Source organism: Micromys minutus, assembly GCF_963924665.1.
Source record: "Micromys minutus genome assembly, chromosome: 27".
In the NCBI taxonomy this organism is placed as follows: domain Eukaryota; kingdom Metazoa; phylum Chordata; class Mammalia; order Rodentia; family Muridae; genus Micromys; species Micromys minutus.
Genome location: NC_137962.1, coordinates 40,500,164 through 40,643,550, shown reverse-complemented (window position 1 = coordinate 40,643,550; position 143,387 = coordinate 40,500,164). Strand labels below are relative to the sequence as shown.

Genomic DNA, 143,387 nt, shown 5'->3' with positions numbered 1-143,387 from the left:
CCTTCTTCTACGTGTAAAAAACTAGCATGTGAGAAATAAAAAATTTGTCAGCTTGATCAGACCACTTGACTTTCTGTCCGTTCTTTGTGTCTCTTGTTTCCCCATTCTCCCCTAGGTGATCCTGGGTTCCTGTTGACTGTCCCTTGGGTCAGGACATTTAATGAACGCCTACAGTGTGCAGGCTGCCTACTGTGTACTACCACATGCATTATCTTATTATTCTCACAATGCCACTCAATACTGATGAAATAAAGAAGCATGTAATAAACTAACTTCCAGTGGCCACAGGAATGGCAATGGCAGGAATAATTTAGTTCCCTGTGGCTGTTGTCATCTCCCTTCCAGCAGAGGCTCTTCTCTGGTAGAGAGCATGGTAAGGGAAATATTTGCTAAGAAGAGAAAATATTTACTGAACCCTAACTACTTGGTCTGTCTGGGGAGAGTATTCCTGCCTAGAAAACGGTAACCAGGCCTGAACTGTGGTACTGCAGGCATCCCTCAGGAAGGTGACCTGGACAAATCAAGTTCTTCCACAAATTGTTTCCAGGATTCCTCTTCAATCAACAGGAGCTGCAGGTCCTCTAGGCTCCTTGTATCCAGGAGGTAGTCAACTATTGTTACAATGAAGCATTCTCTGTCTAGATGGGAAGAAAATGCATCTGGTCAGAGGACTGTGCACAGAGTTTAAATGGGTCAGGGACAAGCTGGTTAAGTGTGTGTCTGAGCACTTGCCACAGGGAGTATTTTAATGTCACTAGTGGTAGGGGCTGAGTGTGTTCTTAAACTCATCTGTAAAATTCCTTGTCCTGGAGACTGGCTGGTAACAGAACCTTTAAGGACACACAGTACTGAAATTAAGTGAGGGTGTGTTTGAGCTCCTCACCTGTTAGCTGATGAAGAGGTAGAAACTGTCCTCCCTCCTCCTCCTTCTTCCCCCATCCGTTTTCTCTTTCCCTGCCCCTCTCCCTCTGCCCAGGCACACAGACAGGACAAGCAGGAAGAGAGTGCTCTCCAGGGTCACCCTGCTGCACTCTGTGGTATCTGATTCCAGAGCACCGGGAGGAGATCTTTTCTGTAGAAGCCACCTGCCCAGTGTCTCTTCACGATGCCATCCTGAGGACACTAATGTACCTTTCATCTTAGAACAGCCCCAGGAAGAGGGAAAACCCCAGTCATGGCTTCCGTTTACTGTGTGCCTGGTGTTGGCTCTTGAATGTGGGTTTACGTCTTTTCCTTTATTTTTATTTTGTGTTTATGAACATTTGCCTGCACCATGTGCATGCCCGGTGCCCATGGAGGCCACTGGATCCCACGTTTACAGACTGTTGTGAGTCTGACGTGGGCGCTGGGAACTGAACCCAGGTCCTCTGCAGGTGCTCTCAACCCCCCAGCCATTCTCCAGCCCCTAATGTGACCTTCAGCACAGGAACAGTCAGTTTTCCATCCACTGGATTAATAAACATCTGGGAGTTCAGTGGTGAGGGAGCTTCTCCATCTAATCAGAGCACGATGCCTGAGCTAGTGAGAGGTTCAAAGTCTGAGTGGAGGCACCATGGCAAGCAGGCCCTGCTGGAGTCTGGAGGGCAGTGGGGGTGTGTCTTAGGTGTGTATAGGCAATGTCTTCTTTTGGCCGTTTTAGTCACTGCTTTGTCTGTTATTGTTTTATATCTGCCACGATGTGAACTGATGACTCTTTACTCCTGCCTTTCTGCATCCCTGGAATTACCAAATCATACAACACTGTAACAAAAAAATCTAGTCTCATGAGTTGCAACAGTGATGAAAGCCAGTAACGCCAGCTTTAAAGACTCTGAATGTAAGGTTGAATGAATGAATAGCTGGTTGATTGATTGAATGAATGAATGAATGAATGAATGAAATGTCTATAGAGCCAACAGAAGAATTTTAAAAATGGAATGAAGCCTGACTTTTTGGTGCATACTTTTAATCCAGCACTTGGGAGGCTGAGGCAGGGGTATCTCTGTGAGTTTGAGTCCAGGCTGCTCTTCAGAGTGAGTTCCAGGATGGCTTGGGCTGGAGCAAGGTGCACTGCACCCTCAAGGACAGTGCCCCAGGCTCAGCTTAGAGGAAGCCACCATGAAAGGGATAAAATTAGAGCTGACTCTGATGATCACCCCTCATCTCTGTCTCCCTCCCTCTTCCCTCATTCCCTCCCTCCCTTCTCTCTTCTCTCCCAGTGTCCTTTTCTGGCTTCCATTTTTTTTCCAGGTTGGGTATTGAGGAGATGACTCCTGGGAGTTTACTCATGGCAAAGTGAGGAAGGGGAGGCACTGTGAACGAGGACTCTCTGTGCTCTCTTTGGGGTTCTCTGTACCCTTGACTCCCCAGCAGGCATTCAGCTCAGAGGTTCTAGCACGCTTAGGCCATGTGCAGCAGTGGGGAACAACATGCTTACCTCCGGTGGCCATGACAGCTGCTTGGTCTCGGTGTCAGGCAGAGGACTTGGCAGGTGTTCCTTACAGTCACCAGGTGTCCAGGCTACAGGAGGAAAAAGCAGTTCCCATGGCTTAGTGATCTGGGACCCATAGCTCTCTCAGGGATGGCTCCCAAGGAACAGAAAACTCCACCTACAGTTTTTCTGTTTCCCTGGGCTTTATCATTATTATTTTTCTTATTTAAAGCAGGTTTCCTGGGAAGCTACTCTTGTTCTAGTTCACTGACCCCGAGGATTGACACCAAGGGAATTGCCATGGACTTGTGTGTGTGTGTGGGGGGGGGGTTAGGAAAAGAAAGACAGAACGGGCATCCTTGCAGAGAAAGAAGAGAATGCTTCCACTTTTATTTAATAAAGTCAGTCTGTGGCTTCAGCCCTGCTGCCTTTTCCCAAGTCATGGCAGAGGGCCGCTCTCCTATTGGGGACACAGGAGAAGGCATCAGCTGAGGACTGTGGAGAAAGAACTGAGTCTGCACAGAGGGAGAGAGAGAGATGGAGGGGAATGTTCTGGTGGCCATCTGCAGGTGGAAACTGTGTATTATCAATGGTTACTTCGTATATTTTGTCTCAGTCACTGTTTCACTGTGGGGAAGAGAAGCCATGGCTAAAGTAAGGTTTATAAAGAAAGTGTTTAACTGAAGCTATTTATTGTCCTGGTGGGGAGCTTGGTGGCATGGAAGCAGACAGGCTGTTAGGGAAGTTGAGCTGTAATCCAGATCCTCAAGCAACAGGAAGGGAGAGACTCTGGCCTTCCCTGAGCTTTTAAAGGCTCAAAGCCTACCTCTAGTGACACATACTTCCTAATTCCTCCCAAGTATCGCCATACCATAATGACTGTTTACAGGGCTGTGCACCTCCTCCCTGTCCCCACAACTGACACTACCACCAGACACACATAATACCCTCTGTCTCTCTTCTACAGCCTCACAGACAGAAGAGAGGTTGGCTAAGGCCAAGGGTGCAGGCTTGAAAACCACCTAACTTCCTTCACATATATGGAAAAGGACAGTCTTTTCTGGGTCTCAAATTTACCTGTGGAACTTATCACACAGATGTATACTTGTGAGAGACATGGTCCAAGCTCTGGGTTCCTTGTGCCTTACAAGGTCATGTGTGCTATTCATGCAGCAACACCTTAGGGCCAACCCCAGGATGGTCACAACACAAGGGTGGGTGGACTCTGGGTTCTGTTTCTCCCCATTCATGTCTTTCAAATCCTCCATCCCCAGAGGGCACCCTGAATAGCCACATTCCCTCTGAAGTTCTCTAGTCATGTATCAGGCAGGCTGGAACTGAGCTGAACTCCACAGCGGTTCCATTCGAGAGCTTTCCAGCACTTTCTTTTGCATAGGGATGAGGAAGGGAAAAACCTAACCAGATGTTAACCAGATGCAAATTCATCTCTTGGCTGCTGAACCTGTGCCCTGTGACAGTGCCTAAATCACATATCCTTAAAGCTGAGCAAGGGTTCTTCCTTTTCCGAGTGGCCGAGAGCATGGACAGAATTGTCTACTTATTGAAGAATTCTTTTTGGCTGAGGTAGAAGAGACACAGAGGTCCTTAGCAGTATGTCCTGTCCCCAGGTACGCACCCGAGTCACAGCCAGAGGTAAGCTCTGGACCGATATTCTCAGCTCTTGAAGAAAGTGATAGTCACCTCTGCTGAACAGCTGAGGACCCAGAGGACATCCCAGTCAAGCTGCTCCCTGGGACCACCCTCAGTCTAGCCCCCTTCACGCACCCAGTCAGAGGAGCGACCTCTGACCCTTTGATCTCTCACTGCTGGACACATCACTGTGGTCTCAGCCACACTGACTGTGGGACGGTATAGATCACTTCCCAGATCTCCTGGGCATGTCCCTCTTCCCTGTACAAGCCACTGCCCATCCCCTCACCTGGCTTCTTGGTGCAGAGACCTTGACTCAGCATCCAGTAACGAATGTGGATGGGGCAAGTAACAGTTTTCAGAAGGAATCCCCATTGAGCTTCCCAAGAGGCTCATTAGCGGGTTAGAACTTCGATGACTGGAGAGGTTGGAAGGTTGCAGATCAATAGCCCAATTACAGTTGTTTCTGACCATCTTTACTGCCCCGAATAACCATTGCTTACCATCTCTGCATTGACCTTAATATCCTGAGACTAACAGATAACAACTTTTTTGTGATGTATTAACTTATCAGACCCCTAGGTTCACCAGCCCATAAGCTAATAATGTTATCAGCCAGTATCTGAGGCCTGTAGCTGAGATTCATTTCTCTGCTTCGGTGTAGCCATATCTGATGCTTCCACAAATGTATCAGAAAAGTGTTCTGATTCATGACTTTCTTTGTTCTCAAAAGGGTCATGAAATGGTTAGTTACTATATTGGAATATAGACCTTTGGAGTAACCTAAATCTACCTTCCTGGTCTGTGATCACTCCCATTGGGCTTCAGAATAAACGGTGTCACATCCCTTTTGAGGTGAGAGTTGTATTTTTGTGTTGACAGTGGTAATGAGCCTAGACTTGGGACTTGCTCAGGGATTTTTTTCAGTTACCGCTCTAGGGATGGAGGAGAAGCTTCAGGCAAACCGTCCACCCTGGCTCCATAATCCACAGAAAGAAAACACCAGAGAGAAAGATGGGAGGGGAGGGGCACCCGTCCACACAAACATGGAGCCTCCGGAGGGAGCTCTGCCAAGGTGTCCCGGAGCTTCCATAAGAGGGGACAGTACTTCATCTAGTGCTCTTGTAAAGACGCTGGGCTGGCTACCAGCAGGTACAGGCAATGCTGAGAGTTCCGAGGATCCCTGCTGAGGTTTCCAGGGTCTCATGTTCCAGGACAAAGAACAGAATCAGCCACATGGTGAATATCAATAGAAACGGTTTATTTAGGGGATGATGACGTGAAGGAGGACGGGAGTGGGTTGGGGAGCTGGGGAAAAGCATTGGTTTGAAAGCACAGGCTGGGGGGAGCTCATTACTTCTTTACAGAGCGCGCACACCTTTCTCTCTGGTTTGTGTTTTTGTGAGGCCTTGTTTCCAGTAGCTCAGATGAGGAAGGGGAGCTTCACAGTCTTCCTTTTACCTGGCGTCCTCCATGTTTAGTCCAGAGTTCAGTCTTCCCAATCCCTCTTCAGCACATCCTCTGGTCCCTCATCTCAGGCTCCTGTGGGTCTCACTTGACCCGCTGCTCTGCACGCTGACCTTGCTGTGCTCAGCAGCAGGCCTGCACACTCCGCGACTCAGACCTGACTACAGTCTTGCTCTCCATCTAACAGAACCACCATTGTCCCTAGCTCTGTCCAGGTCAATTCCCCTGACTTCTGCATGTCCCGGGGATGGGGTGACTGACTGGAGCCTGATCAGATTGTCCTGTAGAATTTGATGAGCTCTTCCAGGTTCTCCTCCAGCTCCCGAGCCAGCATCCTCAGTGCTTCAGCCGACTCGGACACAGTCCCTTCGTACAAATGCTTTGACTCTTGCATAAGGCTGTCAACGTCACGCATGAGGGCGACACCTGCGGTGGCGGCACTGCGCATCCGAGCTTCGTTGCTCATTGCCACAGGGGTTCCTTTCAGACTGGTCTGCACCCGTCTAGCCCGTTGGGCAGGGATGTCTCCTGTGGTAGCGATGATCCTGGCATCTTCTTCTAAGCGAGGGTTGGCTCTAACCAGCCTGAGAGCATCCATGTGCCGCTCAAGGGCTTCCAGGTCTCTGGTTATATCTCTGGTAGCCCGAGGGACCCTGCTGGCAACCCTAGCCCCACTTGTGCCAGCCTTCTCCATGCCAGTCAAAACACGGTGCCCAGCTTCACCTTCATCCAAAGCCCTGCTTGATCCCGCCATGATTGAAGTAGTAACATCAGTCACAGTAGCTGCTACCCCCAGCCCCAAGCCAGTTGCTGAGAGCACCAGACTGCCCTCTGCTGTCACAGGTGCCAGAAAGAGACCAAGGAGCTCCAGGATGTTGGAGGCAGCACTGAAGGAGCCAGCCACCACGTTGGAGATGGTGCAGCCCCTATGCAGCTCCTCAGCACGGTCAGCCAGGGTGTGGAGCTGGCTGATGTGCCTCTCCACCTCTGCTTTCAAGCGAGGAAATGCTTTCAAAAACTTCTCCCTGCCTTTCAAGCCTCTCTGAAGTCTGTCTCTGTCTGCTAGAGCCAAGAGCGCGGTCAGGTCCCTCAGTGTTTTGTGCAGGGCTGCGGCCCTATCCCTGTAAGAGCAGAGGCCAACAGTAAAGGATTATGTAAAATAAACCCATCCCACAGTGAACTGCACTATCACAGCCCAGTAAGAACTCTAAAGCCGTGCAGAAGTTCCCCATTTGGTGAGCGAGGTTAGGTATTTTAGATAGGCTTTATGGTCTTTAATAGGGGCTGAGTCATTTTTAGGCTGGGGAGACACTCAGCTGGGGAAGTGCTCACCATATGAGCATGCAAACCTAAATGCCATCCCTCAAACCCAAGTCAAAACAGCTGGGCCAGGGTGGTCCAGTGTCATAATCACAGAGATGGGTTAGGTAGAGACAGGAGCATCCTTGGGACCCACTGACCAACATGTTAGAATATTTTCCAAGGCTTGTTGAGGAGTGCCTTATCAACGGGGACTGTCTGGAGTGGGTGAGCCTGCCCTGAGAGAACCTGTTATTCAGAGGTGAGGGGCAGTGCCGGGACATCCCATAGCAGTGACCTTGGCAACTTGGCCTTAGATACAAACGTCTCCCAGGCTCCATCTTCAGCCAGCAGGCGAGACAGGTACCCACTGCTTGCCATGATCCTCAGTGGCTCCCTTGAGGGTGTGTCGGATGTCAACATGGAAAAGAAAGAGAAAGTCAGTGACGGGGTAGAGGAGCCAGCGTGGCACAGAGCATCCGGTTCTTCATGTTAGGTCATGTGTTTGTCCCACGAAGCTCTGTTGATGTGTTGGTCTCCAATGCTGTCACCAACTGAACTGTGCCTCTTGTTCCCTATGTTCTAGTCATGAGGCTCAGTATCTATACTTACAGATAGTCTCCATGGCAGTGAAGTAATTACAGGAAAGCAGTGTAAATATGGCTCCCTAATCAGCAGTCCTGGTGGGATGACGCACATTCTCTCCCTTCACTCTCACCGTGATCCTGCCCTCTCTGCACAGCAGGAGTATCGCCCTCACCGCAACCAACCCGCCTCACCTTCAGTATGGACATCGGCGTCTAAAGCTGAGGGAAAAGGCAGACCGCGTTCAAGTTCTCACCCTGTGGTATTATGGGATGGGAGCCAAGACAACTCATGCACTAGGGAGACACCACATTGCTTTGTAGGGAAATGAACTGTTTTCAGCTTAGAGCAAGCAGAAAGTAAAAACCGAACACTAGAAAGAGGGAAAGAAACCTCAAAACTGGCCTACGTCCACCACAAACACCTGGCGCATCAAAGACTGTGGTGCTGGTACCTTCACGTGAGACTTTCAGCCTATCTGCTCACCCCCCCCCCCACTTTTCTTTCATTCTTTTTCTTTTTCTTAGGCTCAAGAGGAACATTCGGAGAGGAAACTGAGTTGTCATCAGAGTATGTTGAACACAGTAAGATGGATATTGTTCTGTATTAGAGTCGGACTGCACTCTCTATGGAGATTACAGAGCCCCAAATCGGCCTCTTCAGACAAGGTTCTAAGAGAAGTATTTCTTCCTCAATGGAAGCTTTACATCTTGAGATTCTCACAAATCACACAAAAGTCATTGGTCTGTGCTGACTTTGGGAGTTGTGACTAAGCCACATGGCCTGCCGTCCTTCACATGCTCAGCCTCTTCTAATCACACCAGAGAAGACAAGGTAAAGGGGAGGTTGCCCCTCATATGCCCCAGATTGGTCTTTGAGGTGGATCCCTATAGACACAGAGTCAGAGCACAGACAAGGTAGATAGTTGTGGCTACCCCGAGAGGCTGTGAGAGCTTCTGGATCCTCCGAGCAGTCCCAGGATCTCTGAGAGGTTTTTCTTACAGCTCACCAGATGCCCAGCCCCCACAAAAGAAGGACACACGGTAGCAGAGGCAGGCAGGTGGCCATGGATCTGGTTGTTCCGTGGTTCCCTCCAGGGTGGCTGCCAAGACTCAAAGGGAATTAATTCACAGAGCTCAGTCTTTCCCTACATCCCACAGCTGATCCCTAATGAGGTCAACCATCCGGCTCCATTCTGTCTCCCTCACCCCAGCTGGGGCAGTGGCCTCCTGTCCCGTGGTGTCCAAGGTAAGTAAGCGTGAGAAACTGAGGATGCAGCTGCGCACAAGAATCAAGTCAACACGTGAAACGGAGAGATTGGGAAGAATGCTCTGGCAACTTCCTGGGAATGGGAGCTGTATTTGAGGAATAATAGCTAGTATCCACTGAGCAACTGTTTCAGGGGCCCAAGCTTCCAGGCTGCATGAGGATGAGGTCTCTGAGAGGAGGAGGCAAGCACAAAGCCTGCTTCCTTGCTCTGCCTCACTCTGTGAGGACATCTTGTTGTGCTGGAGGAAGATCCTATGCAAAGGGCAAGCTAGCGCCTGGGCCTCCCAGCCTCCTGTGCTGAGCTCTGTGATTATCTCCCTTTGTAAATTGCATCCCTGCAGGTACTGTGTTACAGCTCCAAGATCATATGGTACAGCCCAACAATGGAGACAAAAAGTGAGGTCCCTTCTTTTGTGGAAAACAGTACACTGTGGCGGAGTCCTTCCTTGGCTCTATTTTTCTATAAACAGAATGATGGAGAAATTCTGTGGACACAGCTGGCCCACACTTCATGTAGCTCACATCTAGACACCCCCAGGCCTCCTACACACGGCCCTGATCTATAGCTACTTCATCTACTTACAGCCTTGGGTCTCCACAGTGAGCCTTCCCCAGCCCTGAGAACAGCCACCGTAGGCTCACTTACTTGTAGGAACCCCTCCGGGACTTTGGGTTGGAAGACACCAACTGCAAGAAACACTTTGCTTCTGTGTCTTTGAAGAGAGCTATGAGGTATCGCTGCCAGGATACCCAAAGGTGGGCTTCTCTATGAAGCTGCAGCAGCCCAGGCCATTTCCAGGGAGATGGCATCTTGTTAGCTTATCGGCTTCATCTCAAAAGAACAATGGCTCTGATGTCACCAAATGTCAGGCTCCTCTGCACAGAAGCCACCACCACCCTGTCTCACTGTCATCCACCTGGAATTTGTTTTTCTCAGACATGAGGTCACTAGCCCTGTGACCGAGTAAACCGAGGTACCTAGGCTTGACAAGAAGAAGGTTGTCGAAGCCTTCTCGGGGACTTTGCTGGGGCACAGGCGTGAAGAACTGGATGCACCCTCCCTCCCTACCTCACTTCCCCTTTGCCTTACAGGCCACAGGACTTCAGCTATCAACAGACAAGCTGGTATCTCACGCGGCACTACCTTTTGGTAAAGTGTCTGTGCCATATGTCTTAGAGTTTGCTGTGAGTCTATGCAGAGAAGACTCATGGCAAGTTCTTGCCAAGCATACACTTGGCCATGCAGTCAATACTCAGTACCACACAAGCACATACAGTCTTGTCTTTCTCTACCTTCATTAAGCCTGTTTCTGGCCAGCTAGAAAGCGGGCCTGCTTGGATAAAGGAAGCTACAGACATGGCCCTGGAGGTGTGTGGACAATGCTGTCATTCTCAACTTATGGCCACCTAAAGTCCCAGTCTGGGGGCTTCCCTTCCCCATCTGTTCACATTTTCCCGAACATTGCAGATCAGGGCCTCTCAGCAAGCCTCATCTGGTGGCTTCCTCACATTCTCCTTCATTAGGCCAGACAAAGGTCAGGACCCCAAGCTCCTCCCTGAGAATCTGTAATTCTTTCTTGGGTTCAGGCTCAGGACCTTGAACCCAGCATAGAGAGACCCTCACTTTTGAGGTTTGGTCTGTTGCTATGTATTGTATTGTTAAATACTGGCCCCAGCTGTCTCAGGGAAGACAGAATTATGTACATCAAGTGATGCTATGTGACCTTGCTCCTTAATTTAAAACTGTTGATGGAATAAAGATGTCATCAGACTATAGCCGGTCAGCAAAGAGGTAGGAAGGGTTTCAGTTCCTGGGCTCGGGGTCAGGAGAACCACAAGAGAGGAGAGAGAAGGTGGAGAGAGGAAAGGTTGCCATGGGGTAGGTGAGTCGTGAAAACATGGCCATGAGGGCTGCTCAGTTGGAGTTAAGAGCGGCCCAGATGGAGCATGGCGAGTCATATTTCAGAGTCATTAATAGGGAAGTAGACGGAGTGATGTGGAGGGTAGATTCTGCATAGCTCTTATGCATTAAAAGCTTATTATAAATATAATGGTATTGAGTCTATTATCTGGGGCCAAATGATCAAAGGTGGTGTTTAATCTCAAGTCCGATTGATATTAATTATTCCTACAATGTCCACAGCCTGCTGCAGACCTTCTCTCCTAATCCTGCCACCAACTTTCTAGGCTGTTCTGGGCTCTTCCATCCATGTGAAATCTCACACACCGTCTCTTTCTGGCTGGCTTCTACATTTCCTCCCAGGACTAAATATTGTGCCTTCCTAGGGCACTTTCCTTTGGGGCACCAGTGTGGCCATGATCCCAGGAGTATCCCAGTGCCTATGCCAGAATCAACCTAGTTGTTCTTGTCCTTTTGGACTTAAGGTGCTCTTGATATGGGTTCTGGGCTACAATTATTGGACACAGAGTCACCAATCTCTGAGGATATAGTCTTGTTAAAGGAAAAAGAGTTATTGCTTTTTGATTTTATTCTTCCTTCTCCGGCTCTCCATCTTTTTCTCCCAAAGTTTTTAGAACGTTCTCTGCTCCTACAGGAACAGAGGGCTAACACCCCATCCACACACACCTGAAGTCTGATCTGGTGAATGACAAACAAATCATGGGCTATATATGCAATTGTTCACATTTCCCTCCCTGCCTCTATGCTAACACCCTTTCCCTCTGAATTCCCAGGGACCCCTCTCTCTCTTCTGTATCCCCCACAGACTGGACAGAAGGCCAGCAAAGGCCCAAAGGAGGGTGGCCTTGACCCACCACCCAGCCTCTTTCAGACTCCTCGGCACAACAGTTCCCATTCTTTGGTTCCTCTGGACATGGTAAAGACAGGCTCAGAGACAGTTCATGGCATAACCATTGGGCTTCTTTAGCTGCCAGTCAACATTGTCCCACCCTGGTTTTGGCAGCAATAATCCTGGTCCAACATCATGATACTCATAAAAGTTCATAAACTCATAAAAGGTTCTGAGCCTCCCACCCTCCTTCACATCCTTCCATTTTTACATTTCCCTACCGGGTGGACTCCCGTAAGTCTGTTTTCTGTCCAGAGCCTGATGTCCAGATCATAAGCATTCCATACCTGAGTTGAGCCCGAGACCACTTGCTGATTCCATCAGAGGGATTGCCCATCCTGTCTTGTGTTTAGTGCAGAGGGAGAGAAACAGCCCGACATCAACCTGGCTGCAAGTCCAGTTTTCCTGAACTCAGGACTGCAGATGGCACCCACCTACCCTGAGTTCATCCCTAGAATGAGGCAGTTATCCCTCTTTCCTGAGGTAACTTTATGAGGATGAAGAGGAAGAGGAATGAAGAGTTTCAACTTACCCAGTTTGAACTGGACCCAGGAGGTCTTGGCTGTGTTGATGCAGTTGGCAGCGTCTGAGTCACAGGGACAAGCAACCTTTGGCTTTATGTCCTGAACTGGGAAATGGAAAGTGAAACTCTCAGCTCCCAGGTGGCCCTGGACCAATCAACACACTAGAATGGGCACACATAGGGTGTCACCAAGAATGCTACCCACCTCACCAACTCAAAAGAGTGACCTGAGTTCAACATTTCAAGTTCTGCTTTGGCCAGCCCATCTTGGGTGGGGCTTCCAGTGGTGGGAAGACCCACCACAACTAACTGTGGAGCCCTCCCTTGATCACTCCCACCATCTCTGCTCTGCCCAGCCCCCACAGTCTCCTAGAACACCTCCATCCCAACCCCTTGAGCACTTCAGGAGATCATCTCTGTCCCTGTTGGTTGATGAGGACAGAGCTGAGGGCGGCAGGCAGTGTAGAGACTGGTTCAGGTGCATTCTTCTGCCTCAGGTTCCTGCTCTGTCCACCCACCATGCATTGACTCCTCTGAGAACCCCCAGCATCTTCCACTGCGGACCCCCTGGCTCCTGATTGGCTCTGTGGCCCCTGGAGTGGAGAAAACAGAGCCTCTTGCTGACAGAATTCTCCTCTACAAACTCAGGCAGCCCGATGGCTCTGAGATAGCTCAGCTTTGCTCTAGGAAGCAGGGGATGTCAGCATGGCCGGACCTCAGTGGTCAAGTGCTCTTACATCAGGACAGGTTCCTTTGCACAAATGTGTCTTGGGACTTGGTTGCCATCTCCACTCAGCTTTTGAGACAAAGCACTTCAGGCAACTGGACCTTGCAGGCGAGCACACACACACACACACACACACACACACACACACACACACAGATATTAAAGGGCCAGTAAAATTTTAAAAATTTAAAGTTATTTCTGTTGTTCTGTCGCTCCAAAATCTCTTGCTCTGTCTCCTCTTTCTTCATCAACATAGGTCTAGTTAGATAGTGAGCAAATCCACAACAATATGTAGAAGCATTAAAATATCCACACCAGCTGAGAGGCTGTCTTAAAGGGGATTCTCAGAGAAGACCATAATATAAACCAGTCCATCAGTGCAGTACAGAAGAAACGCAGGGTCGTGCACCAGGACCCTGCTGCAGCTTTCCTTTCAAGAGAGAAATAAGGGTCTCAGCCTTTAGGTACACAAGCAGAGCCCATTCCACCTGGACATCCTAATGATCTGCTAAAGGACAGCTTGGTTGACCAGTGTCAATTCATGGAAAGAAATGTCACCCAGGAGGGCTGCTACTTCAGAGGTGGGGATTCTGAACAACTCATGTGGCCCTGTAATGGCTTAGGAATCAGAGGGTGAACACCATGACCACCAGTGGAATGTGGGATGAGGGCACGGTCAGATGCCTTTTGCTATTCTGTTTTTTATATCTGTCCAGTCCACAGCATGGACAATATACTCAAGGCAAACATCCTGAACACTGTACTAGGTCCCGTGAAACATGGACCCATCCTGTCTTGTGTTTAGTGCAGAGGGAGAGAAACAGCCCGACATCAACCTGGCTGCAAGTCCAGTTTTCAGGATTGCAGATGGCACCCACCTTCCCTGAGTTCATCCCTAGAATGAGGCAGTTATCCCTCTTTCCTGAGGTAACTTTATGAGGATGAGGAGGCAGAGGAATGAAGAGTTTCAACTTACCCAGTTTGAACTGGACCCAGGAGGCCTTGGCTGTGTTGATGCAATTGGCAGCATCTGAGTCATAGGGACAAGCAACCTTTGGCTTTATGTCCTGAACCCGGAAATGGAAAGCGAAACTCTTAGCTCCCAGGTGACCCTGGACCAATCAACACACTGGAATGGGCACACATAGGGTGTCACCAAGAATGCTACCCACCTCACCAACTCAAAAGAGTGACCTGAGTTCAACATTTCAAGTTCTGCTTTGGCCAGCCCATCTTGGGTGGGGCTTCCAGTGGTGGGAAGGCCCACCACCACTAACTGTGGCCCCTGGAGTGGAGGAAACAGAGCCTCTTGCTGGCAGAATTTTTCTCTACAAACCCAGGCAGCCTGAATGCCGTGGGATAGTTCAGCTTTGCTCTAGGAAGCAGGGGATGTCAGCATGGCCGGACCTTAGTGGTCAAGTGCTCTTACATCAGGACAGGTTCCATTCCACAAATGTGTCTTGGGACTTGGTGGCCATCTCCACTCAGCTTTAAGGCAAGGACAGCAGATGACATGGGATCTTGTCACACTACTTCTGCCAACACACTTTAACATTTGGAGAGGCAATGGCTTAGACCTCAGGATTCCTGGACTTGCCAAGAATCAAACTAAGACTCAGCATTAGATCTTAGACACTTGAGACCATTCTTGGTTTTTGGAAGGTGGGTAGTTCAGTTCCCAGCACTCATATCAAGTGGATTGTAACCTCCTGTACCCCAGCTCCAGGGGATATGATGCCCTGTTATGATCTCTGTAGGAACTGCAATTAACTGCAGCACACACACCAACACACATACACCAAAACACACCCACACACAAAAACACACCAACACACACACACACACACACACACACACACATTTAAAGAATTGGTAGTGAGAATGTTGGTTTGTTTAAAAACCAGCCACAGTATAAGTTTGTGTCTTTACCTGAGTCCCAGCTGTGGGACTATGGGGCTGCTTCACAGCTGGCTCTCATTCGCCCTGTGCTCTGGGAGAGGCCTGGTGTTTGGCAGCTGCAGATAGTTTCTGAGATTGCGCAACATTTGAAAGTCTTCAGACTTTTCAGAGAGAGTATAAATGCTAGGGCTTTAAGAGACATGGTGGGTTATTGTTGGTTGGTTGTTGGCTGCAGTTTGTTAGGTGGACATGTGCAAAAAAGAAACAAGAAGAGGAAGAGGAAGAAGAGGAAGAAGAGGGGGGAGAGGAAGAGGATGTAGAAGAGGAGGAGGAAGAGAAAGAAGAAGGAGGAGGAGGAGGAGGAGGAGGAGGAGGAGGAGGAGGAGGAGGAGGAGGAGAAGGAGAAGGAGAAGGAGAAGAAGAAGAAGAAGAAGAAGAAGAAGAAGAAGAAGAAGAAGAAGAAGAAGAAGAAGAAGAAGAAGAAGAAGAAGAAGAAGAAGAAGAAAGAATAAATAAGGTCAAACTTGCCCCAAGGAGCTAGACACCCCCAATCAGTTGGAAGTAGTCTAACAATAAGGTTGCCCCATTTCTCTTTTCTTCTCTCCTGTCTAGTGCTAAAGAATGGCTCTGTTGACCAGTGACATGGCAAGAAATGTCACTCTGGGTAGTGCCACATTAGAGGTGGGGATGCTGAAAAGCCCTTTGGTCCAGAGGCAACTGCAATCAATCAGAAAGTGACCTTAATGCAACGGGAAGCATCTCTGCAGTGGCATACATACCCAGAAATGGACACTGTACTAAACAGGGAGTCCTGCTCTCTGACCTTACCTTGAGATTCAAGAAGAAAGGAGAGCTTGTGGCTGTGCTCCATTTTGAGACGTTGCTGTGGTCTATGGCTTTGGGACTCTAAGGTAGGTTATGACATCATTTGTTTGTTTGAAGAGGGCGGCATGAGTGGCTACAGCTAAGGTTGTGACTGTGTAGAGTAATTGTACATTCTCATTCTGCCTGACCTGAGATTCCCTTCAGGGGACATGTTTATTTCCCGTTGCCCTCTTCACCCCCTGGCTAGATAGTCCAAGATCCAGTCGCCTCAGTCAATCTAGTGTGTCTCCGGAGAGTTTGCAGTCCTAACGGGGCATTAGAAGTGAAGGTGACTGGAGATATTCCATCCTGGCAGAGCCCTGGAAGGGTGTCATGGTGTTGGATCTGAGTCCTCATGTCTGGGGCCAGAGTTGCTGTTCTTTTCCATTCTCTGAACGCACTGATTCTCTCCAATAAATGTTCTTGTTCAAACCAGACTCTGTTCTATCGCTTATCACCTGAAGACCCTCAGTGCGCACAGAGAGCATGAAGGGAGTTCAGAGATCCAGGCACAAGGGCAACTTCAGCACTTGGTATCTGACGCACATCGTGCCAGGGGACATCTCAGAAAGAAGTAGGAAGCAGGTGACAACTGGCCAGGAAATGAAGCACGTCATTCAGGTGAGTCTGAAAGGTGACTGTGGACTTCTTTAGAAGACATGAGTCTATTGCAAGTCACCGGGCCATGGGCCATGGACAGAGACCCGGTGAGGAGTCTTCGGCGAGGTGGCAGGCACTGAGGGACCTGGTTCCTGCCCTGCCGTGTGCTGCCTTTGACTCCTGGACCTTATAATGTTCCTAATCACATGTGAACACTAATTAACACAGAGAATGTTCGCATTCCCGTCAGTGTTTGAGATTATTTTCTTATGATGTTTGTAGACGTAGATGGCTGGGTTAAAGGATGTTCAACTCTAGAGACAGGCTGCTTATGAGGGCGTTCATTCCTCATTCTCACCAGTGATCAGAAGATTGTGCATGTGACCTCATAAAGAGAGAAACGGAAACTGTACTGAGATTCTCTTGGAAGCCAAGAAAGGAAAAAAAAAAAAAAAAAAAAACCGTGTTTAATGGTGTCAGGAGAAGGCACAGCTCCTCCTATGACCTGACATAAATTGAGAGCGAATGCGGAGATCTGGGGACAATGGCAGCTCTTCCTTAGGACTGCTCTCCAACCTTTTTTCACAGAAGCATTTGTTCTAAACCTTCTCAGTGTGCGATACTCTTGTTCTGGTTCACAGGTGAGCCAAACAGACCTGAATTGACTCACTCAGGGTCACATGCAGCCTCTGAGACGCAAGATCTTGCTGGCTTCTACTCCCAGGCTGCTCGGGAGACCAGAGAAGCCCGGACCAGCAACTCTAAGTAATTCCTAAAAGTGTGAACTTTAGAGAGGAAGCTGAATAGGCCAGAGTGTGGGGAGAGGCTGTCTAGAGAATAGACAGATGGCAGGCAGCCCGGAGGAATGACCTACTTGATGCAGTCTCAGAAGCTAGGGAGGCAACAGCTAGAGAGGCTCTCCATCCCCGTGCCCTGCAGGGGATTTGTAGCTGCTTGAGGGTGGAGGAGAAAACTTAAGAAGCTCACGATTGAACTAAAGTGCTTCACAAATGATGTCTGTCTTCCGGTGTCCATTTAGCCTTCCTACTTAGGAGCAATGTGGATGGGCAATGTAGGGTCTCATAAAGGAGGAACACTCGGAGCAGGAGTCCCTGAGATATGCCAGAGATGGCTCTAGTAGAAACGGGGAACTTGAAAAGAGACTATGATTTAAGCACATACACACATGCACACACGCATGCACACACACAAATGCACACAAGCAAACAGCTCAAGTTGGGTGGTGGTGCAGGTGGTACACTCGGCAGGCAGAGGCAGATGAATCTCTATTAGTTTATAATGCAAAAGCCACTGCTGTCCCCTTTATAGATCTGTCATATACCTTCATGTTACTCAGTATGTGTGTGTTTCAGTTATTATGTACTGTCCTAGTATGGACAATATGATATGGAAACACACACATGCACGCACATGTACACACACCACACACATACCACACACACACACACACACACACACACACACACACACCACAACACACACACACACACCACAACACACACATTAACACACACATATACATACATGCACACACATGCACACACACCACACACATACCACACACACACACACATACCACAACACACACATTAACACACACACATATACACACATGCACACACATGGATACACATACACACACACTAACACACATATACACACACATATACACATACACACATGTATACACACACACTAACACACATATATACACACACACAACACATACTACACACACACACACACACACACACACACACACACACACGCACCTGTATCCTCCTCCCATTGTCATCCTTGTTCTTGCCGTGTACCATGATCCTTCCTGTTGGTGAGTCACACTTGAGCCCCTCTGATGACAGGAAGTCCAGGTGAACCCTGTCCTGCCTGCTCCTGACCAACTGAAAGCCCAGGCTGGAGCTTCCCTCCCCAGGTCTCTAAATGGGGCAGAGCAGAGCTTTTCGGCAAACCCTCATCTCCTCAGCGCCTGCATGGCATCTTTCCTGGGCAAGGAGCCCAGGGCTCAGGACCGCAAGCTCCTCCCTGGAGTCTCCAAATTCCTGCCCTTCGTCCCACACATCCCCTCCTGCCTGCTGTGTCCCTCCACCTTCACCACCACGCCCATCCCAGTTCCCACCATGAGCACCTTCCAGTGCTCCAGGCTGGTGCTCCAGGCAGCCCTGGAAATCTGCCCCCATCCCAAGAGAGGCCCCCACAAGCCACTTCCTCCCTGATGGCTTCTCCAGTGAGGCTCATGACATGGGCTAGTGTAGTCTCAGTGTAGTCGGAGCCATGGGCCGTTGGTTACAGAAAAGCAAGCACCATGGACTTGCTCAGCCAGGAGGAAAGGCAGAGAGGGGCTCTGTCAGGTTTCTGAGCGTTTCCAGTGGTTTCCGTGCCTGTCACTCCCAGCTTCCTCCATTGTTCTCTCCTGCTCCCCCAACCCCATTGTCCTATAGCCCAGACTGGAATCAAACTCATTATGTAGCTGTGATGGTTTGTATGTGGCACTATTAAAAGGTATGGCCCTGTTGGTGTTTGTGTGTCACCGTGGGTGTGGACTTAAGACCCTATCCTTGATCACTGGAAGCCAGTATTATGCTAACAGCCTTCAAATGAAGATGTAGAACTCTCAGCTCTGCCTGTACCATGCCTGCCTGGATGCTGCCCTGACTTGATGATGATTAGCTAAACCTGTAAGCCAGCCCAATTAAATATTGCCCTTTATAAGACTTGCCTTGGTCATGGTGTCTGTTCACAGCAGTAAAACCCTATCTAAGACAGAAGTTGGTGCCAGAGACTGGGGTATTGCTGTGATAGGCCTGACCATGCTTTTATTTGGAAGAATGTGGATTTTGGGACTTTGGATTTGGAAACTGGTGGTATGCTTTAAATATGGCTTAATGGGTCATCCTAGTAGGCATATGGAAGATGGTTGTTGCTGAGAGTAATTCGAACTGTGTAGACCTGGCCCAAGAGGTTTTAGAGGAGAATTTCAGTATGTGGTATAGAGACTGTTTTTGTGGTATTTTAGTGAAGAATGTGGAGGCTGCTTTTTGTCCTTGTCCAAAGAGTCTACCTGAGGGTAAGGGGAAGAGATATATATTAATTGCATTGGCAAAGGAAGTTTCAAAAAAGCGCAGCAGAACCTTTGTTCTCTGGTTAAATCTCACAAAGAGCATTTTAACAAGCAGAGCATGAAAAATATAATATATATGGTTATTAAAGGGGCACCAGGAAGTAAAATGGAGCTGACTCCTGTGTTCTAGAAGATAGCAGATTAAGGGAGTAGGACTTTGGAGCAAGATCTGTCCAGCTAAATTTAGATCCAGGCATGGTGGCCCACACTTTTAATCCCAGGAGACAGGCATGGAGTTCAAGGTCTATCTACAGAGCAAGATCCAGCACAGCCAAGAGTAGGCAGTGAAGGAGTGGGAAAACAGAAAGCTGGTGATAATGAAATAGAACAAGGGGGTCATGTTCCAGATCTTGCAAGCAGCAGAATTCTGCAGTTTCAGCCATGTGGCTCTGGCTTTAGAGTAAAAAAATAGAAGTGACACTGGGACAATTGATGGTGGTCAGCTGAGACATGATTGAGAAGAGACCAGAATCACTGAGGTGAAATCTTCTGGGAAGTGTTTGAGAGCACAAAGAGGCTATGTTCCAGAGATAGCCAAGGTTATACCTCGTGATACAGCTGGACTTGGTAATGTGTAAGAGTCATCCAGGTGGTACTGGTTGATTGAAGGCATGAAGGGGTCGTGAAGAACAGCTGAGGCTTGGTACTGTGAGAGGCCATGGTAGGCCATTGGTGAAAGTGTAGCCTCAGTTGATGGCCTAGAACTGAAGGGGTCATGCAAAGGTGTTGAGGCTTGGCATCAGGTAGAGCACCTATGAGAGGCTATTGGTAAAGCCTAGTTGCAGTGGAAGACCCCAGCATATTGGATGTTCCAGTACCATCGGATGATCATCAAGAACAGCAGCAGCAGTTGAGTGGATTAACCTGAGCTTAGAGTGCTACAGAAGGCAGAGCTGGAGAAGTGACACCAGCCCCCTGAAGGAGCCCAGAAGATCATGTGTGGATCCCAGACATTGGAATAAGAAGCTATAATTTGAAGTTGCCTTGGAGACCTCAGTAGTGGGCTATCTACTGAGGAAAGCTGCTAACAGGGTGTAGACCCAGCCCAGGAGAAAGAACTTTGTTGCTGTCAACAAAGATGAAAAAGGAGTTTGAGATCTGAAGACCATCAGACATGGAGATGCAGAGTTTGGAGTTCGCCCAGCTGGTTTCCTGTCTTGTTTTGGAGATTATTACAATTAAGTGAACAGATGAATCTCAGAAGAGACCTTGAACTTTGGAATCTTAATATTATTGAGATTGAAATAGATTATAGGGGTTTTGGAAGTTGGACTAAATGTATTTTTTATTATGCTATGGATAGATATGGTCCCCATAGACTCATGTGTTTGAACAAGTCTATGGGGGCCAAGGAGTGGAATGTGATGGTTTGTATATTCTTGGCCCAAGGAGTGGCACTATTAGGAGGTGTGACCTTGTTGGAGTAGGTAAGTCACCGTGGTCATGGGCTTAAGACCCTTATCATAACTGCCTAGAAGCCAGTCTTCCAGTAGCAGTCTTCAGATAAAGATGTAGAACTCTCAGTTCCTTCTGTACCACACCTGCCTAGATGCTGCCCTGCTTCCACTTTAATGATAATGGACTGAATCTCTGAACCTGTAAGTCAGCCCAATTAAATGTTGTTCTTTACAAGACTTGCCTTGGTCATGATGTCTGTTCACAGCAGTAAAGCCCTATCTAAGAAGTCTAGGAAAATCTTGAACTTCTAATCTTAGCCCTGCACCTCACAGGTGCTGGGATCACAGGTGTTGGAATCACAAGTATGGGATCACAGGTGTTGAGATCACAGGTGTGGGATCACAGGTGTTGGGATCACAGGTGTGGGATCACAGGTGTGGGATCACAGGTATGTCCCTCCTGTTCCCTGCCTTGCTCAAGTCTTCCAGTTTTCACAGGAAATCAAAAAAAGAAAGAAAAAGAACATTAAAAACTAGCCATGTTCCCTCTGAGGTTCCCTAGTCATGTATCAGGCAGTCTGAAACTTAGTTCAACTCCATGGTGGTCCCATCTCAGGGGTTGTCTGCCCTTCTTTTACTTAGGGACAGAAGTGGGGCAAGAGTCCTTCCTTTTTAGAGTGGCCGTGAGCATGGGCAGAATTATCTACTTAGTGAAAAATTATTTTTGGCTGAGGTAGAAGAGACACAGAGGTCCTTAGCAGTATGTCCTGTCCCCAGGTACGCACCTGAGTCACAGCCAGAGGTAAGCTCTGGACCGATATTCTCAGCGTTGAAGAAAGTGATAGTCGCCTCTGCTGAACAGCTGAGGACCCAGAGGACATCCCAGTCAAGCTGCTCCCTGGGACCACCCTCAGTCTAGCCCCCTTCACGCACTCAGTCAGAGGAGAGACCTCTGACCCTTTGATCTCTCACTGCTGGACACATCACTGTGGTCTCAGCCACACTGACTGTGGGACGGTATAGATCACTTCCCAGATCTCCTGGGCGTGTCCCTCTTCCCTGTACAAGCCACTGCCCATCCTCTTACTTACTAACAGTCAGAACCCACTGGAACCTCATTCTTGGTCCAGGGCCTTCCCTCCATCGCTGCTGCTCCTCCACACCCAGCAGTCTCTAACCCTTAGGCTATCCTCTCCATCATCCCTGAACCGCACTCGCTTTCAGCTCTAAATCTTAAAGACGGTTTCTTCTCACCCCTGGCTGTCACTCCCAAGGCCTTTGTCTTCACATCGATGGATGCTGACACTCAGTCCCGACAATGACCAGGACTGTCCCCCCGCCTCAGTGTGGAGATGCCCTCCTCCTTTGCAGGCCTTCCCTCTCTGCTAGCCAATCTGACCCTGCCTCATTCCTGAATTTCCTCTGTTCCAGAAGTTACCAGATCTCTCCCCCGAAGCTCATGTCTCCTCTGCTCAGGTCACCGATGTGGCACTCTCTGTCCTGCCAGCTCTTCTGCTGTCACTTTATGCCACCTTGTCCACCTCACTCCTGACCGCTGCCCTCATGGCCAGTTTCCTCCACACCAGGTCCCTAAATACTCCTGATCCACTCCCCGTGCTAAGCCACTTCTGCATCTCCTCATGCCGACCTTCCTCCCACCCACAAACAATCCCTTACACTAAAACACTCTCCTTTCTGCCCCAGCCCTCCACCTCCCAAATCCATGCCAACCTTTCGGTCCTTACACTTCCAAACACAGCACCTCCCAGACTGACCTTTGCCCTGTCACCTCCTCTCCAAGGCTCGACGCAGCAGCATCCACAGCTGACCCCCTTGTCCACTCTCACTGCAGCCTCCCTGCTCACAACCTAACAGACACACTCTGGGGTCCCCCACAATCTGTTCCTACCCCTCTCCCTCAACTCCTAACTGACAACTTACCTCTTTGCCTCAGTGTCCCCCAGATGCCCTACACTCATCTAAACCTCTCAAAGGCCTCCCACCCCACCCTCTCCCGCCCAAGAGAGCCCTCTAGACACTTCTGTCTGCACTTCCATACAAATGGCAGCTCCTTCCTGTCAGAGGCCACAGCAGACAGACCCTCCATTGTCAGTAAAGACAAAAGTCCGACGGACGGAACAGCTCTTCCAGCTGCCCCCTCATCCCTTAGGACTCACCCCACTTCCCTCCAGCAACTGGACCCCACGACCCAGGTAAGAACACACCTAGGCTCTCTTCAACACAGGATCCTCTTGTAACCTCTGCTCTGCGCATTCACCCTCACGCTCTCCTGTCCCCTCAAGGTCACCTGGGCCACAATCTCCCCTCTCTTCCATCACTCTTACCTTTCCTCTGCCTAAATAATTGTGAAATAGCCACTGACTTCCCTAAGTTAATTAACTGTTCTCAGACATCGAACACTTGAATAAACCCCCCATTCCCAGTTACAATATCTAAACCCAAGCCATCACCTCTCTCTCTCTCTCTCTCTCTCTCTCTCTTTCTCTCTCTCTCTATCTATCTATCTCTCTCGCTCTCTCTCTTTCTTCCCTCCCTCTTAACTACTCTTCCCTTGTTTCCAAACAGTCTATATAATACCCGACATATGGCTGGTACCTCAGGGAAAAAGAATGCCTCAGTATGGACAGCCCTCCCACCTCAACATACCTGGCTCTATAAAGCATATCCTTGGTTCTTTTTCTAAAATACAACATTGTGGGGTTATGCGGTGTGAGAGCTTAGACATTCCCCAACTTACCAGGAATCAGTCCTCATCTGTGCATCAAAGTCATAACCAAATGCCATCTGCTTCTTATATATCCAAAGCAGGAAATGAAAGAGAAAGCCCCACTTCCCAGAAACTTACCACAAAAAACCCCCCTCACAGGAAACTTGCGGCTTGCTGGATGCTACACACCTTCACCCCATGTTCTTTGCTGACCCACTCAAAGGAGTGACCTTTGGCCTGTCATTTTAGGTTCTTTTTAGCTGATCCCATTTCAAACAGGGGTCTCTGTGGTTTGGAGGGGAAAGACCTCCCTCTGCAGACTAAAGGGCCCTCCACAGATCACTTCCTGTACCTCCCGGGCTCTCTTCAGTTCCCCTCTCTCTCAACTGTAGCCTCGGCACCACCCCAACCCCTGGGGTCCTGTTGATGTTGACCATGGTGTTACCACAGGATGCCATGCACACTGTCTGGACACCTGCTTTCGTGGGGTCTCCTTCCAGGAGCTCTGAAACTGAAACAACTAAATATCATATCCTTTCAGTATAATAGGCTTCCATGATGGAAGTACCATTCAGGCTGTAACCTCGGCACATAGCACCATATTTTTTTTTAAAAAAATGAGAACAAAGACCTCTTCCATTGAAATCCATAGTTTTGGGAAAGTCTCCAAATGTACTAACCCTGTTTTTGGCTTTTATAGTTCCATTTCTGGCTAACGGTTCTTGTTAACAGAAGCCTGTCAACCTAGGATATGATTTTTTTGTGTGCTTAACAGTTGAGCCTAAGAAAAGTGTGAGGCCGCACGGAGATTCTGAACACTGTTGTAGTTGCTGACTGGCTAATAAATACTTTCTATTGGCTCTAACCCATGTGTGAGTAGTCGTCTCTAGTGGATATCCTATAACATTTTTTGAATTCCCACAGACATTCTCAGAGCAGGGAAGAGTGTGCTCTCCAGGAATATCCTAGGTTGTGTGGCCTGAGATGTTCCAGGTCCCTTTGATCAACCTCTGCCTAATGCTTCAGAGGAGTCTGACACTTCCACCCCACAAGGAAACAAATGAGAAAGTCACCTGGTCTGTCACCTCTGGAGATAAACCTGGTCAAGCTGCTTCTGGTTAGGACATAGAGGCTGGGTATAGTGACTGATCCAGTGTCCAGGATCTGTGTGAGACGTCACCAGACTTCTCTGGTCTGTCAGGTGTATGGATGTGTGGTGGCCGCCTCTGCTTCTCTTTACCGTGTGTCTCTCTGTGTTTCTGTCAGTGCTGTTTCCCTGTATTGACAAGTGGCTTTCTCAAGAGTGAGACCCCACCTCATCCCAAACGTTATGACTTGAATACTTTTGTCCACCCAGGCCACCCAGAGAAACCCTCCAAACCTTCACCTTTCCTACTTCCAGAGCTTGCTTTGTTGCTTGACCTCGTTCATGGGCTGAGTCAGACCCAGTCCCTGTGTAGAGGTGGAAAGGTGGGTCTCTTCTGCAGGGGTGATCTGCCATCTGAGCAGAAGGCACACAGGGAGGAGAAATACTTCCCAAGACACACACTGCCTCTGCTTCTCCATCTCACCTTCTCTAAGCAGCCCCTGGGAATGGGAAAAAGTCCCCAGGGAAAAAGAGGGACTTCTGCATCTTCCTCTTTCATAATTAATGTGCCCTTCCCAACAAGTGATCTGTATAATTGGAAAACTTAAAACTATGATGGTTTGCATATGCTGGGCTCAAGGAGTGGCACTATTAGAAGGTATAGCCCTGTTGAAGAAAGTGTGTCACAGTTGGGGTTGGTTTGGAGACCCTCCTCCTAGCTGCCTGAGGATGCTCAGTTTGTTTCTTCAGATGAAGATGTAGAACTCTCAGCTCCTCCTGCACTGTGCCTGCCTAGATGCTGCCATCTTTTCGCCTTGATGATAATGAATGGAACCTCTGTAAACCAGCCCAATTAAATGTTGTCCTTTATAAAAGTTGCATTGGTCATGTTGTCTGTTCACAGCAATAAAATTAAGGCACTTACCATTCTCTGAAAGAAGCAGAAAAACCACCGTGGAAATTGTGGGGTGAAGGTCAGCTGGGCCATGTGACCTGGACAGAAGGGATTTCCCCTTCTGTCCAACACTGTTTGGCCAAGAAGGCTTTAAATAGTTCTTCCTGGGTCCTATTTTAGAAAAATTAAATATAGCTGCTGCAAGATTTGCTTTGTCACCTAATCAGACCCAGATAGTAGAAAATATTGGAAAAGTTAGAAGAACTCAAAGGCATAAATAGATTATATTGGCTGCAGGTGGCTCAAAAGGTGTTGACAACAGAGAACTGGTTGTGAGTTAAGACCTTTTCATAAACTGAAAGCCACCTTCTCTGACGATGAGACACAGTTGGACTTACACATGCCCTGCAAAACTTTGGTGTCCTGCACTCAGTCAGAAGAAAACATTCTAGCTGAAAGTCCTGCCTCCAATCAAAATATACAGACACACATTCTTTCAAAGATTTCTAGGGGTATAGGCAGAAAACAACCCGCTAGGACTGGCCCAACACCAGTTCCTGTAATTGTTCAGTTCAACCACCTGCATCCAGATTAAACAACACCCAAGGAGCCAGGAAACACAAAGAAATTGCAGTCCGCGCTCCCTGCTTTAGAGAGACCGTCATCCTGGTGTCCTGCCAGTCACCCTGGAACTCACCCCTCCTGCTTGTGAAGGAACCTGGGACCTCTGATTCCCATGAGTCTGACTCTTCCAGAGAAGCAGGCATGCACTGCCTTGCACTTGAACGCTGCACTCTTCTGCCTTCTATGGACAGAGGTGAGACCACCCACCGCTGCTTTTCCATGGACAGAGCCAGAGGGAGGTTACAGCAGGAAGCTTTCCTGGACCAGGTTGCCTGGAGGAGTTAAAAATTCTCCAATCCTGTTTGATGAGACACTACATGCTGACCTCCTGCTCTTCCGTCAGAGGTGTCCTGGACCATACTATTACAGTATTTATTTATGTACTCTTACCATACCTCCTCCCAGCCTCTAAAACTAACATACATTATAAAGGGGCCACTGAGGGACTGCTGCAAGAGTTCCATAGCTGGGCTGCAGAATGTCAGCGAAGGAAGCCCAACCTTGTACAACAGAGGCTTCCCATCATGGCTCCCAACTGAGGGGAGGAAAGAGGAGGCTGATTCTGAAGCCATCCTTCAGATCCCAAAGAGTAAGAGACAAGTTTGTTCAAGAGTTCCTGGGGGTAGCTGGGTATTGCTGCCTCTGAACATCAGAGTTTGCAGAGATGGCAAGGCCTCAGCACAACAGAGGAGTTGTCACCAAGTCCCTAATCCAGACTGACATTAGACAAAGACTGAGTGTGGGCACTGGCACTTCCACATGTATCCAAACCTTTCCATCTGTCTGTTCACGAAGTGAAAGACATTACAAAAGGGGTCTTAACCCAAACTCTAGGGCCATGGAAACACCCTGTGCCTTATCTGTCCAAACAATTGGATCCTGTAGCCACAGGACGGCCCACCTGTCTAGGGCTGTGGTGTGTGCCATTTATCCAATAAGCAAACATAACGACAACAACACTGACTTAACTCTGGGTTGGGATCTTAAACTCACAGCTCCACACACTGAGGCTGGGCTCTCCTCCAAGGAAATCCAGAATGCTGGCTGTCTAATGTCCATGTGACCCAGTACCAGTCCTACTCCTGGACCAACTTCCAGTCAGGTTTCAGAGCCCACCCTTCCAATCCTGCTTCCCTTTTCCCTTATAATAACACACATGCCTTCATGCATGACTGTCTTGAAGTAAAAGGTGAAACCAGGTACGTGGAGTCCAGAGCAGTTACTTTAACTGAAATGTTTTTAGCCCACACCAGGTTTATCAGCCCAGAGAGCAGAAATAATCAGTCTGAGCCAGGTTCAGATGGGGAAAGGAAAGTTCACCACCATATACACCATATATACCATATACCCCATATACACTGTATACACCATGTACACCATATATACCATATACACCATGTACACCATATACCCCATATACACCGTATACACCATATACCCCATATACACCATATACACCATATACACCATGTACACCATATACACCATATACACTATGTACACCATATACACCATATACACCATGTATACCATGTACACCATATACACCATGTACACCGTATACACCATATACATCATGTACACCATATACACCATATACACCATATACACCGTATATACCATATACACCATGTACACCATATATACCATGTACACCGTATACACCATATACACCATATACACCGTATACACCATATACACTGTATAAACCATATACACCATGTATACCATATACACCGTATACACCATGTACACCATATACACCGTATACACCATGTATACCATATACACCATGTACACCGTATACACCATATACATCATGTACACCATATACACCATATACATCATATACACCGTATACACCATGTACACATATACACCGTATACACCATGTACACATATACACCATATACACCATATACACAGACAGTTGCTGTGCTTTTACCACTGCTCATGTCCACAGTGAAATCCATAAATCTATAGAGATAAGACTTCTCTCCTCAGAAGAAAACATCTTCTCTTCTTCTGAGGAGAGAAACTTGTTCCACAACAAGCGATGTGGATCCTCTGCAGAGTACAGAATATACTGAATGCCCACAGACTCTTGACAGACTCAGGGGTGAGCAGCAGGTTAGAGCTGCAGACTCACATGATGAGGAAGTGGAGCAGGGGTCTGTCTCTAACCTGAGATTCATGAACAGAGCCCATAACCCTGGACATCCTGAAGATTCACTCTAGGATGACTCAGCTTGATCAGTGGCATGAGAAGAAAGGCCACTCAGGATGGCTGTCACTTTTGGAAGGACAAACCCTGTAAACTGCACCCTTCTTCGTGAGGACTATGGGGAAGTAAGGTCCCACAGAGCAGAAGCCAGTGGTTTTTTTCCAGAGGTTGTAGGGAAGAATTACCCAATAAGGGTTCAGTGTTAGCCCACAAGATAGAAAGAGTTCTGATATAGATGGTAAAGTTGTTGCTCAAGCAAAAGAAATGCCACAAGAGAAATTGTACATCAGCTTCTCTGATGACAATTGGGCTTGGCATGATCTATGAGTATAACAGAATATTAATAGAAATCAGTTCATTGAGTCACTTCTGTTTCTCTGAGCCGTGCAGCTTCCAGTTCCTGGCCATCCAGGAAGTGCATGGTCTTCCTCTGGTGTCTTGGGCTTCAAGGTAGAGCAGTCATTGCTTGGCTACAACTACAGCCCTGCCCCATTGCCCCAACATATCTCGCCAGCAGGGCAGGGCAAGGCAGGGAAGGTTGTGGGGTGAAGGTTTTGTGGTAGGTTTGTGTGTCAGTTCCAACACTGGAAGCCTTACCTGGTTACAAAAGATGGCTGGTCCAGTCCACTACTGTGAGCCCTCTCTAGGGTTACCCCATAGATTCCACAGTTTGTACTGCTCTTGGTTTCCACATCACCCCACCCCCACATTCCATATTCTCTCCCTCTGCCCCTCTCTCCGACCTGATCCCTCCTGTTCCCATACACACCTGTCCTTCAGTTCACCCACAATACTATTCCTTCTTCCCAGGGAGATCCACATGTCTCCCCTACAAGCCTCCTAGTTCTCTAGCTTCTCTAGGTTTGTGGATTGTAGTGTGATGGTCCTTTACATACAGCTAATATCCACTTATAAGTGAGCACATATTGCGTTTGTCTTTCTGGCTTTGGATTGCCTTGCTCAAGAGGATTTTTTTTTTCATCCATTTGTCTGCAAATATCATGATGCCTTTGTTTTCAACCGCTGAGTAACACTCCATTGTGTAAACACACCACATTTTTTTATCTTTTTCAGTTGAGGGACATATAGATTGTTTCTAGTTTCTGGCTATTATGAATAAAGCTGCTATCAACAGAGTTGAGCAGGTCTAATATTTTTCATAATCCAAAATTCTCTGTGAAAAGAATGATAGCAAAAGGGAGCCAGAGAGATGGCTCATGTTAAAAAAGATGCCATTCAACATTGCTGTCCTTGTCAAGAACCAGGGTTCAAACCCAAGCACCCAGATGTTGACTTACAACCATCCTTAACTCCATTCCAGAGGATCCAGCATCCTCTTCTGGCCTCCTGGAAAACCAGACATGCATCCAGTACAAACACATACATGCAGGCAAAACACCTGAACCCATAAAATGTGAATAATAAAGAAATCTTAAGAATTAAAACAAAAAAAAGGTTTCAGTGTAGACCCTTCAGAGGCCACCCTGATATGCTAGCAGCCATGTGTACTGCTTTGCTTGCAAATGATAAAACTAAGCTTAAGCATGAGTTTGCTGGGGTTATATCCAAGAGTGATTCATGGTTTTGTTTTGTTTGGTTTGGTTTGGTTTGGTTTGGTTTGGTTTGGTTTGGTTTGGTTTGGTTTGGCTTTCCATTCTAAACCACTCTTACTCTCCAAGGGGAGAAAAATTCAAACTGGCAACAGTTCTGAGTATGTGATTTTCATTCCTGCATTTTCCCTGGAGCCTAAGATGAGTCATGACGCCTCAAATACCACAAGATCATTGCTCAGTTCCCACCTCGCCTTGAGGACACCAGGCACAGGGAGGTCGGTCTGGCTGGGTCCCCCATAAGCAACAGCCACTGTCGCCACCCGTCCACGTGAAGAGCTCAGAATCGCTTCACCTGACCATGTTGTGAGAGTTTCAAATTCTTTTGTGAGATTTCCTGGGGAGATGTAAACAAATGCCTATTCATATCAGAGAAGGCAGAGTGTGGGTCACAAACCAAAGAAATGACCCTACCTTAGCCTAGCTTAAAAACAAAATGAGTTTTTGGCTTACTTACAGGAATCTACTTAGAGGGGTTGCTTATAGAAAGAAGGGCAAGTTAAAGGCATCTCTCTCATGGAACAGTCTTCATAAGCATAGATCACAATTTATAAAACCTGTACCTCTGAAAATCACTGCACAAGTATTGAGGGTGGGCAAATTCATGGCTGTTCAACTATAGGTATAAACATCACCTATAGGTATAAACACAAATTCATCAGATGGGAGATTTATGCTCTCTCTGAGGCAGATCCATGCGGGGCATCTCTTGTTTCCCTGGAAAGGATCATCTAAGGGTGTTCTCAGGAGACTTGTCAGAGAGCCCTGGTAGTCCTCATCTCCTGTGAATGTTGAAATGGAGAACACACCCATTCTCTTTGCTCTTTTTTCTGACACTCTTCCTAAGGTTCTCACCCAGAGTCAGCTCCTCTGCATGGCTACACCTTTGAACACTGCTGGATATAAGACACATCTATGGGAAACATGAAATCTTTATCCTAATGGTAATAAAACACATCGGAGAATAACGAACCAGCAGATGATCAGAGAGATACTCTGAAGGGCCATTCTGTCCTGTATGCAAATTAGGCAGGGGCAACATGAAAATAACCATCCTTAAAGCTCTCCTAGGAACTGAGAAGTAAACAGGAAGACATCTTGGAAAAGAATGATGCTATCTAGGGTTTGTCTTGCCCTGTCTACAGCTGAGCCCTTGGCTCATGGATGAGGAATACACCTGAGCTCAGCTCAGACAAATGGGAATGGGTTTCACTGGGTTCCCTAGTGTGGCGGGCAGGTAGTAGGCTCTGGAGGAAACAAACCTCTGTAGAGTGAGAAACTACACAGAAACACAACAGAGGACTTGCTCTCTGACACCCTGAGAGAAAGGGTCACAATACAAGGAAATCAGGCAGCCGGTGTCCAGGGGAGCCAGCTGGCTAACACAACAGAGGCTCAGTGTGTCCAGGCATCCAGCTTGGCTTGACTGCAGCCATCTTGAGTCACAACCCTGACCTGTTCTCCCTGCATGGGTCCTGCAATGTCCTTGGTTTGTGGGGCTTTACAACTGCATCTCAGTGCTGTGAGCATTAGAGATATGCTTGGCGTCCTTGCTGTTAGTGGAGACAAGAGCAGCCACATTCTGCCTCCAACAAATGTCACCCTTGTCCTGCTCAGAGTATAACTCCTTCCTCTGCCCCAAGTGGCAGGGCCATCAGATTCCTGCCTCCCTGGGTCCTCCTGTTGTCCGGGACGCTCTATTAAAAAGACAAGGTGACTCTTTGAATTCTCTCCCTCTCTCCCAACATGGCAGCCTCAGCAAACAAAATAAAACAGAACAAAAAACTAAAAAGGGGAAGACCATGTCTCAAATAGATGTTCTGGCTCAGGATGGTGGAGGAGAGGGGCTGGTGAAGGAAGCACCTATGACCACAAAGCACTCAGCTGGGCTGATGAAACGGTTGATCTGGCAGAGATGTGTCAATTCATTGTCATGGTTCTGACGAGGGTGAGTATGGGACACCTCTGATTGGTCACTCCATCCTTTCCCCTGCATCATGCCCTGCTTGGAAAACTGATGTCCTCAGACCCAGTCTTTCCAAAATGCTACTTTCCACTTTGCCTAGTGTGGCGGTTTGAATAGATATGGTTTCTTAGACACGTGTGTTTGAATGCTTGGCCATAACAGCTGGCACTATTAGGAGGTGTGGCCTTGTTGGAGGAAGTGTCACTGTAGGGGTGGACTTCGAGTTCTCTTAATCTCTACCTATGCCAAGTGACACAGTCTCCTCCTGGCCCCTTTGAATCGAGATGTAGAACTCTCGGCTCCTCCAGTTCCATGTCTGCTCACAAGTTGCTATGCTTCAGACCATGAACTAAACCTCTGAACCTGTAAGCCAGCCCCACTGAAATGTTAGCCTTTACAAGAGATGCCTTGGCCATGGTGTCTGTTCACAGCAATGGAAATCCCAACTAAGGAGGAACTGCAGCAGCCAGACATACTGCACCCAGTCAAGAGCAATGAGGAATGAATTCAGGCTTGGTGTTCAGTCTGCTTTTTATTATACAGTGCAGAATACAAATCTAGAGAATACTGCCACCCATGGTGGAGGAACTGACCCACATTAATTAGAGTCATTGTAAAATCCCTCACAGGCATGCCCACAGGATAAGTTAAACTAGAGGACAGGTCACTGAGACTATCTCCACATGATTCTAGACTGTGTCAAGAGGACAGTGAAAACTGACCATCTAATACCCCCTCTAACAAAATGCTTCTGTGCCCCAATCTGTCCAGATCAGCTCCACTGACCTCCATGTTCCTTGGGGCGGCTGTCACTAAGGCTCCTGTAGGGTCTCGTGGATCTGGGCAATCTCATTCAACTTCTCCTCTAACTCCTGAGCCAGGGCCCTCAGTTCTTTGCCTGACTCTGATTTAGCTCCTTCATATAAATGCTTTGAGTCCCTTACAAGAAAATATGCATCCATTGCGAGAAAGACACTAGCAGTGGCTACACCCCTGACTCTGGCTCTTTTGGTCATTGTTAGAGCAGTGCCTTCAAAGGCATTCTGCACCTGACTAGCACGTGGGGCAGGGATTCTTCCAGAAGTCATGAGACACTTGGCATCTGCAAGTAACTGAGGGTTGGCTCTGGCTACCCTAATGGCACGAATGAGTTTTCCCAAGATTTTCAATTGTTTGATGACATTATAGGTTGTTCTAGCAAGGTTGAGTGCATTCTGACCCAGGACAAGAACTGTGTTCAGAGTGTCCATGGTGTCTGACATCAGACGCTTGGCTTCATCTTCATCTGACAACCTGCTTGTTTGCTCCACAACTGAAGTGGCAGCTCCAGTCACAGTAGCTACTGTCCCCAGCCCCACCCCAGTTGTTGAGAGCAGCAGACTTCCCCCTGCTGTCATAGGAGCCAGAGCTATACCCAGGATGCTCAGGACTCCTGAGGCAGTGCCAGTGCAGGCGGTCACCACATTGGAGATGGTGCAGTTCCTGTGTACCTGGTCAAGATGGTCAGCCAGAGCTCGGAGCTTCCTGATGTTTTCCTGAAGCTTGCTTTTCAACTGAGGAAAATCTTCCACAAACCTCTTTTTGCTCTGCAGTTCTTTTTGAAATCTGTCTTTGTCCTCCAAGTTGGGGAGTTGTAGGAGAACCTTCAGAGCCCTACACAGGGAAGCTTCCTCATCTCTGTAAAAGAGGTCAGAGCATCAGGAAGACAGCTTATTTTACTGTAAGACGGGCTCCCTATAATCTGTCTTCTCAAACCTCAGACTTACATTATAAGACCACAGGGAAGTACTTTACAGATGTGCAGGGCTTTGCATTCTACAAAGAACATTTGATGATCACAGATGCTCCATGGTCCTTAGTCTGCAGGTGTCAGTGTGTAAAGTCATGTTAAGACACACTTCATGACAGGCACATGATGAAGGTGACTTCACTCAAGGTCTGTGCCATCACTACCAAAATATTTGCCTAGTGTGAACTCTGTAGATGAGCACAGGGATATGGGATTACAGAAGAACTGGGGACATGCTGGGGGTCCCCTGGAGATTACCTGGCCAGTTCAGCCTCTGCCACCAACACTTTCCAGACATCGTCTTTGGCAAGCAGGAGCTGCAGGTCTTTTCTGCTGAGCGTGTCCTGTAGATACTCAATGACATCCTGGATGAATTGTCTCCTCAAGACTTGGGAAGAAAAACATCAGAGAACAGTATGGCCAGATTTAAATGGTAAAAGCACAGAGCATCTTACTGCCACAGTATTCACTGTCTACCATTAGGTACCCGATGGAGTGTTGGGGAATGAGGTGTGCCCTTAGATTCAGATATAAAAGACTTAATGCCAGACAGAGATGAACCTTTAAAAAGGAAAGTAATGAGAATTAGGGGATGTCATAAATATACATCCCTAATTCATGGGAGCATGGCACTGATAAGAAATGGAACAGACCTCATGTGTATAGTGCCACCTATCAATCATCTATTAATCTATCTATCTATCTATCTATCTATCTATCTATCTATCTATCTATCTATCTACCTATCTATCTACTATCTATGAATCTATATCAGTCTTTCCCAATCTTCCTAATGCTGTGACTCTTTATCACAGATAATTATGTTGTGGTGACAGCCAATCCAAAAATTATTTTTGTTGCTGCTTTATAATTGTAATTTTGAAACTGCTGTGAATTATAATGTAAATGTCTGATAATTCTGATGGTTTTAGGGTAATTCCTATAAAAGCATCCTTTGACCCCCAAAGGGTTTGCAACTCCCAGACTGAGAACTGCTCTCTCTCTACTTACCTACCATCATCTTCCTTTCTGTCTACGTGTCCCTTCCTTCTATTGGTCCCTTCCTGCCCTCTCTATGCACACAAGAGAGAATGTGTGCAGACTCTCAGTTAGCAGGCTGCTGCTACCAAGCAGGAAGAGTGCTCACACCACAGGTGAGCTGCCATTCCTTCATGGTGGGCTTTGGATTTCAGAACAGAGGGGACCAAAGGACTTTGCTCAAGACCTCAGTCTGTGGGACCATGGAATGGCAGCTTTGAAGACTCACACATCAGGGAGTTGGCATGGTGCTTTGCAGTTAAATGAAATGTCCTCTGCTCTGAGCAATCTAAAGGTGAATCATTCTGCCTCAGATAATGACAACCTTGAAAGGTTGACTTCCATCTGCCCTAAGGCTCTTGCATGTCAACAGTGACACCAGAGTTGTGAATGATATTTTCAATACCTTGGAGGTTTATGGCCACTCTGAGATTAGTTTGTTGGGTAAAGGAAGCATTTTGTGGAAAATAGAATTCACAGTGTCAGAACTAATTGCATGTTGGAAAAGAAAGGCTGGCTGTGGTGGGTTGACTGGAATTGGCCCCCAGAGGCTCATGTATCACAATGCTTGGCTCCCAGTTGGTTGATCTCACAAACAGTGGCCTTCATGGAGGAGGTGCATTACTGGGAATGGCCTTTGATGCTTCTAAGCTCAGGCCATTCCCAGCTTTCCCTCTCTCTGTCTCTGCTCTCGCTGTCTCTGTGTCTGTCTCTTTTTGTCTCTCTGTCTGTCTCTTTCCCTCCCCATTAAATACTTTCTTGTATATGTTGCCTTAGCATAGTATCTTAGCACAGGTATAAGTGGGCACCAGGGGGAAAACTGTTGTGACACACCTGACCATGTTGGTTCTGAAGAACTGGAAGACTTAAGAGCTCAGGACTATGAAAGTAGACACTGTGTAGGGGCTAGTGGGCCATCCTAGTAGGAGCTTGAATGATAATAAAGCTGAGAGCAGTGTGTGCTCAATGGAGACCTACCTAGCTCAGGAGGCTAAACTGAAGATTGTTGGTCTACCTTTGTTGGCAGAGGAGATTTCAAGACAGCCTAGTGTTGACTCTGCTACTTTGTTCTTAGTGACCACCCACATGCAGATTTACCAGTGAACAATATTTCACTATGGCCCCAAATCAGCTCCTGCCCCCAGGTTTCTTACCTCTTTGACTTCCTGCCATGACTGTGTTTGATGATAAACTGTCATGTGGAAGTGGAAATAAACCTCTTCATCCACAGCTGCTTTTGTTCACAACGTTTAGTCATAGCAGTAGAAACCCTTGCTAGCACCCTTCCCCTGGTAAGTTTTTCTAGGAGAGGAAGGACTCATTGGCAAGAGCTGCCAAACATGTGAAACCTGGTTTAATGGAGACACAGACAAGTGTTTTCAACTGTGGAGGGGTGGAGTCTACAGATTCCTCAGACATGGGACATTTTCACTAAGCCACATGGCCTGCTGCTGTCCACATTCCCCGGTTTTCTCAGCTCCTCTTGAGAGGCAAGGACAGGAGGACAGGATCTCTGAGCATGGCCCCAAGACAGAGTCAAGAAGAACAACGTATACCAAGGTTCAGGAGAGTCTGTTTTGGGAATTTTCTTCCTGTCTTAAACTCAACAGGCTCTCAGTGTGGAGGCTCAAAGTTCTAGACCACACTCAGGAAACAGAGAGAAGAGGAGCCAGTACCTCTGGAGGCCATGAGGGCTGCTTGGTTCCTGGTGTGGAGTCTCTCAAAGGTCTTCCTCACAGCTCTCTGTGAGTCCAGGCTAAAAGGAAGAGAAAAACAAACTGTGGGATGGATTGGGGACAACTTTAATTGTTCTCTCTGAATAGCAGAGCAAGGAAATGAAAGGTTTTCTACACCCCCATAACCCCTCACCACCTGTGGCAGGAGAGAGACAAGGCTCTGAGGTCATGAGCAGGAGAGCTGTTCCAGCCCCTCATCAGCTGCAGAGCTCGGGAAGAGCCGGCTGAGCTCCTCTCCTGGATTCCATAGCTGTCCAGCACAGGTGAGCTCAAGCTTGACCTGGTGGTGGGGGTGTGGTGGAGTCAGAGCACTCCCAGAGAATCCTCTGTGAGGATCCAGGATACAGTATGGACAGTGTACCAAGAGCCAAAGGACCTCTAAACAGAATAATGACTCATTGTAATGAAGATTTACGAGGAATGCTGTGTGGACAAAAGGGTGTTCTCTGTGTACATACATACATACACACACACACACACACACACACATATCTGTGTGTTTCTTTCTTTGGGGGGAGATTGCAAGGTCAGAGGAAAGATACAAAGGGACAGGAAGGTGAGTGTGATTGAGGTGCATGATGTAAAATTCACAAAGAACCATTATTTTTTTAGTGTGACTGATCCCAGGCCTGGAGCTGCTGCTTGAGGGGTCAGTCCTGGGCCTCCCCTCAGTGTCTATCACCATAACCTACTAAAGTGCAGCAAGGATGTCCTGCCGGACACAGAAGCTGGTGCCTGTGCTTTCCTCTGAGCCTCCCAGCCTCCTGCGGTGTGCTACATACATCTCTGTCCCTGTAACCCATGCCTTCACAGTTCCTTTCTTAAAGGTCTCAACATGGGTTGGAGCATCTTCCACGGGCAGGAAAGTCTGAGTGTTTGCCGAGCACAGCTTTGGTTCCATTCTTCGTCTATGAATTTTGGAAGATCCAATGCACAGAACTGGTCTTAGCTTTCTGCTGCTCATCCCTAGACTCTCCTTCAGGCTTCCAGTGCAAAGCCATGATCCTGTGACAGGTTCTTTCTACTGCCCTCGGTCCAGCCTGGGATCCCCACGGTGAGCCCTTTCAGGACAAATGAAACCACCACATGCTCACCATTTTCCATGACAGCAGACACTGACTACACACAAACCTGTAGCTCCTGTCATATGAGGAAGAAGGAGTGAGGCCAGGCAGTGACAAGTTACCCCTGCCAGGACTCCCAAAGTTTTCTTTTGGTCCCTTGCCCACAGCTGTCCTGCCCGGTCACCTCGTGAGGATGGTCACCAGATTACTACAGACTCTTGCCTACCCTGTATAGAAGCCACCCTTCAGCCAGGCTGCCCTTCCTTCTGGACCTTGTTTCTTGCAGGCATGACTTTCCAGACCTGGAGTCAGTAACACAACGACCGAGTGACTTAGTTGTGATCAACCAGACACATGGAAGGCTGATGATGGGGTCCTGCGAAAGGTACTGGAATGACAAGAGAGCCTATTCTCCCTACCTCTTGTGTCCTGTTTTATACGATACAGGACCCAGAGGCTGTTAGGCAGAAAGACTGGGATTTGGGGGACCCTATACTTGGGTCAAACATCTGCACTCTGAGTTTTCTATTTCTGTGTCACTCTGAGCTGGTGGAATATCCCAGCGGTAAAGTTCTTTTGTTCAGTGCATAGGTCCTGGGACTGATGTCTAGTACCACAAAAGAAATGAAAGGAAATGAGAAAGGAAAGGCCAAGTCTCCCTCCCACTTCCCTTAAGCCTCCTACTAATCTGCTACAAAGATCCTCTTAGGATGTGTACTTTATGCTTGCCAGGAGGGAGTGTGGGAGGTCCCAGCCCTTCCCTTCTGATGGCCAGAGGAAGCCCAGGCTGGGAGCCTCCCTTCCCTAGCTGTGCACAAGCTCTCCAGGTGGGGCAGGGTAGAGGCTCTCAGCAAGTCTTGCTTCCTGGTGGCTGCAGTGCATCTTCCTAGGGCTCAGGACAGAGTGAACCTGAGAAATTTACCTCCCAGGAGCAAGTTGAATCCCATTTACCTGACAGATGGTCTTAGACCTATTGCAGCCCCTTCCTCTTTCCTATCCACTCCCTCTTTTCTATCCCCTCCCCCTCTTCCTTTCCCCTCCCCCACTGCCACCAGCAGCAGCTTCCAGGGCTGCTGCACCATGCTGAGGCTCTTCCACCATTTCCATGTGGTGCCAGGAACAACCAAGACAGCTTCAGTGTGCCCAGCACACTTGGCTTTGCAGACATTCAGTGGACATTGAGCCAGTAGTTTCTGAGGACACAGCCCCATAAAGGAAAGTGTGGGTTTTAATAGATAATATTCAAAGTTTCTAGTACTTTTTGCTTTTGCAGACACAGAAATGATCTTCCCTGCCCTCCCCCACCTCTGGTCTGGCCCTTGATCTTTTGATTGCATGACTCACAGTGTTTAATATGCGATTTTTGCAACTGTTCCCTCCCTGCCCCACACTGTTACATTACCCACCCAGACACACAGGACAGCCAGTCCTCCTTTTCCATAGACTGGGCAGTGTCCAGGGAAATCCCAGGGGAGGCAGACCTGCCACCTACCTGCTCAGCCTGCTTCAAGGCATCCTCAGCAAGACTTAGGTTCCCCCAGGCCTCCTGTGGACACATGCTGAGACACATGTGTGGCACAGCTCCTGGGCACTTTGCATCTCACATGTCACCCAACATTTGTTGCATCTGATCTTGGCAGCAACAAGTACCAAGGGCCCACCTCAGGGCAAACAGGACATATGGACCTGTTTGTGAACCTGTGGGCTCTGGGTTGCCTGCCTGCTTCCTCTACAGCCTTCACATCCTCCATTTCCAAAGGAGTGGGGTCCCTCAACAGCCACCTTCCTCTGGGGAGTTGACTGGCCAGGACTCAGACAGTCCTTGAGCAGAGTCCTGGGATGCATGGTGATCTCATCTGAGAGATTTTCAGCCCGTGTTGAGTTTAGGGCAGAGAGGGAGAGAGGGACAACTAGGAAGCATCTTGGTGGCAAGTCTAGACTGGATCCTGACCCGAGGTCTGATTAGATCATCTCTCTCTTCAAGAGCTGCTGCAAGTATGAACAAGTAGGAAAGTTTAGGAGAACTTACCAGAAAATCTTCCTGTGGCTTGGGGGGAAGGGAACACGGCTGTCCTTCCTGCCTGTGTTAGCTCACTAGCTGAACACAAGCATCTCAGCAAGGAGTGGCTGCCTGCTGGTTATATACGGACAGAAAGTGAAAGTCCCACCTTCCAGAGTGGAGCCTAAGTTTCACAATGGAATGGCTACTTGTAGGCAATCCTCCAAATCCCACCCTCCTGACTGACCAGTGGAACAGCTCCACATCCCATGCCCTGCTCAATTCTTGACAACTAGTTGGGACATCTCTGCATTTGAGGAAGAAAAACCAGCCGTCATAGGTTATGGGACTCCCTCTAGATTACCCCCAAATGACCCTGATGTATCCACCCTCGATCTCCGGCAGAATGCTCCTCCCTCCTCCTCTACCTCGGCTGCCACTCATCCTGGGGTCTCTTCGGCAGACATTGGTGCTGCTACGCCCACCATGTCTGGCACCTGGAAATCTGCCTGCATGGCTTCTTCTGCCTCCAGCCCAGGATCTGCATCTGGAATCATGCACTGCTTCCTCTCAGACTCTCCCAGCATCTTCCACAACACACCCCTCTGGTCCATTCTTGTTTCTTAAGGTACTTGAGTTCCGCCAAACCTCTTTTCTCTAAGCTCACCTTGCTTGGCGGCTGTTGAACAGCTCTCCTTTTCTCTTAACAGACGGGACTCTAAGCAAGGCTGGATGCAGGGACCAAGTGGCTATCAAGATGGGCATCCTTCCATACGTGTGTTCCTGAGGTTTGATGGCCATCTTAATCCAGCTTCTCAGGGAAGGACAGCAGGTGACACTCACTGGGTCTTCAAGCTGCTGCTGGCATCTCTTAATTTACTATGTTTGGAGATTTAGAGTCATTTCTGAGACACAGAACATCTCAGTGTTTTATCAAATCAACATGTTTCACCGATGATAATGGGGGCTGTGCTGTGTTTTCTGTGAGTGGGTGGAGAGGTAATGTCTTTCATACCACAGCTCAGGGACCATTCGAGAGTCAGTCCATATTCAGACGGCAGACATGTGTGAGCACATGTTTTTTCTGTCATTATTATCATTATTTTCTCCAGCTGTCCTTGTCCCCACTTTCCCTCGGTCGTTAGAGGACACCACAGAGAGCTGCAGAACCATGACACTGTCCATGAGAGCTGTGCTGCCCATGGGCTGGCCACGGTGGAGACCCCTGATCATTGCACAGTGTGAACTGGAACTTTAATCTCCTCCTGAATGGAGCCGGGGGAGGGGCTGCAGGACCCTGCTGCAGACTGATCTGAAGGAGAAAAATAAGAATCTCCACCTCCAGGTTCACAAGCAGAGCCCATCCCTCAGTGACATGCCAACAAATGTCACCCAGGGTGCCTGCCACTTCAGAGGTGAGGATGCTGGTAACACCTCTCTGGTCCAGAGGAGACAGCAGCCAAGGGACATGGCCTTAATGCAGTGGGAGGCAGCGCTGCAGTGGCTTTGGGAGGCAGAGGATGAACACAGGCTTTACCTGGGAGACTGCCTGGGAGTGGAAGGGAGAGCCTCTCACTGCAGTCTAGATGCCAGATTCACGCTCTGGACGACCCTATTTTTCTTTGCTCATATAGTGTATCAGGCTCTGAATAAATAGAGACTTCAGAGAAATTTACGACTAGGTATATGACAACAGCGGTGAATCTGTGACTGTGGAGTTTTCATGTTGCAGTGCTGATAACTCTGCCTTCTGTGTGATGCAGATATATCAGATAGGAACATCAGACAGGGTTAGCTGAGTGGACACAGGAGCATGACTAAAAATGGACTCAGACGCTGGCGTTCACCTGGATGACTCTACCAAGTCCTGGGGGCCTTGCCAGTGAGCTTCAGTCAGAGTGAGGAGGAAGCCTTAACCTCAGTGGATGCCCACACAGATGGAATGAGGGGGCGGGGCTTACAGAAGGGCCAGGGAGGCAGCACAACAGGTAGCTCAGCAGCATGGATCTGAGACACAACCAGTCATTAGTCACCTAGGAGGGCTGGCCAGTGTCACTGTCAAGCCACAGCCTGGCTTTAAAATCCATGGAACTTGACTTTAGCCACCAGGGGGAGGATGGACACAAAGTATAGAGTTGTCAGGTGGTCCTCTCATCCCAGTTCGGAGCAAGTATGAAAAGAACAGATAGACTCTTGGCAGCTACTCAGTAATATAAAGAACACTGTGGTTCCGAGCCCTCTGTTCTCTCTCTCTCTCTCTCTCTCTCTCTCTCTCTCTCTCTCTCTCTCTCTCTCTCCAGAAATGGCAAGATCCTGGTCCGACTGTGAGAGAGTATGGAGGTGGGGACAAAAGGCCTTCTCTGAGGATCTTAGGATCTGATGATCTTCAATGAGTCATCTCTCTAGGACGATCTTAGCTTGTGCATATTACTTTATTCAGGATGGCTTTGAATGTGTACACTTTATTTGGGGTGAGACAAGGGTTATATAGTCTTGGGGAAGGGGGTGAGAATATCCAGAAAGGGAAAATGCTATTGGCTGAAAGCTAAGGTACTGCGATGCTTCATTAGCATGGGGAGACCTTCCCATTCTGGGCTATATGACTGACTACCAGTGACCATCTGGTTGTGGAGGCCATGGTCTGAGGCAGGCACAGGAGCGGGGAGGGAGCTCGTTCAACTCCTGCTGGTGTCAGGATGAGATTGTAAATTTCAAGTTTTGAGACTTCCTGGGTTTGAACATGCCCCACCCCCACAGTTCCATGCCAGTTCTTCTGGTGACTTCTTCGGTTCTCATGCCCTACACCCTAGGAGCCAGAGAGCATAAATGTAACCAACATTTCGAGCAGGGAGACAGCAGAGTGTGTCCATAGAGGGGCTCCCTCTGATCAATGGTTTTTGAAAGAACTATGTTGGGACAGTCTTTGTGCTCTGTGTGAAGGTTGTTCCTGTATTAGTCAACTGCTAATTTCTGTACTGGCATGCCGGACTTTGGTATTATTTTCATGAAGCATCGCCTGTCTCAGTGTCTTGTAAGCATTCTTCTCTATCACCTTCTGATTGCCTTAATAAAGAGCTGGCAGCCCATTCCAGGCAGGAGGGGAATAGGTGGGATTTGAGGTTAGTGGTAGGAACTCAGGAAAGAATCAGGTGTCGGACCAGAATCTGTGGCCAGCCATGGAGGAGGAAACAGGTGCAGGCACTGAAGCGAGGGAAGGGTCCACAAGACCAGATGTAGAGTAGTATAAACAGGTTAATTTAGGTTATACGGGCTAATTGGGAAGTAGCCTAAGTTAAGGCCAAGTTTTCATGTTAGTAAAATGTTTCATTACTTGGGTGGGTTAACACAGTCCTGCGACAATTGGCATCTGACGTGAGCGTATGTGTATCCAAGCATAGAGCCTGAGTAAAGCCCTGGGTGGAAACCAGGGGACAAGTTTCCCTAGCAATTGCTTGCCGTTTGGAAGGAGGCTGGTTCAGTTGAGAGAGAGCCTCAGTGAATGGCCCTCAGGTGAGCCACTTTCCAGGCTGCAGCCCATAGGCTCACACGCCAGGTCAAATGCCTGTCACTGTAGGCACAGCAACTTCTCAGAACTGGGGCGGGTAGGTGTGGCTCCTGGATGGTGCTCTCAAGTGTGAGGCTTGGCTGTTATGGGACAACAAGCAGAGGCCCAGTCCAAGGTAGCAGGAGAGCAGGCAGACAGTAGCTGCAGCCAGGGTTGGGTGGAAGACAGAGCTTGTGAGCTGGCAGCACAGGGTGGAATAGGTCCCATTGAATAGAAATTGGGGGTTCTCCAGGCGCTGCTAAGCTGTGGGACTGCCCTTTACCTGCAGAGCGCCAGGAACAGCACACAAAAGAAATCCAGGCTCATAACAGGTGTGGGTTGATGTGGGACCAGTCCATGTGGAGAAATTCTTCAGATGGCGAACTCATCAGAACCCAGCCCGAGCATCTGCCTCAGCTGCAGTCATCAGCCCAGGAACCCAGCAAGGAGGAAACCAGCAAGATAAAGAACCGCAGCCCCACAAGTATGAGCAATGCGAATGGAATTCATCACGGAGCCAAACATGTGTCTGTGGATAATCACAAAATGTCAGCTCCCGTTTCTCAGAAAATGCACAGAAAACTTCAGTCCAGCTTGTCTGGAAGCAATGAAATCAGAAGAGTAAAGTAAATGCTGTCTTTTCCCAGAAATCAGCTTCCGGAAGACTGTCGTGTCCACTGGAATGCTTGTTCTGTGAATTCCTGACCCTCTGCAACATTGTCCTTGGACAAGCTTCGTGTGGCATCTGCACCTCTGAAGCCTGCTGCTGCTGCTGTGGCGACGAGATGGGAGAGAGCTGTAGCTGCCCTTGTGACATGGATGCCTGCTGTGAACCCTCAGACTGTTTGGAAATCTGCGTGGAATGCTGTGGCATCTGCTTTCCTTCATAAAGGAAAAAGTACTAAAACTGGAGACAACTTTACAGTATTTCTGGTAGGGGAAAGAAAAGCACACAGTAAGATTTTCGTGAAGCAACTGGGTATTTGCAGTTTAACTCATTCCTTTTAAGTAATCTCTGCAACTCTTTCTCTCTCACCAGATGGATGTCGTTTAATATGTGAAGTTCTAGCTAACTCACTGGTTTTTCAAGCTCCTTTGTAGATGATCATAACTGGAAGACATTTTGACACACACCGCCTAAAATGTTAAATGTTTTCTTTCTGTTGACATGTCTGTTTTCCCTAACCATTCTGAGCAGCGCCTTGCTCTAAATACAGCATTGCTCAATATGTATTTAAACCAGATCACTTTGATGTTTATCTATTAAAGGTTAAAAGCAAACTTAAAAAAAAATTCTAATCCCACAGTGAACTAGATCCTCCCATATTGATCATTAATCAAGAAAATGCTCCCACAGAGTTGCCTGAAGGCTAGTAACAGAGGCATTTTTCTCCATTGAGGGTTCCTCTTCCCAAATATCTCTGGCTTATGTCAAGCTGACAAAAAACAATCAGTACAAGGAGTCACATTAATATTCCCACCTGATTCTGATCAGGGCAGACAGGATGGCACATTCATCACATTGCAAACTTTATTTCAACAGAGATCTCTGGAATATCAGGGCTCTGCAGGAGGATTGCTTAATTTAAAGTCTTTATTCATCTTCTTTCATGTGAAAGACATCAATAAAATGTCAACTCCAAAAAAAAAAAAAAAAAATTCTAAGTAAGTCAAACACTGGGCAGAGCCATAAACAGATGTGGGACGCTGTGTTGGTCTGTTCTGGGATTTCCACCTTTCTTGTTCTTCCCAGAGCGCACTGAGGAAGATCGTGTTGCTCTCATCCAGAGCAGGAGGAGGGCAGGATGGGAGGTGTACAGAACTAACCAGGTTGCAAGGCTGCTGGCTTCAGGACTCTAAAGGGAAGAGGCCATAGGAACAAAGCAGAAGTGAATCATGTGCTACCGAGGGAGGCCTGGAGGAGCACGTGGCACCGTGGCTGCCCTAGGATGAGCTACTTAAATTTAGGAAAGAGGTGGAGATGGACCTGCACTGTCTACGCCCTGAACATGGGAAAGAGTTTGCCTTCATTGCACGTTGTAGCAACACAGCCTTCCTCGAGATATAAAGTCTAAACTAATGCAAATATGCACTTCCCTACACATAATTTAAGTGTTATAAATTTTAATGAAAACATAATACCTTTTTTGAATAAAAATAATAATAATAATAATAGTTTTTTTGAAACTGAAGACACATTCCAAATTTTATTTACATTTTAAGACTAACTTTCATCTTAAAATCACATATCCATACACCTATTTCCTTTTTCTTGACTTCACTTCTAAGCATGTTTTATTAAACAAAGACTGTAAACAAATTACCATGTTTGTTACATGTAACAAATGGGAACAGCTTTTAACAGATACTCAAAACCCCAAACATCTTTTTATTATAAATACAGGTATGAAAACAATCCTGAGCCTATTTTTGATGCTAATAGTAGTCAGCACCCACCCCGCTTCAAGAATGACCACAATTGGTGACTATTCATTACATCTGCCACTTGAAACAATTCCAGCTGCAGCTCTGTGGGTGATGGAAAAGCCAGTTCTGCTCCTCCTTCCTGAGACTTTGCTTCTCAGGAAAACAAAGGTGTCCATGGCCACCTGACACTCTTGCCATGCTTCTGTCTGGGAAACCTGAATTCCATTTTGAATACTTCAGGTTCTTGTTTAAATGACAGTGCTTTAAGAAGAGAAAGAAAAACTGTCTTTTACCTAATGTGTGGGTATTTTGCATGGTGATATTTAATCAAGACATAAACATGGGTGGAAGGTTGCTGATTTAAGACAAGTTTGAGATCCACTAAAATTAGTTGCTGTACGTCTGTCCTTCTGGTGGCTGAGGAAGCTTCATATGGACATCATAAGATGTCTTAGCTCTTGAAGTACAACTTTAATGCTATAGGAATTTTGCCATTTTGCTAATACGGGAATGCTCCGTGCATCCACCCTTCCACTGGAATTATTGATTCCATTCATATTAATTTTTGTTACAAATCTAACTGATAGAGGAGCTTCTGGGTATTTAGATCCACATTCTACTTTCAGGCTATAAACTGTTCTCATACTTTGTTCTTGGTGGCCCAATAATCATGGCTGTCCACCTTGTAAGTGTCATGTCTTCATCATCTTCAAGGCCCCAGCTAACCGTGCCGTCACCTACTCCTTTCTGTCCTTCTTCAAGTTCTTCCAACAAGTGAAAATTACAAGGAACTTTAACTCCTGTGGAGACCACCATCTTCTTCAGCTACCAGACCAATACCTTGTTAATATAACTATATTTCACCAAAAAATGTAGAACACTTTTTAACAATGTTCATTTAAATCAGCCTTTTTTTTGAGACTAAAAAAAATCCCAGTATTCATTGGAGTTTGTACAAAGCTGGCTTATAATTGTAAAAATTCATTTCTTTATCATTTAGGGGTGGTGTGGGGGTCTATTTCTTTTCATTGGCTTGTAGGCCTAGCCTTGTATTTTATAAGTATGTAAGTTTTGGGTCCACTACAGGAGGACCTCAGATGTCCACCACCATGACCCGATATTGGGATTCCAGTGGTGTGTGAAGTTATGCCAAGTGGCAGGAATAAAGATACTGAAGCACAAAGAATTGAATCAGCCATGAGACTAACTCCACGGTGACAGGGTCAGCTCATGTGGGAGGGAGAGCTCAGTCTCCCTCACAGCCTCCCATGTGGTTTTACTTTAGTCCTCTCCAGATTGGAAATTTGGTTAAAGTGACTAATTCCTTGTAGGCTCTTCAGAATATGTTTTCGTTAGCAGTTCTTTCTAGTTCTGGATGAATATTAGATGGTCAAAAATAGTACATTTTTAGGAAGCCTTTATCCAGCCTAGAACTTTAGGGCACCTGAGCTTTTTTTTTTTTTTTTCATGAAGAATGGCAATATTACCAGTGTCCTTTCTTTGAAATGTAGCCTAGCTTGCAATTAAATTATTATTTTATTCATTGAAAAGCAAGTGCATCTCCTCTCTAGTGCAATTTACACGTGCATATACTTTAAACACGATGCTAATGTACAGCTTGCCTTCTTCCTTGTCTTTGAGACAGACGCTTCGATTCGCTGCGTCAAATATAAGGGCAACTTCAGCATTTCCATATACCCAATGTTAACCTGGGCTTATACCATAGGATGAACAAGAGCCTTCTGTTTATGGATAAACTTCCTAATGATTGTTAAAATATTTGCCTCGTTATCCTGTAAAGCTGTTTAACCAAAAGGCTTGTCTGATGCTTGGATATATCTTGCTCTGATTTGCAATGAAAATGTTAGTGTATTTGAAATGTTTTTCAGTAAATTTTCATTAGTGAATACCAGAATTTCATTTCCATACCTGTATGCGTTGGACTTTTCTTCAGTTCTCTACTCCAGGAAAGCCATTCCTTAAGGGATCTTGTATAATTCAAAAGAAAATAGGCAAATGTGAAAACAGTTTTAGCATATTCTAGAATTTTGGTATGTAAAGTGTTTTGCTGAATATTACGACCATCAAGACTAATTGCTGTAGTTTACACCTAGACATTCAGTCTCGTTTTAAATGTGGCATGTTCTCAAACTGGATGCTGGTTATTTTAAAATAAAAAAAAAAATGACAAAAAAAAAAAAAAAAGAAAGAAATTCAAGCCCATACTGAAAAGCTCGTCCTACCTTTTAGAAAGCATAATGTGTTAAATTTGAAAATAGAAAGAGAAAAGAAACTGAGCATAGACAATAATAGAAAAAATAATTAGTTTGACTATGATAAAGTGAGCTCTCTGAAGGAAGGAGGTAGAGATATTTTTTAAAAAACTAAATATTATCTATGTTAAAAACAAAAAATGCAATGACAGAGGGATTTGGATCCGGTATAATTTTGTTTCGATTATTAGCATACAAATAATTATAATTATTTATTATAATAATTATTTTGGTAGCAATTCCAATTTCATATATCTTCTTTAAGAAAGATCAGAATAAGACAGACTTGGAGAAGGAGAAAACTGAAAAATCAAAATCTAGAGTACAGGCAATAAAAAAAAGAGATTGGAAAATCCTTTGACTCAAAAGCACTTCAGGGGAATCCAATCTAAAGCCTACATCGCCACCTTGTGATGAGATTGTAGAATGGCAGCCCATAGAGATGCTAGATAAAGGGGTTCAACTGTGAACCAACACAATCAGACTAGATACTGTATGTTTATGGTCAAGGGTCAATTGCTCGATGAAGGACAGACAATATGCCAAGTTAAGAACACATGTTCTGTTTGGTGATGCCACCTTAGAGCAATGTCATACAATAACTTATGTGTTTGATTTTGTAGAATTTGGAGAATTAAAGAATGCACATATGCTACATTGTACAATTGATTCATACTTGGGATCTCATGTTTATTAAAGCAATCTTGGAAATGACCTTATAGATTGAAAGTGATGATACTCCAGCACGTACATCCATTAGAATACAACAATATTTTTGACATTATGGCATAAAACATGTTACAGGTATATCTCACAATACTACAGGTAAAGCAAATTTGGAAAAACCTAGCCATACTTTCAAAGATATGTTCATAAAACAGAAGGGGGATATGGGACCTCCCAGAAATATATTAAATAATGCTTTATTGACTTTAAATATTTTATTTTTTAAAAATAATATTTATTTATTAATTATAAATAAACACACTGCAGCTGTCTTCAGACACACCAGAAGAGGACATCAGATCATATTACAGATGGTTGTGAGCCATCATGGGGTTGCTGGGAATTGAACTCAGCACCTCTGAAAGAACAGTCAGTGCTCTTAACCACTGAGCCATCTCTCCAGTCCAACTTTAAATATCTTAAATGTCAATAAATGATACCAGTAGCACAGCAGCTGAGAAACACCGATTTAGAAAAGATTGCTGCGTTAGATCTGCCTATATATGTTGATCACCTCAGAATGGAAGTCAGGAAGTATGTTGCATTGGGGAGAAGATGTGGTTTTGTTTCAATGGGAAATGAGACGCCATGGATTCCTTCAAAATTAAGAATAAATTTGACTATGGAAGACCTCCTGAAACTCTTGGCGGTGACTTGGAGAAAGGAAATCTTGTTGGCTATTGGATCCTTGTGACTTATTATCACATGCCATCCTATATGGCATGGACGGAGATTTATATTATAGTTTGGCTGTACAGTCTGAACGGATCTATAAAGCTTGATGCTTTCCACCTGCTCAAGCACAGAGCAGAGAATCATCTTTAGCTGATTTGTGTACACTCCATACATGTGTTGGTGCAGAAATCTATATGGCCTTCAAAAGTTTGTGTCTTCAGACCAGAAGGACCAGATACCAACAAAGACAAGACAAGCAGTCCAGGTGATTCAGCCTCACAGACCACCTCAGTAGGTGTGTCCTTAAAAATCTTCAGCCAGAACAACTTCAAAATGGCTAGCTAAGGTGGTCCAGCCTCGCAGCCTGTTCCAGCCAGGACTTCAGTTACGCCCTGCAGTTTCCCATTCTGCAGAGACCTCGACAGCAGCAAATGACTCAGCTAGCGTCCCCGGGACTTGGCAAATTCCTCAGTTTTCTTAGGGCCCCAGGAGATGCCATTGACCCTAGACAGCAGGAAGCGGTTTTAAGAGAGCGACAGCCCTATTCCTAAGAGGTGTGTTTTGTGTCATTCGGAGGGTTGGTTACAAGCTATTATTACTCAGGGAGGAAACAAGTAAAAGGTTAGAGTCAGGGATCTCTCTCTATTCCCTTTCTCCATACTTCTTTATCTCCTCTCTAGTGTTGAGGGAAAGGGGGAGAGGGGATGGGAAGGAAGAAGAGGGGACACCGGAATGGTAACATAAAAGATTATTGAATCCATTTTTTAAATTAATGAGCACCAACATGCCAAATATTTTACATTGTTCTGAATTTTTGTATATTGATACAATTTTAAGGTTATCTTTTGGTAGAACATTTCTATACAAATTCAAAAGTTTATATATATGCATATATGTCTATACTTAAGGTACTATACTTATAAAACTATCTAAAAATGTGATATAAAGTTCTAAGTCCTTGAAAGCTATTATTACAAACTGTTAATTAATTAAGAATAATTAAGAAATGTAAGTTAGTAGTCAATCAGACTTGTGATCTTGTTGGGTACTAGTTTAGTTAAGCTTTATTTAACTTCCTGTAGATATTTTCAATTTAACCAGATAGTAAATAGCTAGAAACAACCTTTGACTATTCAAACATACTATAGATACTGTAGATTGAACTTTGACTTCAAACACTTCAAAGATCTACAGAATATGACAATTAAAGATATTTCAACAATACTTTGGCTGGCGAGATGGCTCGGTGGTTAAGAGCACTGACTGTTCTTCCTGAGGTGTTGAGTTCAATTCCCAGCAACCATTTGGTGGCTCACAATCATCTGTAACGGCCTCTGATTCCCTCTTCTGGTGTGCCTGAAGACAGAACATACATACACACACACAAATGAATAGAACTTTAAAAAATATATTATTAATAATAAAAGGCTTTTTGACAGAGACACGTGTGCTTCTGGCAGCACCCCCAATCTAATTAAAGGAAGATGGTGGCCATCAAAGAACCGCCATATGGAGTTTGCTTCGACTGTGACAGAGCTAGTTACTGGCATAAAACTGCCCTCGCCTCAATTGCTGACAGCATGCTGTCCAAGCTGTGGACAAACAGCACATAAGGAAAGTGACTACCAAATATTGCCAAGACAAATTAGGGGAGTCCTTCCTAATCCCTGCTTCGCAGAAAAGTTTGTCAGATATTCTGGGCCAGAGGAAGAAAATAAATGCTTCAACATTGCAGGGGATTTTGGGGGACTGACTGACAGCCTCCAGTCTCTGTCCTTCCTGTTTTCTCAGGTCTGCGATGGGGCTGAAGACCAGAGTTACAGTCTTACATGTGCTTAGGATTTAAAAAGACGACTTAAGGTTTCAGAACATATTTTTAGGTTGATAAATGTAAGTTATGATAGAAAGTGATTTAGGTACAGAACTTTGGACTCACCTAGATAGGACAGACAGTAGTTTCTCCAGGTTGCAAAATACAAACAGACTAGACATTGTGAATGTAATTCTTCTATTTTTAAATATTTATTTATTTAATGTCTGTAAGTACACTGTCGCTGTCTTTAGACACACCAGAAGAGGGCATCAGATTCCATTACAGATGGCTGTGAGCCACTACATGGTTGCTGAGAATAGAACTCAGGACCTCTGGAAGAGCAGTCAGTGCTCTTAACCACTGAGCCATCTCTCCAGCCCCCATGAGTGTAATTCTTACTTGATAGTTCACATAATTGTTCTTATTATATACAGTTTATTAACGTTAGAGAAAGAGCCTATTATTGGACTAAAAGGAGATGTTAGGACAATCTTCTTGTGCAGTGTGTAAAGGTTGTTTGTGCTTGGCTGTGGTTTCTGCCTAATCCGGGCTCTGAAAGGGAACACTCCCACCACCCCGCTTCTGTGCAGGAGTGTCTCTCCTTCATTGTGTCGTGACTTGGATGGACCAGTGATACCTGATCCTTCTTCTCAGTCCTTCTGGTGCCCCCTTTTCCTCATCTAACAGTGACTGATTGGCAAGTCCTCCAGTCTGGCCATCCTGAAGCCCCCGGGTTATTGGAGGATAGACACCGAGTATCCAGTGTCTCTGTTCTCAGCTGTGGGCTTGGGGAGACTGTCCTGCCACAGCCCTCACTGGTTATGGAGGACTCCCATCGACTGGTGCTAGCTAGGCACACTCAGTCCAGTCTGGTTCGGTAGGGGCTTCCCCCTTTACTCTTGGTGGTCACACTGATGGAATCTGGAGCCTTTCCCCCTCCTCACATCCTGTTGACAGGTTCCCAGATTGTTTTCTCAGACCCACTGGGGTCCCTCTTCTGGTGATGGAGCCTGGGTGATGACCCATCCCCTCCCAGAGACCTCTCCTTGGCCTCTGAAGACACACAGGGATGTTTCGTCTCTCAACATTGGCCCACTGACAACTAAGGATGGTGGGCTCTCCACTCAAACCGACTCACCTTTGAGACGTCTCCCCTAGAAACCCAAAGGGCTAAAAGTTTCAGGCACCAAATCTCCTAAGCTCCTTTTCTATACTACCTAGTCTTGGGATCTATATCCACTAGATAATCATTCTAAATGACAGCCTAATGGCTTTCTGGATCCTAAATGTCAAGGATCCTTGACACCCAGGTACTGAGATGGAGCATAGAGTGGGCTGGGGCCAAAAGCTGATGGCTCCTGGTAACTGACTCTGGCTAATAGCAGCAAGGGATTAAGAAACAAAATTTAGTTTCTTGGGTTCTTTACTCTTTAACTCAAGGGTCACTGGCTGGCGGGGGGAGAGGCTTGGAGTTCATTAACTCTTCAGTGTGTAGTGGGTTGGCCTAATGCTGCTTGTCTTCTAATGCTAATTTGGGTTCCCCAAAACAGTTTGCCCCAAAGATGGGAGAGGTAAGACACCAAGAGAGCCTGCCCTCAGTTAATTTTGATTTGTAAATAAAGATGCCAGCAGCCAACAGCCGGGAGAAGAGACATAGGTGAGTTGAGTTTTCAAGGGCTTGGAAAGGGGAAATTGGGAAGAGGAGAAAAAGGAGTCACCATGGAAAAGGAAGAGCTTGAAGGAAGAAGGAGAGTCAACAGGGAATAGTGTGGTTCTATAAAAACATGGCCATGTGGGTTGGCCAATTGGAGTTAAGAGCAGCCCACATGGAACACAGAAATTAGCAAGTAGTAACTTGGAGTTATCAGTAGGAAAGTGGATTTTAGCAGCAGGGTGGGTAGGCGGTTGTCTAACTACTGTGCTGCCTATGACATATTTAAAAATATAAGGCTGTGTGTGCCTTTTATCTGAGAACATAAATGGTCAATGCAGGAAGAAATTCTGCACCAGGATTTGTTAAATATTTTTTACAACGTCAGTGAGCCAGAGACACGTACATGCACACTAGATGAAGCAAAAAAAAAAAAAAAAAAAAAAGAAAGAAAGAAAGAAAGAAAGAAAGAAAGCTACACCATGCCTTCAATTTTGCTTTCAGCTTTTTATAACTTTTTAGACAAAAATTTCCTCATAGTCATAAAAGCAATTATGAACTATTACAGCAGGTTAATTGATTACATGTCTTTCTAAACACTTTTACATTCCATAAGCTCATAGTTAAGTTTAAAGCAATAGTTCATGTCATATGTTGATGAGGTTTAAGGAACTGCAACAGAATTGTTTGCATTTTTCCATTAAGACTAGTACCTGACTAGACATTCCTTATTCATGTCCTAGTGCCACAAGTTCATTATGAGTTTAAAGCAATAATGTTTGTCACAAGTTAGCAAGGTTTTGTTAAGAGACAAATCTTCTGCCTGGTGTCTTATCATTTCAAAGTCTTGTATAGATAAACTAGTCCATCATTTATTTTCTGTCCTTGAACCCACAATAAAGTGCCCAGCTTATAACCTTTAGTTGTTGGGATTAGTGGCCTCATTCCTAACCTAGAAGGAATCTTTCCCTTGATTGTAAATGTGTCCCAACCCTATTTTCTTTTCTCACTGTAATTAGCTCGTCACACAGAACTCTGTCTGCTGCTCTTTTACTCTACGGGGGCTTAATATTACTTGAATCAATGCAAGAGTTCAATAAGATAATTATCAGGGATTATGAAATCATCAATTTGCCTAAACAGCATTAGCACATGAAAGCACATCTTCATATTGCTCCATAGAAAATTTTCCCAATAGTGTGAGCGTATACCCAGGAATAATTAGGCTCTGTAATAGTGACAGAAAAGGCACATCAGCAGCGAGAAGTAATCCTGGGACAAAGTCCCTGGGGTTCATGATTCTCAGAGTGTACCCATCGCAGCTGCACAAAATGGTGAGCTATCTCCAGAAAAGTCACTTGCTTGCCATAACCTTTCCTGCATGGCTCCTGTCACCTAGTATTATTCAGAGTCTTTACAATTTTGTAAGGGCATGGGGAAATGGAAAGGAATAAATGAACATCTCCTATCTGTCACACCCAGGTCCTTCACAGGGTACTGGAACCTGAGAGCACTCACAGGATGATGCCTCCCCTGGCCTGGAGGGTCCAAAGGTTCTACAGGAATTGAATCTGGAAGAAGCAGGCTGCCTGGAGAACATCACGCTAGGGAGAAGATGGTGGGGTGTCAGTGGGGTTCTAGGTCTGTTTGATCCTTGACTCCTCATAGTCCCTGCACATTCCAGGATTCTTACCCACACCTCAGGTTCTAGGGCTGGGGCTGCTGACATTACTTTTGCTTTCCTGGGGAAAAAATGTAACTGGGATGGGGCCCTGGGAAGAGCAGACATTTGTGCACCCACAAATCCCCACTGCCCAGCTCTCAAGGAACAGGAGGGACCATCAACACCTCTGTCACCCAGGGTTTTACTGCCCATTTGGCTGGCCCCATGAGTCACCCTGAACCTGTTTCTCAATCCATTTAGCTCTCAGGTCTCTGCCTGCAGGGAGGCCACAGTGGTTTCCCCACTGCAAATGGGATCAGGTACAGGGTCAAAGGCTAGATGCTTGGACTCCCTGGGGCTTGGCATGGCTGGACTACCTTCTGGGCAGCATTGGGTTCCTTATCTCCTGGGAGATAGATAACAGATGCTTGTTTGTTTTTTAAGTGGTGTGGGTCTGACACCGTACTAAACGTCTCCTTACCATCTCCTAGGTTTTCTGCCTGTGTGGTAACTCCTGCATCTCTGTCAGATGCTTTTTTTTTTTTTTTTTTTTTTTTTTTTTTTTTTTTTTTTTTTTTTTAAATTGAGACAAGGTTCTGATGTGTAACTAGCTCAAACTGGCCATAAGCTCACAGTCCTCTTGCGTCAGCATCCAAGTGCTGGGATAACAGGCAAGAACCAACATGCCTGGCTTCTTCCTAGTCTTTTTTTTTTTAAATGTGTGCCTGTGTACCACATGCATACAGATGCCAGTGGAGGCCAGAAGAAGGTGTTAGATCCCCTACAGTCGAAATCACAATCGACTGTTAGACATCTGCTCTGGATGCTGGAATCTGAACTGGGGTCCTCTTCAAGAGCAGCAAGTGTCCTTCCTGCATTGTTGAACCACCTCTCTAGTGTGGCTATCCTAGTCTTAACCTCTTTCTGGTATTTCTTAGTAGCTCTCTCAAATCTGTCCTTCCCCATCACATCAGATTTTTTTTAAACCTATTTTTGTCAAGGCCTCACTCTGTAGCCAGGCTCATGGGGGGATCCTTCTGCCTCCTCCTGACTACAGGACTCAGGACCTTCCTCTCTCCAACACCAACGCCCCTTGTTCTCACACCATTGCACCCCCATCTCATCTCTTCTGTAATATCAGCTCTTTCTCCGTTAGTTCCATGGCTGTCACAGGGCTCGGCTGCAGTTGCGGCTTCCCGCACTCTCTGTGTGTCGCCAATCTATGACGTCAAGAGCGCGCCGCTGAGACGTCACCGGTTGCCAAGCCGACTGCAGGTTGCTGCTGTGGCTCTTGGAACTGTGGCTCCTATAATAAAATCTAATGCCCTCTTCTGATGTGTCTGAAGATATCGACAGTGTACTCATATACTCATATAAAAAGAAAACTATTTTAAAAATGCACCTTGCTGATAGCCACACTGTAACATAAAAATAACTCACTTGGTATTAACTTTAGAAACGATACAGTGTTTACAGTTGGAACTTGGCGTTGCCTTCTGAAAATCATGGTTGTGTTCCATGTCTTGTCTCCTCACGAGGTGCTTCTTTATTTTAATATTGCAGACGCCCAGTTGAAAGAGATTCAGTTTCTTTAAAAAGTTTTAGAGGTTTACAACATTAAAAAAAGATTAAAAATCATTAGCTTGAAAATACGTCTCTCCTTACCTAAGGCCTAACAGAGGCTGACTTAAGAATATGTCTAACTTTGCTTCTGCTAGCATCAGGAAACTGTTGCTTTTTATTTATTTATTTTTTAATCGAACAACTTTATTTTAAAAGACAAAGATAAATGTACAGATTTTAAGCATTTTTGTATAAAAGTATATTTTTATCAGTGCTTGGTTATTTTTTAAGGTTTGATAGTATGGTGTTTCTTTTTAATAAATTGAGTCATACAGGAAACTGTCATGTTCTACAGTGAGACACCATATAAAGGTCAGAAGAGTTCCCTGTCTCTTGAGGGACTATGTTTATGGATTAAAAAGAGAACTCTGATGTAAAATTGTTACTTTAAATCTAAATCTAACAGGGATAAAACAAAGTCCTAATCTTATGAAAACGATTAAACTATTGTAAATTGTTTAGGATAATTTGAAAATGCAAGTCACCTTAAGATAATCAAATTCTTTAACATGTTCAGAAGTATATTTATAGTCATGTTAAATAATAAAAACAGAGAAGGATTGTTTAACTCAGATAGGCTTGATAGATACCAGCTCTCAAACCTCTCAGAGATCTGCTGGATACTGCATTTAGATGTTTAAACTTAGGACAGACAGAGGCCCCAGATCCTAGCAGTGACCCCTGCCCCCAAGATCTCCAAGAATATGGGCATAGATAGTGGTGGGTAAAGGACCCCACCTGAATTATGGTGATACAAACCATTGGGCAAGATTGCCCTAATGATGCTAGGCTAATGATGCTAGGGCTCAGCCTTGTGGACAGAACACCAGAGAGCTGATTGCCCCACTTTGCCTAGATAAGGTGAGGCCGGTCTCTCCCATGTTCCTCCTCCCCAGAAAAGCCTCTCATCTTTTGTGTCTGATGGTCAAAGATTGCCTCTGTCCTCAATGCCATGGAGACAGTCTTGGGAGACTGTCCAGGTTATGGACTACAGACTAGTCTCTGTCATTTCAATTGATACATAGGCCGTTTAGAGTATAATTTATCCTTCACAGGTCTCTGATCATATTGGTGGCTAGACTAACTAGCTTGTCAGCTAGGAAACAGCAGACAAGTAGCTCCTTTATCTCAGGGCAGCCAGCCACCATAACAGATCATCAGTTCCTTAATTAAAGCTCTTATTAAAAGAAGACAAACAGGTTTGCCTTGCTCACAGGCCTCATGTTAAAAGATAAACAGATTTTAGATGTAACTTTCCATTAAAGAAACATGATTTATAGATTTCCTAAGACTTGATCAAAGACATGCCTCTACTCTTGCTGTCTTAAAGACCCCTGTTAACTACTTTTTCTACAGTATGGATTTTAATACCTCCTTTTGTAAGATAAAAATTCCTGTAAGCTTTAGGGAATCAAAGAAGTCCTAAACTTGGCTCCATCTGCCACAGGTCAGACTCCGGATAACTACATCTGCCTGTTCTTAGAAATGAGTTTTTCTCTTGGTCTTGGGATTCCTCACCTTTCCCAAAACTAGACAGTTTTAATTTCTGTCCCTAGTCTATGTCTCGGTGGGTTTTGACCTGGCTGACAGGCTCCATCCAGGGATTACCTGTGGAACACAAACTGCTGAGCTCTGGCTTGCTGAAAGGTGACATAAGCCAGTCCAGGCGATGTGATTGCTCCCTGTCTATTCAGCTGGGTCAGGTATTCAGATGCTGTTGACAAATACTCTGTTGCACAGCATGTGGGTACCCTTTCAGGCCCTGAAGGCAACATCCTCTTGTCAGCTGGAAGTAATCATCCAATGTCCCACCTAACAGGCTGACATGCTGAGTCAAAAGCAATAGGGACAAATGACTTCCTGTAAGACAACCGACTTACCAAAAATGAACCCACGTTTGTCAGCTGATAGATTCATTAAGTAAAATAGTTCTACAACAGAATAAGACACTTGGCCTGTTTTATACAGAACAACAGTAATGTTACATGGATTTGAGAAATTATTTTTCCTAAACAAACCATTTGAGATTAAAATATTGCTATACTAAAAAACATAAAAGGGGCCCGGTTCATTCACAGGCTCCTTCTAGATAGCAGTGCTGATGGTTATTAGATCCAAAAATAAACAAATGCACACCATAGGGTCAAAGATTTGACCTAATATGCAACTCCGGGGGGGGGGGAGGTATTCCCAAAATTAACATGTAAGTCCCACCTGCCCAGGAACCAGGTGACTTCCTGGAATGCTGGGAATTGTAGTACCTTGGGAAATAACAAAGCCTCGTGGGAAAATTCGGCATCTTTTTGTTTTGTCTTTGCAACAGGTTGCTCAAGGCCATTCTAGCTGGTATTTCAGGGGGGAATTGTCTGGCTAAATTTTATCTCTTGGCCAGTATTTACTATTCAATAAATGCTTGCTTTAAATTTGGTCCAAAATTGTGGAGTTGGGTTTTCTGACAAATCCCAGGATTAACAGTACCTGCAGAGGCCAGAAGAGGCTGTCAGTGCCCCAAAATTGGAGTTACTCGGGTTTGTGAGCTGCCTTGTGGGTGATGGGAACCAAACAGGTATTCTCAGAAAGAGGAGCCAGTTCTTTAACAACTGAGCATTTCCCTGCCTCATTTATATATTTTGTTGAGAAAGTGTCTATGTAGGTCAGGCTGGGCTAGAACTTGCAATCTTTCTGCCTCAGCCTCCCAAGCTCTGGGATGACAGGCCTGAGCTACTGATGTTTGATTTCAAAGACAGCGCCTCATGTCAAAGTGGAGACTGGTATGAAGACTTCCAGGCATTAATTTTTTTATTTTAAAATTCTTTAAATTTATTATGAGCGTGTGTATGTGTGAGTGCACATGCCACAGTGCTCCTGTGGAGGTCAGAGGACAACTTTGTGGAGTTCTTGCTGTCCACCTTCCCATGGGTTCCAAGAACTGACTCTTATCAGGCTTGCAAGCAAGCAGACAAGCTCCTTCACCCAATTGGTCCATCTTGTTCACAGCCCTAGATTTAATCTTTTGTTATTCACAAAGCTGATTGTTCTCTATGATACTGGTTGCATGGAGAGAGAGATGGGGCTCAGCCCTCATCATGGAGAGCTCAGAATTCAGTGTGGGAGAAAGTGTTTCATTGGGTGGAGATGGTTAAAAAAAAAAAAAAGCTGTTGGAGGAGAGCTTGTGCAAATGTCTTCTGCATTGTGTATTCAGATATTGTTTTCTGTGTCCTGAGATCTGCTCCCAGCCCAGATGTGGGCATTGTAATGCCTAGTGCACCATCTTGTATCAGTGTGGTGGGAAGAATGCTCCCCAGTTATCTCTGATGGGTTAATAACAAATGGAACCGCCAAGGAGAGCAGATAGGAAGGCTGGACTTCTGACCCCAGCTGGGGGTTCCAGGGAGGACAGAGGAAGGAATCAGCTACAAGTTATGTTAGGGTCCAAGAAAAGGTCACCATGAGGATTCACCATAAGGATACACATGGAATAGAGTGAGCCAGGTTAACTCTAAGATGGCAAGTAAGTCTGGGGATGTGGCTGCGAAGTAGCCAGGCTCAGGTAGAGGATTAGGATAGATGGATGTCTGCTCGGTTATTGTGCGTCAAGCTTGTTAAATAAATCTGACAGGTCTCTGTCTCAGTCTCTGGGGGCTAGCTGGGCTAGAAAAAGCTAACATCTTTAAATGCCTTACCATAATAGACAGGGTTGGGTCCTTTTAGGATGAAGGAAGGTCCATAGGATGCCCTGGGAGGTGAGTTGTGGAGCCCCACAGGTCTAGGACGTGTGGGAGTGACCGTGAAGCCCAGAACAGAGGGAAACTCTGTCTCAGGTAGAATTGTGAAAAATGGCAACCAATGGGGGCCTTTCATTCAATTCAGGTGGTGAGGACAGAACCCTGTTTCCTGTCCACAATGTCTAGAAAAACTCTTAATTTTCATTTTTTCTTTGAATGCATGCATGTGTATTGTACACCGCTGATGAGCACCTTCATATATGTAAATGTAGCTGCAGAGAAAGCTGGCATCTCTCTCTTACTATCTTAGAATGGGGTCTTTCGCTGAGCCTGGACCCCTGGAGCTCCAGTCACCCATCAATCCCTCCCTCAGCACTGGATTTACCAGCACACACAGCCACACTTGGTTTTTTTTTACCTAATTGCTGTGATTCAAATTCAGGTCCTTGTATACACAGCAAGTGCTTGACTGTCTCCAAAGCCAAAGATATGATCTCACTAGCCCTGTCTGGGATAGTTTGCTAATACATCAGGTTGGCTTTGAACTCACAGGGATCTATATACTTCTGCCTCCCGGGTGTTTGGATTAAAGGCCCATGCCACCAAAGCCTGGCCTTGTTTTGTTTTGAGACAAAGCCTGTCTATGAAGTCCGGGCTGACACTGAATAAGACATCCTCCTACCTGATTGTCCTAGCAGCTGAAGACACAGTGCAACTCTATGTGTAGTTGGAAAGAATCCCCTTTAATATACTGGCCATACTCCTCCGAGGAGGAGACCATTTACTGCAGATAAAAGGCAGAGCATGGCCAGAGGCAGGGACATCTGGGAAAAGCCAGAGTGACATCACCATGATGGGGTGGGTCATGTGATCTGAGGGAAAGTTAACAGAGAGGAGAGAGGAGAACCAGCAACAGCAACCAGGAAGCCCAATGGTACAAAAGGGGCGGGTAACCAAAATGGCTGGATTATATAAGGAAGAGCCTGTGGGGGGTGGGGCAGCCCAGCCCCTGGGCTGCAGAGTTTGGGGTAGAGAGCAGAGCATGCCAGTCATACCCTGGAAAGGGTGGTGACTGAGGGATGCTGGGAGAACCTGGTGGGCAGGTCTGCTTTGATCTGTTAAACAGGTCCCTCATCCATTTGTCCTGGGGTTTGAGAGTTGACAGCAGCCTGGGTAAGATTAGTCCTTGACTAAATAATTCTCAGATGCTCATGAGAAGCAGTAGAGAGATCTGGTGGATCAGGCTGAACTGCACTCTAGCATCATTTTCTAGAATAGTTAGAAAAATGAAATGATTCAGGACCTAACAAGGTGCAAGTAGTATTTTTTGGCATCAGTAAAACATTACACCATGCAAACATGTAATGAAATGTGGCTCATACTGCTGAGGAAAATAACTAAATCAAAAGTGACCCAAGATGATGCATATCTTTAGTCTCAGAATTGGGGAGGTAGAGGCAGGCAGATCTCTGTAAATTGAAAGCCAGCCTCTTCTACACAGCGAGTTTCAGGACAGCCAGGGCTGTACAAAGAAACTCTATCTCAAAAAGCCAAAAACAAACAAACAAAAAACAACGTAGCAAACCAAACACCCTTTCCCTAAAGTGACTCAGAGCCAATGTGTTGGCTCAGGGGAAAGAGGCCTTTTCAGACTTGGCTCATCCTCACCTTCATTCTGGGTCTCCACTTAGACCATTTTGGACTTCATTCTGGGACTTCACCAGAGTCCAAAAGACCTGTGTGTTGTAGGTGGAGTCAACAATAAATTTCGTTTAAGGACATCTATTTGGCGTCTGCTGTCAACTCTGACCTCTGATGTGTCGGACAGAGCTATATAGGATCTAATCTGAAGTGTGGGAAAGACTGCCATACAGGCTCTAGAATAACATTATTACAGAGTTTATTTCTGATCTCAATCAGCTTGGCACTCTAGACGTCAAAGGGAAGGTGTCCAGGGAATCCAAAGATGCAGACAGGGTCTGTTGCACTCTATGTATCTGACGATCAGTCCGTGAACAGGGACAGAGGTTACATTAAGAAGAATCGGAACAACGAGAGAAAAAAGATGAATCCGCCAATAATAGAGCCTATGGCCAAAATGAGGGTGTATCTGGAGGTGACTTTGGCTTTTTCGTATTCCTTTTGTTCTTTATGCTTTCTTGTCTGAGTTTTAGAAAGAAGGAAAAAGATTAGACTTGTGGGTTCTCAGATGGGGGTAAAGAGATGGCCTGGGGGTTAAGAGCCCACACTGCTTTGACAAGAATTCTGAGTTCCCAGTACCTATGCTATAAGGGCCCCCTGCTGCTTATAAATCAGCTCCTGGGGTATCCGACTCCTTCTGGACTCTGAAGGCACATGTGCCTTTGGACATGTATGTGCACACGCACAAAAATAAAACCATAATACATGTAATTAAAATGTTTTTTCTTAAAAGGGATTCTAAGGGAGAGGGTGAAGTGGGAAGCTGAGAGGACCGAACATGAGATGTGGGTATGAAACTATAGGAGGCAGGGGAAGTGGAGGCAGAGAGATAGGGTGAAGAGGGGTACTTTAGAGAGTCACCATTAGAAAGCACATTAAGGCTAGGTAGCCGACTGGAACAAAACAGCTGAGGGCCAGCATGGTGAGCCAGCGGTGCTCTGGGATGTCGCGGATGACTTCAACCTCGGCTTGCTCTTCATTCTCTTCCTCGTTTTTGACAGACATTAGTTCAGACACCTGGGGACAGACAGTGAGTGAGTGACTCCGGTCTCAGCATGGGATGAAGACTTTGAATTCATCCACACTTACCTCTTTCTTTTACAAAAGCTTTGGGGGCTGCAGTGTGTTAGACCTGAAAACTGCAAAAGAGATAGACCAAGTGATTATCCGATAAAAGCAAACTTTGTTAAATACGGGCCAGGAAGATGGACACTGGCCCAGGCGGTACCAGGGATTCCCAGAGAATGGTTCTGAGTTAGGTTATCTGGGGATCTTAAAGGCAAACCCCACGAGGCTACAGTGCTTCCAGCCTTCATCCAATTGGAGGCAAGCACACACCCTGATGTACTTCCTGCCGATGGACCTTCCACCTATGTGTGGTGGAGCACATGCTGGGCAACTGGCCAACAGAGCTTGTTTACTGAGGCCAGAACACCTGACTGGCTATTGACATGGACCACAGCCCCCAGTGCACCCGGAGGTTGTCTGCCCTGGAGCAAGTGGGGCTTACAGGTTAACTGCAGCCCTTACAAAGAGATGGCTGAGTGGATAAGAGCATTGGCTGCTTTCCCAGAAGATCCTGGTTCGATTCCCAGCACTCACATGGAATCTCACAGTCTCCTGAGGCCAAGGGGATCTGAAACCCTCTTCTGGCCCCCCTGCACATGGTGCACAGACATACATGCACGCAAAACCCTCATACATAAAAAAATAAAATAAATAAAGCAGTAAAACTTAATCTTGTGTGTGTGTGTGTGTGTGTGTGTGTGTGTAAGAGCCCAAGAGAGTCTAAAGGGACTCTAGATGCCCAGGAGCTGGTGGTTGTGAGTTACCTGATCTGGGAATACTGAACTGGGTTCCCCTGGAAGAGCAGCCAGGGCTCTTAAAAGTGAGCCTCCAACTCTGGGTGTGTCTCCTTTTTCACACCCACACATTCCTACTTGGCTGATCTAACATCAGCACTGAGTGCTTTAAACATTCTCACTGACTCCATCTGCCATGATGTCCCACTAATCTTTGTCATTTGCTCTAATCCCGTCCACCAGACCTTCCCATCATCCACACTCCATCATCTCTTCTTCTCCTGTGTCCTCTCAACTTCCTCTCTCTGTGTGTACCCCTTCATAATTGCTTTAGTGGGTCACCTGTTGTCCCTTCTGCTGCCTCAAACATCCATGACTCTGGTGAAAGCCTCTCTGAAATATCAAATGGTCCCTTAAAATATTTATTACTCAAACTCTGTCCCCCAAAAGCTTCCCCTTTGCCCCCATAAAACTGACTAAAAATAAGGCTCTCTTTGGGATTGGTAACACATGCCTTTCATCCTAACACAAAAAAATAGGTCTCTTAGACTTCCATGCCAGCCTGGTCAACGCTAAGATTTGTCCAAAGTAATACTGGCTGTGCCTCAGAAAGGCAAGAAGAAAGGGAAGGGGTGATGGGAGGACAGAGGGAGGGAGAGAGGAAGGGAGGGAGAAAGGAAGGGAGGGAAGAAGAGAGGGAGAAAGGAAGAGAGGGAAAGAGCCTTACTGGCATGTTGGTTAATCCAGCACATTGAAGGCAGAGGCAGGAGGATTGTGAGTTCCAACTAATCCTGAGATACGTACTGAGGCCATGTCCCAAAAACACTAATCCAAGGAAATAAAGTAAATAAATCTGGCCATGGTGGAAGGTTCAGGTAGGAGGAGTCAGTTTTTACTGCACAGCTAGCAGAAAGCCAGCTTGAACTACCCAAAAACTTCCTTAAAAACAAACAAGCAAACAACAAACCCCCAATCCAAATCTAACAAATAAACAACCCCCAAGGGTAGAGAGGATGGCTCAGGGTAAAGTGTCTACTGCACAAGTGTGAGGACTTGAGTTCAGATCCTCAGTCCTCAAGACAACTCTGGATATGTTGGCCCCTGCCTGTGTAAGGCTAGAGACAGGCTGAGTCCCAGGGACTTGGTGCATAGCCAGTCTAAAAATAGTAAGCTCCAGGTCCTGGCCTTCATAGGAGCATACACACACACACACACACAAACACACACACACACACACACACACACACAGAGAGAGAGAGAGAGAGAGAGAGAGAGAGAGAGAGAGAGAGAGAGAGAATCATGCATACAGGAAACTGAACACAATACCAAATAAGAGTCATGATCACTTTTTGTAAACCCTTCATTAGAAATCCTTCATTGCCTTCTAAAACTCTCAGCCACATGGCTTCTAATGTCTGTGACCATTCTCTCAGATTCCTGTACCTCTCCTGGGGACTATTTGCTGTTCACTCATGCACCCCAAACCCTACTAATCACATGACTCCTTTAATCCTATCTTTGGCCCCCTATAAACTCCACGTCTTCCCGCTGTCTGCCTGTACCCTCTTTTATGTCTCCAGATAAAGCAACTGCTCATGTCTTATAACTATCACATTTCCCCTGACCTTCGAAAGACTTTGAATCTTATTGTATGCCCTGGGCGTTTGTCTGCATGTCTGTCTGTGCACCTCTGTCTGGGGTGCTGATTGGTGTGAGCTGCTGTGGTGAGGTGGGAGCAGAACCTCTGGGAAAGCAGCCAGCACTCTTCACCACTGAACACCCTCTCCAGCAGCCTCTCTAGCCTTCAGAATTGCTTTCTGGTCCTATAGAACAGCTTCTCCACAGGCCCTTTCTTCCTGTGGACACCACTCTGACCATTTCAGGCAAGCCCCACCTGCCCCATCACTTACCTGTGTTCCTCCCCTGCCTACTCCCTGCCACCTTCCAAAATTCCAATAGGTACCAACATTCTAGGGCCAAGGAAAACTCTCAGCTCCTGGCAACTCACTGGAGATTACTGTGGCAACCAGGCAGGACCCGCCTCCCAGGCTGAGCTTTCTCTTTCTATTGGATGCTTACTACAATGGAAGTTCAGTCCTGGCTGTTTTATTGGGCAACTCAAGAATTCCAGGTTCCACCTTGAAAACAGGTGTTAAGTAGGCTTTCTCTGAAATGTTTTCCAGTGTAGGGGAATGCCAAGGCACTGAGGTAGGAGTGGGTGGTTGGGAGTGGGAGCATCTTCATGAAAGCAAGGGGAGGTGAGGGCGGAGAAGAGAGGAAAGAGGGGTGAGGAAGGAAGAAGAGGGGGAGGGGAGAGGAAGAGATGGGGATGACATTTGAAATGTAAATTCAGTGAATATCCAATAAAAATGATTCAAAAACCCAAACCTTCCTTGCTTCTTTATAGGTTCCTGCTGAACACCTTGAGACTCAGAAAAGGACATGGGAGGAAAGAGTAATGCAGGTCTTGGGGTCCCAGGCCTGTGTGTGAAAGTCTTGAGGGCAGTGTACCACACTCTGTAGTCACACACGCAGTCTGTACCTCTGGCCAGTGATCTCATGTAGCTCAGGCTAGCCTTCAAGTTGCTGTGTAGCTGAGGATGGCCTTGAATTTCAGACCCTCCTGCTGCTGCCATGTGGTGCTGGCACCAGAGGCAGGGCTTCGGAAGGCAGGGGAGCCCTCTGCCCGCAGAGCTACATCCCCCACTCCAGACTCCATCATCATTCGTTCCAGGAAGGATCTCACAAGCCCAGAGTAGCTTCCAACTCGCTTGAAATCCCAGCTCTAGGGAGGTAGAGTTGGAGGACCAGGAGTTCAAGATCATTGTCATCTGCACAGCAAGTCAGTGGTAAGTAGTTTCCATGAGATACTGTCACAGACAACAAATGCAAAAGGGCCTGTGTGACAGATGCCCCTCTTAGCATCCTCTCTAGAAGAAAAAGAACCCAGATCTATTATCTTTTTTAAAGACTTGGGTTTGTTTGTTTCAGTTTTTCAAGCAGGACTTCTCTGTGTTATCCTGGTTGTCTTGGAACTCACTCTGTAGACTGGGCTGGCTTCGATCTCACAGCGTTTTGCCTCTACCTCCCCAGAACTTAGAATTAAAGAATGTCCCAGCAGTGCTGTGGTACATTATACATCTGTGTGTGGATGCGGGTCTGTCAGGGTGTGTCTGTTTCTGACCCCACAGTGCTGAAGCTCCAGGCAGGTGCCCCAAGCTCAGATTTTTTGTGGGTCCCGGGAATCAGAACTCAGACAACTCTTTACCCACTGAGCCATCTGCCTAGTCTGTTTGTTTTGAGAAATCTTGGGTAACTCAGGCGAGGCTCCCACTTGCTTTGCAGCTGAGGCTAGTCTTGAATTCTGTTGCTACACAAGAATAAATTTGGATCCACAAACCCCTGTAAAAAATAAAGGTTTGTGGCCTGTCTGAGATCTCAGCACTAGGGGAGAGAGGTAAGTGGATCCTGGGAGCTCACTTGGCCAGTCTAGTCCAAAGGGCAAGCTCTGGGTTCAGTGAGAGGCCTTGTCACAAAAACTTAAGGTGTCAGACAATAGAGGCTGGTACCTAACTATGACCTCTTACCTCCAGACTCTCACAGGCATGCACTCACATTCAGTAGGTAGGCACCAGGAAGCATGTACACTGCCTAACACACAAGAAGTGTAAAAAGATGAAATTGATAGTACCTGCCATCAGGCTGTAGTGTTTCTTATATACTGTTCAAATCACAGCAGACCTGTTTTCTTGTCCAGGCTTATTATGTTATTCAACTTGTTTAATCTATACTACAGTTTCCTATTTTTGGGTATTTCAATCTTCATAGTGCATAAATGATTGTGTGTGTGTATTCATATATGAGTGTATATGAATTTTGTCACTGTAGTGTCTGTGGAGGCCAAAAGAAGCCATTGGATCCTCTGCTCTTGAATTATGGGAGGTTATGAGCCATCTAACATGGGTTCTCGGACCTGAGCTCTGGTCTTCTGTAAAAGCATGGAATGCTCTTAAAGATAGTTATGTATCTATTTATGAATGTATAATTATCTATTACTTATCATCTATCTATCATGAGTATGTTCTTCTCTCTCTCCCTATCCACCCCCTCTCTTTGTGTGTGTGTGTGTGTGTGTGTGTGTATGTGTGTGTTGAAGGTCTCAGACTTACATAGCCTGGGCTTGCTTCCAACTTGTTTTGTAGTTAGAAATGATGTTTAATTGGTCTTCCTTACTCTACTTCCTGAGTGAAGGATTACAGTAACCACAACCACACCTAGGTTATGCGGCACCAAGGACTGAACCCCAAACTTCATGCTTGCTAGACCAGTGATATTCCCTCATTCCGTAGCCCTGTGAAATCCACTATTATTCTTGGAACTATTCACCCTCTTCTCTTACAATCTCTGTGTTGTCGGCTCACGCTGTGGAAGGGGTTTCTGGTTTCCTGGTGATGTTTTTGTATCTTCTGTTTGAGACAGGTCTCATTTATATAGCCCAGGCTGGCCCTGAAATCTCTATTCTTCTGTTTCACTTCCTGTATTCTGGGATTACGGTGATGGGATTATTGTGGCTCAGGTTTCTTCTTCTTTTCTTCCTTTAAAAAAATGTTTTTGAGACAGGGTTTCTCTATAATGTAACCGTGGCTGTCCTGGAACTCACTATGTACCTATGGCTGGCCTGGAATTCACAGATCCACCCTGCCTCTGCCTGCCAAGTCCACAGCAGACATGCAGACAAAAATACACATAAAATAGAAATTAAATTCAAAAAATCATGCTTGAAAAATAAGAAATTGGGATTGCCCTCGGTTGTGTGCTTGCTAGCATGCTTTGCTTCCTGCCACACTCTTTAAAGCAGGATTGCACTGCTGAGCTACCGTCTCTTTGGTCTGTTTCTTTGTAAGCACAAAGGGTATCCCTTCATTGTTCACCATTTTCTGAAAGCAGCCAGTAGGTTGAAAACAAGCTTGAAAATGAATATCTACTATGAATGTTAGAAGCATCACGTGGCTAGAGTCTGAGGACATGTTTGCAGTTCTGTGTCCTCTTCTGGATCACTGGTGAGTGAGGAAAGTAAATGTTTTCCTTTGTGTGGTGGTTTGAATGAGAATGGCCACTGTTTGGGAAGGATTAGGAGGTGTGGCCTTATTGAACGAGGGATGTCACATGGGGAGGGGTTAGAGGTTTCAAAAGCCCATGCCAGTCCCATTCTCTCTCTTCTTCTTTTCTTCCCTCTCCCTCTTCTTCTACCTTTCTGTCTCTCAATCTCAAGCTTCCTGAAATGTTTGGATCAGATATGAGGTCTCAATTACTTCTCCTGTACTGTGCCTGCCTGCTGCCATGCTCCCGACTATAATGGTCATGGACAAAGCTTCTGAAAGTGTAAGCAAATTTGCTTTTATAAGTTGCCTTGTTCATGGTGTCTTCTCACAGCAATAGAATAGTAACTAAGACACCTTGTAAAATTCCTAAAATTTTCTATAGAAAATGGACCCTCATTCCTGTCTGATAGTGTGCATGTACTATTGAATACATAAGGAGCAAAGGCCTTGGTTAGGGACACACAGACATCAGACAAAGGAACAACAGACAGAGGCAGTTGGAAGATACAGAGAGGTAGATCATTTAAATAGGGCTTCCTCTAGGTTTAATTGATGCTAAGGGCAAGTGTCTTTGTTTGTTTGTTTTTGTTTTTAGAGACAGAGTTTCTCTTTGTAACAATCCCTGACTGTCCTAGACTTGCTTTGTAGACCAGGCTCTCCTTAAACACACAAAGATCCCCCTGCCTCTGCCTTCCGAGTACTAGGATTAGAGACATGTGCCACCATGACCAGCTTGAGGGCAGGCTTCTTTAATGTGGTGCTACCATAAGGCTTCATACTGAGACCTTGTTTTAGGGCAGTGTGTGGGTAGTGTGTGGGGGATAACAGGTAAAGCTGCCATAGTTTCTCTCCTCCTGGTCATTTCTTGGCTGAATTTTTGGTTCCATATTTTCCATGCCTTTGCCAATTTATCAGAAAATGTTGATAAATGTTTAAGGTGAATGGAAAGTACCTCTGACTCTCGCCAGCTTCAGCAGGGGCAACTGCTGTTGTTGGAACTAAAGATGGATCCGTGAGTAAAGGACCTGCCACCAGGGCTGATGATTAGAGCTCTATTCCTGGGTTTCACAGGGAGGAAGGAGAACTTGTGCACACGTAGTCGTGCATGCACGTACATACATACACACACACACACACACACACACACACACACACACACTATGGCTTATGTCTTAGCCACAAACACAGATAAAATTCAATTTTGAAAAATTAAAAAGCATTAAGTGAAATTTATCTTGAGATTAGGACAGAACTTCCAACATTTCCTAAAATGGCTCTAAACATAAATCTGCCAATTTGTATTAAGTATTTATGTAAAGTGGCAACCTCAGTGCTAGTGGAGTAAAATCAAGATTGTAGACCAACTTAGAAATATTGAGGATGCCCATGTCCCACAGTATAAAATATTCTGGCACTTAATCTTTTATATAAAAACCAACAAGCAACCCATCTTATTAGTATACAAATTTGCTCTTGCCTTTGATAAATGGTAAGATTATATGTTATATGATAGTTATTATCAACCTGACATGATCCTAGACATCTCTGGGAAGAGGGCACCTCAACTGAGGAATTGTCTCCATAAGACGGGCCTGTGGGTATGTCTGTGGGAATTTTCTTAATGATTGATGTGGGAGAGCCCAGCCCACTGTGGGTGGTGCCACCTCTGGATAGCTGTCCCTGGGCTATATAAGAGGCTGAATACATACATGGTAAACAAGCCAGTAAGCACCATTCCTCCATGGTCTCTGCTTTGGTTTCTGCTTCCGGGTTTCCACTTGAGTTCCTGCCTTGACATTCCCTTCATGATGGACTTGGATTTGGATGTGTAAGCCAAATATATGCTCTCCTCCCCAGATGAGTTTGGTCAGTGTTTCATTACAGTGACAGAGACGCAAAACAGGATAAAAATACACCCAAGAATTGTTTTTAGATAACTTTATTATTTTATTAGTACATGTTGGATTTATAGACCTATTTTTGTATGTCTCTGTTTCCAGGGACACATAAAAATGTCTCATATATAGTTGGAGAAATGGCTCATAGCTTAAGAGCACTGACTCCTCTTCCAGAGGACCTGGTTTTGATTCCCAGCACTTATGTGGCAGGCCACAACCCTCTGTAATTCCAGTTCCAGAGGATCCAACACCCTCTTCCGGCCTCCTTGGTTTCCATGCATACACATAGGACACATACACACATACAAACAAGCAAAACATACATACACATGAGATAAAAATAAGTCTTTTAAATTTTGCACTTAATTGCTCAGGTTTTAAAGGGGGTCACAAGTAGAAGAGGTTTAAGAAGGCCTGGTCTTGTTTGTTTATCTTGTTGTTTTGCAACAGGGTCTCACTATATAATTCTTGCTGACATGGAACTTGATACATAAATAAGACTGGCCTAGAACTCAGAGATCCCCTGTTGCTTCCTGCTGCCTCCCGGGTCCCGGGATTAGTGGTGTGTGCCATCATGCCTGGCCAAAGCTGGGATCTCGAGATTGTTGATTGGGTCCTACACTATGTTCTATACTTCATTCACTGTCTTAGGTTCCAAGGTTTCAAAGTTGTGCATTTGGGGTGGATGGCTTTTCTTTTGTTTTGAGACAGAGTCTGACTTTGTAGCCTAGGCTGGCTTTGAACCCATTATTCTCCTGCCTCAGTCCTCCATGTTCTGGGATTACAGGTGTCTACTCCCAGAAAGACTTCACATTTCTAAGCAGAAATTCCCAGACCCTGAAATGGGGAGTCTCCATATCTCTATATTCTTGCTCCTGGCCCCAAGTCCTAAGGCTCAACGCCCCTGGACTTCACCAACCCTCCCTCCTCACTTCCTTTAATAGATTCTTGATTGGCTCACTCTTTGGAGAAAATAACGATGGAACACTTACTGTTGAGGTCCGATCCTTTTAAGATGTCTTTAGCGTTTTGTATTCAGACTCCATTTTGCTCAAAAGGTGAAAAAGTTCAGGTTCTCAGACTCCGCTTCCCAGAAGTAATTATCCACAGCAGACACTGAAAAAAAATTCTTCTAAAAGATCATAACACCATGTTGTATTTCTTATGCTCTGGTATCTCAGTGCTCGGAAACTCCCCTGTTCACCCCCTGTCCCCCACCCCTTACCTCACTTAGGGCCAATCAGCTTAAAGGTCAGCTGAGAATTCTTTTTCTGGTTAGCAAAAATGTACTACTTCCTCTACCCTTGCCTTCTGAACTTGATTTTTTTCTATAAAAAGCCTGCCCTAAGAACAGACTGGCACCACAATTAGGCTCTCAAGTCTTTTTTTTTTTTTTTTTTTTTTTTTTCATGGTCCTGATCAATCAGTTTTGGGTGGAGGGATGTTCTACAAACTATTCTTGCTTAACTGAGACCAGTGTTCATATGGTTTGTGTGGCAATTCCTGAACCTCAACACTAACCACATTCCAGGGTGCCAGTGGCTACATGTTTGTATCCTCAGCTGTTCCTGTCCAATCTGGGCCCTACCAGCACACCTGAGAACCAGAGCCTGTGGCTTTGGGGGAAGGAAGGGAAGAAACAGTGAGCTATGAGAAACCAATAGAGGTAGCCAAGAGAGAGCAAGGAAAAATAGAATCTGCTCCAAGAGAAGAAGAAAGGACAGGTGAGGAAGATGAAGAGAGCAGTTCCATCTAACCCAGGCAGCAAATCAAAGCAGTTACTAGGACTGTGTGGAAACATGCACACATAAATCCAAGAAACACTTGTCAAGAGTTTAAGAACATGATGTATATAAATTGGTGGTCTGAATAAACAAGGTTGTTTACATGGAGAGACAACTAGCCAAGTCATAGATTAATATTAGAAATCGAAGGCTTAGACAACACACTAAACATCCTGAGGATTAAAGAAGAGTTCAAATGCCAGTTGGTCCATAGCAAGGGGGGGGGGTGTTAAGATAAAGGCCAGACAGGCCACGTAGCCACACAGCATCTCTGAAAAGAAAGGGGGGAATGAGTGCGTGGAAAATGAGTGAATGAACTAGTATGCAGGAAAGACGGGACAATTACTATCTAAGGTTGGGTAGATGGCTCAGCAGTGAAGAACAATGAATTCTCTCCTAGGGACCCATGTTTGATTCTAAGCACCTACCTGATGACTCACAACAGTCTGGAACTCAAGTTCCAGGAGTGCTGAAAAGATGGTTCAGTGGTTAAGAGCACTTCTTGTTCATGCAGAGGATCTGGGTTCAATTCTCAGCACCCATATGATAGCTCACAACCATCTGTAATTCCAATTCCAGGGGATCTTATGATCTTGTCTGGCCCATGAAGGCACTGTATGTATGTGGTACTCAAACACACATGCAAGTAAAACACCCATACACATGAATAAATAAATCATTTTTTTTCTTTTAAGTAGGATCAGGGGCTGGGTATTGATGAAACATGCCTTTAATCTCATCACTCAGTAGGCACAGGCAGGTGGATCTCGGTGAGTTTGAGGCTAGCCTGGTCTACAAACTGAGTTCCATAACAGCCAGGGCTGTTACACAGAGAAGCCCTGTCATAATATTATAAGCTACAATACATAATATCTAAACAACATCAGGGAACTGGGAGATGACTCCATAGGTAAAGCACTTCCTAGGTAAGCATGCGTGTGAGTTAGGATCCCTAACATACACATAAAAATCTGGGTTTGAGAGTGCGAGCCTGTAATCCCATTCCTGGGATCTGTATACACAGGAAGATACCTGGGGCTCACTGGCCAGCCAGGCTATCTGAATCAGCAAGTTCCAGGTTTAGTAAGGCAGGCAGGCCTTGGTGAGTTTGAGGCCAGCCTGATCTACATAGTGAGTTCCAGACCCGTCAAGGGCTACATAGTGAGTCCCTTTTCCAAAATAAATAAAAAGTAAATAAATAATCAAATGTAAATAATTTAATAAATAAATCAAAACAAGATGGAGAGTGACTAAGGAAGACACTTGACATTCACCTTTCTCTTCCACATACACCTGAACCATTTGTTCATGCACACACACACACACACACACACACAGAAACACACACGCACTCACACACACACACACACAGAAACACACAAGCACTCACACACACAGACACACACAAACACACACACACAGACACACACACAAACACACACACACACACACAGACACACACACAAACACACACACACACACACACACATACACCACAGTTCTTTTAAATGCAACAAGAGAAGAAAATGCTTCCAACATAATACATGAACCAGTATCTCCGTAGTACCAAAGCCAGACAACAGCATGAAGAAATATACTGGAGACCTTGACCTGCAGATCCTTGTGGGGATTTAAAGGCATGTAGCACCACTGTCTCTTACTGGGTCCACCATGAATAAAGCTCTGGTGGAAACACTGGGGAAACCAGCCAACTCCTGCATGTCCATGAAAAGGGATGGTGTGGCATGTTTTCCCGCCCCTGGAGCATGGCCAGCAGGGTGTGGGCCTCCACGAGTATTGATAGTTGCTATGGGAGTAAGGCTTGTTTCTATAATAATGTCCATATTTTCATTTTTGTACTTTGGGAAATGCTCTCTCTGTTAAGGTTAATGACTCCATGATAAGTATGAGTCCAGGAGACAGGGGTGTGTCTATATTCCTCAGGGGGGGAAAAAAGTGGTAGAAAACTGGGACCTTCAGGACAGCCATTAAGGAAGATGTCTGATCAGTCTCTTTTTATCTGCACACAGGAAGCATAAGCCGTAGGGAGGAGTTGGGTGAGGCTATAAACCCTTAAAGCCTGGCCCTAGTGATGTACTTCCTATAGCCAGGCTGTACCCCTTAAAGGTTCTACAACCTCACAAAACACCACAGCTCCCTGTGGCCCATGCATTCAAATACAGGAACCTTCGGGAACACTCTCACTCAAACCACCTAAAGTATGCAAGGAAAGAAAGACAAGAAGAATGGAAAAACAAAGTAAGAATAGGAAAATTATCAATAATACCCAGATGTACTGGGGCACAACGCTAATCCCAGCACTTGGGAGGCAGAGGCAGGAAGACCTCTGTGAGTCTGAGGGCAGCCTGGTCTACATAGTGAATTGTAGAGCATCCAAAGAGTACAACAACAGAAAAAATGCTTCATCTCTGAATACTCAGTCCCTGACCTCCACTGTGCACATACAGTCCCTTCCCACCCCTGCATCCCAATCCTCCCAGCAGATAGATAGTGTCCTGTCTCTGGAATCTTCATGGAGACCCAGACAGGTCTAAAAGTCCAGAAAACCACAAACTTTTTCTTCCCCTCCTCCCAGTAGAGCAATCAGGAAAGTCAAATGGAAGCTGTTTCATAGCAGGAGGCCATTCCTGCCTGTTGGGATACCACACAATTTCTACACTTCATCCCTTTCTTATGAGTCGGGCAGTCCTTCAACTGAAGCCCACAGCATGAGAAAGAGTGGTCTCAGTTCATAATAAGAGTACTGGGGACTCTGAGTAGCAGGAGTGACACATTTTCTGCCTTACAAACTTGAACATCAGTCTACGGAAAAGGCAAAGACAACTAGCACACCAATTTGCTGCAAGCTAGTGTCTTTTAATGTCCCTCACACATTGCACCACCTCCTGAGTTTCTCACTGGCTAATCTCTTAAGGAAGATACAATCTTCCCTGTGTCTGTAATTGACCCCTATCCCAAATGGCATTGGTTCTGAATTTAATATATAACATGTACCACAGGCTTGAGATTCCCTCCTTTTCTGATACATGGGCCCAGTTGCATAGTAGACAGCCTATAACTGTTCAGTCCTAGGATGAACTGGGTGTTTCTAGACCTAACATCAGCTTCCACATAGGGAAGACAGGGTCTGAGTGCCTGCTGCTTAACCGTGATTCTATAATGAATTCCATTATGTGAAAATGGACCATAATGATTTATTTCTTATAGTAGTAATGATCGTTAATCCATAGTACTCATGCATGTTCACATGTTTGGGTGCATGTCTGCATGTGTGTGTATGCACAAGAGCACATGTGTGTATGTGTGTGTGCATGTGTGTGCACATGTCCATGTGTGTGCATGCATCTGTATGTGTACCAGAGGTTGGCATTAGGTCTCTTCTTTAATCACGGTCCACCTTATATGTTGAGGCAAGATCTCTCACAAGGACCCACAGCTTGGCAGTTTGGCTTGTCTTGCTAGCCAGCTTGCTCTGGAGAACTGCTGTCTCTACCTGCTATGCACTAAAAGTAAAAACAGGCCATGAAACCCACTCAGTGCTTACGTGGGAGCTGGGAACCTGAACTCAGGTCCTCATATTTGTGGAACAAAGTCTTTATCCACTGAACCACCTCCAAATCCCCTTGACTGAAGTTGGAATCACCCAGGAAACACAGTTTTAAAGGTGGGAAAGAACCACCCTGGATATGGGAGACACCAACCCATAGCTGAGGTCTTGGACCAAATAAAAAGAAGAAAGAAGAAAGTAAAGCTGTGGTCATCAGTGGTCATAGATTCTGCTTCCCACTTGAAACCAAATCATCCCATGAAGAATTTGCTGTCTTCAGAGCCATGGCTTGTTAGAGAAGAACCCTGCTATTAAGGTCAAAGCATCTCATGGGTAAGGCTCCCTTGTTTCTGGCTGACTTTGTCTGGAGAGTGTCCCTGACCTTGTCTGAAATATGACCTTGTATGGAGCTCTCTGCAAGACTTCAGAACTTAGTGTACAAGTCCCATCGGCCCTCCCTACCCACATCCCCCTCCCCCCCAAAATGCCTTATATACCCCGGGTCAATGAAATAGGACAATGAAGTAGACTTGTCTCTCTGGAATGGTCTCCAGAAGTTCTCCTATCATACTCATGGCCCTCCACCCTGCTTACAATTTCTGCTCCATTTGTTCTCAAAAGCTGGTGGCCAACAGCCTCTGATGAGAAGAAGAGGGACACAGTGGCTTGCTGCTGTTATGACTAGAGTTTTTAAGGTCCTTGTCTAAAATTCAACACAGTTGTATCCGGGCCTGGTATGCAGGCCTGTGTAAGGGCCCCCTTTCAGGGACCCCCACTCGAGTCTCGGGACACAGGGTTACCCAGTGAAACTCGAGAGACCTTCTTGCTGCAAAAGCACGAGGTAGTTTAATGGCGGAGCTCCGGGCCTATACGTATCTCACATAGGAGACAGAGGTAACGACCACTGTTAATGAGACTCAAAAGCTGGGGGTTTATAGGGAGGGGGTTGGGAGAGAGGGTTGGGGGCTGGGAAGAAGTACAAAGTTCACCCAACACACGTAGCTTACGTGCAATTAGGAAGTAACGAGACTGCTGGAGCCACATGCTTATCTAAATCAGGATACATGTGGTTAACATCTAATTTACTTTTGAATAGACTCAAGAGGGGCTCATTTGACTGACAACTCAGTTGTAAAAGACAGCCAGGGCCAGCTTCTGCATTCTTATTTTATCTTTAAGGTCAGTTAACCTAGCCTCAGGGATGTTTTAACAATGGGCTTAGCTGGGCCTGCCTGGACTTGTTTTACAACATTCTCAGTCCTAGGCCTTTAAGCTTACAGACTACCCTTTTTAGCCCCAACCTACATGAGTTTTTAGACCTTGAATTTAATTTCCTTTCAGCCTGTACTTCAAGACATTTGAGAGGCTGGGGAGGAAAACTGAAAGTTCAAGGCCTGCCTAGGCAACTTAAGGAAACCAAGTCTCAGATTCTAAAAAGTATCAAGAGATGGGCCCTAGGGAGATGGCCCAGCAGTCAGGAGCATTTGTTACTCCTATAGAGGACTTAGGTTCAGTTCCCAGCAAATATATGTCAGTCAAGTGGCTCACAGCTGCCTGTTACTTCAACTCCAGGGAATCTAATGCCTACTTCTGGCCTCTGAGGTCACCCACACACACACCCACACACACACACACACACACACACACAATCTTTTAAGCTAGTCATGATGGCCCACATCTTTAATTCCAGCAGTTAAAATATAGAGATAGGCCAGCAAGTCTACATAGCAAGTTCCAGGCCAGCCAGGGCTACATGATGAGGACCTATCTCAAAAATTAATAGATCTTGTTTAAAGGGCTACAGATATAGATCAGCCTAGAGTACTTGCCTGGTAAATGTGTGTGTGTGTGTGTGTGTGTGTGTGTGTGTGAGAGAGAGAGAGAGAGAAAGAGAGAGATAGATAGAGAGAGGCAGACAGACAGACAGAAAGACAGAGAATCTATACGTGTGGACTTCTAAGTTCCTTTGGCTCTTCACAGAATCCACTGCCCTAAAAGCATCAGCTCAGGAGCCCTACCCTGCTGAACCCCAGTGGTACTGGACAGGTGTCCACTGATGATTATCATCTGAATTGTTAATTACCACATTGCTTAAAAACACAACTCACTCTCCTGGGGAACATAACAAACTCCGAAAAGCTTACTCACTGATGTACTGCTCTCTGTGTGTGTCAGCAGAGCCAGCCCTCTGGGCAGGATCTCCTGTGGCTAAAATAAGATGTCACTTATGCTGGGTTCTCATTCTAAGGCTCAGGTACTCTTCCAAATGAATATGGTCACAGCTAAATTCAAAACCTTGCCATTCCTAGCAGGTGGCAGGCTAAAGGCTACTTACCTCCCTTGCTGTGTGATTCCGTATAGCTTCAAGCTCTATACAAGCAACTTTCTCTTGCATTCAGCCCTCAAGTCTCCTTTGTCAACAAGACTAAGGCTGTTGTAAGAACTCAGTTTATTATTTTAGCCTTGCTGAGTATATTCTGGCTAACACAACTTCAATAGACTTAATGATTTGGAGAGTGGGTGGGCAAAACTGTCATCTATTGGTAGCTAGCAGCAATTTCATCTTCTTCAGCATGTGTGTTAGGCAGTGTACAAGCCTCCTGGTGCCTACCTACTGAATGTGAGTGCATGCCTGTGAGAGTCTGAGGTAAGAGGTCATAGTTAGGAACCAGTCTCTATTGTCTGCCACCTTAAGTTTTTGAGACAAGGCTTCTCACTGAACCCAGAGCTTGCCCTTTGGACTAGACTGGCCAAGTGAGCTCCCAGGATCCACTTACCTCTCTCCCCTAGTGCTGAGATCTCAGACAGGCCACAAACCTTTGTTTTTTACAGGGGTTTGTGGATCCAAATTTATTCTTGTGCAGCCACAGAATTCAAGACCAGCCTCAGCTGCAAAGCAAATGGGAGCCTAGCCTGAGTTACCCAAGATTTCTCAAAACAAACAGACTAGGCAGATGGCTCAGTGGGTAAAGAGTTGTCTGAGTTCTGATTCCCGGGACCCACAAAAAATCTGAGCTTGGGGCACCTGCCTGGAGCTTCAGCACTGTGGGGTCAGAAACAGACACACCCTGACAGACCCGCATCCACACACAGATGTATAATGTACCACAGCACTGCTGGGGGCATTCTTTAATTCTAAGTTCTGGGGAGGTAGAGGCAAAACGCTGTGAGATCAAAGCCAGCCCAGTCTACAGAGTGAGTTCCAAGACAACCAGGATAACACAGAGAAGTCCTGCTTGAAAAACTGAAACAAACAAACCCAAGTCTTTAAAAAAGATAATAGATCTGGGTTCTTTTTCTTCTAGAGAGGATGCTAAGAGGGGCATCTGTCACACAGGCCCTTTTGCATTTGTTGTCTGTGACAGTATCTCATGGAAACTACTTACCACTGACTTGCTGTGCAGATGACAATGATCTTGAACTCCTGGTCCTCCAACTCTACCTCCCTAGAGCTGGGATTTCAAGTGAGTTGGAAGCTACTCTGGGCTTGTGAGATCCTTCCTGGAACGAATGATGATGGAGTCTGGAGTGGGGGATGTAGCTCTGCGGGCAGAGGGCTCCCCTGCCTTCCGAAGCCCTGCCTCTGATGCCAGCACCACATGGCAGCAGCAGGAGGGTCTGAAATTCAAGGCCATCCTCAGCTACACAGCAACTTGAAGGCTAGCCTGAGCTATGTGAGATCACTGGCCAGAGGTACAGACTGCGTGTGTGACTACAGAGTGTGGTACACTGCCCTCAAGACTTTCACACACAGGCCTGGGACCCCAAGACCTGCATTACTCTTTCCTCCCATGTCCTTTTCTGAGTCTCAAGGTGTTCAGCAGGAACCTATAAAGAAGCAAGGAAGGTTTGGGTTTTTGAATCATTTTTATTGGATATTCACTGAATTTACATTTCAAATGTCATCCCCATCTCTTTCTTTCCCCTCCCCCTCTTCTTCCTTCCTCACCCCTCTTTCCTCTCCCCTCCGCCCTCACCTCCCCTTGCTTTCATGAAGATGCTCCCACTCCCAACCACCCACTCCTACCTCAGTGCCTTGGCATTCCCCTACACTGGAAAACATTTCAGAGAAAGCCTACTTAACACCTGTTTTCAAGGTGGAACCTGGAATTCTTGAGTTGCCCAATAAAACAGCCAGGACTGAACTTCCATTGTAGTAAGCATCCAATAGAAAGAGAAAGCTCAGCCTGGGAGGCGGGTCCTGCCTGGTTGCCACAGTAATCTCCAGTGAGTTGCCAGGAGCTGAGAGTTTTCCTTGGCCCTAGAATGTTGGTACCTATTGGAATTTTGGAAGGTGGCAGGGAGTAGGCAGGGGAGGAACGCAGGTAAGTGATGGGGCAGGTGGGGCTTGCCTGAAATGGTCAGAGTGGTGTCCACAGGAAGAAAGAGCCTGTGGAGAAGCTGTTCTATAGGACCAGAAAGCAATTCTGAAGGCTAGGGAGGCTGCTGGAGAGGGTGTTCAGGGGTGAAGAGTGCTGGCTGCTTTCCCAGAGGTTCTGCTCCCACCTCACCACAGCAGCTCACACCAATCAGCACCCCAGACAGAGGTGCACAGACAGACATGCAGACAAATGCCCAGGGCATACAATAAGATTCAAAGTCTTTCGAAGGTCGGGGGAAATGTGATAGTTATAAGACATGAGCAGTTGCTTTATCAGGAGACATAAAAGAGGGTACAGGCAGACAGCGGGAAGACGTGGAGTTTATAGGGGGCCAAATATAGGATTAAAGGAGTCATGTGATTAGTAGGGCGAGGGGTGTATGAGTGAACAGCGAAGAGTCCCCAGGAGAGGTACAGGAATCTGAGAGAATGGTCACAGACATTGGAAGCCATGTGGCTGAGAGTTTTAGAAGGGAATGAAAAATTTCTAATGAAGGGTTTACAAAAAATGATCATGACTCTTATTTGGTATTGTGTTCTGTTTCCTGTATGCATGATTCCTTGTGTGGTGTGTGTGTGTGTGTGTGTGTGTGTGTGTGTGTGTGTGTGCTCCTATGAAGGCCAGGACCTGGAGCTTACTATTTTTAGACTGGCTATGCACCAAGTCCCTGGGACTCAGCCTGTCTCTAGCCTTACACAGGCAGGTGTCAACATATCCAGAGTTGTCTTGAGGACTGAGGATCTGAACTCAAGTCCTCACACTTGTGCAGTAGACACTTTACTTACTTGTCCAGCAGGTCCAGTTATTTAGGGTTCTGAAGAGGCCTTCGTCCTGAAAGTCATGGGGGCAAGAGAGAAAGGAAGCCATGTGCACAAAGAACGACAAGTGTCAGTCTAGATGGTGTCAAGACTTCATTGAGGGTTTGGTGCTTACAGCTTATATGGGCTGGGCAAAAAGGGGAAAGCAGGGTGCAGTGGAATTTTTACAGCATCTTAGTGACAGGAAGAGGGTATTCATGGCAGCGATAGCAGGAAGGAGAGGACCCTCTGGCGGAGATAACTGATGTTTGCTCAGGGTAGAGCAGTTTGTGATTGGGACGGGAACATTCTGTGGTTGCTCTCAGAGTCTTCTTGTGCCATCAGTACGTGGGAAAGGCTTTTGTCAAACAATCTCATGACTTTATGGCAGTCATATTAGAGCTGACTATCTGGGTATACGGCCCAGAGTCACATAGCCACTCTGAGGTAAACAGTTACAAAAACGGCCAGTTCCAAAACCAATATGGCTCCCTATACTTTACCCTGAACCATCCTCTCTCCCTTGGGGGTTGTTTGTTAGGTTTGGTTTGGATTGGGGGTTTGTTGTTTGCTTGTTTGTTTTTAAGGAAGTTTTTGGGTAGTTCAAGCTGGCTTTCTGCTAGCTGTGCAGTAGAGACTGACTCCTCCTACCTGAACCTTCCTCCATAGCCAGATTTATTTACTTTATTTCCTTGGATTAGTGTTTTTGGGACATGGCCTCGGTACGTATCTCAGGATTAGTTGGAACTCACAATCCTCCTGCCTCTGCCTTCAAAGTGCTGGATTGACCAACATGCCAGTAAGACTCTCTCCCTCTCTTCCTTCCTCCCTCTCTCCCTCCCTCTCTTACTTCCTCCCTCCCTTCCTCTCTCCCTCCCTCTGTCCTCCAATCACCCCTTCCCTTTCTTCTTGCCTTTCTGAGGCACAGCCAGTATTACTTTGGACAAATCTTAGTGTTGACCAGGCTGGCATGGAAGTCTAAGAGACCTACTGTTTCTGCGTCAGTGTTAGGATGAAAGGCATGTGTTACCATGCCCAAAGAGAGTCTTATTTTTAGTCTGTTTTATGGGGGGCTTTGGGGGGCAGAGTTTGGGTAGCAGATGTTTTAAGGTGCCATTTGATATTTTAGAGAAAACTTCACCAGAGTCAGGATGTTCGGGGTAGCAGAAGGGACAATAGGTGACCCACCGAAGCAATTACGAAGGGGTACACACAGAGAGAGGGAGTCTGAGGACACAGGAGAAGAGATGATGGAGTGTGGATGGTGGGAAGGTCTGGGATTGGAGCAAATGACAAAGATTAGTGGGACATCTTGGCAGATGGAGTCAGTGAGAATGTTTAAAGCACTCAGTGCTGATGTTAGATCAGCCAAGTAGGAATGTGTGGGTTTAAAAAAGGAGACGCACCCAGAGCTGGAGGCTCACAGTTTAAGAGCCCTGGCTGCTCTTCCAGGGGAACCCAGCCATAGTTTCTTTTGACTCTCTTGGGCTCCTGCACCCAGACACATACCGACACACACACACACACACACACACACACACACAAGATTAATTTTTCCCAATTTATGTATTTTATCTTATTTTTATGTATGAGGGTTTTGCCTGCATGTATGTCTGTGCACCATGTGCAGGGGGCCAGAAGAGGGTTTCAGATCCCCTTGGCCTCAGGAGACTGTGAGATTCCATGTGAGTGCTGGGAATCGAACCAGGATCTTCTGGGAAAGCAGCCAATGCTCTTATCCACTCAGCCATCTCTTTGTAAGGGCTGCAGTTAACCTGTAAGCCCCACTTGCTCCAGGGCAGACAACCTCCGGGTGCACTGGGGGCTGTGGTCCATGTCAATAGCCAGTCAGGTGTTCTGGCCTCAGTAAACAAGCTCTGTTGGCCAGTTGCCCAGCATGTGCTCCACCACACATAGGTGGGAGGTCCATCGGCAGGAAGTACATCAGGGTGTGTGCTTGCCTCCAATTGGATGAAGGCTGGAAGCACTGTAGCCTCGTGGGGTTTGCCTTTAAGATCCCCAGATAACCTAACTCAGAGCCATTCTCTGGGAATCCCTGGTACCGCCTGGGCCAGTGTCCATCTTCCTGGCCCGTATTTAACAAAGTTTGCTTTTATCGGATAATCACTTGGTCTATCTTTTGCAGTTTTCAGGTCTAACACACTGCAGCCCCCAAAGCTTTTGTAAAAGAAAGAGGTAAGTGTGGATGAATTCAAAGTCTTCATCCCATGCTGAGACCGGAGTCACTCACTCACTGTCTGTCCCCAGGTGTCTGAACTAATGTCTGTCAAAATCGAGGAAGAGAATGAAGAACAAGCTGACTCTGAGGACATCCCACACATCCAGGAGCACCGCTGCCTAGCCAAATTTGCTTTCTGTTTTTTCTTTCCACTAGGTTACTTAGCTTATCGCTCTTGTCGCAAGGTGACTCTCTACAGGACCCCTCTTCACCCCCCTCTCTTCCTTCACTTCCCCCTGCTTCCCGTAGATTCAGAACCACACCCCATGTTGGGTCCTCTCAGCTCCCCACTTCACCCTCTGCCTCAGAATCCTTTTTTTAAAAAAAGACATTTTAATTGCATATATATATATATTTTTTTTGTGCATGTGCACATACATGTCCAAACCACACGTGCCTTCAGAATACAGAAGGAGTCAGATACCCCTGGAGCTGAGTTATAAGCAGCTGTGGGCCTCTAGCATAGGTACCGGGAAAGGAACTCAGAATTCTTGTCACAGCAGTGTGGGCTCTTAACCCCCAGGGTATCTCGCCACCACCTATTTGATAGCCCACAAGACTAATCTTTTTCCCTCTCCCCTAAAACTCAGACTAGATTGTACAAGGAACAGAAGGAATACGAAAAGGCCAGAACCAACTCCAAATGCACCTTCCTTTATATCTTGGGCTCCATCGTTGCAGGGTCCATCATCTTTTTCTGCATATTTTTTCGAATCTTCTATAAGTGACCTCTTGTCCTGGCCCACGCCACGTCCGTCAGATACACACAACACCACCACCACCACTGAGCCTGCCTGCAACTTTGGATTTCCCTGGACACCTCTTTAATGACTAAAGTACCAAGCTAATTGAGATCAGAAATAAAATTTGTAACAACAATGCTTGCATGCTGTTCTAGAGCCACTGGGCACTTCAGATGTCAGACAGCAGAGGCCAACTGAAGGTCCTAAAACTAAATTCAGTGTTGAATCCCTACCTGCAAAACACAGGTCTTTGTGGACTCCGGTGCTAGATGGAGACCCAGGATGAGGGCAAAAATGACACGTGCAATCCTGTGAGCCAGCTAGCTCCCTGGCCCTGAGTGACGTTGTGGTTTGGGTTTAATTTGCTTTTATTCTATTCTATTCTTTTTGGCTTTTTATTTTTGTGTAGCCCTGGCTGTCCTGGAACTCACTCTGTAGACCAGTCTGGCCTCGAACTCAGAGATGCACCTGCCTCTTGCCTCTCCATTATTGGGATTAAAGGTGAGCACTGCCATCGCCAAGCCCTGTCTCATTTTTGATTTAGTGAGTTTCTTTATCAGTTTGAGCCACAGTTCCTGACATCTTTATATGGTGTGAGTTTTTGCTGGTGCCAAAAAAAAAAATACTACTTGTATTTTGTTAGGTCCTGAATCATTTCATTTTTCTAACTATTCTAGAAAATGATGCTAGAGTGCAGTTCAGCCTGATCCACCAGATCTCTCTAACTGCTTCTCATGAGCATCTGAGAATTATTTAGTCAAGGACTAATCTTACCCAGGCTGCTGTCAACTCCCAAACCCCAGGACAAATGGATGAGGGACCTGTTTAACAGATCAAAGCAGACCTGCCCACCAGGTTCTCCCAGCATCCCTCAGTCACCACCCTTTCCAGGGTATGATTGGCATGTTCTGCTCTCTACCGCAAACTCTGCAGCCCAGGGGCTGGGCTGCCCCACCCCCCACAGGCTCTTCCTTATATAATCCAGCCATTTTGGTTACCCACCCCTTTTGTACCATTGGGGCTCCTGGTTGCTGTTGCTGGTTCCCCTCTCTCCTCTGTTAACTTTCCCTCAGCTCATATGACCCACCCCATCATGGTGATGTCACTCTGGCTTTTCTCAGATGTCCCTGCCTCTGGCCATGCTCTGCCTTTTTTATCTGCAGTAAATGGTCTCCTCCATGGTACCTGGGAGCCACTCCTCAGTGCTCACTGAAGGAGAACGTTTCCTCATTTGTCACGTGTGGCCTCCCCCTTTTGCTTCACCCCTATGCTCAGAAGATGCTGAACCCTGGTTCTCCCAAACATCTGATCCTTCAGCCTGGGCTACACTCCTCCATGTCTCCCACGTCAGCATGCACTCCACTCATGGCAGAGCTTCTCCAGACTCGTGGCTTCTCTCCCTGTCTTCTTCTCTTCTCTGTCTTGTGAATTCTACCTTCTCTGCAGCCTGAGCCCTTGTCCTCGGCTTTGGGGGACCTAGGGCTCTAGTGCATTCCCTCCTTGCACAAACTCCCGCTCTCCTTTCAGGACAATTCTAAGACTCATCTGTCTAGCCAGCCATTTTATGATGTTATAATGTTATAAGGAAACGTCGTCAGCTCCAAGTTGACTTCTGCTCTGTTACGTGCTGTGCTTTGGTGTTGCTGGAAGCCAGTCACAGTGGAGGTCAGGTAGAACTGCTTTGTACAGTTGGCCACAGTAAGCTTGGACCCAGAGCAGCTTTCCAGCAGCACTCCCTGTACGTGTATATGAGCTTTTCTAGTTTTGCTCCTAGGATGGACCCCAACATAAGAGTGACACCTGCACCAATATAAGAAGCTATTGGGAATAAAACTTTCACTGTGAGTAGGGGTTGAGTAAAGTCTTAAGTTCCCATGACCTTCCTGGGAACTGACATTCTACCTGGCAGGAAGAGGCATGTCTGTGGGAAACTGACATCCTGTTTGGCAATACAGGAATGTTAGGCAAGGCCAAGTCCCCTGCCACAGTCAATGACTCCAACCAATGGGACAGGATATATGTACAACAAAGACGCATTCCTAAGAAAATCTTATATCCCGAAATCCTGATTGGTGGAATGACCTGGCACAAATGTTTGTGGATTTCATGCTTAAGATGTCTGTAGGAGGTTCTCTTACATTGCCCACCGGAGAGTCCCGCTGTAAGAAGCAGCGCCTCCTCCTCCTCTCCGCCAGCTGCCCAGCAGGCAGGAAGCAGCAACCACAGTGAATACATCTCCATCCTCGTTGGCCAGGCTGGTGTCCAGATCAGCAATGCCTGCTGGAAGCTCTACTGCCTGGAGCATGGCATTCAGCCTGATGGCCAGATGCCAAGTGACAAGACCATTGAAGGAGGAGATGACTCCTTCAACACCTTCTTCTGTGAGACAGGAGCTGGCAAGCACATGCCCAGGCAGTGTTCATAGACATGGAACCCACAGTTATTGATAAAGTTCGAACTGGCACCTACCACCAGCTCTTCTACCCTGAGCAATTCATCACAGGCAAGGAAGATGCTGCCAATAACTATGCCCATGGCCACTACACCATTGGCAAGGAGATCATTGACATGTCTTGAACAGAATTCACAAGCTGGCTGATCAGTGCACGGGTCTCCAGGGTTTCTTGGTTTTCTGCAGCTTTGGTGGGGAACTGGCTCTGGGTTCACCTCCCTGCTGATGGAGTGGCTCTCTGTTGATTATGGAAAGAAGTCCAAGCTGGAGTTCTCCATTTACCCAGCCCCCAGGTTTCCACTGCTGTGGTTGAGCCCTACAATTCCATCCTCACCACCCACACCACCCTGGAGCACTCTGATTGTGCCTTCATGGTAGACAATGAGGCCATCTATGATATCTGTCATAGAGACCTCAACACTGAGCACTCAACCTGCACTTACCTAAACAGGTTGATAGATCAAATTGTGTCTTCTATCACTGCTTCCCTCAGATTTGATGGGGCCCTGAATGTTGATCTGACAGAATTCCAGACCAACCTGGTACCCTACCCTCCAATCCACTTCCCTCTGGCCACTTATGCCCCTGTCATCTCTGCTGAGAAAGCCTACCATGAGTATCTTTCTGTAGTAGAGATCACCAATGCCTGCTTTGAGCCAGACAACCAGATGGTAAAATGTGACCCTCGCCATGGTAAATACATGGCTTGCTGCCTGCTGTATCATGGTGATGTCATTCCCAAAGATGTCAATGCTGTCATTGTCACCATCAAGATCAAGCATATCATCCAGTTTGTGAACTGGTGCCCTACTGGCTTCAAGGTTGGCATTAACTACCAGCCTCCCACTGTGGTACCTAGTGACGACCTGGCCAAGGTCCAGAGAGCTTTGTTTATGTCGAGCAATAAATACCACAGCCATTGCTGAGACCTGGGCTCACCTAGATCACAAGTTTACTGACTTATGCTTCAAATATGAATGATTTATCAGAGACCCAAGCCGTCCACTTCACTGATGGGTTTTAAATAAAATACACCCTGTCCTAAAGAAGAAAGAAAAGAAAGAAAGAAAGAAAGAAAGAAAGAAAGAAAGAAAGAAAGAAAGAAGAAAGAAAGAAAAAGACATCTGTAGGATTCTAACTTAATGTCACAATAAGCTCCTAAGGGTAGTTTGCGGCCCTAATCAACCAGTCCTGGGACTCATGCTCAGTAAACTTTCCCAGACTGACTGAAATTTATGTTTGTTAGTTTTGTGACAACACATCTACTCTCTTTTGTAAATCACGGCCCCTCTTCATTTGCTATCCAGTGTCCTCGAGACAATTATTCTACAGGGTATGAGGTATGCAGTAAAGAAACTGTTGACACGGCCACTCCGTTGTATGGGTAAGATTGTCATTGTAGATATGAGAGAGAGATAGCTGAAGGCATCTGGAAAAGTCCAGATCAGAGAGAGAAAGAAAGGCTGAGTGTGGTCATTGACTGGACTGCCCAGGATTAGGGAAAGAGGAGAGAATCGTGGAGATGCTGAGACAGAGGAGACAGATAACTGAGGACAGTGAGAGAGGGTAAGAGAGTCAGAGTAAGTGTGTGTGAGCAGGTGAATGGAGAACAAGGTAGAAAGAGAAGGGGAGAGGGAGGGGAGAAACAAACAGCCAAGGTGCTAGGTCACTCAAGGGTGAAGAATCTAGGGTCTGGAGAGATGGGTCAGCTGTTAACAGTACTTGTTGCTCTTGCAGAGAACTGGGTTTGATTCCCAGCACACACACAATGGTTCACAACCATCTATAACTCCCAATCTAGGCATCTCAAGGTTCTCTTCTGACTTTCTCAGGCATCAGGAACACATGCATCAGACATGCGTGTGGTATACAAACATACAAGCAGGCCAAATATTCATATACATAAAATACATATAAACAAATACATTTTTAAGGAATGAAAAGTCTACCATAGCCAGTCTCTGACCATCGAGTATATTAACATGTAGCCACATCATACATGAACTACCCATGTATGGCCAGTATATTAAAGGGGATTCTTTCCAACTACACATAGAGTTGCACTGTGTCTTCAGCTGCTAGGACAATGAGGTAGGAGGATGTCTTATTCAATGTCAGCACGGACTTCATAGACAGGCTTTGTCTCAAAACAAAACAAGGCCAGGCTTTGGTGGCATGGGCCTTTAATCCAAACACTCAGGAGGCAGAAGTATATAGATCCCTGTGAGTTCAAAGCCAGCCTGATCTACATAACAAATTCTAGTCTAGCCCAAGCTATTTAGTTAGACTGTGTCTTTCAAATTAAAAACAAACAAACAAACAAACAAAAATAGAGAAACTGGGTGGAAGATGGCTCTGCCAATAGTAAAGTACTTGCTGTATATACATGAGAACTTGAATTTGAATTTCGGCAATTATTTTTAAAATCCAAGTGTATCTGTGACTCTATCTGTGGCTGTGACCTCTTGTAGCTTTGATTTTTCAAATCTACTTTTCATATGAGTTCTTAAGTGCTTTAACCTCCCTTGTAGCTCAATCACCCATCAAAGGTAGTGCAAAAGAAAGATTATTAGGATATGGGAGTAGACCTGTTTATATAGTGTTCTTTGGAGCAAATCAAACCTGTGTTGTCAGGAAATGAGCAGTTCAGTTCACAGGAATCGGCGACAGCAGCTCCAGCTCCATCCACTAGCAAGCACTTCACAAATACACCAGCAGTCCAGTTCAGTAGTGTCGAGATAGCAAACACAAATCAGGAGAGGTGGCGTGACCTACCAGAAACAGCCAGGCCTCCTCAGGAGCTGCCCAGGACCAGCAGGGACACCAGGAGGAGTTCTCTGCTATGCCTCTCTCGATAAAGCAAAGATCAGGAAAGACAAAGACCCGAGTCCAAGACACATAGCAAAGGTAGTTGTGCAAGCCCCTCACTGTTCATTAAGCCCTATTTCTACTCTGTCCAAACATCACCTGTCCTCCCATGGGCCTTGCCTCACCACAAGAGTCTGTATCAGCTGACATCACTCTGTCAATTAGCCTGAGTCCATGGAGGCTGCAAGAAGCTGACAGAGTACCCACCAGAAGGTTTTTGGTGCATTTCTCTCTGTGGAGTCAAGACAAACATTGAGCAATTAGCGATGGTAAGGCGTACCAATACCATCCAGTGCCATCTGTCCTCTGTTGGGTCCTTCTTAACATCATGTGCCCTTTCCTATTTTTGCTTTGGCAAAACATCCTTTCACCTATGTCTGCTTGAGTGAACACATTCTTTCATGTGTCTGCTTTAGCAAAACTTCCATTCACCTGTGTGTGCTTCAGGAAAATATCCTTTGACTTATCTACCTTTCCAAAGAAGCCAAAGTTTTCACCCCAGCCTCTCTCCTTCACCCTGGAACTCCTGGCTGGGATCAGAAGTCCAGTGTTCCTATCTCCTGTGTCCAGTCTTTGGCTGTTTAGTCTTTTATTAACCAATAAAAGAAAACTGGGGCACATTCTTGACACCACATTGATACAGGAGGTGGTTCACTGCTAAGGCCTACTGGGCATTCAGGAAGCCAGGAAAGGCAGTGAGGGTGGTACTGGCAATTGGGGCCAAAATTGGATAAGTTTGGGGAATGTAATTCTCTATTTCTATTTAGAGGCCAAAAGCTGATGGCTTCCAGCAATTAACTCCTGTTGATACCAGTAGAGGATTTAAGAAATGAAACTTAGATCCTCATTGACTCAGACCTCTTGCTGACCAAGAGGCTCAGAGTCCATTGATGTTTCTTAAGCCAGAGAGAAAAGAAAAGAAAGAAAGTCAGGCACAAAGAGAGACACATACACATACTAGATGAAGCATGAAAAGGCTACACTACCAGTTTATTCTTGTTCTTAGTTTTTATACCCTCTTGGGATGGTTGATCACATGATTTTCTAAAGTCTTTAGTTTAAACATATATAGTTTTAAGTAAAGTTACTTAAACTTACAGAGTAAGTTCAAATTAATAGTTCATGTTATAGGTACATAAGGTGTAACGAGTTACAGCATAAATGTTTACAGGTCTTTCCATTAAGACTAGTACCTGACTAAACATTCATTATGTATTTTATGTCTTCAAAAGTTCATTATAAGTTTAAAGCAATAGTTTTTATGTCATACATTAGCATACTTTTTCAATAGACAAATCATCTGCCTTCTGTCTTATTATTTCAAAGTCTTGTATAGATAAATTAGTCCATCATTTATTTTCTGTCCTTGCACTCACAATAAAGTGCCCATTCCCAGCTTATAACCTTTAGTTATTAAGGTTAGTGACCTCATTCCTAAACTAGAAGGGATGTTTTCTTTGATGGCAAGTTAGTTCCAAGCCTGCTTTCTTTTTCTAGTGCAGTTAGTCCATAACACATGAAGGTTTACAGAGCTCTATTTGCAGATTTTATTCTATAGGGATCTTGATATTACTTTGGGAGCTCTATAAAATCATATTCAGTAAATTTGAAATTATCAATTCATCTGCACAGCATTACTACATGAAAGCTCATCTTCAGGTTAATTCTGCAAGAAATCTGCCCAATAGGGTGGGCTGATGACAAGGAATAATTAGGCTCTGTAATAGTGACAGGAGAGGCACATCAGGAGCAAGAAGCAATCCTGGGATGAAGTCTCTGAGGACCATGCATCTCAGAGAACACTCAACACAGCCATGTAAAATGGTGGCCCACCTTTATAAAAGTCACCTGCTTGCCATAGCCATTTCTAAATGGCTTCTGACAGTTCACTAATCATTACAAGCCCATGTCCCATATCTGAGCTATAACCACATTTGGGGCACAGAAATCATCATCTGAATATACAGTGTACAAAACCCTTGCCAACAGCTAATTCTTTTTTTAACCATCCTCACCCGGTGAAACACTTTCTCCCACACTGAATTCTGAGCTCTCCACAATGAGGGCCGAGCCCATCTCTCTCTCCATGATGTCGCCAGCATCATGGAGAACAATCAGCTTTGTGAATGACAAAGGATTAAATTTGGGGCAGTGAACAAGTTGGACCAATTGGGTGAAGGAGCTTGCTGTGCAAACATGATAAGAGTCAGTTCCTGGAACCCATGGGAAGGTGGACAGCAAGAACTCTAAAAAGTTGTCCTCTGACCTCTATAGGAGCACTGTGGTATGTGTACTCACACATACACACGCTGATAATAAATTTAAAATAAATAATTGCCTGGAAGCCTGTATACCAGTCTCCACTCTGACACGAGGCGCTGTCTTTGAAACCATACCTGTAATCCCAGAGCTTGGGAGGCAGAGGCAGAAAGATTGCAAGTTCTAGCCCAGCCTGGTCTACATAGACACTTTCTGAGGCAGGAAAATTCTTAGTTGTTAAAGAACTGGCTCTTCTTTTTGAAAATACCTGTTTGGTTTCCATCACCCACAAGGCAGCTCACAATGCTGTGTAACTCCAATTCAGGGCATCTGACACCCTCTTCTGGCCTTTGCAGGTTCTGTTAATCCTGGGATTTGTGAGAAAACCCAACTTCACAATTTTGGACCAAATTTAAAACAAGCATTTATTAAATGGTAAATACTAGCCAAAAGGTAGACTTAAGCCAGGACCATTTCCCCTTGAATTTCCCAGTTAGAACAGCCTTGAGTCACCTGCTGCAGGGGCTTATAAGGACAAACTGAAAGGATGCTGCGTTTTCCCATAAGGCTTTGTTCTTTCCCAAGAACTGCAATTCCTAGCATTCCTGAGCAGGTGAGATTTATAGGTCAATATTGGGAGTTACATTCAACACTGTAGTTGAAGATCAGGTCAAATCTTTAACTCTAGGATGGGCATTTGTTTATTTTTGGATCTAATAACCATCAAAGTTACTGTCCAGAAGGAGTCTGAAAATGGTCAGGGCCACTAGTCATTTATTTCAGGTCCCCTTTTTGTAGTGTTTTTGAGGATAGCCAGATTATTATTTCTGTCAGTTGGTTTACAGGCCACTCGTCCCTTATGCCGGGGAGTTTCCTTTTGACTCAGCCTGCCAGCCTGTTAGGCAGGACAATGGATGATGTGTTCTCTTTCATAACTACTCTCAGCTGACATTAGGATGTTGTTATCAGGGCCCAGAAAGGGTGAAAGGCCAGTCAAATGCTGTGTAATGAGATATTTATTAGACGCATGTGGTTAGCTGGCCCGACTGAAAGACAGGGAGGGAGCAGTCATATCAGCTGGACTGGTTTATATCAGTTTTCAGACCAGAGTTCAGCAGTCTGCAGTCCCCAGGTGATTTCTGGATAGAGTCTGTTAGCCAAGTGAAAATCTGTTGAGACAAATCCGTTGAGGTAACTATAAACTAGAAACAGAAGTTAACATTTTCTGGTAATTAGAGAATGTGAGGAATCCTAAAACCAAGGGAAGATCCCATTTTCAGGAACAGGAAAATATACTTATCTGGTCCATTGGACCTGTAGCAAGAGGATCCAAGTCTAAGAATTCTTGGATTCCCTGAAGCTTACAAGAATTTTCAGTTCACAAAAGGAGGTATATTAGCATAACTTTGCATTAAAATCTGTATTGCAGAAAAAGCAGCTAACTTGTGTCTGTAAGACAGCAGGAGTAGACTCTGAATGGGAACAAAATTGTAAGACATGTTCCTTTAGTGTAGTTTCATCTAAAACCCATTCTATATTTTAACACAAAGCCTGTGAGCAAGGTAAACCTGTTTGTCCTCTTTTAATGAGAGACCTCTTTGATAAGTTAACGAATTGACTAGTGGACTAACCGTGGCGGTTGATCACCTTAGAGTAGGGAATTGGGTATTTGTTGTTACCTGGCTGACAGGTTACAGTTAGCACCTAGTAAAAAGTTCAGAGAGTATTGGCGTCTCATAGAAGGCTTGGAGCCAACTGAAAAGAAGACAGAAATGTGATGAATGTCTTTTCACTTTCCTGTGGGCTCACATGGTTGTAAAGACTCTGAGTGATGTTAGGTGACAGAAGCCATGCAGAAAAGGTTATGGGCAAGCATGTGTGAGTTTTGGAGATGCCTTACCATTTTGCATGGCTGTGGTGGGTGTGCTCTGAGAGGCATGGACCCCATAGATTTCATCCCAGGATTGCTTCTCCCTGCTGATGTGACTTTCCTGTCACTGTTACATAGCCCGATGATTCCTGGGCATCAGCTCAAACTATTAGGCAGATTTCCCACAGAATCAACATGAAGATGTACTTTCATGTAGTAATGCTGTTTAGACAAATTGATGATTTTATAACTCCTGATAATTATCTTATAGAACTCTTGAGCTGATTCAAGTAACCTTAAGCCCCCTGTAGAATAAAAAGAGGCAAATAGAGTTCTGTGTCATGAGCTAATTGCACTAGGAAAATAAAATAGGCTTGGAAGAAATTTACAGTCGGGGAAAACATTCCTTTTAGGTTAAGAATGAGGCCACTAATCTCAACAACTAATGGTTATAAACTGCAAATGGGCAATTTCTTATAAGTACAAGGGCAGAAAATAAATTATTAACTAGTTTATCTACGCAAGACTTCAAAATAATAAGACACAAGGTACAAGAGAAAAAAATAATAAGACACAAAAGACAAGACCTTTCTAATTATGACATAAATAATATTGCTTTAAACTTGTAATTAACTTGTGGAGCTAGAATATAGATAAGAAATGTTTAGTCAGGTACTAATCTTGATGGAAAGACATGTAAACAAGTCTGCTATAACTCCTTAAACATGATTGACCTATGACATGGACTGTGGGTCTGAATTTCGCCCCACTGTTGGCTAGACTGCATTTTCCCTGCCCCATCATAGGGTGCTGCCCCATCAGGGAAGCGCTGATATATGACTCATGGGGTGAGAGAACACAGCGTAAGATGTGAGCCTCAGCCTGAGTGAGAAACAGCATAGACTGAGGCCAAAGCTGGGGTTCCCTGACTCACAGGCGTCTAGTCGCAGCTGGAAACCGTGCAGAGCAATCTGGAACAGAGAGTCAGTGCCTGCAGGCCTGCGATGAGGAGCCAGGAGCTGGGGGTTCCCAAACTCCTGGACATCCAAACCCCACTGAATCACAGGGAGTTGGGAATGGAGTTGGGTGTGGAAAGGTGTGGGCTGAGGATGATGAGCCCAGAACCAGGTGGAAATGGGGAACTCTGTCTTAACTCACTGGTGGCCAGTCCTGGAGCACTGAGGGACCTTCTGCTGGAGACTTAGATGGTGTGGCTCTGTAGACAAAGGTGTTTTTCATACTCCTCAGGGCAGTTCTCGATGAAAGAGAGTTCCTGTTTATCCACATCATCTATTGACAGTTTATCGTGGAAAATGGGTGCACACCACCTCTTAAGGGTGGACCAGAGGTTAATCACTTTTTGCAGGAAGGAATGTCAGGGAAGGAAAGCATACTGGCTGAACCCTCAGGACCTCTGGATACCTCATGGAAAACTGTTCTTGGCTAAAAGATCGACACCCAGAATCTAGTAGGAAGCAGGGAAACGCCTATCATCTGCAGTGGGTGCCCGAGTGCTGGGGTCTCAGAAGCCACTAAACCTTACCAAGGTTCTTGGTATGCTCCACGGCTCTACAATGAACAAGTGACTTAAACTTGCTATGAATGTATAGCATGTGAAAGTGCTTAGAAAACCATGTAAGGGCTCTACATGGCTACGGCCTTTATGGCTATGAGGTAAGTTTTATCTAAAAAGTTATACAAAGATGAAAGCAAAAGTAAAGGTTCAGTGTGGCCCTTTTATGCCCTGTGTGTGTGTGTGTGTGTGTGTGTGTGTGTGTGTGTGTGACGTCCAGAGCGTGAATCTGGCATCTAGACTGCAGTGAGAGGCTCTCCCTTCCACTCCCAGGCAGTCTCCCAGGTAAAGCCTGTGTTCATCTTCTGCCTCCCAAAGCCAATGCAGCCTGCAGCGCTGCCTCCCACTGCATTAAGGCCATGTCCCTTGGCTGCTATCTCCTCTGGACCAGAGAGGTGTTACCAGCATCCTCACCTCTGAAGTGGCAGGCACCCTGGGTGACATTTGTTGGCATGTCACTGAGGGATGGGCTCTGCTTGTGAACCTGGAGGTGGAGATTCTTATTTTTCTCCTTCAGATCAGTCTGCAGCAGGGTCCTGCAGCCCCTCCCCCGGCTCCATTCAGGAGGAGATTAAAGTTCCAGTTCACACTGTGCAATGATCAGGGGTCTCCACCGTGCCAGCCCATGGGCAGCACAGCTCTCATGGACAGTGTCATGGTTCTGCAGCTCTCTGTGGTGTCCTCTAACGACCGAGGGAAACGGGGACAAGGACAGCTGGAGAAAATAATGATAATAATGAAAAAACATGTGCTCACACGTGTCTGCCGTCTGAATATGGACTGACTATTGAATGGTCCCTGAGCTGTGGTATGAAAGACATTACCTCTCCACCCACTCACAGAAAACACAGCACAGCCCCCATTATCAACGGTGAAACATGTTGATTTGATAAAACACTGAGATGTTCTGTGTCTCAGAAATGACTCTAAATCTCCAAACGTAGTAAATTAAGAGATGCCAGCAGCAGCTTGAAGACCCAGTGAGTGTCACCTGCTGTCCTTCCCTGAGAAGCTGGATTAAGATGGCCATCAAACCTCAGGAACACATGTATGGAAGGGTGCCCATCTTGATGTAATGGCCACTTGATCCCTGCATCCAGCCTTGCTTAGAGTCCCGTCTGTTAAGAGAAAAGGAGAGCTGTTCAACAGCCACCAAGCAAGGTGAGCTTAGAGAAAAGAGGTTTGGCGGAACTCAAGTACCATAAGAAACAAGAATGGACCAGAGGGGTGTGTTGTGGAAGATGCTGGGAGAGTCTGAGAGGAAGCAGTGCATGATTCCAGATGCAGATCCTGGGCTGGAGGCAGAAGAAGCCATGCAGGCAGATTTCCAGGTGCCAGACATGGTGGAAGCAGCAGCACCAATGTCTGCCGAAGAGACCCCAGGATGAGTGGCAGCCGAGGTAGAGGAGGGGGGAGGAACATTCTGCCGGAGATCGAGGGTGGATACATCAGGGTCATTTGGGGGTAATTGAAAGAGGGTTTCACAATCTATGATGGCTGGTCTTTCTTCCTCGAGTCTACAGAGAAGTCCCAAACAGGTGTCAAGGATTGAGAAGGGCATGGGGTTGTGGAACTAAGGTTGTTCCATGAGTCAGCCAGGAGGGTGGAATTTGGGAGGTTCCCTACAAATGGACATACTGTTGTGTGCGTCTGACTTTGCTCTGGAACATGAGACTTTCACTTTCGGTGACTGGGTATAACAGGCAGGGAACTGCTTTTTCCCTGGATATTCAGCTAGTGAGCTGATACACATGGGAAGGACATGTGTGATCCCTTCCCCCTCAGCCACAGGAAGATTTTCCAGTAAGTTGGGAACTTCTTAAGAGTCACTACCTGCTCATCCACCCAGCAGCTCTTGAAGAGAGAGATGATCAAGGTCAGTGATACGGTATTTCTCGGGCATCATCCGAATGAGTTGATTTAAACCAGATTAGATTATATTAAAGGCAGGTTTATTAGGAAGCTGCAATTGGGTGAGTTCAATGGCTCCAGGGACCAAGGCCAGGGGGGTCACTATGGAGGAGAGAGTTAGAGGGTGGAAAGAGAAAGAAAGAAAGAAAGGGGTGTGGGGACTGAGAGTGGAGAAGAGGAATAGGAGAGGGAGGGAGAAGGAGAAGATGAGGAGGAGGAAGAAGAGGAGGAGGAGATCAAAATGTCTAGATTATATGGGACGGAACCTCAGGTGAAGGTCAGAAGTTCAGGGTTGGGAGCAAGGTATGTCAGGTAGGGACTTAGGGGTGCTAGAAAAACCTGGAAGAGAGGTGTGCTTTGGTGTGTAAAAATATGCACCCTAGTCCTTTGTCCCAGGTCTGAAACCCGTTAGACCTCGGGTCAGGATCCAGTCTAGACTTGCCACCAAGATGCTCCCTAGTTGCCCCTCTCTCCCTCTCTGCCATAAACTCAACACGGGCTGAAAATCTCTCAGATGAGATCACCATGCATCCCAGGACTCTGCTCAAGGACTGTCTGAGTCCTGGTCAGCCAGCTCCCAGGGGAATCAAAAGGTCAAAGGCCAAACTACAGGTGGAGGCAGGGAAAATCATTTCTGTGTCTGCAAAAGCAGTGTCTGAGGGTTTCTATTCCAGTGCAAAGATCATGACCAAGAAGCAAGTTGGGTAAAAAAGAGTTTATTCAGCTTACACTTCCATATCACTGTTCATCACCAGGGGAAGTCAGGACTGGAACTCAAGCAGGTCAGGAAGCAGGAGCTGATGCAGAGGCCATGGAGGGATGTCACTTACTGGCTTGCTTTTCTTGGCTTGCTCAGCCTGCTTTCTTATAGAACCCAGGTCTACCAGCCCAGGGAAGGCACCACCCACAATGAAAATGGTGGAAGAGCCTCAGCATGGTGCAGCAGCCCTGGAAGCTGCTGCTGGTGGCAGTGGGAGAGGGGAAAGGAAGAGGGGGAGGGGATAGGAAAGAGGGAGTGGATAGGAAAGAGGGAGGGGCTGCAATAGGTCTAAGACTATCTGTCAGGTAAATGGGATTCAACTTGATCCTGGGAGGTAAATTTCTCAGGTTCACTCTGTCCTGAGCCCTAGGAAGATGCACTGCAGCCACCAGGAAGCAAGACTTGCTGAGAGCCTCTACCCTGCCCCACCTGGAGAGCTTGTGCACAGCTAGGGAAGGGAGGCTCCCAGCCTGGGCTTCCTCTGGCCATCAGAAGGGAAGGGCTGGGACCTCCCACACTCCCTCCTGGCAAGCATAAAGTACACATCCTAAGAGACTGTAGCAGATTAGTAGGAGGCTTAAGGGAAGTGGGGAGGAGACTTGGCCTTTCCTTTCTCATTTCCTTTCATTTCTTTTGTGGTACTAGACATCAGTCCCAGGAACTATGCACTGAACAAAAGCTTTTAACTGGGATATCCCACCAGCTCAGAGTGACAAAGAAACAGGAAACTCAGATGCATCACCCAAGTAGAGGGTTCCCCCAAATCCCACTCTTTCTGCTTAACAGCCTCTGGGTCCTGTATCATATAAAACAGGACACAAGAGGTAGGGAGAACAGGCTCTCTTGTCATTCCAGTACCTTTGGCAGGACCCCATCATCAGCCTTCCGTGTGTCTGGTTGATCACAACTAAGTCACTCGGTCGTTGTGTTACTGACTCCAGGTCATGCCTGCAAGAAACAAGGTCCAGAAGGAAGGGCAGCCTGGAAGAAGGGTGGCTTCTATACAGGGTGGGCAGGAGTCTGTGGTAATCTGGTGACCATCCTCACGAGGTGAATGAAGACCAGCAGCTGAATATTAATTGGCCTAGGACTGGGCAGGACATAGCTGTGGGCAAGGGACCAAAAGAAAACTTTGGGAGTCCTGGCAGGGGTGACTTGTCACTGCCTGGCCTCACTCCTTCTTCCCCATATGACAGGAGCTACAGGTTTGTGTGTAGTCAGTGTCTGCTGTCATGGAAAATGGTGAGCATGTGGTGGTTCCATTTGTCCTGAAAGGGCTCACCGTGGGGATCCCAGGCTGGACCGAGGGCAGTAGAAAGAACCTGTCACAGGATCATGGCTTTGCACTGGAAGCATGAATAAGAGTCTAGGGATGAGCAGCAGAAAGCTAAGACCAGTTCTGTGCATTGGATCTTCCAAAATCCATAGACGAAGAATGGAACCAAAGCTGTGCTCGGCAAACACTCAAACTTTCCCGCCGTGGAAGATGCTCCAACCCATGTTGAGACCTTTAAGAAAGGAACTGTGAAGGTGTGGGTTACAGGGACAGAGATGTATGTAGCACACCGCAGGAGGCTGGGAGCTCAGAGGAAAGCACAGGCACCAGCTTCTGTGTCCGGCAGGACATCCTTGCTGCACTTTAGTAGGTTATGGTGATAGACACTGAGGGGAGGCCCAGGACTGACCCCTCAAGCAGCAGCTCCAGGCCTGGGATCAGTCACTCTAAAAAAATAATGGTTCTTTGTGAATTTTACATCATGCACCTCAATCACACTCACCTTCCTGTCCCTTTGTGTCTTTCCTCTGACCTTGCAATCTCCCCCCAAAGAAAGAAACACACAGATATGTGTGTGTGTGTGTATGTATGTATGTATGTACACAGAGAACACCCTTTTGTCCACACAGCATTCCTCGTAAATCTTCATTACAATGAGTCATTATTCTGTTTAGAGGTCCTTCAGCTCTTGGTGCACTGTCCATACTGTATCCTCACAGAGGATTCTCTGGGAGTGCTCTGACTCCACCACACCCCCACCACCAGGTCAAGCTTGAGCTCACCTGTGCTGGACAGCTATGGAATCCAGGAGAGGAGCTCAGCCGGCTCTTCCCGAGCTCTGCAGCTGATGAGGGGCTGGAACAGCTCTCCTGCTCATGACCTCAGAGCCTTGTCTCTCTCCTGCCACAGGTGGTGAGGGGCTATGGTGGTGTAGAAATCCTTTGATTTACTTGCTGTGCTATTCAGAGAGAACAATTAAAGTTGTCCCCAATCCATCCCACAGTTTGTTTTTCTCTTCCTTTTAGCCTGGACTCACAGAGAGCTGTGAGGAAGACCTTTGAGAGACTCCACACCAGGAACCAAGCAGGCCTCATGGCCTCCAGAGGTACTGGCTCCTCTTCTCTCTGTTTCCTGAGTGTGGTCTAGAACTTTGAGCCTCCACACTGAGAGCCTGTTGAGTTTAGGACAGGAAGAGAATTCCCAAAACAGACTCTCCTGAACCTTGGTATACGTTGTTCTTCTTGACTCTGTCTTGGGGCCATGCTCAGAGATCCTGTCCTCCTGTCCTTGCCTCTCAAGAGGAGCTGAGAAAACCGGGGAATGGGGACAGCAGCAGGACATGTGGCTTAGTGAAAATGTCCCATGTCTGAGGAATCTCTAGACGCTGCCCATCCACAATGGGAAAACACTTGTCTGTGTCTCTATTAAACCAGGTTTCACATGTTTGGCAGCTCTTGCCAATGAGTCCTTCCTCTCCTACAAAAATTTACCAGGGGAAGGGTACTAGCAAGGGTTTCTACTGCTATGACTAAACGTTGTGAACAAAAGCAGCTGTGGATGAAAAAGTTTATTTCCACTTCCACATGACAGTTTATCATCAAACACAGTCATGGCAGGAAGTCAAAGAGGTAAGAAACCTGGGGGCAGGAGCTGATTTGGGGCCATAGTGAAACGTTGTTCACTGGTAAATCTGCATGAGGGTGGTCACTAAGAACAAAGTAGCAGAATCAACACTAGGCTGTCTTGAAATCTCCTCTGCCAACAAAGGTAGACCAACAATCTTCAGTTTAGCCTCCTGAGCTGGGTAGGTCTTCATGGACTAACACACTGCTCTCAGCTTTATTGTTGTCCAAGCTCCTACTAGGATGGCCCACTAACCCCTACACAGTGTCCACTTTCATAGTCCTGAGCTCCTAAGTCTTCCAGTCCTTCAGAACCAACATGGTCAGGTGTGTCACAACAGTTTTCCCCCTGGTGCCCACTGATGTCTTGGTTACTTTCCTATACCTGTGCTAAGACACCATGTTAAGGCAACATATACAAGAGAGTATTTAATGGGGAAGGAAAGAGACAGACAGAGAGACAGAAAGAGACAGACACAGCGAGAGCAGAGACAGAGAGAGAGAAAGCTGGGAATGGCCTGAGCTTAGAAACATCAAAGGCCATTCCCAGTAATATACCTCCTCCATGAAGGCCACTATTTGTGAGATCAACCAACTGGGAGCCAAGCATTGTGACACATGAGCCTCTGGGGGCCAATTCCAGTCAACCCACCACAGTCAGCCTTTCTTTTCCAACATGCAATTAGTTCTGACACTGTGAATTCTATTTTCCGCAAAATGCTTCCTTTACCCAACAAACTAATCTCAGAGTAGTCATAAACCTCCAAGGTATTGAAAATCTCATTCACAACTCTGGTGTCACTGTTGACATGCAAGAGCCTTAGGGTAGATGGAAGTCAACCTTTCAAGGTTGTCATTATCTGAGGCAGAATGATTCACCTTTAGATTGCTCAGAGCAGAGGACATTTCATTTAACTGCAAAGCACCATGTCAACTCCCTGGTGTGTGAGTCTTCAAAGCTGCCATCCCATGGTCCAACAGGCTGAGGTCTTGAGCAAAGTCCTTTGGTCCCCTCTGTTCTGAAATCCAAAGCCCATCATGAAGGAATGGCAGCTCACCTGTGGTGTAAGCACTCTTCCTGCTTGGTAGCAGCAGCCTGCTAACTGAGAGTCTGCACACATTCTCTCCTGTGTGCATAGAGAGGGCAGGAAGGGACCAATAGGAGGAAGGGACACGTAGACACAGAGATAGATGATGATAGGTAAGTAGAGAGAGAGCAGTTCTCAGTCTGGGAGTTGCAAACCCTTTGGGGGTCAAAGGATGCTTTTATAGGAATTACCCTAAAACCATGAGAATTATCAAACATTTACATTACAATTCACAGCAGTTGCAAAATTACAGTTATAAAGCAGCAACAAAAATAATTTTTGGATTGGCTGTCACCACAACATAATAATCTGTGATAAAGGGTCACAGCATTAGGAAGATTGAAAAAGCCTGAGATAGATTCATAGATAGAGAGATCAATAAATGATAGATTCATAGATTCATAGATAGATAGATAGATAGATAGATAGATAGATAGATAGATAGATAGGTGACATATAGATAGGTGACACTATATAAATGAGGCCTGTTCTATTTCTTATCAGTGCCATGCTCCCATGAATTAGAGATGTATGTTTGTGACATCACCTCATTCTCATTACTTCCCTTTCTTAAAAGTCTGTCTATAAAATCAGTTCCTGTCATAAGGCCTTTTACATATGAATCTAAGTGCACACCTCGTTCCCCAACAGTCCATCAGGTACCCAATGGCAGATGTGAACACTGTGGATTTTAAATGCCTCCTACTCTTTGCCGTTCAAACTTGTCCATACTGTTTTCTGACTTGATTTTTGTCTTCCCAAGTCTTGAGGAGACAATTCATCCAGGATGTCATTGAGTATCTACAGGACACGGTCAGCAGAAAAGACCTGCAGCTCCTGCTTGCCAAAGACGATGTCTGGAAAGTGTTGGTGGCAGAGGCTGAACTGGCCAGGTAATTGCCAGGGGACCCCCAGCATGTCCCCAGTTTTGCTGTAATCCCATATCCCTGTGCTCATCTACAGAGTTCACACTAGGCAAATATTTTGGTAGTGATGGCTCAGACCTTTAGTGAAGTCACATTCATCATGTGCCTGTCATGAAGTGTGTCTTAACATGACTTTACACACTGACACCTGCAGACTAAGGACCATGGAGCATCTGTGATCATCAAATGTTCTTTGTAGAATGCAAAGCCCTGCGCATCTATAAAGTACTTCCCTGTGGTCTTATAATGTAAGTCTGAGGTTTGAGAAGACAGATCATAGGGAGCCCGTCTTACAGTAAAATAAGCTGTCTTCCTGATACTCTGACCTCTTTTACAGAGATGAGGAAGCTTCGCTGTGTAGAGCTCTGAAGGTGCGCCTGGAACTCCCCACCTCGGAAGACAAAGAGAGACTTCAAAAAGAACTGCAGGACAGGAAGAGGTTTGTGGAAGATTTTCCTCAGTTGAAAAGGAAGCTGCAGAGAAACATCAGGAAACTCCGAGCTCTGGCAGACCATCTTGACCAGGTACACAGGAACTGCACCATCTCCAATGTGGTGACCGCCTGCACTGGCACTGCCTCAGGAGTCCTGAGCATCCTGGGTCTAGCTCTGGCTCCTATGACAGCAGGGGGAAGTCTGCTGCTCTCAGCAACTGGGGTGGGGCTGGGGACAGTAGCTACTGTGACTGGAGCTGCCACTTCAGTTGTGGAGCAAACAAGCAGGTTGTCAGATGAAGATGAAGCCAAGCGCCTGATGTCAGACACCATGGACACGCTGAACACAGTTCTTGTCCTGGGTCAGAATGCACTCAACCTTGCTAGAACAACCTATAATGTCATCAAACAATTGAAAATCTTGGGAAAACACATTCGTGCCATTAGGGTAGCCAGAGCCAACCCTCAGTTACTTGCAGATGCCAATTGTCTCATGACTTCTGGAAGAATCCCTGCCCCACGTGCTAGTCAGGTGCAGAATGCCTTTGAAGGCACTGCTTTAGTAATGGCCAGAAATGCCAGAATCAGGGACGCAGCCTTTGCAGGTGTCTCCCTTCTAATGGATGTGTATTCCCTTGTAACGAACTCAATGCAATTATATGATGGAGTTAAATCAGAGTCAGGCAAAGAACTGCGGGACCTGGCTCAGGAGTTAGAGGAGAAGTTGAATGAGATTGCCCAGATCCATGAGACCCTACAGGAGCCTTAGTGACAGCCGCCCCAAAGAACACGGAGGTCAGTGGAGCTGATCTGGACAGATTGGGGCACAGAAGCATTTTGTTAGAGGGGGAATTAGATGGTCAGTTTTACTGTCCTCTTGACACAGTCTAGAATCATGTGGAGATAGTGTTAGTGAACTGTCCTCTAGCTCAACTTGTCCTGTGGGCATGCCTGTGAGGGATTTTACAATGACTCTAATTAATGTGGGTCAGTTCCTCCACCATGGGTGGCAGTATTCTCTAGATATGTATTCTGCACTGTATAATAAAAAGCAGACTGAACACCAGGCCTGAATTCATTCCTCATTGCTCTTGACTGGGTGCAGTATGTCTGGCTGCTGCAGTTCCTCCTTAGTTGGGATTTCCATTGCTGTGAACAGACACCATGGCCAAGGCATCTCTTACAAAGGCTAACATTTCAGTGGGGATGGCTTACAGGTTCAGAGGTTTAGTTCATGGTCTGAAGCATAGCAACTTGTGAGCAGACATGGAACTGGAGGAGCCGAGAGTTCTACATCTCGATTCAAAGGGGCCAGGAGGAGACTGTGTCACTTGGCATAGGTAGAGATTAAGAGAACTCGAAGTCCACCCCTACAGTGACACTTCCTCCAACAAGGCCACACCTCCTAATAGTGTCAGCTGTTATGGCCAAGCATTCAAACACACGTGTCTAAGGAACCATATCTATTCAAACCGCCACACTAGGCAAAGTGGAAAGTAGCATTTTGGGACAACTGGGTCTGAGGACATCAGTTTTCCAAGCAGGGCATGATGCAGGGGAAAGGATGGAGTGACCAATCAGAGGTGTCCCATACTCACCCTCGTCAGAACCATGACAATGAATTGACACATCTCTGCCAGATCAACCGTTTCATCAGCCCAGCTGAGTGCTTTGTGGTCATAGGTGCTTCCTTCACCAGCCCCTCTCCGCCACCATCCTGAGCCAGAACATCTATTTGAGACATGGTCTTCCCCTTTTTAGTTTTTGTTCTGTTTTATTTTGTTTGCTGAGGCTGCCATGTTGGGAGAGAGGGAGAGAATTCAAAGAGTCACCTTGTCTTTTTAATAGAGCATCCCGGACAACAGGAGGACCCAGGGAGGCAGGAATCTGATGGCCCTGCCACTTGGGGCAGAGGAAGGAGTTATACTCTGAGCAGGACAAGGGTGACATTTGTTGGAGGCAGAATGTGGCTGCTCTTGTCTCCACTAAGAGCAAGGACGCCAAGCATATCTCTAATGCTCACAGCACTGAGATGCAGTTGTAAAGCCCCACGAACCAAGGACATTGCAGGGCCCATGCAGGGAGAGCAGGTCAGGGTTGTGACTCAAGATGGCTGCAGTCAAGCCAAGCTGGATGCCTGGACACACTGAGCCTCTGTTGTGTTAGCCAGCTGGCTCCCCTGTACACTGGCTGCCTGATTTCCTTGTATTGTGACCCTTTCTCTCAAGGTGTCAGAGAGCAAGTCCTCTGTTGTGTTTCTGTGTAGTTTCTCACTCTACAGAGGTTTGTTTCCTCCAGAGCCTACTACCTGCACGCCACACTAGGGAACCCAGTGAAACCCATTCCCATTTGTCTGAGCTGAGCTCAGGTGTATTCCTCATCCATGAGCCAAGGGCTCAGCTGTAGACAGAGCAAGACAAACCCTAGACAGCATCATTCTTTTCTTATTTACTTCTCAGTTCCTAGAAGAGCTTCCTTTTCATGGTGCCTCTGCCCAATTTGCATACAGGACAGAATGGCCCTTCAGACTATCTCTCTGATCATCTGCTGGTTCGTTATTCTCCGATGTGTTTTATTACCATTAGGATAAAGGTTTCATGTTTCCCATAGATGTGTCTTATATCCAGCAGTGTTCAAAGGTGTAGCCATGCAGAGGAGCTGATTCTGGGTGAGAACCTTAGGAAGAGTGTCAGAAAAAAGAGCAAAGAGAATGGGCGTGTTCTCCATTTCACCATTCACAGAAGATGAGGACTACCAGGGCTCTCTGACCAGTCTCCTGAGAACACCCTCAGATGATCCTTTCCAGGGAAACAAGAGATGCCCCACATGGATCTGCCTCAGAGAGAGCATAAATCTCCCATTCTGATGGATTTGTGTTTATACCTATAGATGAACAGCCATGAAGTTGCCCCCCCCCCCAAAACTTGTGCAGTGGTCTCCAGAGATACAGGTTTTATGAATTGTGATCTATGCTATAGAGATTGTTTCAAGAGAGAGCTGTCTTTACGTCACCCACACTCCTAAAGTTATCCCTTAAGTATGCTCTGTAAGTAAGCCAAATAAATTCATTTGGTTACTAAGCTAGGCTCAGGTAGGATCATTTCTTAGGTTTGTGACCCGCATCCTGACTTACCTGGTGTAAATAGGCATTTGTTCACATCTCCCTATGAGAACTCACAAAAATAAATTGAAACTCTCAGAACATGGTCAGGTGAAGCAATTTTGGGATCATCCTGCCAAGAGATGGGTGATTGACACCCACTCTGTGGTTCATACATTTCAGAGAACCTTACTACTTCATTAGACCAGGCAAAGATCTTGAGAAACATGGGGACAGTTGGCCACAGTGGCAGTTGCTCTTGGGGGACTCAGCCAGACTGACCTCCCTGTGCCCTCTGTCCTCAAGGCCCAGTGGGCACAGGACAATGATCCTAAGGTATTGGAAGTGTTTTGACTCATGTTAGACCCCAGGGAAAATTCAGGAATGAATATCACACATTCTCAGAAGCACTGACAGTTGAGGATTTTTCTCCCTTTGGAGAGGAAGAATAATTTAGAATGGAAAACAAAATAAAACAACCAACCAAACAAATAATAGGAATCATGTCTGGATATAACCCCAGCAGTATCAGCCTAAGGTTAGTTTTCTCATTTTCGAGCAAGGAAGTAAGTGGTTTCATATCAGGGTTGTTTCTGAAGCGTCTACAATCTTCTTAAGACAAAACATTACAAACATTTCTTTTTTCTTCAATTTTTTAAATCTATTCATTACTCACATCTTATGGGTCCAGGTGTTTTGCCTGCATGTATGGATATACATGTATGCCCGGTTTTCCAGGAGCCCAGAAGAGGTTGCTGGATCCTCTGGAATGGACTTAAGGATGGTTGTAACCCAACATGTGGGTGCTAGAATTTGAACCCTGGTTCTTGACAAGAACAGCAATGGTGAATGAATGGCAGCTTCTTTAATCTCTTAACTTCTGAACCATCTCTCCAGCCTTCTTTCAATATCATTTTTCCTAGAGAAGTGCAGGCAAATGGATAAAACTAAAAAAAAAATCATCCAAAGCAAGGCAATCCAGACCCAGAAAGACAAGCATGATATGTACTCATTATAACTGGATATTAACTGTTAAGGATAATCACAATACACAGACTCAAAGAGGCGGAAGTACCTGGGAGGGCTATGGGGGAGACACATGAGCCTCCCTGGGAGTGGGAAGTAGACTAGATTTGTGGTCAGATTGGGGGGACAGGTTGGAGAGGGAACAGGAGAGATCAGGTCAGAGACATGAGGGGCAGAGGGAGAGAGGACTGCAGTTGGGGGGTGGGGATTTAGGGGATGCCGTGGAAACCTAAAGCAGCGAAAACTTCATGGAAACTATGAGGGTGACCCCATTGAGGACTCCTGTTAGTGTAGGCTAAGGAACCTGAAAACAGTCATCTTCTGTAATCAGTAGTGGGATTGGAATACCAATCCAGCCACAAAACCTCCAACCTGCAACCTGTCCATAGCCAGGAAGATATGCTGGGGCAATAGTGGCTCGAGAGTGTGGCCACCAATGACTTGTCTACCCTGAAGATCAAGCTACCAGAGGGAGCCCATGCCCTGTTTGCATAGCCAGGAACAGGAAGTTGGATAGCTCAGAGACCTAGGGTAGAACTGGGTGTGAATGACAAAAAAAAAAAAAAAAAGTCAGTGAACTAAATTGGTACCTCAATTATCATCAGAGAGACTTCCTCCAGCAGCTGATGGAAGCAGATGCAAATATCCACACTAAAACATTAGATGGAGCTTAAGGAATCCCACAGAAGACACACACACACACACACACACACACACACACACACAGAGAGAGAGAGAGAGAGAGAGAGAGAGACAGACAGACAGACAGACACAGAGACACAGAGACACAGAGACAGGGAGAGACAGAGAGAAGGGGTGAGGGGGAGAATTGGAGGAGTCAGAGGAGTCTAGGCTATCAGGAGAACATGGCCCACAAATCAACTAAGCAGGGCCCATAGGAACTCACTGAGTCTGAAGGAGAAATCACGGAGCCTGTGTGAGTCTGAGCTGGGCCCTCTGCATACATGCTGTGCTCGTTAAGCTTGGAGTTTTGGAAGACTCCTAACAGTGTGAATGGGGTGTCTATGACTCTTGCCTGACTACAGGACCCTTTTCCTTCTATTGAGCTGTCTGGTCTAGCCTTTTATGTTTATGCTTACTTTTCCCACATCTTCTTATGCCATGTTTAGTTTATATCACTGGAGGGGGGGGGTGCTCTTTTTCTGAAGGGAAATGGAGGAACGGTGTGAGTCTGGAGGAAAGGGGAGGTTGGGAGGGGAGTTAGGGGGAGAGGAGGAAGGGAGGGCATCCAGATGTGTTGTATGAGAAAACGTTTTAAAAGAAAAAAATATATAGAGTTTTGAAGCTGTGGTAAAATACACATGAGGCCTCCCCCTGTGACCACTGTGGTGTGTGTGGCTAAGCATAATTTCTGTTCTGTAAGCAAAAACTCCACAATCTAGAAAAGGGATCTTCCCATCTAGTGAACTCACACTGAACCCTTATGGGTAATTCCTCTATAGAACCTCTGGAAACACCACTGGCTTCTGCTCTGTGGGACCTTACTTCCCCATAGTCCTCACGAAAAGAGGGGGTTGTGGTTTGCAGGGTTTCTCCTTCCACATCCAGATTGTTTACTTTGTGCTATCGTCCCCAGGCTTCACCGGGTTGTGTGGGGGTCAGAATTTCCCATCTATTCACTGCTGAGACACATCCAGGCTGTTCCTTTGACTGTTATCAATGAAGTGGCTATGAATGTGGGAGAACAGACATCTGCCTGTGTCTCTGTTTTTATTTTTTTACTGATTTACTCAAAAGTACGTTGGCTGGATCACAGGAAATTTGTATATGTGGGGCAATCCTCCACACTGGTTGCAGAAACTGGATTTTAAGACTCTGCTGAGACATAACAATGACACTTGCCAACTCTCTCAGGTCTTCTAACTCAGGGGTATAGGTGGGTAGACCAGTTGTACGTTTAACACATGCGGGAGAGCTGCCTTGTGATGTGATTTTTTATAACCCATCCTTGACCACCTGCCTCGTCTCCCCCTTCCCACTCAGGAATCTGATGGACATGATGCTGTGTCCTCTCTCTAACTGGATGTCCTTGGTTAAGTCTGCAATCATCAGCAGAGAGTCTTCAGTGTGATTTCCAGTGTGTCTGAATCACTCCTCCCATTTTAAACTGGCATCCCAAAGCCACCGTGTTCATAGCAAATGTGCATGATGCTTGTGATGATTATACATGCAGCAAACAGGACAACGTTATCTGTGCTTCCACTCAAAATTAATACACTCGTGGGTTAGATTCTGTCATCTTTACGGGCTTCTCTACAATTGGCTAGGGGCCAACCTCTGCTTGGCTCTAAAACTTGGAACCTTCTTGAAAATGATGATTTTAATCTAGGGCGTGATATTTTCCCTAATGAGCAGACAGGTGGCCAGACAATGATTGTCTGGGAGCAGTGGCTGTCCTTCCACACCCAGGAGGTCCCTCAGGGCTATCAGCATGGCTTCTTACTCTCTGTGCTTTGCAGTCCTGGAAGGGTTTTCTATCTGGTCACTTAGACAATTTCAGAAGCCATCAAGTCACACGCTCAATTCAAAGATCCCAGCGCTTAGAAAAGGAAGACAAGCTGAAGGTGGGCACAGGTTTGGGGACAGGTTTGTTCTCCAGTCAATGGACTGTGGGCTGCTGACCACGATGGCTACCCTTGGCCACTGACCACTCCTCTAGGAGATGCTGGAGTGAAAACAAGCATTCCTGAGACTCCTGAAGCTAATGCTTCCCACTGCATCAGGGTCACATTCCTTGGGCTTCAATGAACTCTAGATCATCCCCAACTCTTAAGTGACAGCCATCCTGAGTGGCCTTTCTTCTCATGCCACTGATCAAGCTGAGTCATCCTAGAGTGAATCTTCAGGATGTCCAGGGGGATGGGCTCTGTTCATGAATCTCAGGTTAGAGACAGACCCCTGCTCCACTTCCTCATCACGTGGGTCTGCAGCTCTAACCTGCTGCTCACCCCTGAGTCTGTCAAGAGTCTGTGGGCATTCAGTATATTCTGTACTCTGCAGAGGATCCACATTGCTTGTTGTGGAACAAGTTTCTCTCCTCAGAAGAAGAGAAGATGTTTTCTTCTGAGGAGAGAAGCTCCCTCTCTATAGATCTCACTGTGGACATGAGCAGTAGTAAAAACATAGCAGCCATCTGCGTATACAGTGTATATGGTGTACATGGTGTATACGCTTTATATGGGGTATATGGTGTACATGGTGTATATGGTATATATGGTGTACATGGTGTATACGGTGTATATGGTGTACATGGTGTATATGGTGTATATGGGGTATATGGTGTATACGGTGTATATGGGGTATATGGTGTACATGGTGTATATGGTATATATGGTGTACATGGTGTATACAGTGTATATGGTGTACATGGTATATATGGTGTATATGGTGGTGAACTTTCCTTTCCCCATCTGAACCTGGCTCAGACTGATTAGTTCTGCTCTCTGGGCTGATAAACCTGGTGTGGGCTAAAAACACTTCAGTTAAAGTAACTGCTCTGGACTCCACATACCTGGTTTCACCTTTTACTTCAAGACAGTCATGCATGAAGGCATGTGTGTTATTATCAGGGAAAAGGGAAGCAAGATTGGAGGGGTAAGTTCTGAAACCTGACTGGAAGTTGGTCCAGGAGTAGGACTGGTACTGGGTCACATGGACATTAGACAGCCAGCATTCTGGGTTTCCTTGGAGGAGAGCCCAGCCTCAGTGTGTGGCGCTGTGAGTTTAAGATCCCAACCCAGAGTTAAGTCAGTGTTGTTGTCGTTATGTTTGCTTATTGGATAAATGGCACACACCACAGCCCTAGACAGGTGGGCCATCCTGTGGCTACAGGATCCAATTGTTTGGATAAGGCACAGGGTGTTTCCATGGCCCTAGAGTTTGGGTTAAGACCCCTTTTGTAATGTCTTTCACTTCGTGAACAGACAGATGGAAAGGTTTGGATACATGTGGAGGTGCCAGGGCCCACACTCAGTCTTTGTCTAATGTCAGTCTGGCTTAGGGACTTGGTGACAACTCCTCTGTTGTGCTGAGGCCTTGCCATCTCTGCAAACTCTGATGTCCAGAGGCAGCAATACCCAGCTACCCCCAGGAACTCTTGGACAAACTTGTCTTTTGCTCTTTGGGATCTGAAGGATGGCTTCAGAATCAGCCTCCTCTTTCCTCCCCTCAGTTGGGAGCCATGATGGGAAGCCTCTGTTGTACAAGGTTGGGCTTCCTTCGCTGACATTCTGCAGCCCAGCTATGGAACTCTTGCAGCAGTCCCTCAGTGGCCCCTTTATAATGTATGTTAGTTTTAGAGGCTGGGAGGAGGTACGGTAAGAGTACGTAAGTAAATACTGTAATAGTATGGTCCCAGGACACCTCTGACGGAAGAGCAGGAGCTCAGCATGTAGTGTCTCATCAAACAGGATTGGAGAATTTTTAACTCCTCCAGGCAACCTGGTCCAGGAAAGCTTCCTGCTGTAACCTCCCTCTGGCTCTGTCCATGGAAAAGCAGCGGTGGGTGGTCTCACCTCTGTCCATAGAAGGCAGAAGAGTGCAGTGTTCAGGTGCAAGGCAGCGCATGCCTGTTTCTCTGGAAGAGTCAGACTCATGGGAATCAGAGGTCCCAGGTTCCTTCACAGGCAGGAGGGGTGAGTTCCAGGGTGATTGGCAGGGCTCTAAACCAGGGAGCGCGGACTGCAATTTCTTTGTGTTTCCAGGCTCCTTGGGTGTTGTTTAATCTGGATGCAGGTGGTTGAACTGAACAATTACAGGAACTGGTGTTGGGCCAGTCCTAGCGGGTTGTTTTCTGCCTATACCCCTGGAAATCTTTGAAAGAAAGTGTGTCTGTATATTTTGATTGGAGGCAGGACTTTCAGCTAGAATGTTTTCTTCTGACTGAGTGCAGGACACCAAAGTTTTGCAGGGCATGTGTAAGTCCAACTGTGTCTCATCGTCAGAGAAGGTGGCTTTCAGTTTATGAAAAGGTCTTAACTCACAACCAGTTCTCTGTTGTCAACACCTTTTGAGCCACCTGCAGCCAATATAATCTATTTATGCCTTTGAGTTCTTCTAACTTTTCCAATATTTTCTACTATCTGGGTCTGACTAGGTGACAAAGCAAATCTTGCAGCAGCCATATTTAATTTTTCTAAAATAGGACCTAGGAAGAACTATTTAAAGCCTCCTTGGCCAATCAGTGTTGGACAGAAGGGGAAATCCCTTCTGTCCAGGTCACATGGCCCAGCTGACCTTCACCCCACAATTCCCACAGTGGTTTTTCTGCTTTTTCAGAGAATGGTTAAGTTTTGTGTTTTCCAATTATACAGGTCACTTGTTGGGAAGGGCACATCAATTATGAAAGAGGAAGATGCAGAAGTCCCTCTTTTTCCCATTCCCAGGGGCTGCTTAGAGAAAAGGGGGACAGGGGAGCAGAGGCAGTGTGTGGCTTGGGAAGTATTTCTCCTCCCTGTGTGCCTTCTGCTCAGATGGCAGATCACCCCTGCAGAAGAGACCCACCTTTCCACCTCTACACAGGGACTGGGTCTGACTCAGCCCATGAACGAGGTCAAGCAACAAAGCAAGCTCTGGGAGTGGGAAAGGTGAAGGTTTGGAGGGTTTCTCTGGGTGGCCTGGGTGGACAAAAGTATTCAAGTCATAACGTTTGGGATGAGGTGGGGTCTCACTCTTGAGAAAGCCACTTGTCAATACAGGGAAACAGCACTGACAGAAACACAGAGAGACACACGGTAAAGAAAAGCAGAGGCGGCCAGCACACATCCATACACCTGAGCAGACCAGAGAAGTCTGGTGACGTCTCACACAGATCCTGGACACTGGATCAGTCACTATACCCAGCCTCTATGTCCTAACCAGAAGCAGCTTGACCAGACTTACTTACCCCCAGAGGTGACAGACCAGGTGACTTTCTCAGTTGTTTCCTTGTGGGGTGGAAGTGTCAGACTCCTCTGAAGCATTAGGCAGAGGTTGATCAAAGGGACCTGGAACATCTCAGGTTGTACCCCCAAGGAGATCCTTGCATATTACACCTTTTTCTGCTCTGGGGACTTCTGTGGGGCTTCCAGTAATGCTGTGAGATAATCACCAGAGGCACTCACACATGGCATTTTAGTTAGGGCTTCCATTGCTGTAAAGAAACACCATGACCAAGACAACTCTATAAAGGACATTTATCTGGAGATGGCTTGCTGATTCTGAGTTTCAGACCATTATCACCATGGCAGGAAGCATGGGCTAATCCGTGCAGTCCTGGCACTGGAAGAGGTGAGAGTTCCACATCTTGTCCTGAAGGCAAACAAGAGAAGACTGCCTTCCAGGCAGCTGGGAAGAGGGCCTCAATGCCTACCTAACAGTGACACACCTTCTCCAACAAGGCTACACTTCCTAATAGTGCCATTTCCTGGGCCCAGCATATACAAACGATCACGTTCCACTCCCTGGCCCCCATAGGCTTGTTCAAACACATGAGCTTATACATGGGAGCCATACCTAGCCATAGCATAATGAAAAATACACTTCAAAAGTCCCCATAGTTAAAGCCCAAAGTTCAAAGTCTCTTCTGAGATTCATCCAATCACTGTCGAAGAGCAAATCCACACTTTCAACATCACAGGACATACCCTTCCAAAACATCATAGTGAGGAAATACTGGACCAAATCAACCCGGAAAACAAGCTGGGCCAACTCTACACTCCGCGTGTCCATGACCAGTGACAAATGACCAGTTCTTCTCAGACCTCCGGCTACTTTCAGCCTGGTTGACTGCTCTGGGCAGATCTACCACTCAGCAGCAACAAACTTCTTTCTCCTGGGCTGTTCCGCTCCTGGTTATTAGCTTTCCTTGACAGATTTTCCACAGCTCTGACATCTCAATAACTCTGGGTCTCTAAGGCAACTTAAACATTACAACTTCTTATTCCAATGTCTGGGATGTACACATAATCTTCTAGCCTCCTCCAAAGGGCTGTTGTCACTTCTCCAGCTCTGCCCTCTGTAGTTGATCCACTGCTGCTGCTGTTCTTGGTGATCATCTCATAGTAGTGACATCTCCAGTACACTGGGGTCTTCCGCTGAAACAGGCTTCACCGATAGCCTCTCATAGGCTCTCTTCATGGTGCCAAGCCTCAACTTCTTTGCATGACCTCTTCAATCCTGGGCCATCAACTGCAACTGAGGCTGCACCTTCCCTAGTGGTCTCCCTTGGCCCCTCACAGTGCCGAGCCTCATCTGCTCTCCATGAAGTCTTCATGCCTTCAAAACCAGTACCACCTGGATGATTCTTACACATTACCAAGTCCAGCTGCATCACGGGGTATATAACCTTGGCTCTCTCTGGAACACAGGTTCTTTGTGCTCTCAGAACACACTTCCCAGAAGATTTCACCTCAGTGATGCTGGTTTCTTCTTAATCACTACTAATTCCTTAGCTCCAGATAACCAGTATCAATTGTCCCAGTAGTCCCTTCTAATCTTGGCTCTAAAGCCAGAGACACACAGCTAAAATTGCTGAGTTCTGACTTTTGCTGGAGCTGAAACACGCCCCCCATCTTGTTCTACTACAACTTTCTGTTTTCCAATTCTGTCCCAGCCTAAGCCTGGCTGTCCTGGAACTTGCTCTATAGACCCTCCTTGAACTCATATAACTGCTTACTTCAGTCTCATGGAATTAAAGGTGTGTACTACCATACCTGGACCTAAGCTTTTTATGGATATTGTTTCTCAAGATTCAGATCAGATTGTGTCCTCCATTGCTGGATTATAGTTTATTCCAAATTAATACTCCAATGGAATATAATAACCAAGTAAAAATAACATCTAGCATGATATAACTATTTATTGTTCAATGGCAAACACATAAACAATAAGCTTAGCTGGGTGGGATCTTGCCTCAAAGTCACCACTGCCTTAATCTGTTTATCTTCAAACATAGGATTCAACATTGCACTTCCTGGTGCTCTTTTACTACCTGCACAATAGATTTTGCATTTTTTTCTTTCTAAGCTTTCTAAGAACACACTTCATGAACATTAACTAGAGGACAAAATCTTTTCTGGGATTTTCTGAGACTCCCTTTGTCAATGCAATTAACTGAAATATTTTTACTTTAGCCTCAGTCAGATTCTTCAGACACGGGCAAAAAGCAACATTCTTCACCAAAACATCATAAGAACAATTCCCTGAGTTCAACTCATCCTCAACACCAATGTCTTCCATATTCCTACTGGGATGGCCCATTAAATCTCACCTAAAGCATTCCATGGCTATCTAAGTCCTAAGTCCCCAATTCCACATTCCCCCAAACAAAAACATGGTCAGATCTATCACAGCAAAACCCCACTTCTGGTACCAACTTTTGTCTTAGAGTTTCCATTGATGAAAGGAGACAGCATGACCAAGGCAACTCTTGTAAAGAACAACACTTAATTGGGGATGACTTACTGTTACTAAGGGTCAGGCCGTCATCATCATGGGAGGAAGCATGGTAGCATCCAGGAAGACATGTTGCTGGAGGAGCTGAGAGTTCTACATCTTGTTCTGAAGACAAAAAGGAGAATACTTTTTTCCAGGGAGATAGAAGGAGGGTCTCAAAGCCCACTCCCACAATGACACACTTCCTCTAACAAGGTCACACCTCCTAATACTGCCACTCCCTGACCTAAGCATATTCAAACCACCACACATGAATTAAACCCAAAAGAAAGTATTTACTAGCCAGCCAGCAGCTACAACAGTGTCCAGAATCCCAGTGTAGCCTTCCACTTTTCTCAGGCTGAAGTGTTAAGCCCAAAAACCATATTCTGGGTTGACACAATTCAATGAACAAAAAAAGTTAGCCAGAAATGGAATTATAGAACCCAAAGGGCAGGTTAATACATTTAGATAATTACACAGAACTATCGGCTTTGAAGGATTAGGTCTTAGTTTTCATTTTTGTATGTGGAACTTAAGTACATGCTGAGTTTTATGGCCTAAATAATACTTCTATGATGGAGTCAGTTGTGTTCAGGTCTGAGAGCCTACTAAGGTCTAGGAGCCTATTATATTGAGAGGGTGTGATACTCAGTGCTTCAAGGTTCAGAGCAGGAGTTCCTAAAGGAGAGCCCATGAAAGCAGACATTCAGATGCTGTGCACGCCAACCAGGCAGCGTCAATAAGACCCAGGAGGTCAGGTTGGTGCTGAGGCTGCAGGTGAGAAAGGGAAGGACTGAACAGAGCCGGGAGGTACAGGAAGTGATCTGTGGAGGGCCCTTTAGTCTGTAGAGGGAGGTCTTTCCCCTCCAAACCACAGAGACCCCCATTTGAAATAAACTCAGCTAAGAAGAACCTAAAATGGCAGGCCAAAGGTCACTCCTTTGAGTGGGTCAGCAGGGAGTGTGGGGGGTGAAAGTGTAGCATCCAGCAAGCCACAAGTTTCCTGTGTTGTTTTGGTGGCGAGTTCCTTGGAAGTGGGTCTTTCTCTTTCATTTTCTGCTTCGGGTCTATAAGAAGCAGACGGCGTTTGGTTATGACTTGGGTGCACAGATGGTCACTGGATCCACAGCTGAGGACTGACTGCTGAAGAATCCTGGTAAGTTGGGGACTGTCACCTCCGTAGCCACTCTGAAGGACAACTGTGGAAATGCTTTGTTGACAAATTCTTCAAGACTGACATCTGCCTCAGGTCACAGGTACAGGAACAATAAAGCAATAATCAATGCAATAATCAATGGGGTCGGGCTCTTCCACCTTTTCCATGTGCCCTCAGCACAAGACAGGATGAGAGATTCCTGGGATGAGATCATAGAGCCTGTGGAGGCTCTCGGCAGGTGGGGAGATGCATAGTCTGCAACAGGCTTCTGGGGTTGGTGGAAGACTGAGAAACTGGTTCCCAAAATGGGACTTGGATGGTTAAGGGAACAAGCAGTCAGTACTGGGTGTAAGGCGTGGCAACTGGGGACCTCAGCAAACAGAGAACAGGGAGAAGGGGCACAGGAAAAGTAATGGGGGATTGAGGGAGGGATCAGGGATCAGGGAAGTGGAGAGGAGGGAGCTTGTTGGGTGTCCTTGACTCAAGTGAGGGTTTGGCCCTGAGAACTACAGTGGGGGGGGATGATGGTTTGGGTTTAGTTTTTGGGAATGGGGGATTTATTCAAGTGTTCGATGTCTGAGAACAGTTAATTAACTTAGGGAAGTCAGTGGCTATTTCACAATTATTTAGGCAGAGGAAAGGTAAGAGTGATGGAAGACAGAGGAGATTGTGGCCCAGGTGACCTTGAGGGAACAGGAGAGCGTGAGGGTGACTGCGCAGAGCAGAGGTTACGCGAGGATCCTGTGTTGAGGAGAGCCTAGGTGTGTTCTTACCTGGGTCATGGGGTCCAGTTGCTGGAGGGAAGTGGGGTGAGTCCTAAGGGATGAGGGGGCAGCTGGAAGAGCTGTTCCGTCTGTCGGACTGTTGTCTTTACTGACAATGGAGGGTCTGTCTGCTGTGACCTCTGACAGGAAGGAGCTGCCATTTGTATGGAAGTAGACAGAAGTGTCTAGAGGGCTCTCTTGGGCGGGAGAGGGTGGGGTGGGAGGCCTTTGAGAGGTTTAGATGAGTGTAGGGCATCTGGGGGACACTGAGGCAAAGAGGTAAGTGTAGAGACACAAGAGAGGACGGGCAGGGACTGAGGGTGCTGAGTTCAGTAAGAGAACCTGTAGGACAGAATCCGAGACGAGAAGGGACTCGGGTGCGTTGTCAGTTAGGAATTGAGGGAGAGGGGTAGGAACAGATTGTGGGGGACCCCAGAGTGTGTTTGTTAGGTTGTGAGCAGGGAGGCTGCAGTGAGAGTGGACAAGGGGGTCAGCTGTGGATGCTGCTGCGTCGAGCCTTGGAGAGGAGGCGACAGGGCAAAGGTCAGTCTGGGAGGTGCTGTGTTTGGAAGTGTAAGGACCGAAAGGTTGGCATGGATTTGGGAGGTGGAGGGCTGGGGCAGAAAGGAGAGTGTTTTAGTGTAAAGGATTGTTTGTGGGTGGGAGGAAGGTCGGCATGAGGAGATGCAGAAGTGGCTTAGCACGGGGAGTGGATCAGGAGTATTTAGGGACCCGGTGTGGAGGAAACTGGCCATGAGGGCAGCGGTCAGGAGTGAGGTGGACAAGGTGGCATAAAGTGACAGCAGAAGGGCTGGCAGGACAGAGAGTGCCACATCGGTGACCTGAGCAGAGGAGACATGAGCTTCGGGGGAGAGATCTGGTAACTTCTGGAACAGAGGAAATTCAGGAATGAGGCAGGGTCAGATTGGCTAGCAGAGAGGGAAGGCCTGCAAAGGAGGAGGGCATCTCCACACTGAGGCGGGGGGACAGTCCTGGTCAGTGTCGGGACTGAGTGTTAGCATCCATCGATGTGAAGACAAAGGCCTTGGGAGTGACAGCCAGGGGTGAGAAGAAACCGTCTTTAAGATTTAGAACTGAAAGTGAGTGGGGTTCAGGGATGATGGAGAGGATAGCCTAAGGGTTAGAGACTGCTGGGTGTGGAGGAGCAGCAGTGATGGAGGGAAGGCCCTGGACCAAGAATGAGGTTCCAGTGGGTTCTGACTGTTAGTAAGGGAGAATCGAAGGGAGAGGAGCTGAGAGGTAGAAGCCGTTTGTATAAAAGGAAGTGACTGACAGAGGTGAGGCCTCCAAGGCTGGCTGAGGGCAGCAGGCGAGGGGTTGGAGATGTAGAAGGAGGGTCTTTAATTATGATATGCAGAAGGGAAGAGTGACAAAGGGATCAGGGAGTGACAGGCACGGAAACCACTGGAAACGCTCAGAAACCTGACAGAGCCCCTCTCTGCCTTTCCTCCTGGCTGAGCAAGTCCATGGTGCTTGCTTTTCTGTCACCAACGGCCCATGGCTCCGACCACACTGAGACTACACTAGCCCATGTCATGAGCCTCACTGGAGAAGCCATCAGGGAGGAAGTGGCTGTGGGGGCCTCTCTTGGGATGGGGGCCGAGTTCCAGGGCTGCCTGGAGCACCAGCCTGGAGCACTGGAAGGTGCTTGTGGTGGGAACTGGGATGGGAGTGGTGGTGAAGGTGGAGGGACACAGCAGGCAGGAGGGGATGTGTGGGACAAAGGGCAGGAATTTGGAGACTCCAGGGAGGAGCTTGCGGTCCTGAGCCCTGGGCTCCTTGCCCAGGGAAGATGTCATGCAGGCGCTGAGGAGACGAGGGTTTGCCGAAAAGCTCTGCTCTGCCCCATTTAGAGACCTCGGGAGGGAAGCTCCAGCCTGGGCTTTCAGCTGGTCGGGAGCAGGCAGGACAGGGTTCACCTGGACTTCCTGTCATCAGAGGGGCTCAAGTGTGACTCACCAACAGGAAGGATCACGGTACACGGCAAGATCAAGGATGACAATGGGAGGAGGATACAGGTGTGTGTGTGTGTGTGTGTGTGTGTGTGTGTGTGTGTTTGTGTGTGTGAGTATGTATATGTGTGTATATGTGTGTTGGTATATATGTGTATGCATGTGTGTGTATGTGTGTGTATATGTGTGTATGTGTTAGTGTATGTGTATGTGTGTGTGTATGTGTGTATATGTGTGTTGGTATATAGGTATATGCATGTGTGTGCATGTGTGTATATGTGTGTGTATGTGTGTGTATGGGTTAGTGTATGTGTATGTGTGTGTGTTAGTGTGTATGTATGTGGGTATGCAAGTGTGTGTGTGTATATGTGTGTGTATGTGTGTGTATGGGTTAGTGTATGTGTATGTGTGTGTGTTAGTGTGTATGTATGTGGGTATGCAAGTGTGTGTGTGTGTATATGTGTGTGTATGTGTTAGTGTATGTGTGTGTTAGTGTGTGTGTATGTGGGTATGCAAGTGTGTGTGTATGTGTTAGTGTGTGTGTATGTGTGTGTATGTGTGTATTGTGTGTTGGTATATAGGTATATGCATGTGTGTGCATGTGTGTGTATGTGTGTATATGAGTGTGTATGTGTTAGTGTATGTGTGTGTGTTAGTGTGTGTGTATGTGGGTATGCATGTGTGTGTGTGTATGTGTTAGTGTATGTGTATGTGTGTGTGTGTGCGTGCATACACACAGTTTCTGCCTGCAGATGGCCGCCAGAACATTTCTCTCAATCTCTCTTTTTGTGTGCAGACTCAGTTCTTTCTCCACAGCCCTGTCCTCAGCTGATGCCTTCTCCAGTGTCCCCAATAGGACAGAAGTCCTCTGGCTTGCTGAGGAGAGAACATCAGGCCTGGGATCACAGGACTGACCTCATTAAATAGCAGTGGCAGAGCCCAGGGACACAAAACTATGGGTCAAGTGCTTTGGTCCTTGGCAGTCACTGTTGAAAGAACTCTGCGTCCCAGATCCCCTCAGCTGTCCCCATTCTATCTCACAGGTGCCTTGTCCTCCTGTAGCCTGGACACCTGGTGACTGTAAGGAACACCTGCCAAGTCCTCTGCCTGACACCGAGACCAAGCAGCTGTCATGGCCACCCGAGGTAAGCATGTTGTTCCCCACTGCTACACATGACCTATGCGTGCTAGAACCTCTGAGCTGAATGGCTGCTGGGGAGTCAAGGGTACAGAGAACCCCAAAGAGAGCACAGAGAGTCCTCGGTCACAGTGCCTCCCCTTCCTCACTTTGCCATAAGTAAACTCCCAGGATTCACCTGCTTAATACCCAGCCTGAAAAAAATGGAAGCCAGGAGAAGGAGAAAGGGAGGGAAAAATTAAGAGACGGGGGAGTGGTGTCTCGGGTATTCCATTGCTGTGAAGAGACAACTGTGACCCAGGCAGATCTTACAAAGTACATTTAACTGGGAAGGACTTACAATTTTAGACATTTAGTCCTTTATCATCATGGCAGGAAGCAGGGCAGCGTGCAGGCAGACACGGTGCTGGAGGAGCTGAGAGCTCTCCATCTTCATCTGAAGGCAGCCAGAAGATTCTGTCTTTCACCGACATCCAGGAGGAGGCTCTCTTCCATACTAGGTTGGAGAGTGAGCCTAAGACCTCAGAGCCTACCTACACCCTGGCTCACTTCCTCCAACAAGGCCACGCCTACTCCAACAAGGTCACATTTCCTAATAGTGTCGCTTTCCGTGGGCCAAGCATATTCAAACCACCGTGGTGTAGACTGGAAGCAACCAGCTCCAGATCCAGGTGTCCTCCAACTCATGCTGATTGACCAGCCTGTCTTCAAACTCGCAGGGATCCCTCTGCCTCAGCCTCCCAAGCCCTTGGGATTAAATGCATGCACCACTATGCAGCACTCCGTTTCATATTTTAAATTCTTTTATTAGCTCTATAGACTCTTCATTCATTCATTCATTCATTCATCCATCCGCTGTAACTACTTTTTAAAATTTGCATTATTCACTTTTGCCATTTTGTAACTAATGAAGGCAGACTTACTTTGCTTACTATGTAGCATGACCAGTCCATCCAGGGACGCAGAGAAGCAGAGAAAAGGCTGGACAGTTCACATCATGGCAGGCAAAAAGGGGACAAAGCACTAACAAAAATGGCAGAGACAGGACGATGCTCATCAATCCCAGAGACACCGCCCATCCCCCAGTGACCTCCTGACTCCAGCCAAACCCCACCTCCACTGGTGCCTCCACTCAGACTTTGAACCTCTCACTAGCTCAGGCATCGTGCTCTGATTAGATGGAGAAGCTCCCTCACCACTGAACTCCCAGATGTTTATTAATCCAGTGGATGGAAAACTGACTGTTCCTGTGCTGAAGGTCACATTAGGGGCTGGAGAATGGCTGGGGGGTTGAGAGCACCTGCAGAGGACCTGGGTTCAGTTCCCAGCACCCACGTCAGACTCACAACAGTCTGTAAACGTGGGATCCAGTGGCCTCCATGGGCACCGGGCATGCACATGGTGCAGGCAAATGTTCATAAACACAAAATAAAAATAAAGGAAAAGACGTAAACCCACATTCAAGAGCCAACACCAGGCACACAGTAAACGGACTGGGGTTTTCCCTCTTCCTGGGGCTGAAGAGATCACTTCCTCATTGTTCTAAGATGAGAGAGATACAGATCTCTGCAAAGTCCCAACACCTCCCAAGTACATTAGTGTCCTCAGGATGGCATCGTGAAGAGACACTGGACAGGTGGCTTCTACAGAAAAGATCTCCTCCCGGTGCTCTGGAATCAGATACCACAGAGTGCAGCAGGGTGACCCTGGAGAGCACTCTCTTCCTGCTTGTCCTGTCTGTGTGCCTGGGCAGAGGGAGAGGGGCAGGGAAAGAGAAAACGGATGGGGGAAGAAGGAGAAGGAGGGAGAAGGGAGGACAGCTTCTTCCTGGTTTGTAAGGGCACTAACAGGGTGGTGAGGAGCTCAAACACACCCTCACTTAATTTCAGTACTGTGTGTCCTTAAAGGTTCTGTCTCCAAACAGTCACCAGGGCAAGAAATTTTACAGATGAGTCTAAGGACACACTCAGCCCCTACCACTAGTGACATTAAAATATTCCCTGTGGCAAGTGCTCAGACACACACTTAACCAGCTTGTCCCTGACCCATTTAATCTCTGTGCACAGTCCTCTGACCAGATGCATTTCCTTCCCATCTAGACAGAGAATGCTCCATTGAGACTGCGGCTGACTACCTCCTGGATACGGGGAGCCTAGAGGACCTGCAGCTCTTGCTGACTGAAGAGGAAACCTGGAAAGTATTTGTGGCAGGACTTGATTTGTCCAGGTCACCTTCCTGAGGGATGCCTGCAGTACCACAGTTCAGGCCTGGTTACCATTTTCTAGGCAGGAATACTCTCCCCAGATAGACCAAGTAGTTAGGGTTCAGGATGTCTCTTCTTAGCAAATATTTCCCTTACCATGCTCTCTACCAGAGAAGAGCCTCTGCTTGAAGGGAGATGACAACAGCCACAGGGAACTAAATTATTCCTGCCATTGCCATTCCTGTGGCCACTGGAAGTTAGTTTATTACATTCTTCTTTATTTCATCAGTATTGAGTGGCATTGTGAGAATAATAAGATAATGCATCTGGAGAGCCTAGCATATAGCCAGCACACAGTAGGCAGCCTGCACACAGTAGGTGTTCATCAAAATTTAGCTTTTTAAAGTGTGCGTGTGTGTGTGTGTGTGTGTGTGTGTGTGTGTGTGTGGGGGGGGGGGGTTTTTGCATTTGGGTGAGTTTCTTTTACAAGCAGTCTTCCTTTATCAATTGGTCTCCCCTATTACAGGGAAGAGGAAGAGGCCTTGCGAGAAGCTCTCAGTAAGATCTTTGCAGATCCTGACGGAGAAGGTGAAGACAAGCTCCACCATGACCTGCAGGACAAGAAAGAAAGGTACTCGGGCAAAGACTCGGTGAAGCCTTTTTCTCTCTGGCTGTAAAGGGAAAAGAACAAGGTTACAGAACCCTGCATAAGAGTTTGAACCCCAAGCCCATAGTACAATCAAGTACATAGTACATCAAGGCCAAAAGAGGACACCAGATCCCCTACAGCTGTGAGCCACCAAGTGTGGGTGCTGGGACCTGAACTCACGTTTTTCTAAAAGAGAAACATGCATTCTAAATAAAGGAACTTTCTCTCCTATCCCATTACAATGTCAATTGCCTTTATTTACCTGGAACTCATCACTGTGACCAGATTGGCTGACCAGAGAGTATGAGGACCCTTCTGACTCTGTATCCCCAAACAGGGATGACAGGCCCAGGCCCAGCACCTGGCTTTCCTATGTGGCCTCTGGAAAACCGTTGTAACAGACACTTCGCCATCTTAGCCACATCTCCAGGTCCCTTCAAGGGTTTTAAGCAGAATCTTCTGTTGTCCTCAGGACACAGTGCCCCATGTGAGAGGTCACATGGAGTGACATACACCAATAAAGCTCCAATGAAAAAGAACATTTAGCCTGATACAACTTACCACAGGCAGAAAGACACTGTTCAGGACTGATGCTCTAAGACACAGAGACAGAACAATTCTGATATCCATTCATCTGGAGACACATCACAGAGGATCTGAGAGTCAGGCAGTAGAGAGCAGAGAGTAGAACCATTGTGAGGCTGACCTCATGAGATCATCCTGAGGAAAGTCAAGGCCAAACCCAACAAAGGCTGGACATGGGAACCTGATGGAGGCTAAGCGTCAAAGCTGGGGTGTTCTCTCAACCTCACTTAGGACTCTTGCCAGGCCTAAACAAGTATATGCCCAGCATGCACTGGAAGGGTATGAAAAGTCTAGGTCCATCCATACTGGGGAAGAAGTTTAGAAGACTTAGTTTTCTCAAGGAACAAATATTGTGTTCACCTAAGCATTAGTGTCCAGAAGTTTGCTGGGCCTTTATCAGATGCACCGTTCCGATGAGTGATCTGGGGTCCCCCTTCTTCCTGGAAGTCAATTCCTTCAGCGTCTCCTTCCTCAGGGGTCAGAAGTGACAGCAAAATTCCCACCATACATCACCTTTTCAGGCTGAGAATTTCTTAAAGGAAGTGCTTAGGAATCTACTTGTTCTAACTCCTTAATTTTTGCTCCTACTGAAACACTTTGCAAAGGCACAGTGAGATGCCCTGGGAATGGGGCCACATGTGAATGGAAATTCCACACATGTGAGTGTGGATTCCCCACGTGTGAATGGGAATCTTCTCATGTTTATTTCCACGCACGGCTGAAAGGGAAACCTATGTGCTATGTTTTAAGTGAATGGATCTTCCTTGTGAGCTGCCCAATCAGATCAAGCGGACACACCACTGCAGGACAAAAGACTGCAAGCTTCAAAGTATGTCCTATCAGCAGTTTCTCCCTTAGGGACGTGCAACCTGCAGAGTCTTGCAGGACAGGCGCCAGTCAAACATGGACACTCCTGGCCAGCAGGACAATGTCGGGCAGACAGGTGATGTTCCAGCAGCTCAGACCGAGAGATGGGAGAGTGCCCTCTTCAGCAAGCACTAACGTTCTGCAGAGTATAGGATAACCTCTTTTCTCTCACCTCACCTCTTTTCGTTTAGAGTTCCTAGGGAGCAGTATTTCGGTAGTGATGACACTGACCTTGAGGGGAAGGCTCCGTTACTAAATGTCTAGCAATAGAAGTGAGGGCTGGAGGGCAAGACAGGCAGCTCAGTGATGAGGACAGGCTGCTCCTCCTGATGCTGAGTCAGTCAGTGACCAGCTCCTTCATGATGGCTCAGGCTGATGTAATTCCATTTGAGGGATCCGATTCCTTCCTTCCTCTACCCTCCATGGGCCCCAGGCATGAATATGGTCCACAGATGCACATGGAGGAGAAGCAGTCATACACATAAAATAAAATTAAAGGGACAGTTATAGATGGATTTCCAGTTCACTGTGTCCTTAGAAACTAAGAATGGTGTGATATGTCAGGCATGCTCATAGGGGTAAGAAAGGGCTTATTGCCCCGTTACAGTCTCCTGCAGTTCACAGCGAATGCTCTGTGGGTTCCTCAGGACAGATCTTACTCTACAATGTCGTCCTCACTCAGATCTCCTCTCCTGTTGCAGGAAAGAGGAAGATACCTTGAGTGAAGATCTTCACGAGACTGTAGCTGATACTGACACAGACAATGAAGAGGAACTCCAAAATGAACTGTGGTACAGGGAAAGGTTCTTGGATGCTTATTTTCGGGTGAAACCAGAGCTTGAGGAGAGCATCAGGAAGCTCCACGCCCTGGCTGACAAGGTTGACAAGGTGCATAGGGACTGTACCATCTCACAGGTGGTGGCCAGCTCCAGCAGTGCTGTGTCTGGAGTCCTGACAATCCTCGGTCTGACTCTGGCACCCGTGACAGCAGGAGTCAGTCTGGCACTGTCAGCCACTGGCTTGGGGCTGGGGGCAGCATCGGCTGTGACTAGTGTTTCCACGAGCATTGTGGAAAAGGTAAGCATGGTGTCTGCTAAAGCTGAAGCCAGCAAGCTGATACCAACCAACAAAGACACAATGAAGGACTTGAAAGACATTTTGGAACAGAGTGGGCACAGACTTGTTTCTTTAACTACAAATTCCATCCAGAATGTACAAGGCATCCGGAAGAGCATTAATGCCATTCATGTGGCCAAGGCCAACCCTTACCTAGCAACTAGTGCCAAGCGTCTCATGACCACAGGAAAGACATCAACCCAAACCACTAGACAGGTGGAGGAAGCCTTTGGAGGTACTGCTCTGGCAATGACCAAAGGAGCTCGAATAATGGGTGCAGCAGCCACAGGTTTCTTCCTCTTGCTGGATGTGGTTAGCCTTGTGAAAGACTCAAAGCATTTGCATGAAGGTGCTAAGTCAGAGTCTGCTGCAGAGATAAGGCAGCAGGCTCAGGACCTGGAGCAGAAGCTGCAGGAGCTAAACCAGGTTTATGACAGCCTGATTCAGTGATCACTTCCTCTTCAATGCAGCTCAAGGGACTAGGGGGAGGGGATGTGCTGGACAGAGCCTTGAGCCCATGGGAGCCCCTGACCATATCCCTTTTAAGGCAGTGCCTGCTAAAGGGATAGAGCACATTAAGAGACAGGAAGCCAGAACACAGATGGAACAGTCTCATGACCTCTTACCAGAATTCTTAGATTCATCAACCTCCCATCTTCCCAACTAAGAACCAAGCTCCCAAGCTGGGAACACATCCAAGTCCTGACTAAACCACATCACAGCTGCTCCTGGGTTATGTCCACCATACTTCTCCAGCCTAGGCTCACCATCCTCTCTGTCCACTGAGCTGTCAATCTTCCCACTGCTTTTTGATTGGTTGCACAGAAAACTTGTCCTCTTTTCTTCTCCTGTGTGTTTTTCCAAAGATTTCTCAGTCTTACAATCAGACTCTGATTGTGAACATCCTTTCCTGTTCTTGGTTTTGGGTCCTGTGGGTACCGTTGGTGAAATGCTCAAGGCTAGAAAGAGAGGATGCTGGGAATGCCAACAGTCCAGTCATCACAAGTTCTTGGCCCTACATGCCACCACGGATGCTGACGGAAGGAGAGGTGACAGGATATGACGAGGGAATCCACTTTGTTCCAGCCTCCTGGGGAAATCCTAAGGTTTGATGCCTCTTGATGTTTAAAATCTGCAGTGATTGGATGAGATCTGCCAAGATGAGCAGGAAGGGCCACACTTGGTCCGTCATTTTTGAAGAATAAACTTGTGAACACTGACCTACACAAGCTTTGCCTGCTTTCTGCAAATGTTTTCATAATTTCTGGATTATAGCTATAGACACTTGATAATTCCTTCCCAATTTTAACATCTCCTCTTTTAAAATGTGTTTTCTTCATTGTGGTTAAGATGAATGTTTGAGATTTACACATGGGCTTTTCTTTCTTCCTATTGCATTTCTCTCCTGACAACTGAGGCTCCCCTGAAAGTGCATTTCAGTGGGCAGTGTCCCCTGCACCACGGCAGCTCAGGTGGCCTTCTTCCCGTGTTCTGACCAATGGAGACTAAGAGATGACCTGTGCGCTTTCTAGGTCTTGTCTATTTCAGCAACGCTCTTGCGCTCCACAGTCCCTCTGTCCTCCCGGGGGGCTGCATTGTGTGGCTAAGGGAGGCATGGCATCAGGCTCTCCTGTGTGAAGAGCAGGGACATGATGGCCTCCTGCAGGAACTGGGGAAGAGACTCTTACACCTAGAGCTGCCTAAAGTAGCACCTCCAGGTCCACGTTCATTGAGTCCTCTCTCCTGTGGAGCCCATGTGAGAATACTAGCAAACCCTGTGCCCAGTTGTTCAGCATCTGCCCATTGACTAACCCAAGAGCTATCACCAGACTCCACCCCTTCCTGGACCTTGACCCTGTTCTCTCTCCAGACTCTCAGTCTGGCCCTTTGGGTCATTGTTTACTTGAAACTGAACTCTTCAAAGATCTCACGCCCTGGAAACCTCTACACCATCAGTCTTTGAATGAACGACCACTTACTTACTTGTCCAGTACCCAGATAGCTTCTTTCAGACTTGCAGTCCAGAGTCACCTTACCTCTATGGTTCTGCCCACCTGGGAACACACCTTTCTTTACAAAGAAGAGGACATGAGCCAGGGTGGATGTTGGGGGAGAACCGAGACTGCCTATGTGACTTCTCATAATTACAGCATTACTACATGGGTGGTGAAAGTATTCTAGTTAAGTGGTTGACAATTTTCAAAACAGATACATTTTAAGAGAACTTAAAGCATGTGAGGTAATAACCTACCTCCAGTATTTAAAGTGCTCGTAACAAGGATAAAGGCTACAGAAAGAGACCAGGAGAAGCTCAGAGATGAGTAGAGGCCCCTGAAAGGGACAGAAGCGATGGGCAGAAAGGGAGGAGAGTGTAGAGCAGTTGTGACCAAGTCTGTTACTGAGGAACACAAGTGACAGGCAGCAAAGATCAAACCTGCAGCTGCTGCCCCTGGACAGGTCCTGCACTCACTTCAGGTTTTGTGAGGCTATTCTGACATGTGCGAGAGACGGGGGGTCCTCACAATGATCTGTGACTCCTCAGCCACATAAAGGGAGAAAAACAGTGCACACAGAATTGTACATGGCTGTCAGTGGCGTGTGCACAGTCAAAACAGAGCCAACGAACGGGCTCTTACATCCATGATTCCAGTTATGAAACAAACTGTTGCTATGGAGAAATTATGAGTTCTATAGAGCATTGCGTCATTGGGTTTAGGGAAGGCACGGGACCCTGAAAAGTTAGCCACAGGGTGTCACTTTGAGGGGATAGGAAAATCTTTACTTTGATGTCACAGTGATTCTATGAACCCATAGCTGTGGTAAATAACCAGGGACCTCCGCAGACACACGGAAGTGAGTGCAGACAAAGCCAGTGGAATTACACGTGTTCCTTTGTCAAGCTCATCGGGCAGGCGTGACGAATGAACACTGTTTACCACGTGGCAGCCAAGAAGCAACAGGAATAAGAGGAAGAAGACATAGCCTAGATGTGGTGTCCAATGCATGCTCCCAGTGACCCGCTGTCTCTAGTAAACCCTACTTCCCAATGGACTATTCAGAATTTTACTCCTGCAATAAAGTAAACCAGTCATCAAGTCAGAGGCCTCCTCCAAGCCACCTCTGCAAACTCAGCTACAACCAGAGGCAAGCTCTATTAGTCTCCATACTGCTGTGCATTTCAGCCAAGGGGACAATCTCAGTGACCATTCACACCTCCCATCACAGTGACTGTTCACGCCTCCCATCCCAGTGACTGTTCACACCTCCCATCACAGTTAGCGTTCACACCTCCCATCACAGTGACTGTTCACACCTCCCATCACAGTGACCATTCACACCTCCCATCACAGTGACTGTTCACACCTCCCATCCCAGTGACCGTTTACACCTTACCTCCCATTGCAGTGACCATTCACACCTCCCTGCTGCCTGTTGCCGTTCTTTGCTCTATGACTCGTTCAGAGCTACACAAGATAAAAAATGGAGAAGCTTTTGTAAGAGCCCTGACAAGTTTTTGAGTGGATGTGTAGAGTTGACCTTCTCCCTTGCTGGGCGGTGTGAAGATGTGAAAGAAAGAATAAATACAAAACTAAGGGAAGTGGCTGTTCCCATCACCCACCCGGAGGGTACTGTGTACAGGTTGACAGCGATGCCATTCCCAAGGAAGACCTCAAGTGGGGTAATAATTGTGAGATCCTCAGAAAACAGATCCAAGCATCGATCACCTGGTCGGCCTAGGGCAGGATGCTATGTGTAGACAGAGCATGCATGGAGAGTCTTGGTCTCCTGCTCACAGAGCCCTGAACCCTAGCAGGGAAGCCCATATCTACAAGCTCAGTCCATTGATTGATAATAGCTGTTAATACACACACTTCCTGCCTCCAGATGCCAGAACATAGCGCCTCATTTCTTCAGTGTGCCCATTCAATCCCTTTCATGGCCATATCTTCAGCTGACCATCTTTCACATGCACCCTGAGAATCCTTACTCAGACTGGGAGCTCCAGGCCTTGCTCAGGAGGAAGGAATGGAAATTCTGTCTTATAGGACGTGGTGACAGCCTTGGATGAGCAACAGGTCAGAGATGCAGAACCAAGTGCCACCATCCTTTCCAAAGCCCAAAGAAACCAGAACTAGGGTCACAGCCAAGGGTCAGGAGAGACTGTGGGTGACATTGGAAGGGAGATGTGGGTGGAAGGCAGGACAGAAGGGCTGGGAGGAGAGAGAGGAACTGAAGGCACAAAGCAGAGGATATGCAAGAGGAGCAAAGTAGCATCTCAGGCAGTGTTTGTGACTCTCTGCTCTACTCAGAGCTCCCTGAATATCCAGGAAGGCTGAGTCAGCTTCCAAAGTCAACGTGGTCAGAAGACAATTTGTACAACTGGAGACTGAGGATTCCCTGGTCCTTATCCATGAGGAAATACTTTCCCCGTTACTCCGTCCAAATTCAGGGGTAATTCAACACAGTTTCTCTGCCCCACAGCGTCTCTTGTCACTATTCTGTACACATTTCTTAGACATGGCAGCTCCCTCCTGCTCCTTCATTGTGGTCCTAAACCCTAAACCTATGTCTCTTCTTCCCAGCATATGGCTGCTGGCATCTTTATTTACCAGTCAGAATTAACTAGGGCCAGAGTCCTTCAGGGTCTATGTGCAGACTCTCTCATGCAAACAGTTTTGGGGGACCCGAATTAATTTGGCCAAAGCCATGGCACTGCTGAAGTTTCCCTGGTGTCTGGACCACTGAACTCCCTTCATAATAACCATGCATTGAGGGTCTTGGGATGGTAAACAACAGAAGTAGAGCCTGGCTGATTTGAACAAGAACATCCATTAAAGGGAACCAGTACATCCAGAGGATGGAAAAGAACAGCATTCACTCTGGTCCCAGACATGAGGACCCAGATCCAACATGAAGAATGTGTGAACACTGTCCCATCATCAGATGGCTTAGGTCCAAACACTGACTACTAATCCCCCACCATCACAACTGCAAAGTCCCAGGAGACTCAACAGGTTGATTGGTGTGAGTGTGACCCTCCCTCTCCCTGGGCATCATCAGCCTGTATTGGTCCAAGAGGGCAGAGACAACGGATGGGAGGGCCAGAAGCTCTGTGAGTATCTACAGTAATGACGACACACAGGAACCAGCTTCAGGGGTGCAGATAAACTTTACTTGGGGTGCTTATATAATTTTGGGGACAGGAATCAGAATATCCAGGATGGGTAAAAGTCATTGGCTGGAGGCTTATATTACCCAAATGTCTCACTTACCATGGGGAGGTATTTCAGGAATCTCAGGTACTAGCTGAACAGGTTCTTATTCAGGGGGTGGGAGAAGGAGTTGAACCTGTGACTTTAACCAAACCTCCTTGGCATTCTGCAGGTAGAGAGGTGTGGGAGTTTTAAACTCCCCAGACCAGGTCAGAGGAGGGGAAGCCCTGCCTCTGAAGGGAGTCCTCCATGCAGTGCCGAGCTCAGAGGTCCACTTTGACCTTAATTATCAGGGCAGCAGGTGAGTGGTACTTGGACCATCTTGCCAGAGGATATGGAGGGCAATAGATGATTAGGAACCCCTTTGTCTTCGTTAGGGTTTTACTGCTGTGAACAGACACCATGACCAAGGCAAGTCTTATTAATAAAAACATTTAATTGAGGCTGGCTTACAGATTCAGAGGTTCAGTCCAGTATCAAGGCAGAAGCATGGCAGCATCCAGGTAGGCATGGTGCAGGAGGAGCTGAGAGTTCTACATCTTCATCCAAAGGAAGCCAGGAACAGACTAAGCATCCTCAGGCAGCTAGGAGGAGTGTCTCCAAGCCCATCCCCAGAGTGACACACTTCCTCCAACAAGGCCACTCCTACTAGTGCCACTCCCTGGGCCAAGCATATGCAAACCATCACTCCCTTGAAGGGAATCTCAAGTCAGGCAGAATGTGGATGTGTAATTAATTACTCTACACAGTCACGTACCTAGCTGTAGCAATTCATGTCATTCTCCTCAGACAGAGAAACAACTTCAGAAACTCTCATAGGTTCTGAAAGTGCAAGACAAGAGCAATACCCACAGAACACCCCAGGATACACTCCCTGCCCTGTGATTTGCAGCTTGGAACATTTCTCTCTTGAGTGACTTCAGAAGCCCTGTATCACATGGTTAGCCAGAAGATCCCTGTCCCTACTGTATGATGTTGATAGAGAAAGATGGGTGGACCTGTGTTTTAGGGCACCTACTTGTGCAGCGTGTGTGCTTTGAGTATACTCTCCATGGTATGGACTGGATGGCAGAAATAACCAGCGTAGCAATACTCCTTGGCTGCTGACCCTCTTGGACTCCACTAGGTGGTGCTGGTGTTCACCCTCTGCTTCCTAAAGCCACTGCAGAGATGCTTCCCATTGCACTAAGGTCACTATCTTGTTGCAGTTGCCTCTGGACCAAAGGGCTTTTCAGCATCCCCACCTCTAATGTGGCACTACCCAGAGTGACATTTCTTGCCATGTCACTGGTCAACAGAGCCATTCTTTAGCACTAGACAGGAGAGAAGAAAAGAGAAATGGGGCAACCTCATTGTTAGACTACTTCCAACTGATTAGAGGTGTCTAGCTCCTTATCTGCAGCTGCCAAACACCAGGCCTCTCCCAGAGCACAGGGCGAATGAGAGCCAGCTGTGAAGCAGCCCCATAGTCCCACAGCTGGGACTCAGGTAAAGACACAAACTTATACTGTGGCTGGTTTTTAAACAAACCAACATTCTCACTACCAATTCTTTAAATGTGTGTGTGTGTGTGTGTGTGTGTGTGTGTGTGTGTGTGTGTGTGTGTGTATGTGTGTGTGTGTGTGTATGTGTTGGTGTGTTTTGTGTGTGGGTGTGTTTTGGTGTGTGTGTGTGTGTGTGTGTGTGTCTCAGATCAATGGGCTCCTGTCCTCGTGTGTTCCGTAGACTTGTGTTCAGTAAATGTTAACTGGCTGGTCTTGGCAAATGGAGTTAAAGCAGTCATGAAGTGGAAATGTATGGGTTCTATGGAAAGTCGGTTATGTTGGATGGTGTTTTGCTGGAGCAAACAGGTGAAGGAACATTTTGCTGAAGCAGACACAGGTGAAAGGATGTTCTGCTAAAGCAAGCACATGAAAAGACACGCCATGAAGGGTTCTTCACTAACACCATGCCTGTGTTGACCCGCCTCGCATGTGTTGTTGAGATCCATTTGTCAGGACCCCATAGAGAGAAACACACCAAAAAAAAACTTCTGGTGGTGTACTTCAGCCTCTTACCACTTCCTCCGACTCAGGCCAATTGGCAGTGATGTCAGCCTAGACAGACACACACGTGGGTTTTTCTAAGTCAGACTCACATGCTGAGGCAAGACCTGTGGAGGACATGTGATGTCTGGAGGGCATATGAACAGGACTGATGGACCATGACAGATGCTGGGCTTGGCTTGCTGGTACAGCTGTGCAGTACTGTTGGCCTTGCATCTTTGCTGATCTTCGCTGAGAGATGCACAGCCAAGAACGTCTCCTGGTGTCCCTCCTGCCCCGCCTCCTGCTGACTTGTACCAATTCAGCTGAGGTCTAACTGTTCTTGCTAGGTTGTGCCACTGCCGCTGCTATCCAGACACTACCAAACCGGACTGCTGGTGTATCCGTGAAGGGTTTGTGAGTGGACCAAGCTGATGACCTGTGAACTGAACTGCTGACTTCCTGACAAGTCAGATGAGATTTGCTACAAAGAACCATTTCTAAACAGGTCCACTTCCCCTATCTTTTCTCCACCTACTCTGGTGGGTGATGGTCTAGAAGGGAGATTAAAGCATTTAAGAACCATTATTAAAAGTGGCTATTGACAAAAATTAAAGCTACATCGCCACTTACAACCTCTGGACCACAGGTATTGGCCAAGTCCTGCACTCTGAGATGGCAAACATTCTCCTCATTTTCTTGTATTGTCACAGAATGTGCTGAGCAGATCACTAACTGATCTTCTTAATCTTCACGTGGGATGGGTTCTGCTTCTGTCCCTGGATTTAGAGATAGAGGCATGAGAATGTCCTCATCCCTGCCACCCTGACTATTCAGGGGTCTGTGAATGTTCCAGCCCATTCCCCACGCTGATCAAGGGAACCTGTCATGGTGGGTCTGTGGCTCAGCGGACATTTACATGATCCTTCATCTCACTGTGCTTTTCTCTGCCAAGCTGAAGTCATGATCAAAGGAGAGAAAATCAAGAGTAAGAAAATATCTTAAAATATAGGAACAAATATCCCTCTACAAGGAAGCGTGGTCGCTAGACTCTTGTATCTTGAGACTCTGCCTTGGTTTGCTCTTGGCTCAGCCTCTGAGTTGTGGGAACAAAGCTGATAACTTGTTCCTCACTTCAGTTTCCCCATCTGCAAAATCCCAGCATAGTCCCATATTACATGTGGTAGTCACACACTGATTTGGAAATCAGGGAATGATTGCAAATCTCCAATCAAATGCTGAAATGAATGTGTTGCAGTGTGTGGGTCTTGAGTAGTTACTTGCTCTCCCTCCCTCAAAGCTATGAGAACATGCCATCAGGTCCCAGTGACATTTGTATAGGATGAAATTGGCCCCAGAAAAAAAGATTTGTGTTGGTCCCTGAAATTGGCCCCAGAAAAAAAGATTTGTGTTGGTCCCTAGTGTCCAGCTCCTATCAATCAGTCCCTTCTCCTGGGACAGTGCAGAGATGTCACACAGCCATCCAGCTGTAGGCCTCTGGTAGATCAGAGGGCTTTGGCCCCTCACCAAATATGCCAGGAGAGTGAGTCATGAGGTAGTGAACTCTGCCTTAGAGGATGCTGGGAACTTCTGAGAGGAAGCAATGCAGACAGATTCCACGTGCCATGTGCTCCAACTTGAGAAGACCACTGTCGGCATCAACCTCTCCAGAGCCCAGGTCTGTGCTGAGGGGTGAGGAGAGGCAGATGTCCTTGGGGAGAGACGGAGCTGGTCAGCACCCAGGAGGCATGGAGAGTGTGTGGGGAAACCTGTTAATTAAGATCAAAGTCTACCATTGTCCGGATAGCCTTCTGGAGCCCGAAGCTGTATGGAGGATTCCTTCCACTGGCAGGGCTTCCCGTTCTCTGACCTTGTGTGAGGCATTCAAAACCACGCATAGACATACCTCAACCCTCAGAACACCAAGAGGCCTTAGATTACAAGTTCAACTTCTTCTCTCCCGATAAGAACCCTCTTAGCTAGCCTTGAGATTTCTGAAATGCTTCCTCATGCTAATGAGGCATTTCAGTACTCTAAGCCTTCAGCCAAGATCTTTGTCCATAGTGGCTGTTCCAACCCCCAGTTCCCTAAAACTATATAAGTCTTGAGTCACCCCCAAGTAAAGTTGATCTGCCTGTCTGCAGCTGGCCTTGGTGTGTCTTCACTGTAGGTCCTCACAGGACTTCCAAACCTCTTTGTTGTCTCTGTTCCCTTTGCCCTTGTGGACCAATATCCACAGACGATCCCTGAGGTAGGGATGGTCACAAGTGATCTCTGGAAGGGCCTTGAGCCTGAAGTGACAGAATTTTTTTTTCTGAAATAACATGGAGAACCCACAAACAACATGAAATGTGCAGAGAGCATAGAAAGTCAGCCCAGGGTTGTCCTGTGGGTGGGTGGACAAGGACGTGGGGTGACGGTGAGACTTAGGACCTGAGTCTGGGGTTTTGTTAGATTGGGGCTCCTCATAAGAGGCGCCTCTCCCTCTCTCTTTGAGTTCTGGCCTGTGTTTATTTTACAGACATAGCCATTGGCAGACCCACACTCCTAAGAAGCCCTAAGTGCTAAGTAGGAGAATGGGCTGAGTTCCTTGTTCATCCTCATGACAGCTCTAGAAGAGGGCACGGACCCATTTTATGGATGGGCTCAGAGACAGCAAATCCAAACTCCTAGCCAGGCCGTGTATAGATGCGCAGGAGAGAGAGCAGGAGAGCTCTCAAGTGGGGCCATTGTGCTGCCTTCACTTAGAGGACAGAATGCCTGGGACCTGACAGAGAACCCCAGAGGGACGGTATCTGGTATAGCTGCCCAGCCGGTCCCAGTTACTAACACTAGGATGCTACGGAGATCATGCCAATCCCCCTGGTGACAGGAGAGACCTAGGTGTTGGAGTGGGGGAAGGGAGGACGAATGTAGAAGAGGGAAGTGTCATAGGAAAGTTTGACATCCAGGGCTTGGAGTGGCTGTGCCGGCAAATCAGGAAAAAGGTATTATATAAAATTCCCAAATGGGGGGAGGGGGTTACAGGGTGGGAAGAGCCTAGTTCAGGCCTGAGTCCTGAATTTGAGGTGATGAGGGAGTGGTTACATCAGGGAGGAGAGCTTGGGCTTGTGTGCTGTGTGGAAACTTGGCACTGGAGAAGCAGGATGTCCTGAGCCCTGCATTCCCCTCTAAAGCAGAGGCAGCGCGGTCCACTGCCAGTGAAAGTCTGTGCAGACAGCCTCCGTTCTGCCTCATCTGGAGACCTCAGCACAGCTGGGAAAGGAGGTTGCTTGCCTGGGCTTCCAGTTCACCAGGAGCATGACAGAGCAGCCACCATCTGAGATCCCTCAAAGCACCTTCCTCCGCCTTCCAGCGTTCCGTATCTTCCACACGCTAGGGAAGTGCTCTACCATGGAACCACATCCCCAGCTCTCTCCATCAAAGAAGAGTGAGCCTCACAGTGCTTTGACCTGTGCGCAAGGTCACCCAAGACTCTGTCTCACCAAGATTTCCCTACTCTGTTTGACACATGGTCCTCATGTCTCTGAGGTCCCGAGGCTTTGAAGCAGAAGAAATAGAAAGGGACAGACGCCCTATGTCACACCCGTATCTGTAGCAAGATGCACCAGAAGTCTTTCAGCAGCCTCGCCTTCATGTCTGCCCTGTGTCACATGACCGCTGTTAGTCTGAACATGTCCTCCCGGAAACCAGAATCCTTATGAACCATTGTTCAAGAGAAATGGCTTCTGAGTGAAGGTGCTGAGTCCACATCAGGGTGGATACACATCAGGGACTATGGAAGCCTCATTGCTGTTGTGATAAAGTCACTGAGCAAAAACCAGATGCTGAGGAAAGAAATCTCTGGGAGCCACAGCCGCCTTTCACAGGCCTCGAAGAACCACCTCACAGATGTCTTGGTTTGTTCATTACTTCTCACATGACACTGGCAACAGACACCTGTAAAGCCCATATCTATCAGCCAAAGATCCCAAGGACACTCCTGTCATAGGTGAATCAGCCAGGTATTCTCTAGGATACAGAAGGCTCACCTTGGAGATAACATAGTATTAGTGAAGGTGTTGGAAGAACCACTGTAGGACCGGGGCTTTGGTGAGGTTGGCTGGAGAAGTGTCTACAGTGTCTGCTACAGCATGGTTGGTTGAATAGGTGTGGCCCCCAAAGGCTGATGTGTTTGAATGCTTTGTAGATAGGGAGAGACACTACTAGGGGATGTGTCTTTATTGGAGGAAGTGTAGCACTAGGGGGCGAGCTCTGAGGTCTCAGATGTTCAAACCAGGTCTGGTGTGTCCCTGTCTCTTCCTGCTTCCTTCAGATCAAGATGTAGATCTCTCAGCTCCTTCTTCAACACCTTGCCTGCCTGGACATGACCATGACAATGATGGACGGACCTCTGCAAGCCAGCCACAATGAGAGATTTTCCTTTATAAGAGTTGCCATGCATGGCTGTGTGGTCTCTTTGCAGCAAATGGAACCCCTAAGACATGCAAAAAGCAAGGGGACAGATCCCTCCATGGGTGTCTCTACAAATCCTACCTCTACAGAGAGGAGATACACTTTGACATCATGAAAATGCTAGTCTGTTTTGGGAGCCAAAAGAACGTCGCTTAATCTGTTCTGAAATGACAAGGACAATAACAGTGAAGCCTGTGACTAGGTAACTAGTAAGAATAGAGATGTGTGTAGCTCAAGGACCGGCGACTGTGAATCTGGGGACATGACCTCGCCTCTGCCTGGGACTTTGGCACCACATGCAAGATGAGGCAAGCATTCAGGCTCCAGACTCCCTTCCTTTTCTCCTTTCTTATTCTTATTGAAGTTTTATGTTAACATTAATGTATATGTATGTATATATATATATATATATATATATATATATATATATATATATAATGCTGAGTTTTGTTATTACATTTCCATCCACGTATACAATACCACTTGGTCATATTCACTTCAATCACCTTCTCGGAACCCTCTCACTCCCGCTGACCCCTACCTCTTTGTGGCCTCACCTCCTTCCCTGTGTTTTCCCTGTTGGTCTTTTCTGATCCTATTGTAGAGCTAGGTGCACCTGTGACTTTGCATCCAGCTGTGCTGTTTTCGGAGCTTGAGTGTGCCTGTTGTTGTGTTCACACTCTACAGCTGTGGCGTCCCCTTGACTGGCTGTTTTATCCTCTCTACCTGGATCCCACATCCCCTGCATTGTGTCCTGGATATCAGCAAAGGCTCTGACTAGAGTTCAGCACTCCAGCAGGAATAAGAGATCATCAGGAAAGATACTTTGGGGAGAGGATGGAGCCAAAATGAGATCAGAGTTAGAAAATCCTCCTGATCCATGGGAATGTTCTCTTGAAAATCTCTACTATCAAAGAGGCTTTTTTTTTTTTTGAGGTGTTGGGTGAGACAGGGTCTCACTATGAATCTCATTCTGTAGACCTGGCTGGCTCAAACTCAGAGATCTGCCTGCCTCTGCCTACGGGGTGCAGGGGTTACAGGTGTGTGCTTCCATGCCCAGCCCTAAGAAACTCTATACTCAAGGAAAGAATGTGGCTTTGTGGTCACCACGTCTCTGTCCCCCCCGCCCCCAGCAGCTTTGTGTTTCCAAAGATGTTTCAGAACTGGTGGCAGGGAGAGAGGCCGTGTTTATCCACCAAGGCTGGCTACTTGCCACTTACTCTCAACCCTGGGAGTGACCACATGGGACACTATTGGAAAGGCCAGAAGAGGATTCAGCATGGGTGTACTGGCTGGTTTTTTGTCAACTTGACACAGCTGAAGTTATCACAGAGAAAGAAGCCTCAGTTGAGGAAATGCCTTCTTGAGATCCAACTGTAAGGCATTTTCTCAATTAGTGATCAAGGGTGGGAGGGCCTGTTGTGGGTGGTGCCATCCCTGGGCTGGTAGACCTGGGTTCTATAAGAAAGCAAGCTGAGCAAGCCAGGGGAAGCAAGCCAGTAAGTGACATCCCTCCATGGCCTCTGCATCAGCTCCTGCTTCCTGACCTGCTTGAGTTCCAGTCCTGACTTCCTCTGGTGATGAACAGCAATGTGGGAAGTGTAAGCTGAATAAACCCTTTCCTCCCCCACTTGCTTCTTGGTCATGATGTTTGTGCAGGAATAGAAACCCTGACTAGAACAATGGTGGGAGAAGCCAGCTTGAGTGTTGTCCTGTGGGACAAACTGTGCAGGGATCTCTGTGGCCACCATGACTGGTAGTGTAACAATCTGCAGGGATCTCTGTGGCCACCATGGCTGGTAGTGTAACAATCTGCAGGATCTCTGTGGCCACCATGACTGGTAGTGTAACAATCTGCAAGAGGCAAGGAAGGTAATTTGATTCAAACAACTAAGTAGCCAGGGTTGGTTCAAACTTCAGGGGTCTTACCCCAAGTAGTTTATTTTAGACATATTTAACAGTACAGTTTGGTGAACACGTTCCTGGTGGTAATTAACTCAATCCTGTGTGCACAATAAAGCTTAAGACACGACTACATCAAACTCTTTCTCTACACGTGACATCTTTCATAAACGTGGGTTCTATAGGTGGACAAGTTCACAATAAGGGTCTAGAGGGAGGATCTGGTGTGGTCTTGGACATAAAAGTAGCATAAAAAGTCACCAAACTATTAACCATGTCTACTTCCAACCTTCTGGGCAGATAACAGGTAATACATCTCTTCCTTTGAAGAAACAATTCCGTTGCTAACCTTCCTGATTCCGCTGGTGCTGATCTCTCGAAGCAGAAGAACCTCTGTGCCTCCTATAAGGCTGTGCTCTACCCCTGGACTGAGCACATTGCCTCACGGGCTGGTCTGCTGACCTAGCAGCTAGGTGGTTAGGATGAGGGTGGGTGCTCTCTGATCGCACATCCTGAACCATGTTCTAATGTTTTGTTTTCCTTATCTATGACTTTGGGACCTTCAATCTAGGGTGCCCATTTTCCTAGACTGATTGGCTAATGTTCATTGAGCTAAAGTTGATATAGAACACAGGATGGAAAAGGAAGATGAGCAGAGAGGTGGTCTTGTCCATCATCCCCTTCCAATCCTCCCCCAACTCACGAGGAAGCTATGTCTCTGAGAAGGTGTGTCTCCTGACCACAGCTGGCTGCTCTCAACATGCCACCAAGTCTCTTGTTTTGTCAGTCCAATCTGGGTCACCCCAGCTCTATAAATCAATCATTATCCCAGCACACCCTATTGAGAGAGTCACTGGTGGCCCCTTGACAACTGTTGTACCTATTCTGTCATCACTCCCGCCTGTCACCACCACTGTCACCACCACCGTTACCCTAGGAAGTCACTGTGGCTCTTCCACACCCTCCTTCTGGCTTTCTTCCATTCCCAGCTGTCTCCTTGCTTGCTCCTGCATGGCCTTCTTTCTTCAAGTCTCCAGGCTCTTTACACCCAAACTGACTGTTCCCTCCCACACCCACACATGCTAGTCTCCCCCTGGTCCCCTGTTTCAGGCTCCCATTATCTTCTCCTTACTCCATGAGCTACCAGCACTGATCTTAACAGTGCTCAGCTAGAGAAAATGCCAAACTCCGGCTGGAAAGGTGGCTGAGCAGTGAAGAGTACTGGCTACCCCGCCAAGGACATGATATTCAGTTCCCAGTACCTATATCAAGCCGTTCACAACCTCCTGTAACTCCGGCTCTGGGAGATCTGATGCCCTCTGCTGACCTCTGAGGGCACCTACACCCACATTCTCAGATACACACATATACTACAACAAATGCCTACATCCTGAACTTCATGGGTCTGATTCCCTCCCACGAAAGTGCTTCTATCTCTACCTAGAACACCTCCCCATCTTCTGCACTACTTTGGGGGAGGAAGCATGTCACTGCGCTGAGCCTGCCTGCAAACCGTCATAGATCTGAATGAGTACCTCCAATTTCTCCTCCAGCTCCTGAGCCTGCTGCCTCAACTCCTCGGCAGACTTTGCTTTTGCACCCTTGTGCAATTTCTTGGACTCTTGCACAAGGCCGATCACATCCCCAATGAGGGACACACCTGTGGTGGCTATCCCCATGACCCGGGCTCTTCTGCTCACTGCCAGGGCAGTGCCTTTAAAGGCTTCCTTCACATGCTTACCACTGTGGGCAGAGATGCTCCCCATGGCCATGAGGCGCTTGGCACTAGCTGCTAAGGCAGGGTTGGCTTTGGCAAGCTTTAGGACGTAGATGCTCTGCTCAATGCATCGTAGAACTCGGCAGCAATTCTCAGACAAGGAAAAGACTTGGGGTCCTACATGGACCACAGCTTCTGCGATCATCTTTACTCTGAGCATGCTGGTTGACACCAGGTGGCTGGCTTCCGCTTGGGCTGATGACTTACTTGTGTAGTCCACTATACCAGTGGAGACACTAGTCACAGCCGCTGCTGCTCCCAGACCCATCCCTGTTGCCAAGAGTACCAGACTGACCCCAGCTGTCACAGGTACCAGAGTGAGGCCAAGGAGCGTTAGGATTCCAGACACTGTGCTGGTAGAGCCAGCCACCACCTTGGAGATGGTACAGTCCCGGTGAACCTTGTCAACCTTGTCTGCCAGTGTGTGGAGCTTCCTGATGTGTCCCTCCAGTTCCAGTTTCACCTGGGGAAATGCATCCATAAACCTCTCCATGTCCTGCAGGTCATGTTGGAGCCTGTTCTGGTCTTCCACAGCCATGTTTGCTGTGAGCGCCCTGAGGGCATCGCGCAAAGTGTCTGCATCAGTTCTGTAACAGGCATCAAGAGATTAAGAGAAATCGTTAACTAGGGATTTCGGTCAGTGGTAGAGTGCTTGCCTAATACACATGGGGCCCTTGAGTCCATCCCCAGAGCTAGAAAAACAAACAAACAAATGAAAATGAACAGTGTGTTATAGGTTCCATTCCATGTAGTCTGCCCAGGTCACAGCTTGCTTACTGTGACTCAGGAGGGATTTCACAGACATACAGAATCTTTCTTCAGATGGTGAACACTTAGTCATTGTAAATGCTCCTTAATCAACAGAGAATGATGTGTAAAAGTTGTGTTAAGATGCTCTTTGTGGGATTGGCTCCACAGTTAAGAGTGCTTGGTACAGGGCCGGAGAGATGGCTCAGTGGTTAAGAGCACTGGCTGTTCTTCCAGAGGTCTCGAGTTCAATTCCCAGTACCCACATGGTGGCTCACAGCCACCTGTAATGGGATCTGATGCCCTCTTCTGGTGTGTCTCAAGACAGGGACAGTGTACTTGTATACAATAAATAAATATTTTTTTTAAAAAAGAGTGCTTGGTGCACAGTCTACAGAACTGGAATTTAGTTGGTTCTGATATCAGCAGTCATGGTGAGAGGCTCAGGATCACCAACTTCCAGGAATCTGGCACCCTCTTGTGGTCTCCATAGGTCTGTGCATGTGCACTTTCACACACACACACACACACACATTTAGATATCTATCATCTATCTGTCTGTCTGTCTGTCTCCTTTAATCCCAACACTTAGGAGGCAGAGGCAGGCAGATCTCTAAGAGTTCAAGGCCAGCTTTATCTACATATTGAATTTTAGTGTAGCCAGGGCTATGTGGAGAAACCCTGTCTCAATAAATAAATGGTACAATAAATCTTGTTTGTTTGTTTAAGTGGTATTGCTCTTGCAGTTAGAGAGATGGCTCAGCAAATAAGAGCATTGTCTGCTCTTCCAGAGGGTAGAGGTTTGGTTCCCAGCATCCACATGGCAGCTCACAAATGTCTGTACTCCAGTTCCAGGGGATGTGACGCCCTCACACAGACATATATGCAGGAAAAACACCAATGCACATAAAAATAAATAAATAAATATTTTTTTAAAAAATTAAAATGGGCAAATATCATTAAGATGTGTGCTAGGTGTAAAAAAAAAATTACAGTGTATTTCATGTTGAGATGTGAATCTCATCCCCACAATGTATCATAGTTGAAAACATCTTAAAATCAGGAAAATCTAGGATCTAACTTCTGTACCCAGGCGTTTTCTATATTAAAGAGCGTTCGGTCTTTACCATGTGGTGTGTGGTGGGGGCATTGCTGTCATTTCTGACCTCCAAGAGAGCAAGAAACCCAAGGTCAGCCTCAAGGACAATGTGTGGTCCAGCCTTCTGGCGGCTCTCAGCTTCTCTGAGAGACACCGGCACATTCACAGTTCTGGGTGCATTCATGGAGGGGCTTTGGAGAGCACCGCCCATTGGACAAGGGCACTGGCTGAGAAAGACACGGGGCAAATGAGGCTGCACCGTCCACAGGCAGGGGAAGAGAAACCAAGAAAATGGGAGGAAGCCCTTAACTGTGGGTAACCTGGACAACTCAGCCTCAGCCACAAATGTCTCCCAGGCTCCATCTTCTGTCAGCAACAGCTTCAGGTCCTCCCTGCCTGGTGTGTGCTGTAGATACTCAGCGGCCTCCTCAATGAAGGTTCTGCTTGCTGGATGCGAAGGAGAGAAAGGTAGTAGGGCTTGAACAACACTATAGGAGAACAACAAGACTAAGGAGTTCAAACAACACTGAGTCTAGAGTTGGCTTCGCAGGCTGCCTTGGTC

The 143,387-nt window shown here is 46.6% G+C and overlaps 7 protein-coding genes and 2 pseudogenes across 9 annotated transcripts in view; 4 read left to right on the top strand and 5 right to left on the bottom strand.

The window, feature by feature from the left end:
• The window catches only part of LOC308438394 (apolipoprotein L3-like), a gene marked incomplete at both ends in the record, with an annotated part of 14,645 nt that extends 12,216 nt beyond the window's left edge, over positions 1-2,429 (bottom strand). The window contains 2 exons of the mRNA XM_080939745.1: positions 512-638; positions 2,417-2,429. Of these exons, the coding sequence (XP_080795871.1) occupies positions 512-638; positions 2,417-2,429 (140 nt within the window). The remainder of the gene's footprint in view (positions 1-511; positions 639-2,416) is intronic.
• A 3,369-nt stretch (positions 2,430-5,798) lies between these two features.
• Positions 5,799-12,106, bottom strand: LOC308438351 (apolipoprotein L3-like; the record flags this gene model as incomplete). The annotated part of the gene is made up of 3 exons (XM_080939721.1): positions 12,023-12,106; positions 7,125-7,223; positions 5,799-6,648 (listed from the first exon to the last, which is right to left on the bottom strand). The coding sequence occupies exons 2-3, from the start codon at positions 7,205-7,207 to the stop codon at positions 5,799-5,801; spliced, it is 933 nt and encodes a 310-aa protein (XP_080795847.1). The 5' UTR covers positions 7,208-7,223; positions 12,023-12,106.
• Positions 12,107-32,307: 20,201 nt separating this feature from the next.
• Positions 32,308-36,644, bottom strand: LOC308438492 (apolipoprotein L2-like). Its single transcript, XM_080939921.1, has 4 exons — positions 36,494-36,644; positions 36,298-36,377; positions 33,842-33,971; positions 32,308-33,471 (listed from the first exon to the last, which is right to left on the bottom strand). The coding sequence occupies exons 1-4, from the start codon at positions 36,553-36,555 to the stop codon at positions 32,607-32,609; spliced, it is 1,137 nt and encodes a 378-aa protein (XP_080796047.1). The 5' UTR covers positions 36,556-36,644; the 3' UTR covers positions 32,308-32,606.
• A 4,151-nt stretch (positions 36,645-40,795) lies between these two features.
• LOC308438393 (myoD family inhibitor domain-containing protein-like) lies at positions 40,796-43,854 on the top strand (annotated as a pseudogene). Its single transcript has 2 exons — positions 40,796-40,835; positions 43,254-43,854. The product of its transcript is annotated as a myoD family inhibitor domain-containing protein-like (transcript).
• A 1,965-nt stretch (positions 43,855-45,819) lies between these two features.
• LOC308438347 (ubiquitin-conjugating enzyme E2 variant 2-like) lies at positions 45,820-46,207 on the bottom strand (the record flags this gene model as incomplete). Its single annotated transcript, XM_080939717.1, has 2 exons — positions 45,820-45,925; positions 46,038-46,207. 2 exons carry the CDS (start codon positions 46,205-46,207, stop codon positions 45,820-45,822), a joined length of 276 nt encoding a protein of 91 aa, XP_080795843.1.
• Positions 46,208-48,978: 2,771 nt separating this feature from the next.
• Positions 48,979-86,990, top strand: LOC308438392 (tubulin alpha-1B chain-like; annotated as a pseudogene). Its single transcript has 2 exons — positions 48,979-49,039; positions 85,753-86,990. The product of its transcript is annotated as a tubulin alpha-1B chain-like (transcript).
• Positions 86,991-94,010: 7,020 nt separating this feature from the next.
• Positions 94,011-103,364, top strand: LOC308438391 (apolipoprotein L2-like; the record flags this gene model as incomplete). The annotated part of the gene is made up of 4 exons (XM_080939744.1): positions 94,011-94,102; positions 99,552-99,631; positions 102,000-102,129; positions 102,500-103,364. 4 exons carry the CDS (start codon positions 94,011-94,013, stop codon positions 103,362-103,364), a joined length of 1,167 nt encoding a protein of 388 aa, XP_080795870.1.
• Positions 103,365-120,182: 16,818 nt separating this feature from the next.
• On the top strand, positions 120,183-126,058 carry LOC308438390 (apolipoprotein L2-like; the record flags this gene model as incomplete). Its single annotated transcript, XM_080939743.1, has 4 exons — positions 120,183-120,195; positions 122,288-122,414; positions 122,918-123,022; positions 125,194-126,058. The coding sequence occupies 4 exons, from the start codon at positions 120,183-120,185 to the stop codon at positions 126,056-126,058; spliced, it is 1,110 nt and encodes a 369-aa protein (XP_080795869.1).
• Positions 126,059-140,689: 14,631 nt separating this feature from the next.
• The window catches only part of LOC308438389 (apolipoprotein L2-like), a gene marked incomplete at both ends in the record, with an annotated part of 2,942 nt that continues 244 nt past the window's right edge, over positions 140,690-143,387 (bottom strand). The window contains 2 exons of the mRNA XM_080939742.1: positions 140,690-141,566; positions 143,146-143,272. Of these exons, the coding sequence (XP_080795868.1) occupies positions 140,690-141,566; positions 143,146-143,272 (1,004 nt within the window). The remainder of the gene's footprint in view (positions 141,567-143,145; positions 143,273-143,387) is intronic.

What these genes read in the sequence shown, in the direction of transcription:
- LOC308438492 (XM_080939921.1), bottom strand. Translation starts at nt 36,555, where the DNA reads ATGAGGGGCTGGAACAGCTCTCCTGCTCATGACCTCAGAGCCTTGTCT. An exon ending in TTGTCTCTCTCCTGCCACAG is followed by an intron (nt 36,378 to 36,493) that starts GTGGTGAGGGGT and finishes TCTTCCTTTTAG; the next exon opens with CCTGGACTCACAGAGAGCTG. An exon ending in GCAGAGGCTGAACTGGCCAG is followed by an intron (nt 33,472 to 33,841) that starts GTAATCTCCAGG and finishes CCTCTTTTACAG; the next exon opens with AGATGAGGAAGCTTCCCTGT.